This window comes from Pholis gunnellus, assembly GCF_910591455.1.
Source record: "Pholis gunnellus genome assembly, chromosome: 3".
In the NCBI taxonomy this organism is placed as follows: domain Eukaryota; kingdom Metazoa; phylum Chordata; class Actinopteri; order Perciformes; family Pholidae; genus Pholis; species Pholis gunnellus.
The window spans coordinates 9,980,431-10,117,848 of NC_136529.1; the positions used below are offsets into that span (position 1 = coordinate 9,980,431).

The 137,418-nt window shown below is 42.0% G+C and overlaps 10 protein-coding genes across 13 annotated transcripts; 3 read left to right on the forward strand and 7 right to left on the reverse strand.

Annotated features, from left to right (window-relative positions):
- Positions 1 to 14,575: 14,575 nt before the first annotated feature.
- LOC306694117 (ras-related protein Rap-1A-like) lies at positions 14,576 to 34,738 on the reverse strand. 3 transcript variants are annotated; one of them, XM_079156834.1, is made up of 8 exons: positions 34,669 to 34,738; positions 28,460 to 28,548; positions 27,501 to 27,569; positions 27,180 to 27,236; positions 26,437 to 26,577; positions 22,237 to 22,380; positions 21,851 to 21,987; positions 14,576 to 15,973 (listed from the first exon to the last, which is right to left on the reverse strand). In XM_079156834.1, the coding sequence occupies exons 2-7, from the start codon at positions 28,514 to 28,516 to the stop codon at positions 21,898 to 21,900; spliced, it is 558 nt and encodes a 185-aa protein (XP_079012960.1). In that variant the 5' UTR covers positions 28,517 to 28,548; positions 34,669 to 34,738; the 3' UTR covers positions 14,576 to 15,973; positions 21,851 to 21,897. The 3 variants fall into 3 exon arrangements, with proteins under 3 accessions (XP_079012960.1, XP_079012961.1, XP_079012962.1); XM_079156835.1 differs by having other exon boundaries at positions 28,460 to 28,553; positions 34,669 to 34,694; XM_079156836.1 differs by lacking the exon at positions 34,669 to 34,738 and adding an exon at positions 31,988 to 32,014.
- A 1,502-nt stretch (positions 34,739 to 36,240) lies between these two features.
- On the reverse strand, positions 36,241 to 40,779 carry timm17a (translocase of inner mitochondrial membrane 17 homolog A (yeast)). Its single transcript, XM_079156767.1, has 6 exons — positions 40,733 to 40,779; positions 39,468 to 39,567; positions 39,070 to 39,133; positions 38,782 to 38,910; positions 38,186 to 38,296; positions 36,241 to 37,111 (listed from the first exon to the last, which is right to left on the reverse strand). The coding sequence occupies exons 1-6, from the start codon at positions 40,756 to 40,758 to the stop codon at positions 37,035 to 37,037; spliced, it is 507 nt and encodes a 168-aa protein (XP_079012893.1). The 5' UTR covers positions 40,759 to 40,779; the 3' UTR covers positions 36,241 to 37,034.
- Positions 40,780 to 42,783: 2,004 nt separating this feature from the next.
- lmod1b (leiomodin 1b (smooth muscle)) lies at positions 42,784 to 47,132 on the reverse strand. The gene is made up of 3 exons (XM_079186462.1): positions 46,759 to 47,132; positions 43,995 to 45,740; positions 42,784 to 43,916 (listed from the first exon to the last, which is right to left on the reverse strand). Exons 1-3 carry the CDS (start codon positions 47,044 to 47,046, stop codon positions 43,890 to 43,892), a joined length of 2,061 nt encoding a protein of 686 aa, XP_079042588.1. The 5' UTR covers positions 47,047 to 47,132; the 3' UTR covers positions 42,784 to 43,889.
- A 1,308-nt stretch (positions 47,133 to 48,440) lies between these two features.
- On the reverse strand, positions 48,441 to 55,991 carry shisa4 (shisa family member 4). The gene is made up of 5 exons (XM_079156594.1): positions 55,792 to 55,991; positions 53,984 to 54,161; positions 51,634 to 51,770; positions 51,322 to 51,543; positions 48,441 to 50,500 (listed from the first exon to the last, which is right to left on the reverse strand). Exons 1-5 carry the CDS (start codon positions 55,868 to 55,870, stop codon positions 50,460 to 50,462), a joined length of 657 nt encoding a protein of 218 aa, XP_079012720.1. The 5' UTR covers positions 55,871 to 55,991; the 3' UTR covers positions 48,441 to 50,459.
- Positions 55,992 to 57,449: 1,458 nt separating this feature from the next.
- Positions 57,450 to 70,756, reverse strand: ipo9 (importin 9). The gene is made up of 24 exons (XM_079185584.1): positions 70,548 to 70,756; positions 68,169 to 68,230; positions 67,926 to 68,012; positions 67,610 to 67,811; positions 67,129 to 67,217; positions 66,778 to 66,864; positions 66,094 to 66,213; positions 65,767 to 65,867; positions 65,487 to 65,545; positions 65,256 to 65,407; positions 65,062 to 65,160; positions 64,294 to 64,400; positions 64,033 to 64,172; positions 63,695 to 63,857; positions 62,596 to 62,822; positions 62,152 to 62,300; positions 61,859 to 61,987; positions 61,385 to 61,660; positions 61,134 to 61,300; positions 60,506 to 60,639; positions 60,251 to 60,370; positions 60,052 to 60,162; positions 59,845 to 59,924; positions 57,450 to 59,008 (listed from the first exon to the last, which is right to left on the reverse strand). Exons 1-24 carry the CDS (start codon positions 70,705 to 70,707, stop codon positions 58,898 to 58,900), a joined length of 3,132 nt encoding a protein of 1,043 aa, XP_079041710.1. The 5' UTR covers positions 70,708 to 70,756; the 3' UTR covers positions 57,450 to 58,897.
- A 3,331-nt stretch (positions 70,757 to 74,087) lies between these two features.
- LOC306694362 (guanine nucleotide-binding protein G(s) subunit alpha-like) lies at positions 74,088 to 98,035 on the reverse strand. Its single transcript, XM_079157165.1, has 12 exons — positions 96,466 to 98,035; positions 94,395 to 94,467; positions 91,085 to 91,139; positions 90,711 to 90,830; positions 87,473 to 87,570; positions 78,211 to 78,265; positions 77,455 to 77,528; positions 77,181 to 77,239; positions 76,807 to 76,927; positions 75,708 to 75,838; positions 75,422 to 75,489; positions 74,088 to 75,225 (listed from the first exon to the last, which is right to left on the reverse strand). Exons 1-12 carry the CDS (start codon positions 96,602 to 96,604, stop codon positions 75,079 to 75,081), a joined length of 1,140 nt encoding a protein of 379 aa, XP_079013291.1. The 5' UTR covers positions 96,605 to 98,035; the 3' UTR covers positions 74,088 to 75,078.
- Positions 98,036 to 102,032: 3,997 nt separating this feature from the next.
- Positions 102,033 to 105,121, forward strand: tubb1 (tubulin, beta 1 class VI). Its single transcript, XM_079156602.1, has 4 exons — positions 102,033 to 102,115; positions 102,797 to 102,905; positions 103,035 to 103,145; positions 103,539 to 105,121. The coding sequence occupies exons 1-4, from the start codon at positions 102,059 to 102,061 to the stop codon at positions 104,690 to 104,692; spliced, it is 1,431 nt and encodes a 476-aa protein (XP_079012728.1). The 5' UTR covers positions 102,033 to 102,058; the 3' UTR covers positions 104,693 to 105,121.
- Positions 105,122 to 106,425: 1,304 nt separating this feature from the next.
- Positions 106,426 to 112,171, forward strand: prelid3b (PRELI domain containing 3). Its single transcript, XM_079184535.1, has 6 exons — positions 106,426 to 106,566; positions 107,837 to 108,005; positions 109,481 to 109,570; positions 109,775 to 109,845; positions 109,940 to 110,042; positions 110,662 to 112,171. The coding sequence occupies exons 1-6, from the start codon at positions 106,535 to 106,537 to the stop codon at positions 110,776 to 110,778; spliced, it is 582 nt and encodes a 193-aa protein (XP_079040661.1). The 5' UTR covers positions 106,426 to 106,534; the 3' UTR covers positions 110,779 to 112,171.
- An 878-nt stretch (positions 112,172 to 113,049) lies between these two features.
- aurka (aurora kinase A) lies at positions 113,050 to 116,876 on the forward strand. 2 transcript variants are annotated; one of them, XM_079186382.1, is made up of 9 exons: positions 113,050 to 113,350; positions 113,682 to 113,747; positions 114,105 to 114,441; positions 114,520 to 114,559; positions 114,653 to 114,844; positions 115,286 to 115,424; positions 115,647 to 115,795; positions 115,944 to 116,118; positions 116,266 to 116,876. In XM_079186382.1, the coding sequence occupies exons 2-9, from the start codon at positions 113,685 to 113,687 to the stop codon at positions 116,446 to 116,448; spliced, it is 1,278 nt and encodes a 425-aa protein (XP_079042508.1). In that variant the 5' UTR covers positions 113,050 to 113,350; positions 113,682 to 113,684; the 3' UTR covers positions 116,449 to 116,876. The 2 variants fall into 2 exon arrangements, with proteins under 2 accessions (XP_079042508.1, XP_079042509.1); XM_079186383.1 differs by having other exon boundaries at positions 115,947 to 116,118.
- A 2,705-nt stretch (positions 116,877 to 119,581) lies between these two features.
- On the reverse strand, positions 119,582 to 122,240 carry slc32a1 (solute carrier family 32 member 1; the record flags this gene model as incomplete). The annotated part of the gene is made up of 2 exons (XM_079157159.1): positions 119,582 to 120,769; positions 121,848 to 122,240. The coding sequence occupies 2 exons, from the start codon at positions 122,238 to 122,240 to the stop codon at positions 119,582 to 119,584; spliced, it is 1,581 nt and encodes a 526-aa protein (XP_079013285.1).
- Positions 122,241 to 137,418: the final 15,178 nt, after the last annotated feature.

The following is a 137,418-nucleotide window of genomic DNA, read 5'->3' on the forward strand; positions in this document are numbered from 1 at the left end:
AGGACTCATCATGTGTGAATCATGAACCTCTGTACTAAATTGTGCGCCAATTGTTGTTCCAAAGAAATATTGATTTCAAACTTGAGTCCTTTGCTGACATCCAGACACTGATGTAATTACAGTACCAGAGAGTCATGCGATCAATATTCAATACAATGGCGCTTTTCAAACCAACCAACTAATTAGTTAATCCCTCATCTACAAGCTCAAGAGAGTCAAATGAGCTTCATTGAGCCACAGAGGCACACAAACTGCAAAGACACAGAAATCACATTCAACCACACAAATTAAGGTCAGTTACAAACATTCGCCAATGAGAGCTGCCCAGCGACATCATAGTGCTTTACTGTTGTATGACTTGCTCAAAGGCACAGCAGTAGAATCCCGTATGGGAGAGAATTACTCATTCATACACTCTCCCAGTTTTTGCCAGTTGGTATGTATACATCTGCATCACAAGCCCACTTCTCTAACCTGTAGGCTTATGTTGCCCTATTTGCACAAGAAAATGAGTCGGGACATTTGTGTTCTTGCTTGTAGCTGAATAAATAGCTGAAATTAAATACGGGGAATGTAAAGGGATGTGTGCGTGTGTGTGTGTGTGTGTGTGTGTGTGTGTGTGTGTGTGTGTGTGTGTGTGTGTGTGTGTGTGTGTGTGTGTTCCCTTCACTTTTCATCTAGCCCCATCATCAGGTCAGAGTTTTTTTGACCAAATACCTTGGGTGTATAAAAGGAGCTGGATAAAGAGCTGGAAGCATAAATAGTTATAATTCCGATTATAATTTGGAGCACATTTATTATTTGATCAAATGTTTCTCAGAAGCTCGGGGGAATCTTAAAAAGGTCAAACACTCCGAGTTAAAATCCCTCGCAGGTGTCCTTTTCCCTAAACATCACTTTGAGCAGGATTTTGTTTGCATCCTCATGTGAGCTAAATATAAATATTCAGGCCTCACCCAGCTTGAGATTCCACCCAGCTGCTTCTGTGTGAAGCGGGAGCGAGCACTTTATGCCCGTGGCTGTATGTCCTCATAAATGGAGAAGTACATGACCATGTGTGTATGTATGTATGTTCACTGCAAACCCATGTATGTATGTGTGTGTGTGTGTGTGTGTGTGTGTGTGTGTGTGTGTGTGTGTGTGTGTGTGTGTGTGCGTGTGTGTTGGTGGAGGCAGCCAGTCCCTAAGGGGCTCGTGGTGTTACAGACTGTCCTGCTGTTTTTATTACCCAGTTGCTCCTCAGGGCCACATGAAAAACACAGTTCAGCTTGTTTTCAGCAGACAGAGCGCCACTGTGTCGCTGATGTCGGACTCTCGTGGGTGTCAGTGCCTCAAATCATCTGCCCCCAGAGTCAAGTAATCACTTTTACATTGTTTTCTTTAGATATCAGACACAGGTGCTTTCTGTGCAGGCCCCTTCCTTTGTCAACCTCAATGGTGGAAAGCACATAAAATCAGTTTAGTCTTAAGTATGATGAATTGATAAATATTATAACTACCCAACAATATGTAAAGTAGGCCTAATTCAAATTTGTAAAGCTGTATTATTATTATCATTACTATGATTATTGTTATTATTATTAATATTAGTAGTAGTAGTATTGATTAATCAGTTTATGTCTATCAACAGAAAATAAATAGTTCCATCTCGACCAGTGGCACCATTTAATGCTGCTTATGTTAAGTATTATGTATGAAGTGCAGTATGAAAGGGACTATTCTGCAGAATTACTACTTTATCTTTGAGTGCGCTGATTAAATTGATGTATTTGTACTTTGTAAAATTTTTAAATAGAATGGAGTATATTTTTACACTGTAGTATTTTTGTTTCTACTAAATCTTATTCTCTCCTGTCCTCCTGATATCAAACATCTCCCACCCGAGTGCTGAAAGTCCTCCTGATCTATTACCGTTGATGCTTGTGTTTATCCTGCTTTGTGTATTACTGTGTTGTTGTTGTTTTTTTGTTGTTTTTTAAATAACCACGTCATCATTGATGAAGCTCTCTGATACCATTTATGTATCATGTGTTGGATCAAGTGGCAGTTGGGGTGTTTTCATTGCTCATTATGTCTCCAGCAACACTGGAGGAGAGAAAGGCGATTGCGGCACAAGGGGCAGAGACGACATGTGACGGAGTGTAAAAATAAAAAGCCTGTGGCGGCTCCCTTCCCCCCTCAACGCTCCTTCAGCCTCTCTGTCTGAATTAAATGGGTCCTGTCTTCCTCCTCACAGCTGTAGCTGAGCTGTAACAGTGTAAAATGAATGACAGACACATTGTTCTTCACCCCGAGAGCTCCCCGTTGTGCAGACAACTTGCAAAAGATGTTTTCATTTTCGGTACAAAAAACAATCACTTAGCAAGGGCATACATGCTAATTATAACAGCACGCTGACAGATGCAATTGTTTCTATTAACATTTGTTGTTTTGAAAAGGAGGCACAGGGTGTGTTAAACATGACAAGTCCTCTGACTGGATACACAAGGATCTATTTGGGTGCCTGTCTGTGGAACGACTTCCATTATGTTGCAAGAAAACCACACACACACAAAGCAGCCCCAAAAATGCTGACATGCACACAAGCACACTAATACATTGACACGTACGTCAACTAAAACTTTAATTAGGCCAATAAAAAAATTCCCAAACTCCACTCGCATGCAGATGCACAAGCACAGATTCACATTCATTAAACACACACGCTGAAATATTCCCTTTGGTGAAGTCAAAGCAGAGCAGCGGCTGTTTGGTGTTTATTTACAAAGCAGGAACTCGGGCCGTAAACTTAAAGCCCAGCGGCCCCGAGAAAAGGACGAGGGGTCTGTGTACATCTTTGTTTTTCATACCAACCTCTTTCATGTTCGCTTGTATTCGTCTTTAACGAGGCAAATACCAAAAGAAGGTGGTAATTCGGGCGAGGACTCAGTGGGTTTTTTTAAAGGAGGAACTGGATGCGACGTTGCTCTCTTTCAAGTGATGGGTTTGTGGTTGGTGATGGTCCCGGCGGCGTTTCACTGTGCTCTGAGGATTTTACCAGATGACATAGTTTTAAACATTAGTGCATCTTCTGCAGACACACACGTGCACGCACTGAAAGACGGAGGAGCATTCATATGCTTATTAGGGCCACTAAAGCCCCCCAAAAAAGGAGAAATAAATCAAGTTTCTTCTTTCATGCCCATTGAAGCTAATTTGCATTTGTGAACATGAAAAAAAAGGCTCATGAAACCAGAGAACACAGACACCAATCAAGGCTTTCCCCCAGAAGAGCCAGAGCTTCTTCATGCTTAAACATTCAAATGAGTTTACAACTCCGCTGTCTGAAGCAGCAAATGTCCAGTTCCCCTTAAAATCTCCCTCAGCATTTCCAATGTGCTCCCAAATTCCCACTAACATTTACTGCCTGTGGACGAGCAGCAGGGTTTGTCTTTCGCTTTTACATTATTAAGTGAGTCCTCAGCTTACAGAGAAATGTGCTCACAGTTTCACAGATTGAAATGCAACTTCTACTCGTGCGTTTTTTAAAACCAAAACCAGATACAAGTTATAAATGAGCAATTTTGGCTTTGACGCTGCATAAGCATTTTGAAAATGAATGGTTCTAAAATAATATTTAATTCAGTATCTTTGTTATGATAATTTATTTTAGCCATGAACACAGACACTACTACTACTGGATGGATCATTTGTGTTCCTCAGAGGATGAACCCTACTGACTTTGGTGACTCATAACGTTTCCTCTGGCACAAACAACAGGCTGACATTTGTGGTTTTGAGGGAAATGTTTGACCACAATCGGATGGATTCCCAAAAAATCCATGTTCTTTTGAAGATGAATGGTATATCATTTTTGGTGATCCCTCAACAATTCATCAAACACCACAATCAGATCAAAATATAAATGATCATGTCCGGCAGGAGGGTCATGCAGTCACGTGTGAATGTGAGTGAGTGAGTGAGTGAGTGAGTGAGTGTGCACCTCTGTGTCTGTCCACGGCTAATCTTGCATTCTGCTGCAGTAAACTACACAATATTTAAGGACCTCAAGGTCTTCTCGGAGTCAAAATTGGGATACTAATGTGAATGCATTAGTACTTGTATTTAGAGTATTCACCCCAGATATGTGTACCCCAGGGTCGAGAATGAATCTCCATGCTAAGAGTCTTAAAGCTTTTCAAAATCGACACAAAAACACGACCGTCCTGAAAAGAGACCAATGAAACAGGACAGAGCAAAAATACCACATGCAACTGCTCCTGTATTTGTAGGCTACAGGTGTGTGTGTGTGTGTGTGTGTGTGTGTGTGTGTGTGTGTGTGTGTGTGTGTGTGTGTGTGTGTGTGTGTGTGTGTGTGTGTGTGTGCGTGTGTGCGTGTGTGCGTGTGTGTGTGTATGTGAGCCACTCAATGTCTGTCCGCCTGCCAGAGTGAGTAAATGCATTACAGTACCTTCAGCCCACACAGAGACCGTATCTCATTATAAAGATAAAGTTGTGATAACGGGAGACAGATTGACAGGAAGCCCTGGAGGCTCAAATCAGCCTATCGACCTTCAAGCCACCGAGGAGGAGCAGCAAGCCACACACATCTATCTATCTGTCTATCTATCTGTCTTATCTATCTAGCAGTTGTTAAATGTAACACACACACGTCACACTCATCAGTATGCATGAGTGCACACTGCAAGCATTTATGCTACACACACAGACATGCAGACACACACACACACACACACACACACACACACACATTGCACAGCAGGGATCTCTCAAGTTATTACACACTCAGAGAGGTGGGAACTGATGTTGGCAGGTTGGTTCCAGTGGAAGCAGATTTGCTGCACCTTGATGCAATGTGTCCAAACACTCAAACAACATGCTGGGCTCTTATATCAAGGCTGGGCCTCTATTAGTAACTGAGAGCCACAGCAGCACAGCAGGACACAATCAGCATCAACAGTGTTACACAATCCAGTGCAACAGCCCTGCAATAATTACTTCAACTGTGAGGCTTATCATGCTGAATATTTGTGAATATATTCTTTCACATAACATAATTGTGCAACGTCACAGTCTCAGGCAGCTACTACATTAGCTACGGATGGGGAGCTGTCTGCATGTTGACCAAATGTAAGTAAAAGAGAAAATGCAACATACAACCCAAAAACAAATCAACAGAGTGGACTGCACAATCTTTAGTAGTCGTAGCAGGCAGTTGAACCAGGTGAGCTGACTGATAACTCCTGAGTGTTGTCACAAATCTCACTAAAGCAAAGTTCTTAAGAAAATGAAATACTGTATTGGCATGAATGCCAGACACCGACTTTTTTTCTTGAAATCAAGTTTTTACACATTTTAATAACTTGCCTAATTTATCCACGTCTATGGTACACAACAATGAGCTAAATTGTTTAATGATTGCATTGCTTGAACCACTCAGTTTCAATATATGCAATTCTTAACCCACAAAACTCAAAAGTATTATAACCTGGCTCTTTTTACTGTGAGTTGAAACAGCTCTGACGAGTAATCCAGCATGGGGTCGTGCTGTGATCAGGTGGCTTTACTTAGGATTGTATATACCTTAATGTATTTTCTATTTAATGGAAATGGCTTCAAACCTGCTCAGCCGTTCACATAGGAAGCAAATGCACACCAGAATAGTCATTTTGGACACGATTCCGAAGCAGCACTTAAACTCTGTAGGTTGCTTTGCACATGCAATATTGTGTATCCTTGTAATCTGACTCTGCCGGTTCATCTATCAAAATCATTCCCACTCCACAGCTCCTAAGTGACTATCCAGCAGCATTTTTTCCAGTCTTTGTTCCACTGCAGGAAATTAAGGCCACTCAGGCCACTTAACGCAGACAGCAGCTGTGGATACTCAGTTCTTGAGAGTCTCCTTTGAAAGAACTATCAACCTGCACCATTTCAATAGGCCCCAACACAGCCTTTGAGAGGAAGGGTGCTGTGTTCAATTATCTATTGTTGTGGGGAAATGGCTCTTCATCTGGGTGATATTTAGCTGTGGGTCCTTTGGTGTGTAATCATCCTCCAATAAGCAGCTCAGACTGCAGTTCAGTCATCTCTGGTTGGTTAGTCGAGAACCACATGGGGACAAGGAGATGATATCCTCTGTCGTTATTTTGTGTGTGTGTGTGTGTGTGTGTGTGTGTGTGTGTGGGGATGATGTGGTGATGAAGACTGAGCTCTGTGATGCGAAGCCAGTTGGCTGAAACCTTCCTCTTCCTGGGCACAAATTCCAATGACGGATTTCATGCAAAAGGAATTTCCTCGGTCTGATTTTGACAAAAAAGGAAGCCAAAAACAGATGCCTTTTTTTGTTTTTTTCTAATGTCACTTGTCATTAAAGTCACTTGTTTTCTGCTGTGCCGCATTCATTTTGTTGACTAAGTAATGTGTGTGGTACACGTAACGCTATCTCAGATATCAAGTCTGGTTGCGGTTACTGCTATCGTTACCTAACCCTTCAAGATAATGTAATAATGTAGCCGACATGCTAAACGTTTGCAAATTAGGTTAAACATACACATTCCTTTCACGTTTCGTCTTGTGTTGTGGAGTTTTGGAAAGGTAACAAAAAGACACCACCCTCCACACTAACTGTAAGGGCCAAGCGATCTGTCACATTAAGCAACAATCTGTGGTTCTCATTGAGGATCATTTTCATGAAAAGCTTTACATTTTGAAAGCAGATGTTACACCCTGAAGGGCAAACACACTTGAATCAATGTTCCCATAATGTCAACAGATATTTTTTTCATTTGCTGGTGTTTTTGTTCTTATTTCACCAAAGGCATAGTGCAACTAAATGGCAAACCCCAGGTGAGGAAGTGGATGTGCAAGCAATTATACCTCAAAATGAGTTTCTGGGGGCTGATTTATCTCCACTGTGCATTGAGAGAAGATTATGAAACCCAGTCAGCGCACAATAAATCCCCTATTACACAAGCAATGAATTTCATCAAGGAGTAGAGCAGGGGAAAAAAGAGATCTAACCATCCATCCGTAGAGTCATAGAGTCTACCTTCTGTTGAGCTGCTGCTGAATACAGAGCAGCCCAGGGAAGCCTCCACAATCCCAGGCAAGATATTCATTACAGCCACAAACCTCCATGTCAGCAGAACAGGAGAGCAGAATTCAATGAGGGAGTAGCCATCTCCAGTGGCTCTGATTTTATGCTCCAAGCCACACTGTCCCCCCCCCACCCCTTTGATTTTCCATTGTTCCAACCGTTTTTTCCCCTCGATGTAGGCCCACAAACGTGACTGCATGCAGAAAGTGGCCATCGCACTCATGAGGGTGAACCTCTCCTCCGTGAGCAGCAAAGAGCAGAAGGACAGGATTTCATCACCTGACCAGAGCTCCATTTGCCAGAGTGAACATGCCCTTAATGTGGTTTCATCCATGAGGAAAAATGCTCCTGTTTCTCTATAATATAAAGCCGTGTAATAATACGAGGTCCCCTCTCCTTTGTTAGGGTTTTTAAATCAATGGCATAGTGCTCTGCAGCCCTGACTGCAGTTAAAGGTGGATAATGGCTCAGAGATTCAACACACAGTCCAATCCATTTTCCCGCAACATACATTGTTTTTGTTCATTTTTTTGTTCTGTTTTGTTCAAATATCATGAAGGTTTAATGGCTGAGTTTTCCATACATGACTATATGACGAACAGGAGGGAAGCAAGTAAAAAATTGTACCGACAGGCAGACTCTGTGTCTGCAAATGGCCAGATGTCAGCAGCTGCCTCATGAAGAATGTGTTTCTGTCTTTGAGGATCACCTCAGGGTCAAAGCTCATTTATTGTCGTGTCTGGCTGGTTATACACGTGTGCTGCGAGGCAAAATACATATAATGGAGGGAAAACCAGAAAAAAAAGATTAATTCAATCGAGTTATGTCCTGGTGCTACACCACGACATCTGTTATTAATCTAATAACATAACTGCAAATCTGTTTTCCTTGATACGATTTAATACGGCATCTGATGGTGACAAGATCCAATTTTAATTTGCAGGAAACGCAACACGATAGATTACAGAAAGTAGAAGACATTCATTATACAGATAAATAGATTACATCATAAAAAAGATCCAAACCCAATTAATCCCATTGACTAATTCTTAAGATATATACGCAACAAAGACAGGAAAAACAGAATACAAAAACACTACTGATTAAATCCCTGAATATATGTGGTGACAGAGGAAAGATTAAGTCTCCTCCACCACCATGAATAACTATGCAGGTCAATGACCTGCTGCTACATCACAGGGTGGAGGGGCAAGGTCAGATTAGCAAAGAGGGGGAGCAGCAGAGAGTGAGGGCCTTGGAGAGAATTGATATTGAAACATCACTAACACCACTGCACCCATCGCCTTCTCTCTAATGACCATCACACAGATACATCAACACTCACACATGCACACACACACACACACACACACACACACACACACACACACACACACCGGTTGTGGTGTGTAACATGTGGGAGCCGGTGACGAGGAGGGAGAATGAGGTAATGATGAAAAAAAGCCCATGAGAACAAGAGAGGAGAGCCCTCATCTAATGAGCTATTGACATTTCCAGAGGAGACGTGCATGCTTAGCAGCTGAAAATACATCAGTCTCTCATGAATGATTTGCATTTAAAACTAAAAGAAGATGCTCAAAAAGCATTAGCATGCATATATGGCGGATAAAAAGGTTTTCCCTGGAAAAAGAAGTAAATTCAATGATGGGTGAATCAATAATGAAATCATGAATCATGGAGGAGGAGCGGCTCAGTCAGATGATGTCAGGATGTGCAAGATATGATTTGAATCCCAAATCTCCTCAAAACACGTAAGAAGCATCAGTATAACAGCACAGCGTTGGGAATTCTGATGAGGGCCGTTTCTATATGTAAAAGCATGGTCTTGAATAATCACTCAAAACACTACGCATACTGTATAATCAACATTAGTGCTGAAGTGCTCTAATTTAATAAAGATGAAAGAGATTTGCACACAACAGAGCAAGGGCTGCATTTTCCTATAATTATTACTGCAATGTATGTTGTTTGTGTGAAGTTCAGCCTGATTATAAACATGATTAATTAGTGTATGAATTGATTGTCCTTCTTTTTTAAGCACTTGGAGAGTTTTTGCGGCATATTTTCATGAGCCTGATGAATAGCAGAGCAAAACATGTTGTTTGAGGCAAATGTTACTATCACATTGTTGTTAGTATATGTCTTTGTGGTTGTTGGCTATGCCAGCATTGTAACTTTATAGTTAGCAATGCCGGTCTGCTGGTCTGTTGGTAGCGTGGCTGTGGACTCTTCTAGTCTTGTTATGGGTTCAGCGCTCAAGACCGCAGACATTTGTGGTCCGTTTCTTTCTGTCTTGTGCTGTAATTTTCATATTTGGTGCATCCAAATGCTTGTATTTGAGAGTTATCGCCTCTATCTCTTAATAAACGTTAGAAAATACTAAATCACATGGCATTCATCAGTCCTACAAGTCTCGCCCTGTAATAACTTTCTAAAAGTGCTCTGGATGAAGTCACAATTCAAAACAGATCCTTCTCCATGGCAACTGAGCAAACTCCATCAGCTGATTGAGACTGTGTGATGTGGTTAGAAGCTCCGGAAAAGGGAAGTACGTGGATCATGGGTTGGGATTGTTTTGTCAAACTTCTATTTTTGCGGTCAAAAATGAACTCAGGCTTCTCAAAATATTTGCCATAACTTGTTACAGTCAGGTGAAAGAAAGCAGTAGTGATAAAAACGTTACAATATGAGTGAGTTATTGAGATAAAGCCAAAGGCTTCGTGTAAAACGCAGCAGGTATAGAGGTTAGATTGTATTACATTTCTGTTGATGGAAAACATTGTGTCCTCTTTCATGATGGATTTCAGTGTGTATGTTTGTTGACTGTAAAAACAAGTCTTGACAGAAATGTATTACTCCCAGGAGGCTACATAACCAAAAGTTGATGTTCTAAATAGTATTTATTTCTCCTGGTTATCAATAGTTTAAAAGGAAACGTCTCAACATAAATACACTTTTAAAAATGTTCTTTTAAAAGTGGCTTTTACCTTAAGCAATAGCTGCATCTGTTTGTCTGGTGATAATAATAAAAACACTTCTTCAAGGTGAAATGATGGGAGCCATTTATCATTTACTATCAGAGGCTGTGATGCATTAGCACAATCTCAACACAGACAGGTGTAATCGACTGCAACTCAAGCCAACAGACACAGGAAGGTCCTCGAAGAGCGGCTGCCACTTTGGTTTTTAAATTCATTAGCATTGATTTTTCAATGTTCTCTTGTCATCACAAAGTGTACATGCCATGAACCAGGAAGCCTTACTGGATAAATCTTCCTTTACAGGTGAAATACTTTGTGATGTCTCATTTATCTAAAAGACAGCTTGAAGTGTGCAGCATTTCAAAGGGTAGAAGTGTAGTGTCATTGAGCAAATGAACACAGTAGAGAGTAAAACAATACTACAAATAATGATGGTAACTTTTATTCAATTGGGGATCAATGTCTCTTTTTCAAGTCGGACTTAAAAAAAACAGCATTCATAATCACAAAATCATATCTGGAAAGCAGACTGAAGATGGGCAACCCAGCCGCCAGAAGAAAATCGTTATCACTGCAAACCATGGGATATGTTAGACCGCGACGTTCCTGAAGACGATAACGTTTGATCAATACATTTCATATCAACCTTGTGTTATGCTTGCAGAAACGGACAATGACATTTGGTTAACATTGTGAAACTATTGCTTCAACAACGTTACATGCAACAACGTTACGTACAACAACGTTCACAACCATCAGCCACAACAATGTAACTTCTCCCTGTAAGATACGCTTAGAATCAAGTGATTGCAACATCATCTAGCACTAAATACTGTAGTCTGCTGAAAATGATTTAATGATCAACTGTATCAAATCTTTTTGAGGTATCAATAGAGTGGAAAGTACAAAAATGGCGACAATGATATCATTAACTGACACTGCAGCTGTTAAAATCCATTACTATATGGATACAGAAAGGTAAACTGTTGCTGTTGCTAAACAGATTTTTTTAATTTTATTTATATAATAAAATATGAAGACTGAACTAGACTGACTCCACCTCTACGTACACTGGCTGTCAGAATTAAAGAGTCACACTGCTGTCTAAACAGTCAAGCCACAAACCGGTGCAACTATGTATGTGAGTGTAAACAAAGACACAGACTGTGTAAATACAGGTGGAATTTGCTACAAATTGCCTCTTATTCTTCATGCAAACATACCTGAGGGGGAAAAATCTTCATCCAAGAACTGAAGCCCTGCATTCTAATGACAAACTGTGCGTAATGACAGACAGGCAGACTATCCATGTTAATAGAAAAATTATACATTCAACAATGGGAAGAAAAGAAAAGAAAGATATGAAAAGCATTTTAAATTGGAACAGACAGGGTAGTCTGTGTACCATGTGTACGCATCTAAAGATATATATGTGATATACAGTATATTTCATTGAGAAAATATAGTCCAGAAGTAGTACAATCTTGCATAGAAATGCCCAATCAAATCCTCAATAATTTATCAACAATGAAAAATACGAAGAAAAAAAATTGTAATCACAGAAAGTAATGTTACAGCCATGTTAACAACATGAATGAGAAAATGAATAGAGAAACACTATAAATGATTGAGAAAAAGGCACAAATGAAAGGAAATTTAAGAAATATCTTGCTCAGCCTTTTACATGTGAAACATAAATACAACATAATGAAGGAAGGGGGAACCTGTCATTAAAATATATGGAATATTAGATAATTACCTGAACATCAATACAGCATCAGTGTGCATTATCAGAGTAAATAAATTACAGACAGGAAATGGCAGATGATGAATCCTCGGAGGGCAAACGTAACCTTGCACTCCAAACTGTCAATAGTCCCCTGACGGTGAAGCTCATGTTCACTCCCTCTCCAGAAAATGCATTAGACACAGATGATAGCCTGAGCTCAGGCCTTCAATCTATCCCACACAACCACTAATCTGTTAATTGATCTGGTGAGTGGAAGGAGAGTGTGTGCGTGTGTGTGTGTGCGTGTGTGTGTGTGTGCGTGTGTGTGTGTAGGGGATATGGGGATGACATTACAGATGAAATATATAATCTTTTATAATAGGTTTAGGGACCTTGAATGGATGAAAGATGGCTGTTGTTTGGAGGCCCCACTTTCAGAATTCAAATTTATTGTTGCAATCTCTGAGAGTGTTTTATGCTGCCATTGCACAATTAAGACCTCAAAACTGTGTTGAAGACATAATTCAGTGGCTTAAAGACGCCAATTTTTGACAAAAAGTGACACCCGTAAGACTTTATAATTTCCACTGAAGGAAAGTTGATGTGTGCAGAAGACACTGTGCACTTCAAAGTGTGACATCTCTTGCATGAGTTATCATCTCTCAGCACAGCTGATGCTGATGGGGACGTCATTCGTTTTTGACCAGATGATGTCGCTAGATGAAAAGTCAGAGGTTCACCAAAGTTTCCACAAGTCATCCGGGGACAGAAGACCGACTGTCTGTGTAAGATTTCAAGGCAATTCAACCAACAGCTGTTGAGACATTTCACACAAAAAGAAAAGAGAAGAAGAGGATCACCAAAGTCAATAAGAGTCATCCTCTGGGGAACATGAACGTCTTGGCATGGCCATCCGTCCAATCGATTGTTGAACATCTTATTCCAAAATCATCGCATTAATATACTGCCATAATAACCTCCACTCTTCCAGGAAGGCTTTACACAAGATTTTGGGATCTGGCTGCAGGTCAGCCCCAAGACCGGGAGGTTGGGCACTGATGTTGGCCAATACGCATATCCGTTCTTCCCAAAGGTGTTTGATGGGGTGGGGGGGGTCAAACCAGGAGATCCACTGTTTATAAAACCTGCTAAATAAAAGTCAAATTACTCCAAATGGCACAGAGGCAGTGTTGGAGTATCAAGCTTTCGGTTGTACTTTAAAACCGTCACCAAGGTAGAGGTGTCAGGAAACGACAGCTGATACACACCAGCTGCTGGTGGTTTTAATGTGAAACAGAACGCTTGAAACGGCAGCGATGCCTCTGTCCCATTGGGAGTTACTCTAATGTTACATTTCGGTCCTTCTACAGCAGAACGCTTTCCTCATGAACCTCCCTGTGTTCATCAGGGTGTTGTCATGTTTGAACAGGTACAGAAGCTGTTGCTACAAAGTGTGAAGCACACTAAAATGTTATCATTTGCTGTAGCATTAAAATATCCCAAGTTTGAACTAAGGATATGTAAAATATTAAGCGTATTAAACCATGTTTTGAACAAGCTCCTGTGGCTGCATACTAGCGAGGATCACAGGAGTGCTTTGATTTGACTCGAGCCCACCTGGTACCAAAGAGCCTTGCTGCTCGTCCTAGGGGACCTGGAGGAGCTGAAGAAACCTCAGAAGCCAGGGGAGTCTGGAGGATGACAGCGGGCATTATTTCACAGAGAGGATAATGAATGCAAAAGTGTTTTGGTATTACTTCGCTTCTCAACCACTAAAGGGATTAAGGGCCCGATCAAGGCTGCAGTGTAGGTGATAAGAGTAAAAAAAAAAAGGAAAAACAAGAAGAAGAAGTGAGTCATACGTTCTAATCCCTCCTGCACCGTTCTCACCAGCAGACATTTAGCATCCTCCTCCGCTTGACACGTCCCCCTCGGAGACATAAGGAGCTTAGGTGATGCAGCATTTTGTTTCTCTTTAAAAAGTGCTCCTGCTCACAGCCTGTCGGGTTATTTTGACTCCTGGCAAAACAGAAACTTCTGGTTGAGATTGCCAAAAACAGAATATAACATACAGAAGAGTTGATGCGACCATATATACAGTATGATGGTATGTGCGTGAGATGAAGTGCCTTTATTTGTCAGGCATTTGAAGTCTTGATCTTTCATAAACTGTTTCTCAATTGATTTTAAAAAAAATATCACAATACAATTAAAGCAAAATCGGCTTAAGAAGTCAACTTTTCCTTTGTAAAAGGAATAATGTGCCCTTTCAAACGGTCTTGTTTAAAGTCCAACTGTAATCACGTTTGCGTCTCCTGGTTTGAAAACACAAGCCTAAGTTTGTAAGTGATTATGTACAAGAGTTAAAGTAAGCGTGAAGCCTAAACAGTTTAAGCTGTTTTCAAACTCAAATTCATCACAAAGTGAATTACCTTTTTTCAAGTTAACATTCAAGACATCTATGCTGTTATTTCACTAAACAAATCACAGAATATATTCAATGTCCTTCAACCTTTCATCTATTCAGATTGTTGTAAATCCCCACAGCTTTCTACTTTGCACTGCAAAATGGTGAAAGATTACAGAAAATCCTGTCTTTCAGGTGAGGCACTAGAATGAAAGCAGGCTGTGCGGCTCAGCGTACAGCGCACCACTAACACGGTGGGGAACTTTACAAAACCAACAGGTTTTTTGGAAAGAACTATCGACAACGAAGCACTACTTTCATTGTGATTTATTGTCCCATCGTTCCACATTATATAACAGACTGTTGGGGTGACGGTTTTGAATCAGTTCCCTCTGAATGTGTGAAACATTTATGTTCAAACACTGACACCCAGTGGTCATTAAATGTAAACTGTCCCCTCTATGGCATCTGTTGAATAATGACGAAACAATACTTAACAGCTAATTTATGTCCCCACACAATTACTATGTTGGTTCCATATGAAGTTTCCAACCCTTTAATAAAAAACAAATAAAAACAACATTTTAATTTCACTCTTCTCAAATAAGTCAAATCTGCTTTGGATAAAAGTTTAATTCACAAAAATACATTGACCAATATAATGAAAATGTACTAAAATGTACTTTAATAATCCATAAAAGCTGGAACATCATTGACAGAAAAACACAAGAAGCATTATTAGAGTTGGTTTAGTATAATATATTTCAGCTTCAAGAGACATAGAAATCAATCCTTATTTTTCCCCATATTTCTTCTATAAAAGACCCATTTTTCTGAAGCATTAATATGCAAAAAATGGCGTTAGAATATATTATGGGAGCTATGAAATCCCAGTGACTGAGTATAAAATTAAGTCACATCAGAGAGAGATATTCGCAGAAGAGAAGTCCATGAACAACAGGGCGAACAAAGAAAAAAAATATATAATAAAAATAATAACACATATTATAGACCTTGATCTATCATCACTGACATGACGGGCATGGAGAATAGGTGTATGGCTATAAAATAATTCTCACTTTTCCACTTGAAAACATCTACACTAAATAACTGATGCATTTTATCATGCTTGTTTTAGAAGAATATTTATAATCATACAACTAAAAATAGGTCAACTTCCATGTCTTTCAAATACAATATTGATAATGAAAAAGGTGAAAAATACTGAATCCAAGTTCTAACTTTGTTTTCCTTCTTTTGACGCCGTTATAATCTTTTTGTTAATCTGTCAAAAAAAAAAAAAAATGAAAGTAAGGGGGCTGTCTCTGGCCATGTAGGCGGCTCATGGACACTTTTTCTTTTAAACGTTCAGAGGCTTTTATCATCATCATCATCTTAAGTTTGTGGTGTTTGTTGGTGCAGAAAATGGAGACTGTCCGTTCAGGGTTCACACTGAAACTGAGACACAGAGGAAGGTCCTCGGCGGCGAGAGACCAGAGTCTTCTCCCTCTCTTACTGTCTTTGCTTTCTCTCTCTTTACTCTCCATCTTTCTCTCTCTCTCTCTGGTGTAGATCATCCTCGTCTTTGATAGGAGCAGGTCAGTCAGCTGATTCACCGGTTTTATGGCTGATGGAGGGAGGGGGGGTGGGGGGTGGGGGGGGGGGGGGTGGGTGGGCGGGGCTGTTGGAATGCTGGCACGTTCCAATCAGGGCAACAGTTCTTCATTACAGCATTTCTGTAAGACAGCACAGTGGTAAGTCCTCATTTCATAGCCTGGTTAGGATTTACAAAAACACCATCGAGCAGCTGTGAGAGCCCTCTAGTGGCCGGTCAATGACATTACATCTGTAGGAGGCGTCGCAGTGTAACGTGGGAGGAGAAAACAGAAATCAGGGTCACTATTCACATACATTTTGATGTTGAGGAAGAAAGACACCATTTCTTATCCTGATCATTTTATCCAATATCACAGATCTGTCTCAGGAGGCTTTACAATCTGCATAGAACACATATACACTGTCCATAGATCCTTGATTCAGATAAGGAAATGCTCCACAAAAATAAAACCTTTGAACAGGTAAAAAGTAGATGTTCAGAATAGATCATATTGACAATCAATATGACAGAATTATAGATGAAAAATGGAAGAATTTGGTTCAATACATAAATGTCCCCCACTGCCAACACCTGGTCTTCAGGAAGCACCCACCATATGTTGGACTTATTTGATGAAAGGTGTATGAAAAGATACACGGTCTGTGCTCATACCCACAGCATAAAATAGTTCCTGATATGATGGGTTCAGCATGTATACAGATTCAGGGTGATTCTAATATTCACATCAACATGTGCACTAATTATTGAGCAGTGAGATACAAGAAGTTCAGTGATTCAGAAAGACGAGAACGACACACCGCTAGAATTACTGCCACGCGGTTGTGTTCACATCCACGTCTGTCCAAAATGTCATCGCACATCAATTCTTGGGCGATGACGATATCACAGGGTTTGTGAGGTCACGGTGACCTTTTGACCACCAAACTCTAAATCGGTTCATCCTTGAATCCACGTTTGAGTAAAATTTGAAGAAATTCATTCCAGGTGTTCCTGAGACATGAGAACGGACCGGATAGACGGACAACCAGAAAACACAAGGACTGCATCCACGGCTGTCGTCGGCACACAAATTAAACTGATTCCATATATTAATTCGTTGTTAACTTTTATGGAAATGCTTTATTTTCGGGTTGACCCAATGTCCTCTGTTTTAACAACAAAGCCTGAGGGAACACAGACAACAGTCCTGGAAGTATGTGTCTGTTGACTGGTTTTTCCCAGCAGACACATTTGTTATTGACAATATTAAAAAGACAGTCTGCATTCCAAGTAAATGTTCCGGGGCCATGCCTTTATGCATGCTACTGCAGCTCACTGGCACGCCCATCTGGGGCCCTTGAATGGTAACGCAGCCAGAACTAACGTCGATGGTTTCACCTGTGCTTTTCCTGCTTTGAGAAAGAGCTCACTGTGTAGTCTGTTAGAGAGTTACATAATAAACTCACAGCTGGAGTAACATCCAACTTTGAGATTTCAAAGTTTAAAAAGACAATTAGCAAGTCTATCAACTCTAACTGCAAAGTCTCGCATTGAGGGCGATAAAGCAACATGTGGGCACATCTGACTCTACGCTGTGCAGAGAACACGGAGGAACAGAACCTGTTGCTACATACACGGTTACACTTCGATCATTAAGGACAAACTGCTTCTTTTTAACTGCCTATATCCAGCATGTCCTACAAAATACAAGTTTAAAAAAAAAAAAGTCTACAAAACTGCAAATACCGACAGTGTGAACCGTAAGAATCAATATACCATCGTATCAGGTTTCAGCTCAGAGTCAATTTCTGTCCCAGCGAAGACGGTGACGGATAAATCAAAGACCGGCGGCTCATGAGGTCAGCAAACTGGAAAATGCCCATGTTGTAGAAAGTGAAACGTCCCATTAACTCTTTCTCTCGGTGCTGTCCGAGGCTGGCACTGTACCGCCCCCCCCCCCCCTCCCCCTCTTACAGTGTATGAGCTTGTGTGTTGTGAGCAGTGGAACAGTGGCGCTGCAATCCCATTAGCGTTGGTTCACTGGGCAGACACCGCCCCAGGGCCGGCTGACAGAGGCCCCAGTCTCACACACACTGGACCACGAACTGACCAACACAGATGGATTCAGACGAGGAACGCAGTGGGTGGGTTAGTGACCCTGATGTCTGGGCCGGGCACAATGGTGCCGTCTGTTTTACTAATCCAGTGTTATCCGCCATATCAAAGTTATATTCGCACAAAGATCACACGGTCTAGTGTCGAATCCTTTACTCATCCGTTGTGATATTAAGTGCACTGTATGCTACAGGGACGCTAGATTTTATGGGAAGAATGAAGCGATCACACCAGAGGCAATAATCGCTCTCAATACAGGAAGTTCAGCAGAAGGGCGCCGTGTTTTGATGCCGTCAGCGGAGAATATAGTGATTATGTAATTATGACAATGTGATACTGAAATCCTGAAAGAACTTAATTGTTCACTCCGATAAAAAAAAAGCGGGGTCAGCTACAGGACAGCAGCCCTAAACATGGTTAAGTAGCGTCATCTAGGACGAGTCAGTCTGGTCGACGCCCACAGAAGATACGGCTTGTAGTGAAGACCTCCAGCTCCCTTCTCATCTTGCTACCCTGTAGAACGTTAGTCTCACTGATCAGAAGCAGTAGGTGTACAAAGCAGAAGGATTCATAAAAGGCGCAGAGGCTCCTGTACAATCAACAAATACGGGACAACTACGAGTTGAGGATGCATGGTACGGCACAGCTCTACTCAGCTCTGTGTTTTTGGTTTCCCCATTAGAAAAGGTTGCGGAGAGTACCCGGTTCTCTTCTTGGTACCAACCTCGGTCGAGGTTCCAAGCGAGCTGATCCCATAGAATCGTCACTAGTGCAACACGGGACATCTTACAAGAACCCGGCATATTTAAAAAGCAAAACTTTTTATTTACTGGACACAGATTCTTTTTTTAAATGTCAACCAGCAAAACTGCGCCGCACAATTGACAAAAATAGAAACGGACGTTCCTCTGTTTAGTTGCCGATGAGGATCCAGCGAGTGTCCCGATGAAGAAGTCACCGAGCTGAGATTTCCGTCTACACCGAGGTACCATCAGCAGTAACTTTCCACTGACAGACAATCACACCCCTTGCAGGCAAAGCTTAAACTTTTCCATCCAGCTCCGTTTTTTTCATTCCTCACACAACAACTTCCTTCACTTTTACCACGTACATCCAGGTGCCGCTCTATGAATGCCTTCGAGGAGACTCTTCGCCCTGACCTTGAGAGTGGCCATGGGGAACAGCTCTTTCCAAGCAAAGTGACCCCTTTAGGCTTATACCATCAACGTTTGGAAATACTGAGGCCCAGCTTTGTGATCTCCATGTGAGGCTGGATACACGTCATGAGATCTCACAAGATTTGCTCAACTGACTGAACCTAAAGTCATCTTTCAAAGGAAACTTTCCACATCAGAGTGGAAACATTCTTACCGGGACTTTCTAAGTGGGCGAGCGGTGGGTTGACTCTTATCAGGAGCTCATAGTGACCTCCGACCTACAGTGGGTTTTTGGTTAATGCGAACAGCACTAAAAACGTCTCCTGCTGGGATTATGCACTCACCGCTCATACCGGGTGACTGTGCATTTGCCATTTCTGTGTGTTAATCACTATTACAAATTAATATGAGTTATGGTAATTGAGGCATTATAGGAACCAATGTGATGAGGTTCCTTGATTTGATCAGGTATTTAAGTTAGGAAATAGTAAACTGTCACCTGCGCCAAGGAGGTTATGTTTTCAGATTGGATTCTTTGTTTGTCCGCAGGATCACATAAAAACTGCCGGCCCGATTTTCATGACTTTTGAAAGGTGGAAGTGTGAAGCATGGGCCAGGTGGGAACCCATTACATGTTGGGTCTGATCCGAAACACTAAGCGAATACACAAATAGTTTTTCATTTATTTAAAACTGTTTCTCAGCTGAATTCTCCAGAAGATTAGGATAAATAACGGGATTCAAATGTAGCACAGACGTTTCTGTATCATGACAGAAGTTCTCGTTTAAATTGCCAACCTGTAGCCGAATTAAAATGCATATTTAGGACAATTGTAGAAAAATGTCCGTACAATTACAGCAGAGTGAAAAGAAATGCAACTACCGATGCTTACAGAAAGGGCTGCATTGATCGGAGCTCTTATGTCCCGTCAGGCTGCAATCCATCACCTAGTACGGATGAAGGTGAATTATTGCATCACATACAGTAAATTCAGTCAAGGCCGGACTAAAACTGATCCGTTTAGAAGGCTTGACGGGAATCAGCAGCCTCGTTTAAGGAGCGAGGCTTTTTTCAGACTTCCTCATTACAACCAACAGGCCAAGATGTAAAAAAAAACACTGAAATTAAAAAATGAAGAAGCGATTCTAGTTTTCCTGAGAAACAAGCTGATGACAGATCCGTATTTCCTCAGACTTTACCAGCTGTTGCAGTCTGCTGAGGTCCACATTTAAATCCAGCCGTCACACAGTGACTCACTCAACAGCAACGAAGAAGTAAAAAATTGCAAATGAAAGCACTTCACACTTTTGAAGGCCGACTCACGGGATGTTGCCCCGAAACGTTACTTGGATCTGTAACTGATCAGCATCAAAGGAATGACATCTGAAGTCATTTTTAGAAAAAGTGACAAGACATGTCCCACACATGCAAGCTATAAAAAAAGGCGTCTGATCTGTCACATGGAATAGTTCCTCTATGAACAATAACTACATGTTCATCGTCCCAGAATAGACTAAGATTACACTGTTCATTGCCAGTAAGTTGCACTGAAATAACTGCAACACTAAAAACACTTAACATATACTGGGTCCAGTTAGATCAGGGGTGTCAAACTCATTGTTGCTCTGGGGCCGCATCGGCATCATGGTTGCCCCCAAAGGGCCGGTTGTCGGCGCGCGGGGGGGGGGGGGGGGCTGCTGCTGCCACATACGCTGGTGGAGGTGTGTGCGCGCGGATCGGGGAGGAGCTCCGCCGTGCGCGATTTCCGTTTTTTTTTTTTTTTTTGCTGGTAGATTCGCGGGCCACATAAAATGACGTGGCGGGCCGGATCCGGCCCGCGGGCTGTATGTTTGACACCCCTGAGTTAGATGAAACCAGGTCGAGTGTTAAAACGAGGTCAGTTCATTAGGAATAAAGTCAATATTTCCCACTTACACCATCTGTTGCTCCGTCTCTTTTTTCACATATGTGCTCAAGTCCTTCTTAAGCTGCTTTTCCACCAAGAGGTTCCTGGCAATTTTAGTCTAAGGAACTATCTGGTTCCTTCAGCCGATTGTTGTCTGCGTTACCGTAACGGTCTAAGGACCAGTGAAGATTAGGCATATTCGTCCGCTGACGTATGAAAAGCAACACGCCACAGGGCGAGGGCTGCTGGTGGTCGCAGGGGGAAACACTCCGCCTCATCTTTTGAGTTTTAAGGTTATTTATCTGGGTTTTAAACGACAGCCGTGAAAGTTTTTTTGGTTGTTTTTGTCTTTTGCTCACAACACCGCCACGCTGTCCGTCTCTTCTACCACTTGCCTGCTTGGCTCGCTCGAACAATAAGTCTTTTTTTTTTTTTTTTAAATGAGTTGGGAATCGGACAGCAAAGCCCAACTTTCCTTTAATGTTATCAAACAAAGAAATACGTTTTTCGGGGTAAAATGTGAATTCAGACCCTGGTCCCTGCAGTCAAAACTCAATGAGTTCCTCACAAGGTTCCCAGTACCTGGTGAAAGTTTGAGCCTGAGACGGGACGGTAACCACTGATGACACAATGTAATACCAGGCTACACAGATTCATTTCACTGCAGGCAAACAAAGCCACAATAGACTGTGATGAATGATTAACAACCACTGATGTGAGCAGCATCATCTGAGATGACGTAGAAAGATCAACGTTATTATGCAACGGTAATTAACCCGACAGCCTGCCTATGCATGATGACCTCATGAATAGGTGAGCTGCTTTTAGACACACACACCTGGCTCAGAGCTGCTGCAGGGGCTGGAGGAGGAGGGGGGAGGGTCTTTAAAGCAGCACACAGTTGGATTTCTTTTTCGCCTTCTTCTTTTCCACTGGCGTTTTCCTATTTATCTGTCTGACCAGGTCGTAGAAGATCTAGGAATGACGTGACAAAGAGAAAAGTGTCGGTGAGTAAATAGAGTGATAAAATCTCTTTCATACAAGGAACAACTTTACACACTGTGGGAACTTTTGATGCAGACGTTTACACACATTGACATTAAGGGGTGTAGCACCGAGTAGCAGGTATAATCCTACCGGTCTTTGTTAGCACAAGAATAAAACTCAGAGATGAATGTAATATTACAAGTTGTTTAAAACCACCAGTGGTGTGTTTGTACTCACATCGAGGACGTTGATCTTTGACTTAGCAGAGGACTCTAAAAAGGCACAGTGGTTCCACTGTCTGGCCAGGTTCTGGCCCTGCTCCTTCCCCACCACACGCTCATCCTCCAAGTCGCACTTGTTCCCCACCAGGATCATCGGCACCTGAGGACGAAGAGTAGGGATCCCTTTACTAAATAAACTTCACTTCATACATGAAATGAAAACGTAGCATTCTCTCTTCTAAAGTATTCAAGTTGTTTAAGATTGTGCTCAAACGAATACATCAATCAATAAATAAATAAATAAATACTACAGATTGGAAGCTATGGGGGGGGAAAAAAAGTTTAATTAAAACAGATGTGTTACATTTATTTTGAGTGGTTACGCCCAAAGGTTCACAAGTAAGCCCATACAAATAAATAGAGTAAAAAGGAGAGAAGCAAGTACAGAGGAATATTTGGTAAAAGAGAATTCAAAATAAGACAATAGAAAGGAGAATGGAGAAAAGTAGAGGGGTTTGAGCAGAAAGTGAAATAGGTATTGCAAGATACCATTTACAAAGTGTAAAAATTATACTTTTGAGATGAAGTCATGAAAAACGTTTTTTTTTTCCTTTTAACAAAATGATTCTAACTTTGGTAACGCATAAAGATGCATGTTTGGATTCAAAGAGTGCATTTAAAAATGAGAAGAATGCCAAGATTACTACATAAAGCCTGAATATAGCGAGGCGGTGCATCAAAGACAATGTGCAGTAAGTGATGGAAACAGATTTAAATAAAGCGACAAAGCTTTGAGTGGCATTCATCTTCGTATGCCTCTACATACGATCATCAGTATGTGTGATGAAGAAATGTCTTCCCTTGAAAGAACAAATCTAACCTTATAGGCACAGCTCTTCTCAAGATCTGTACTGGGCACACTGGTGACATTAAAGTCTGTGAGGGTCCACATGTGGACACATGTTTATTAACAGCCAAGTAGTCCATTCATTTAAATCTAAAGCCTGGATTAAAGAGTCACAAAGACAATCATGGAAATCAATCCTTCCCCGTGGGACGGCAGAAGAAAAATTAATTAGGTTACACAACGCTGACAAAAGAGATTAAAGAATCAATATGAACTCACAATTAATGCAGTTCCTGTTACTTTTGTTTCTTTATAAAAAAGGAAAGCCTAAACTGAGAACACAACCACCGACATGAAGTGGATCTGGGTTTGAAATCCCCCAAAAATACCCAACACTTCTTCTTTTGTGCCTCAAATCAGCCGTTTTTAACCAAGGTCAAAAAATAAAAAACTCTGAGGAAGAGAGAATAATCTGGGCAAAACTTCAGCCCCGACTGTCACAGGCGGTCAGGGTGTCGGGATGCGTCTCATCCTGCCTGCTGTTTCCTGACCGTCTATCTAGGGAGCACGCTGGCCCGGAGGAAGTCATGGCAGCCCCGCCCAGCCGGGATAACATCGCTTTCCTTCCTGAATGTTTTCCACGCTCTGGCTGCTCTCTGGAATTACACGATAGTGCGAGACTGTATGTATGTGCGTATGCATATGGCGTTCATTCAGCGCTTGAACTTTACTATACCTATATGACAACAGAGTAAGGCTCTAGGCTCAAGTTTGAGGAAGAGTTCAGCATTTTGTCTCGGTTTTCCAGGGGTTCCCAGGATATTTGTGTTTGTGGTGCAGCCTAATAAGCACGAGACATAATCAACTAGTGGAAAATGTTCCAGGCAGCAGAACAGGCGCCAATAATATATCAGCTGGGGGAAATCTATTTGTGGTGGGGACGGCAACAAATAAATCCATGCATGGGAAATCCTGCCTTCGCTCCCTTCTCCTGGTTCACAAACTGCACCCAAATGTGTCTTGTGGATCTGGAAAAACTGGATATTTGTAAGCAACGTGGTAGTACCCCGACATGTGCTAGCTTGCTCAAACCTGAGACCTTCTCCCAAGTCTCTTCAGAGGTTGTTTGACAGCGGTACGGCCAAAGGTAATACTTTTGAAGGCATAGTATGACTGTTCCAGGCTCCGTTTTTCACTTCTCCCTCTCTCCCTCCCTCTCTCTGGGCTGTGGGGCAGACGACAGGAAACTGCAATGTTTAGATTAACCCCGTGGAGGTTGATGCTTGATGTTTGATATCCAAACAAGCCCTCGCACTGGACTGCTGAAGGACATTTCTCCCAGGGGTCCTGGGAGAACCAGCGGTATGCCCTCCTAACACAAACTGTGAGCCAAGCTGGGATGAAAAGGATGGCGAGAGAGAGCGGATGGTAGGATGGAGGTATGCAGGGAAGCCAAAAATGTTCAGTGTCAGCAGCACACAAGGCAGCATTAGCCTACTTGGGGGAAGACTCCACGCAGCCCACAGAGAATCCGTTCAGACGCTGTTAACATGCTACAGACAGGTCCTGTCCCGCCCACGATGGCATGATCGGATTGTGGGGAACCCAGAACAGGGGAGCATGGAGCAGCTTAAATTAATGGAGCCAGTCGTTGCAAATGGAGGAGTGAGTCACAAGCATGGAGTCAGGCATTAGCACCATCGGAGTCACACAAGCAGAGACGGCCCAGAAAAGTCATAAGACCTCTCTTACGTAAGAACTGTGGAAGGAAGTGAGCTTTTCATATACTCATTCACTTTATTCTCCTCTCTTAATGACTTATTTAAGGAGATGGAATTTGGCCCTACTGCGATCAATGTACGGTCATTTTAAAAGGCTTGTTAATTGAGCTTGGCAATATCAAGTGCGTCTGTACATTTTGCCAGCTTTGCAGTAAATGGTGCGTGCAAGAGCTGAGAACGAGAACAGCTGCAGCAGCAGCTAGAAGGTCTGCGTTAGCAATAGCATGAAAGCTTTCTCCTAATAAGAAACCGGCCCTCTTGGATGAAAAAAAAAAAGAAAGAAAGAAAGAAAGAAAACACGTGAAGCGTTTCCTTTGGTCGTGTGTTCCTGCAAGGGGCGAGGAGAGATAAACAGATGTCACAGCCATCATAGGTGAAGGGATAAATCACCAGCGGACTGATAGCCGACGGAGTGGCCGTACCACTCGGATAACCACAAACTGGGGAAATATTCAGAGGGAACACACAAGAAAAGGACATCAACGGTTTTCTTGCAAGTTGAGGAGCCGCTGATCCTGCAATCCATCTGTTAGCCTGAGGCTAACCTCAGTTCCCTAACCACGTAGCCTCTAATGATGTTCCACAGCCTCACAATCCGGTGTGTTTTCTGATGGGCTCAGGCTTTCCTTTCATCGCAGACAGTCCAATCACCCGCAGAGTGCCAGACCACAGTGAGACCACGACGAAGGCCATAGCGAAGAGGAGGGGGGGGGGGGGGGGGGGGGACACGACTAGATACAGAGGAAAGGGAGCAGGAAAGATGCACAGAAAAGAGTGGTGTAAAACTTCAGCCCCAGGCTGCAGAGATGGTTGAGAGGGAGAGAGCGAGAGAAGGAAAGAGGGAGCGAGAGTTTGAGGGTTATGGTAACATTCGTTCCCTCCAGAAATCACCAAAAAAGGGCATCTGAGATCCTGCTGACGCACTATCTGCCCCACCAGAGAGGGGATGGAGGGCTTACTCACTCTACAGCCTCACAATCCAAAAGAGATTCAGTAAAGTAGAAGTGTGCTTCCAACTAACAGCACAATAATGACATGACGCATGCTTTTTTTTAATTTCCTCTGCTACAGATCTTGGAGCAGAAAACCACATCATATGGGTGCGAAAAAGCAAGATTAAGGGTTGAACATCCACTTGTGAGACAAAGACAGTCCCCCCTTCTTTTACTGGACTCTGGCTCTGTGTCCATGTTAAACACAGATGAAGCGATCGAACCACAGAGGGACCTCCGTGATGCTAATCTTATGCTAGGCTACGTACAAAAAAAAAAAAGCAGTAAGAGCCCTCTCATTGTTTTCACTACACAGACAACAGAGCAAATGACACCACGACACCCTGCGCATTATGTCGAGGTAATAGAAATGTGCAAACACCGGCATAAGACGATTACAGTGTTAAAATGGTAACCGTGGCAACAGTGCAATCAGATGGCGAACAATGTAGGCGGCTGAGAATACAGAAGTGTGGAGCCTGGAACATATCTGCACTGTTTTCCACTCTCTGTGTTTCTACCACAAGAAAAAGTGAAAATGAAATGAGAAAAAGGTTCTCTGAAGATGTGGACGAGTTGATGCAAGCTGTACTTACATCCTCTGTGTCCTTTACTCGTAGGATCTGTTCTCTCAGGTCCTGCAGGTCGTTGAAGGTGGACTGTGCTGTGATGGAGTATACCAGGGCGAAGCCTTGGCCGTTCTTCATGTACAAGTCCCTCATCGCTGTGAACTGCTCCTACACAGCGGCGAACGGGAAGAGGGAAGACGGGCCGTGAGCGCAGTCACAAGTTCTCTGGCATTTTTGTAAAAACTCTTGAATATTTATTGTAAAAGTCCAACATCTAACAGGAAATCACAATGTTGTGACTGGTTCTGAGATTCAGTACATATAGTGACAGACGTTCTGCAGTGGACGTGCTGCATCTCTGTTGAGTCTTTCCACAGCACAGTCACACCGTTGTACCTACTACCACCTACTACCATCTACTACCATCGCCCTCAGTTTCCACAGGAAACGAGCATGAACATGATGCTGCTTCTGCACCATCAACATACATAAAATTACCACACACACACACACACACACACACACACACACACACACACACACACACACACACGATTGTGCTGGACAAAAAGAAAGAGCTATTCCTACATGAACAGCCATGCTGTGAGGATAAATGTCAACATGCCAAAGTTTTGAACATATGAAATGTTAAGGATTCTGTTACTGATCCCTTAAAAGAAAGAGGAATGTAAGAGACAGTGACTCTGGGATCCTTATTCACAGTAAAACAGGGTATCAACAGAGAAGTCAGGGGCATAGAGTTCACTTACTGTGCCTGCTGTGTCGAGAATTTCAAGCATACATTGCTGCCCATCTACCTCCACTTGCTGTAAGAGAAAAAAGGTAAAAACAGATAATGTGAATTATTTTAAATGAGACATAATATTCCAAATCTAAACTACTACATAGAACAAAATCCAACACAGATGTGATAGAAGCAAGAGATAATAATACAAAAGCAAAGAATATAAAAAAGGAGGGACAGAAAAATGGAGACGAAGGGAGTCCGATGAGGAAAAAAATAATATCATGACGTGAACCTGCAAAGCAGCTGCTAACAATCAGCTCATTCTCTTCCCCCCCCCGCTCACCTTTCTGTACGAGTCTTCTATTGTCGGGTCATATTTTTCCACAAAGATTCCCTGTACAAACTGAACTGTCTGCAAGAGAAGACACAGAGCGAGCAAACGTCAGATCAATGTGACCTGCCAGCAACAGGAACAAAACATCCAGAGTAACAAGTGTCCTCGCTGTGGCAGGGCTCTGAAGGAGAGGATGTTCACGGCCAGGCAGGATGCAAGAAAAAAAAGTCTGATTAATCTTATAGACATGCGACGCATACATTTAAATAAAAGAGGTCTACGTTAGGAGTGTGCTACATGAAGCCCTGTGCTTAATGGTAGGTTTACGTTAGGGGTAGAGCGAGTTCACCTGATAATGTCTTACGCTCAAAGCATGTCAGCCGGCCAGTTTGAGGGATTAACTCCGACACCTGGTTGAGGTTAGCTAAGCAGGGTACGCAACATTTCACAGACATTTACGGTCTCCTCACAATCTTGAAACGACAAGAGGATGCATACAAGTTCAGGATTTTGAGTTTGTTCTTCATCCAAATGGTGAAAATATCCATATCTAGAACCAACGGCATGCCTAGAATTGGCATATCAGTCAGTCCGTGACAAATGGATGAGAACTACAGACACAGATAGGCCTGCAGCACAAATGCTAATGTTTTGCAGGAAGTGTACTGTAAAGCACTGGACTACAGGATGGTAGACCTGAACACAAGCTACCTATCTATAAATAAGTTGTTATAACAAAAGCCCAGAACTTACAAAATGAGGAAACAGTTTCGTCTGTGGCGTTGTGGCTCAATGTGACAAAAATGCCTTTTAATTATTTTGCAACATGAAGCAAAACATATTCTTTCTGCAGTTAAAGTGACGGTGCGACAACGTGTTAATGAAACACACACTGCAGAAGAGTGTGTGTGTGTATATGTGTGTGTGTGTGTGGGAGGGGGGGGGGGGGTTCAGGAGTGAATACTCACCAGAGCGGACTTGCCCACACCTCCAGAGCCTAACACCACTAGCTTGTATTCACGCATGGCGGGTTTGCTTCACCGGACAGCCCAACAGTCTGCACTGGACAAATGGAGAAAGGCAAAATGGGAGAGACAAAATGAGTAAGGTGCAAAAGTAGATTAACAAAAACAAAACCAACAAGATCCAACTTTTGAAGCAAAACAAAGTAGTTTTCCCAGCCTGGTGTGTGAGTCTTTCCACACTAAGAAGGAAGGATTCTAGTCATTCCTGGAGGTTATGGACAAGAAGCAGCACAACAATGGAGGGAACACCCATAAGTGGAGCTGCTTCAGGGTGGAGGAGGTGAGGAGTATGTGACCCCTCTCTAACACAAACCAGCTGTGGTGTGTGTGTGAGTGGAGGGGGAACTGAAGGGGAGATGATGAGGATACATGGATCTGGCAGATATGCCTCCTCATGACACAATCATCTGGCCTTCACACAACAAAACACACCCTGCTGTCAGATGTTTTAGTCACTCACTCATTCTTGGAATTGTAAAACAGAAAACTATTGTCAGTTTTCAACTGACGAAAGAAAATAGCTGAGTGGAGGGGGATATTCGACGGGGATGCAGAGGCTTTGAATCGTTGGCACACATTGTGGCGTAAAGTCAGTTGGGTTAGCCAACTGGGTCACTGTGTGTGGGGCTTCAGAGAGACGACTGCTCTGAGGGCTGTGGCTGGGTGAACTGGGGGATTTCGGATTCTTTGCAAACTTTCAGGGTCTTTAAGAAAAGAAGTGCCAAAACTCTCCGTTTCCAGCGTCTCAAATGTAAACATCGTCAGGGTTCCTTCCTTCTACGACTGTTAACTGAATATCTGTTTTGTTTTTTTACTGCCAGTCGGACAAATCGAGACATCTGAAGAGGTCACAATTTTGTGACTTTTTATGGACCAAATGACTACTCAAGAAAATAATTATCGGACTAATCTGAAATAAAAATAATTTGTTGAAACCCTACTTCAATACATGTGAAGAATTGAACTTCTCCCCATTGTCAGCACCTGTTCCTGCACTGAAAATGAAGATTAGAGTGTAATACTACATCACAATGTGGACTTGGGTAAGGTGACGCCATCATTATGGGAGCTACAGTAAATGTCAATCACCATCCTTGTGCTTAACTGTACCACATTTAGGCTGCCACGTTACTGATTTATTCGACTGCACATCAAAGCCATCGACCCCCAAACCAGAGTATAGAACTTTTCGGTCGTGGGTTGAAAAGTGCAGCATGTTGGCATCAAGGTTGTGCAAAAATAATCAGTAAGTGGCTTCAAGTTGAAATCGGGTCTCAAGGGAGAACGTATAGCCTCTCTTGATAAACCAACCCTTTATGCAAACCATTAAATGGCTAATAGGCGGCCATTCTGGGAAGCAGCTGATCGCCTCCTACACTGTTCTTTTTAGAGCACACTCCGTCTAAATACTCAGAGGGGTGGACAAAGGAACCAAGGACCTCCAACTTCAAACACAAGCAGTGGCCATGTGGGATATAAAGCCTGGACTGTGAATAATTCATACTCGGTAATCCTCTACACACAAAGAGAAGTTCTCCTTGCACGATCAGGGAGGAGCCATTGGAAGGAAAAAAGGAAAAAGAGCAGGGCTGCACGAGTGCCGTCTCAAACAGTCCCTGCTGCACTAATGTAAACACGCAACTAGAGTCAACTGCACGCACATACAATGTCATACAGACAATGTCACACTTAGATGTAGACTAGGCCTCACATGTCAGCTATGGTTCCTGTGTGGACTGACCCCAGCAGGAACCCGCTCTGTGACGGTAACTGAGATTATTATGGGACTACTACAGATGTTTTAGAGGACGTCTACTCTGTCAAATGTTAACTGTCAAATCCTCCAAGGATGAGCAAAACTGAGATGTGTTTAAGGCATATTATTTGAATATTTTAAAAACAGAAATAGGTGTTAGAGGAGGCAGACTGCCGCCATATGAAATGCTACACATCAAAAAGTGGTTTTGCTTCCTGCTACACGGGTATGTTGTTCACTTCACTAAAGATGAAAATAAAGGATGTATCCATTTATGAAAAAGAAATTAAAAAGGAAAGTAAAGAAAAAAATGGAATAAAAGTTCTGATTAGAAAGATATTTGCAGGATTTATTTATTACCTTTTCATTTAACTTTTACATTTTTTATATTTACAACAAATACTGTAGAAGCCACATGCCATTTTCAAAACAAAGAAAATACAAAAGCATTGTGTGGTCAATGTTTTTTAGGTTTGTGTTTTACTTTCATCAGTTGTGGGTGATTACCAAAGCAAAAATGGCAACATGAAAAAATGGTTGGAAACAGTCACTTCCACAACATGAAAGTGAGGATCTATTCCAGATCCTCACACGTTCTACAGTAATACTGATTTTTAAAAATGAACATTAGTCCTCCTGACTGAAGACATTACAAACTGGTATGGGGCAATACTACGTAGCTCTCTACAGCGGGTGATTAAAACCGCCCAGAACATCATTGGTACCCATCTACTGAGCATCAGTGATATTGGTGACAAGAGGTGCCTGCGAAGAGCCCAAAGGACATAAAAAGACAACACCCACCTCGGCCAAAGCCCGTTCACCCTGCTGCCGCCTGGCAAGCGTTACAGACGTATCAGCTAACAAACTACCAGAGCTACATATATTATAATTTGGTTATTGTGTGTCTTTATGTAGCAAAATGGGACTAAGAACTGCATTTTGTTGCACAACCCTGTTGAACCATGACAACGAATGAACCTTGTACTATTTTTTACATAACTGCCATCCCCTGTATGTCGATTAGCAGGTGATGTGCTGGAAAGCAGACTGTGAAGCTCAACTTTTGCATACGAATAAAGTAATTTTGTTTTGAAGTAAAAATGCTTCCACTTGAAAAGACTTGCAAGTATGTCTTACTGAGCTTCGAGTAGGAGTGACGGACGACAATTCTCAGCAAGCGTGTGCTGATTCATGTTGTGGAGAATGGCAAAGTGGTTGCTCTTAAAGCCTGCCAAGACACAAATGCCACTCTCCCCAACTCAAATGATATTACTAATCAACGCTAAAACAAATCACGCTTCTAATTCAATGCGTGAACAAACCAGTCTAATTTTAACTCCGTTCTTTTTCAGCTTCCCACTCCTAACAAGTATTTTTTTTTTACAAAAAGGCTGAAATAATGCTCTTGCTTCGACAGCTTTTCTACAAACTTTCATACCAGGAAAACTACACACAACGCTGCTCTCTCTCAAACGCCTGTCAACACACTCACGACGCACACAAACACAAGGCCATTTAAGGACATCTGCCTTTAAAAAATCAAACCTCTCTCGCTTTCCATTGCCCTAAGTTACACACCGTCATTCCCCACAAAACAAACACACTGCGGCTGCTGTCCCTCTGCTCTCGTAGTAACCCCAGCAAATAAGGAGCGAGGGGAAGCCACATGCCACAGAAAACATGCTCCGCCATGACATCACTGCATCACTCACCCTCTACATCCAAAAGTATGCATCCATCTAGGGCTGGAACTTGGACGAGGTGCCGCTGCTAGCAAGAATATGCAGCGAACGTGTCTGGATAAAGCTACGTCTCAAACTTGAGGAAACAGAAATTAGAGAGCAGAAGGCTTCACAGCTAAACTACAAAATCCGGGATGCAAAACTTCCTGGTGTGGTGGGGCGAATCCGACAGCGATGAGGCTGTCAAAGAGGCTGACTCAGCAGGGCGGTATGATTGACAGCTGCCCTCTGTATCGTCCACCCAGTGCGGATGGTGAACATGCACACATCCGTTGGTTAAGCTAGCAGCATGATACCGACATGTGTCATGTTCTTATTTTTTTTGCTTGCTAACCCACACGACAATTACAGGAGCTACACCGGGGAACAAATGTATAACCCCTTGAGGTTTAAGGGTAGAAAAAAAAACACAGGGTGAGATAATAGTTGTTCTGGCAGAGTGTTGTGTTTTTTTTATATTGATGAGCTCCGGGTTACTCATTACCTCCACCACAACCACAGTTCACATCACTCGTTCACACTGAGCTTAGCATAAGAAACCCACTAGCGTTAGGGGAATAACCCTGAAACTACTGACAGCAGATAAACGCTCATGGAAAGGGCCCTTCATTTTACAGCTAACCTTTTCACTGTTACCCTAATAGTGTTTTGAAAATGTCTTGGAAAGAACTGTGTTATATAGTGCTAATTATAGGGGTAGAAAAAGGGTCCGTTAAGCAAGTTGTGTTGAGTTTAAAAACAGATGTTGAAATCTAGAGGAATTTCCCTAAAAGTACAGCTCCACTTCTACGCAAGTTGAAATGTATTATTGAATTTATCTTATTGGAAACGTTAGTCTTCATATGCTAAACTGCATGATTGCCCGTCGTCAAAATTGCAATTTTTTGCACGTTCAGCTGACCTGCTGTGCCCAAACTACAACAATATCTTAGCAGTTATTTGGAAGTAATGAAGAGTATACCAAGTGAACCCTGCCTCTAATTAGTACCAAATTATATAGTTCTTTCTAGGAAACTTCCTAGTAAATTAGGAATTTACGAGCCTGTAAAATAAAACGTTACCCCTGAGCTTAAACAAGTAAAGGCTTTTCACAGGACGTTTCTTATTAGAGCTAACCTTCACGTGGGAAAAACAAACTTTAACAGATAGACAAGACCTATGAGTAACGAGGATGCTTCTGATGTTAACCTCGTCTCACTGAAGAAGACCGTGTCAAACTTCCTGCACAATCTTCTCTGAAACTCCCGTTATCTCGTTGCATAGTACTCGCATCTCTTTTGAGGTCCACTACAACCCCCGAATGCCATCTGTGAGTCAGAACAAAACTGCAGCCAGGCACACAAAACTCCGCTGTGACTTAATTATGACAAAGATCTGTAACTGACAACACACCATCAGCAGAATACATCTGTGTCGCTGGGGCCCTGACCTGTAACCACATCCTCTTTCCAGAGTGCAAGAAAGGCTTCATGCTGATAGGCTGGAAAAGGAGTAGCTACCTACTAAAATAGCCTCTTCCAGTCTCTGTTCCTGTTCAAGACTCCAGACAGAAGGCTTGCTAACAGAGGGGGGAGGAAGTGGCTTTTACAGCCTGTGTATCTCTTCATCAAACCTGGGCTGTGGGGGAGATTAGGGGATCTTCAGGGTGAGGCTCATTTCAGTGAACACGGGGTGAAAAAGAAAAATGTCTACTTCACTTGGAAACTGTGATATTCTGCTATAAATAAAGCAGAGGTGCTGAGTGTTTATAGTTTGAGGATGGGAGTACACACCTTTCCCGTTTCACACCAGCAGAAATATCCTGCAACAGGCTGGCACAAAGCTTGGCCCCAGACAAGAGAAAGTCATTTGAGCTGTTGGGCTATCTCACTGTGAATCTACCTAATTTGCTTACGGCAGTAAGCATGTGCTTATCACTCCAGGTCATGCTAAGTCCCTGCAATCTGTGGCAGTGACTACACCACAGAGCAGTAACCAACACGCCGTCGATGCGTGATTATTACACCCGTAGCTTCCATAACATCAATCAAATTACGTTCAAATCACAAACCAGTTTACAGATTAATACGAAAATAACATAATCTATAACCCAGGGAACCGAGACCAGCATCTGTTCACAAGCAATCTAGTTTCAAACCAGCAACTGCACTAAATCCCGCAACCAAAGCTTGTTAGCAAAATGCCGCTAACTAGCTAGCTTTGACTGCGGCCGCCGACACTTCAACACCGCTAACGTTAGCTACAGCTCGTTAGCTAGCGAGCTAGCTAGGCGACACATTCCTCTCCTCGGCGTACATTCAAAACACAGCTAGGTTGTCACAAACACGCCGCAATCAAGCGCATTCACCGCTCACACGTCCCCCGGGCGTGGCAGGTTTAAAAAATCAACCCACACCACGGTGTATTTTCTCGGGAAAGACTCGACTGCTAGCGTATACCTGCCCTTCCGCCCGGCCTTGACTAAAAATGGGAGTGCACACTCCGTTTTGTACTTGCGGACAATTCTCCTCATTTATCCGACACATTTAACACGAGCCGTGCACCCTGCTGTGTCTACTTACTATACCGCGTGTGTCGACGCGACGTGCTCCCACGCAAATGACTTATTTGACCGCGTTTAGCATGTAGTAAAGTTCGGCGTTTCCACTCACCGTTTCTCGCTCGCTGTCTTTCGCCGCTCCGCAAGTGTCAGTCTGCCTCCGGCCTCTCTGTGCGCAGCAGACGTCACTCCCGACTATTTCTCATTTTTCTTAAAAGGGCATGACACATGGGCCACTCGTCCCGCATCATTTGCATGATAACGGGGCTGCACAGTAACGACGAGTGTAAACACACACAAACTGCTTTTATTCACTCTTTCTAATGTTTTGCAAACACATTTCTTTCAGGTGTTTTATTTAAACATTTTACATTCTTGAAGGATGAGTTACTTCACTCCTTGTAAAATGCAATAAATACTAAATGATGAAAGTATTTTTGTGTGTAAAGTGATATCACTCATCATTGTTGCATTGTCCATGATGTTTAAGATGACAAACTCCATGAGTTCAGCTGTTATAAGTATTTCTGTCCAAGATGTCAAAATCTAGTCTCAAGTATTGTCAGAGTCCTTTAGGGCAAGTCACAAGTCAGAAGCAACTTTATAGTCAATTTCAAGTTTCACACATACACACCTTTTCAACATTTTCCTTTAACACCTGTTCATTTTTTCTTTATTTGTCAATCAATCAAATAGTAGATTGACAGATGAATCAAATAACTGTTCAAGCCAAGCCCAAACATTCTTATGTTCCAACTTCAAATGTGACTTTGTGTTGGGATTTGGTTTTTAATATGTCAAATAGGCAAAGGCAAGTCCAAGACTCAAGTCATGTCAGAGCAAGTCTCAAGTCCTTGAGCCACTCCAAGAGAAGTCACAAGTCATAAGCATCTTGTCAATTTCAGGTTTCACAGACACCATTTGACCATTTCCAAAATATTTGTCCTAATTAGACATGAAAAGAAGTCTATTAATTAAATATCGTTTCATGGAAAATGAACTTGATAATCAAAGGCTAAAATCTTTTAAATCCCAGACTTAATATCTAAAGTGTGTCATGAACAAGCTCTTGTATTTATTCTTAATTGTTCTGGATGCATTTGTTCTGGTTAAACTTGAGACTTAAATGATTTGGAGTCATATCTTGTTTCTTTTTATATATATATATATATTTGTGACTTATGCTCGGCTTAAGTCTCAAGCGTACAGCTTTCTTGGATCCCTGACCTCGCATATCAAACTGGTGACGTTAAAGTTACATCAACCGTCCTTTCCTCATCGCCTTATGCATCCAGCGTCCTTCACCCGTCACCACACAGAGGGGGCTTCAAACAGGTAACAGGCGTGTGTGTGTGTGTGTGTGTGACACAAACATGCAAGAATGTGAGAGGAAAGTGCTCCCTTATGCGGCTTTTGTAAACACATCCTAAAACAGTCAGTTGCACAAACTTGGCCAAGCAAAGAAAGAGCAGTACTGGCCTGAATAAGTTTGCGAGGACTACCCTCTAGTGGGGGACGAGCGCTCCTGCCCGGCAGCATGCATCATGGGGGATTGCAGCTAAAGTACAGGACACTTAAAAAGTTTGAGTGAACTCATTCTACTTCATTATCTACACTTTTCATAGGGCAGACGAGAACTGATATATCCATAACTGTATTCATAAGATTACAACAAACACAGGTAACAACTTATTTGTTTATTGTACCATACTATGATCTAGCATACAGTTTATCATACAGTACGCATCAATCCCTTGCTTGAGTTTCTCCATTCGTTGGTACTGCCTCGGCCACCCTCTGTCATTAGCAGCCTTTCTCAAACCTTTGTGTTGGATGTAAAAGCACTAATACAAAATACAACACTCTGGTAAAACTCTGCATCTAAAATAAATTAATTAATTTAAAACAAAACCATTATCCCAGGAATAGCATTGTGACTAGTTTGTTTAAATTCAAATTAAATATATTCCAGCCAAATGTAAGTGGCCAGCCCAAGCAGCTGACATATTTAAGGCGAATGAAACTATGGGGGAATACAAGCAGAAAGCCTTTACCCTATATACACAGAAGTATATCATACTTATAATTTATAACGTTCCACTTGTGACGTGTTTTTGCTCAATTCAACACTTTCCGAAGCTCGTCAGTCTGGACCTCCCAGTCGTCGGGCTACATGCAGTACAATATGTATATGAAGGAAAGAGAAAAACACACCTCGTCCACAGTCTCACCACGCGTTTGTATTTAACCAGTGTTAGGTGAAACAGATGCACATGACAAGGCGGACAATGGCACGAGGCTGATCTGTACATGGCTCTTGAAACAAGGAAAATGAAGATGTACTCTGTCCTTCATGGTCCATAAAGTTGGGTGCAGTTGCTATTCTCTGATGTGTGGCGTTTTACATCTCCGTTTCTTCTTTGTAACTTCAGCAAGGAATTCAAAAAGGCCTAGTGGATAAGAAGTGAGGGAGTCCTCTCACTGGTATTGTCTGTAGTCTCCAAAGGAAGAGCTGGGCATGGGAGCCGGGGCCGGCTCCTCAGCAAACTGGGGCCCTGAGAGACAGAAAAGGTAAACAGTTAACTAAGAGCGCAAATATCCTTAAATATGACGACATTAACATCTGAGCTAGGCCCCAATTCCACACGACATACTTATTCCAGGATGTTGTGTAGCACAGCAGCTCATTATTATGCATTATCAATTAATCTGCAAATAGTTTTCACAGTTAATGGAGTGATACTGCATAACACCAATCAGAAAATATTGTATAGTCACAGTAGGTGGTGAAAACAAAAGATTAGACAACAAAAAAATGATTTTTAATCTTCAGAAGAACACTCTTTTGTAAACTTTTGTATACCAACTGCAAAAACAATATTCTATTGTATTAGGTATACAGTAAATACTTCATATTATTTATATGTAGTACAGAAGTTGGACACATTAGAATCAAACCTTTTTCACAGCAGACATTGTGAGGAAAAGCGGAAAAGCGCAGCTGCAACTAATAACACTAACAAGGGCTCCGCTGTGTGTCAGAAATAGAAACCATTGTTATCGTGATTGACTACACCTGTGCTCTTCCTGCTTTGACCTGTCCAAATGTGTTGCGCAACAAAAAGGAACATCATCGTTGTCAGGTGAAAAACTTTTGGGTTTTTCCTGATAACAAGATGTTCTGTGAATTTAAGCATTATGACACACTGTGTGATAAAACGCTATAAGACGATCCAGCTTAAAACCAGGCTTTTACTCAGTCTGCAGAGAAACATTACAAGTTATAGTTTGCATTGGGATTAGATGTTTTTTGTGTAAAGCATGCTAGCAGGTGGAGAGGCGACTAACGTATGTACACAGTATAGTCAACAACTTGTCAGGTGAAGGGCAAACAGAGGTACTTTGTCTCTGCCACAGCTGAGGTCATGTTTCACAACCACAGAGGCTTTTATACCTCACTGTTCTGATCTCACGTTTTAGTGGCTGATGTAATGGAGGGAGATTTATAACTAAATGTGTATTTATTAATTTGTATACAAAATCATCAAACTGTGTTCCGTCTACGCGATATCCTTTATGTCATCAATCATTCAATGACACAAACGTTCAATTCCACAAGTATTACTCACCAGTTGGGAACTGTGAAGAGGCAAATCTAGTAAGCAAGATCCCAGCGCCCTCTATCAATGCCAGCAGGATCCCTCCCATAGCTGCAGAGCCCACCATGGCTATCGGTCCATCTGCAGAGGAACAGGAAACGGTAATATATCAAACCAATGTGTAATCCCCGAGCTCCAAAAAAATAGAGTCAGCATTTCACCTCTACTTCTGGGTCCAGTAATGATGAATTGACAGTTATTAAAAAATAAATAAAAGCCAACTAATAACTAACAGCAGGGCAAGACTCTGGGACAAACTAACACTGATCTTATAATCTTCACGTGTAGCGCCAGCCTATAGTTATTAACATTAGCCATCTTTGTGTTCACTGTGCCACCAACTCTACGGTACATGTATTATTGGCAATTGGCGGATGTGGCTAACGGTGGCTGGTTGGACATTTTTGTAACATATCGCCAAACCCTAAAGCAAACGCATATCCACTCTTTCCTTAACTGTAGCCACACATTGAATACTCTTACGGATGTTTCTTTGCACACTAACATCACTGTTTGCATGTATGCTGTTGAACTCGTAGCTGCCAGCTTCTTCTAAGCGTACTCACTTCTTGCAGCGAGGATAGCTCCCGTCATGGCCCCACTCGTGATTGAGTTCCAGGGATCCTCCTTCCCTCGTACTTTTACTAAACCACAGTCAATCATGGAGAAGAGGCCTCCCCATACTGCGAAGCTTCCTGCAACCCAAAAAAAGATTCACTCCAGTTCAATAAGAAACAGTTAGGCGAACAACTGTAGACTTAAACAGAACATCATTATGACATATTAAGTTGACAACAGCCCCCGTTCTTTTAACTTTCAGGCGGATACTATATAAATTCAGCAGTCATCCTCACCTCCAAGTTGTGGGGCTCTGGTCTTGATGGCAGTCATGCTACCTCTCATTCTGTGGTTCATACCCTACAACAGAGAGCAACACAAAACACAGATCAATGGAAATGACTTGACAATTCAAGATATCTGCATTTTTTATGAAATTTAAGACCAGGAAAAAGAAGGTTCCCATGTTGTGTGTTTTTTATCTGTTAAAATCATGTAAATGTTATCATACAGTAACACTGCTACAACAATGACTCTTCTTCTGCGAGTGTGAGAATGTGGTGCATGCTCTGAACAGGTGGAAAACTATCTCCAACGCTGCATGTGGTATGATCTGTATAAGGAGGTCATAATTGTTGTATTTCATTGAGACAACACAGCAAAGAAAAGTGTTACGCTGCATGAGTGAACTTACTGAGGGTGAATTTCTGAAGCCTTTGACTGCCTGAAATATTCCTCCTCCAATAGCTCCCATGGTGAAGGCTCCCCCACAATCGTCCACGATCCTCCAGGGGCTGAAAGGCGTAAGACAGCCATTAGCAAAGGTCATCGTCATGCACAGTACGTAGTATGAAGTTGCATTTATACGGGACAATATCATGATCTCTATCTTGATGTGGCTCATGAGTGGATTGGAAGTTGAGGGTAATAGGAGAGGAACGAGCACTTTCTTAATATTGATAATATGGAAATAAAATAAAGCTCATCTTAAAAGTTCACGTCCAGTGTTTCATTTGGACAATGACATTTTTAAACACACAATTTGATCACAATACATAAACACTGCATGTCAAAAAAAGGGTGATAAATCCATTAAATAAAATACATTCTATAAATCTCTATCCCTACTAGATATGTCTTCACTGTTTACTTAGATTGAGTGCATCTCTACTTAAGTAGAACTTGTGAAAGTGAATAGAAACTAGTTTATTTTCATTCATTTCAAAGCTACTAAATGCTAAATAAAAGCAGTGCAAAACAATAATTTCTAGAAAATGTCTTTATTACCTGATTATAACACTATGTATCACCTGGTCTGGAGATAATCACACGTAATACAGGTCCTGGACCTGTTTGGTACCAGACCGTGGGTTTAAACCTGTCACTACTGCTTAACACTGGCAACATAAAGACATCCACCTCGATACAATTAAGCTCAGTTCCTGCGTTTTAAGATAAATTGGACAAGTCTCCGGGTACCCTTCAGCAGCTGTGGCGCAATCCCAGGCTGCCCCCAGCAGATAATGATAGCACACAGGTAGCTAACTATGCTAGCTTAGCAACCCGCTAAAGCGACTTTCTTAACTGAAACATTGCACTGATGAAATTGTCACAGCGGGGCTTGCTGTTCACTGTAGATCATATAGCACCCTGTACACGCAGTGGCCGGAGTCAGTTGACTAAATGTAATGACATGTGAGCGAGTAAACCGACAAGGTCACTAACAACGTGATAAGAGCAACGACGGTCTGTTGCTAGCACACACCGGCAATGCATCTCTATGTAAAGTTAGCATTTGTGCTAACGACAGGTAGCCAGCCGGATTCGAGACGTTTCGTGTTATACCACATGTTGTAACATAGAAATAAGTACAAACACTACAAGTGGTAGTTACCTCACATAGAGGACTTGGTAAAGCAGAGTGTAAAAAGGGCCATTTTATCTGGTTTTAAGACTCACCATGGTTCTCTGGCATACTCCTCCATCTTGTTCTTTTGCTGTTCCCTCTGACGTGACGCTTATCGGCAAGCTGACGTAACTACACAACGTGATGCCCTAAAGGAGCGTTTCGTGTGTTTTAAAGCAAAGCGCCGTTTACTGTACATGCTAAACAGGTTAGCTAGAGGGAGGTGTAACATTGTGGGAACAGCTTATTATCTGGTAAGGAAAGTCAACATTTTAGATTGTTGCTTTGTTATCCTGACTTTTATTTACCATTAGAAAAGGAATATTTTACTCACCAGCAGTTGTTTATTTATTAACGTCAGTGGTTGACCCTGGGAGTCTATACCAAAGTAAACAAACCCCCAGTATTGGAGAGAAGGAGTTACGCTTTGCAGCTAAACAAGTCATTATAAAGTGTATCCTTTTATTATATATGTATTAAGTAAGCAAGCACTTTTAAAATCAGAATTTGAATGCTTTAGGATTGGAGGCAATGGAACGGGGGGGGGGGGGGGGGGGGGGGGGGGGGGTACACAGATATGACAGTACACAGCATTTAAAGTTATAGAAATCTAAAGAAAACAAGTAGTTTTCAGGATTAGATTTTCAAAGTGTTCATTCATTTGGCCCCTCAAGGCCCTTAAAGACTAAGCAGAGACTTAGAGATTTAGCAATAATAGTAATAGTAGCAAGAAAAAGAAGCACATTTTCCTTAGTCTGTGATAAACGGGTGGCACATGGAGAAGTATGCCAGGTATCTGTGGTACTGCAGAGGAGATGACTCGTTATTGTCAACAGAAGCAACAGCATCACACATATTATTGTAGTTTAGTTTCTGAGAGATCATTTTTTTGTCAATCATTTTGGCATGGCGGACGGGTCTAGATATTACAATACCCATGAGCCTTGGCCACCATGGAGAAGAGGCCTGTCGGATGCAAGGTAGTAAATCCAAAACACTTATGGCGCCATAGTTGCATCCTGTTTTATTACCTGCTTTTGGTTCTTGTGTCAACATTTTAGTTTTAAGACCTTTATTATATTAGCTGATACTGTGCTTACATGGTGCATATTCTTAGATTCATTTATTGGCTTTAATTCAGGAAAGGGGGGTCAATAGGGGACCACCAGCTCATTTTTGCCCTGGGGCCTCCTAGTGACGAAGGACCCTTAAAAACAGTCAACCTTAAAGACTAAACTACAGTTAACCTGATATAAACACACGAAAATAAAAAATAAAGTTCACTGAGCTACTTTCTGCATATAAATGATCATCCTTAGATCGCCCTTTGCTGGAGCTGAACATCGGTAATCTCAACATTTTCATTCCTTCCCCACTTTTTCCTCCGTCTACGCTCGGTGCTGTTGGTCAGAGGAGCAGCTACAGCCGAGAGACAGACCGCTGGCCTGCAGCCCATTATTAGGAACGAGAAAGGAATGAATTGCAGAGCAAGCTTTCATTGAGAAATGCCCAAATATAGGCATTTCATGGATGCAGAGGCTGAGGCAGGGATATGGAGACATAAACTGGCCTGCTCCTGGTGGTGCTGTTCTCAGGTTGATGGCTGCCTCACTAGCTGGAGGGTGAAACACTACACAGCTCCTGCTGTTTCTCTGCAGCTTTAAACATGTGACGTGAGGTGAAATGTGAAGAAATGTTCTTGTTTTCTGGTTGCAGAAGCACAGGCATGTAAATTGGTGTATAATGATGGAGAGGTTCTTCAAATGAGCTCAGGTAACTCAGTTGTCAGGATTCACATGCAGTATTATAGGAGTCCTTTAGATGATTTATGCTGCAGGTTAGTTGTTGACTTTGGATACATATCTATATATGGCTCTGTATATACGTGCATATCTCTCTACAACGGCTTGACCTAAAGTGACAGTGAAAATAGAAATACTTGAGTATATTATTAAGAGTGAATGATTTTATAGAGCCTATAAATCAACTGTAATGAATGACAGCCCATTAGATATACAGTATATTTTGTATATATATTAATACAGACATACCTTGATTTCTAATACTGGAATATATTATAAATGTCAGTTGCAATTAACTTTACACATATACTGTTCATATTCTCCATAATGGTATCAGCCAGGCGTAACGTTACACTTGTGACTTTTCATTGCAAACAAATACCGGAATCTTTTATTGAAGACATACAGGCTCTGTAAGAAAGGCATGTGGAATCAGATATGACAGAGAATCTTTCATTACACAGTGCACGTATGAGTGCCCCTCTGATTTATGATTATCAATCAATTCCTTTAAAAATGACATTCACTTAAAAGTACATAAAGGCATAAATCAACAGGAGGGTTGATATAAGCCAGTAATAGTTTTACAAATCCCCCGAAGGTTAAGACGTTAAGGCATTCAAACAACCAGATGATTCTGTACAAATTATAACATCAGATACTGAAGGACAGCCATTTGCACTTCCTGATAAAAATGCATTATGTAATTATTTCCATGCTCAAACTCTTTCGTCATGCACCAGGATTCCACTGGGCTGCTTTCCAATCCATTAAATCCTGCCTGAGATGTCATGAGATTTGGCAATGAGACACACAATCAAAGACCACAATGACCTTTTTCTTTTTTCTAACCCAGATTTTCTTAAGTCAGGCCGCCATGTTTGTTAATTCCCTGATATTTACGCCATTTCAGAATTCCCAGTTTGAATAGATACAAATATGAGGTGGATTCTCTCTCCACAAATAAATAAATGGTCAAATTAAAGTCCACTATATCGCCGATAAACTTTTTGTATATTAGAATTTTATAAAGAGTTATTTGAATCTCATCGCAAACTCCCAGCTTCATATTATCTAGTGCAAATAACCAGCAAAGCGTCAATATGTACGGAAGACAACAACAACCACAACACTCATGGCACTCTTTGCAGTCGGTTAATAGAGAGCCCTGCGTCACTCATTCTCCACAGAGTCCTTTTGGTCCAGTGTTTGAGGGGAGAACTCATTGTGATGGCTGGTCATCCAATCGATGGGCATCTCATGTTTCACTTTCTCCATCCGTCCCGCAGCACAGTTCTTCCACTGCATCCGGGGAATGTAGAGATTATCTCCATAAAAAAAAACCTGCGGTGAAATGTCTGTTCTCCCTCTCTTTTCTTTTTTCCACTTCATATTCCAACAGGAAATATTACTGCAACCACTTTGGCACCGGCACCTGTGGGAAAAATAAAATATAAGTATGTGAGGATATATTGCGGCGGAGCAAACCTATCCATAAACCCATCTTACGTACCTTCTTGAGTTGTTGCTTATCGCGTCCTCTGATCGAGGCGAGCAGTTGGTCCCTTGAGTTCTTACCACCGCCCGGGCTTCTTCCATCCAGTTTCCTCTGCGACACCGGGGTCAGAGAGTTCCTCAGGGCGTCTACATCCAGCATGGGAGGTGGAGGAGGGGGAGGTCCACCCCCGGGAGGAGGCGGAGGTGGTGGTGGTGGAGCCGGACCTCCAGCTCTTCTTTTAGGAGTCAGCTTTGGCGATGGCACAGGTGACGGTATGGGAGAAGGTTTGGGCGAAGCTCTGGGCGAGTTTCTCAGAGATCCCCCACCACCCGCCTTGGGTACCTCCAGTGTCCCCTTCTTCTCCCCGTTGGCCTGGGCCTGCTTCTGCTCCTGCAGGCGCTTCTGCCTCTGCCGGTCCATGTTGCGACTCAGTATGTTTGTCGTGGTCATCCTGGGTCCGGCTAACTCAAAGTGGTAGCCCAGTTTGAGCAAGGTGGTGTTCTCCTTCATGATCTTGGTCATCTCCATCTCGGTCTTGCCGCCGCAGATGTGACGCTGGTTTTGAAAGCGAAGCTCGGTCAGCGTGGAGTTGTGTGGCAGCGCCTGGATCAGAGACAGGATGCCCTTGCCGGTGAGATGGTTGGAGTCCACGTTGATGCTGGTGATGGTGTTGTTGCTGCGTAGCGTGCCTGCGATGGCATAAGCCACGTGGTCGTCCGCGCGGCAGTTGGCCAAAGCAAACTTCTTCACGTGGGTGTTCTTGTGCAAAGCCTCTGCGAACTCCATGAGTGTTTTCGTCTTGATGACCTCTGAGTTGTTGACGTTGAGCTCAGTGAGGGAGGGGTCGTTGCTGCGAACCTGCTCCATCAGCTCATCGAACATGCTGGAGTCTTCCTCCTCCTCCTCTTCCTCCTTCGCCTTGCTGTTTGGGCTGTTTACGGCCACGCAGTTGCCCAGTTTCTCAGTTCCTTTTCCATCACTCCCCTCTTTTTCCTTTTTCTCCTCTACTTTCTTCTCCGTGCTTGTCTTCTTCTCCTTCTCTTTCACGTGGTCACTGTGGTTAACCAGCTCCTCTCTATCTGTTCTTTTCTCTGCCTTGTCATGTTTCACCTGCACTTCACCCCTCTCTGATGGCTGGCGCTCAAGTTTGGCATCAGGCTTGTTTTTATCTTCAGCTTTTTTCTCCTCCTCTTTAAAGCTCTTCTCTTCTGTTTTACTCGGCGGGGCCGGGCTTTCTTGTGCTTTGCTCTGCTTTTCCAACATTTGAGAGACACGCCCTTGTGTCCTGAAACTCTCCGATTTCCTCTCTCTTTCCTTGCCCGTATCCTTCTCATGCTTTTCTCGTAGCTTCGAGATGATGTCTTTGGTTTTGCTCTCATCTCTTCTCCTGCAGTCGTCTTTCTTCTCTTTGCCGTCGTCCTTTTTTTCCTGTAACTTCGAGATCATGTCCTTTGTTTTGCTACCTGTGCTCTCTCTGTTTTCTCTTCTGTCTCTTATCTTGTTGTCCTCGTGTTTCTCTTTGGTCTCCTCTTTCACGTCACCCTCTCTGCTTTCTTGCTTCCAGTGTCTACTCGAAAGCCGACTTCGCTCCTCTCTCAAACTTTCAGGACCTTTGCTGTTTCTGTTGTCGACCTTAGTATCTTTTTCACTTGAGACGCTAGTTTGTCTTTGTAGGCCTTCTGTCACGTCGTCGTTCCCCTCCTGGCTCAGGCCCATTTTCCTCAGATATTCCTGCTTCCGGCTCTCCTTCTTTGTCTCACCCTGCAGGAGGACGAATATGAGGAGTATGAGCAGTGTTATGTCCCAAAGTAAAGCGGTTAAATAGATGCCAATATCAAAATCAAACAGGAGGTCCAAAATGGAGTGTGACAAAGAATGTAGACCAAAATATATCACAGGTTGTCAAGACATCTGTGTCATAAGTAAAAGAATCTGGCTATATAGTACAGAACTTGTTCTTACAGACATACGGTCTATGTTGCATGGCATGTATAGTATGATGTAACACCTAATACCCACACAAATACTGTATTCCTTTACTGTCAAACAGCTCCTCGTCTATCTGCTCACTGTAAACACACACTCTCCCTGACACAATATGGGATGGTGTGTTGACAGTCAGCAAAAGGGCAAGGAGCCATTTTTTTTTATAGCGCAGGGATACATTCGCAGCGAGTAGCTTGCAAAGTGTTTGATTTGTGAGCCTCCATCTGTTTTGCTGTCTGAGGCCGTGGCTCTGGCAGATGTATCCTTAAAAGGCAGTGAGCGTAGGAGCAATCAACCAAGGAATTCCATCAGGCCGGGATTAAGAAGCTCCGCAGGGCCTCCGCTCCATCGACTGAAGTGCCTCTCCTTTAAACACACAAACTGCAAGAAAGCTGGCTCTAATCAGGGCTCTTTTATAGCACGTCACAGGAATGAAAGAAACACCTCGGTGTGTTTATGATGCTGGTTCTCTTCTTGTGAGAAGATGATGAAGAATGTAGAAATACATGTAAGCAAGAATCAGAGAGGAACAGAAGCCAACTCTCAACTATTTATGAGCTGATGGACTGATGGGGTCCAGTTGGCGCTTTGCTTCAGGCAAAATGAAACATAGCACACGAGAGCTAACATTAGAGTTCCTCAGGGACAGTGGATGTTCCATAATGCTGTAATCTATCAATCATAAGGGTATACATTGTTGTTCGATTTGATAAATTAGCGGGTCATTTTGATTAACAACTGCTCAAACACAAACATCTTAAAAGAGTAATGGGTCTTTCAAGTATTCACAAACCTCAAATGACGGTTCCCTCTCACTGAGCCTCCCTTTACGGTCACTCTCGCGCCTGCTGTCCTGCTTTGCGTCCCGGACATTGTTGCTCGTAGGTGGCTGCGCAGCTTGGCTCTCCCCTTGGACGATGCTGTTCCCGTCCTCCGGCTTGATGTCCGGCACTTTCATCATGTCCTTCTCCAGCTCCTCCATCTCCTCGGGGGAGAGAGTGGACAGCAGGTTGTCCAGGTCCGGGTCTTCGCTGACCTGACGGCCCGTACAGGTCAGGCCTCTCACCTTTCTCCTGGACATGGTTGCTAAAAAAAAATCTGGGGTATAGGCTGTAGAGAAATTTGGTTGGTTTGGAGGTGCTATTGATGGTAGCACAGTAAATCCCTTGATTTCAAATCTGATTATTGGGTAATCTCTCTCCGATGTTGAGAAGTATTCCCATAGGTCAGAGCTGGCGTCCTGCTGTCCCGTGGCGTCCTGCTCGCCAAAAAGCCACCAGAGGCATCAATCCGGGTGCAAAGAGGCTGGACTCTCGGTCTTGCAGTGAGGGGTACCAGTGAGGAACTGCAAGAGCCTAGCATCATCAAAGCGGACTGTGAGGCTGGGACATTCTTTGAAATCCTGTTAAAGTGCATGTCCATATTTAGTTCAGGGTACACACTCCTTTAAAGGTAATGGGAAGGGCTGAAGTTTACAGAGATGCCGGAGCAGAGATACACAGACTTCCTATTACACAGTTTGTTTATATTGAGACCAGTTCCAATTTTTTTTGTTTAGTAATGAATCTGATTTTAAGTAGTTAGAGTTTGACATTAGGTTTTTTGCCACGGTGAGAACATCAGTGTTTCTGTTAGGGACTTTTTCCAGAGTGTCTTGAATCAACGCATTCCTAACATTTTGGGAGAAACAGTACGAGTTAAAAATACAGTTTTGTTTTCACAGGAGCTCAATATAACACCAGCAGGCCAATGAGTTAGGGAGAAACAGATGAATTATGTGTTAGATTCACATGGTCTTTAAATATATGCAGTGAAATACAGGGTGTCCTGGGGCTGTACTAAAAGGCTGGTGCAGAGAATTACACCAATTATTATCACAACAAAGGCACCGAAATTCATCGATTTTCAAACAGAACAAATCCCAAGTGTATTAAAAATCCATTACTACCCGAGAGCATTCAAAAGTTGTTTAAAATGACAGAAAGTTAAGATGATTTCAGAAGGATAACTTATTAATCATTAAAACTAAATAAATAAAATAAGATTTTTTTTTAAGTATTGGTAAAATCAGAATTAAAAAACAGAAATATAGCGCATACAAAATGTATTAAAATGTACAGTATATTGGCCTGGTTTGTAGGTGGGCTGTGTAATTTTTCAAAAGATAAAAATTGTAAAATGTACATACGTTAAAGCTGTAAGGCAAAATGTAAACATATGCCAAAGGCATTAGGGGCACAAACTTCATTTGGATTGTGATGACAATGAATTAATCACTTCTGCCAAAGATGAACATATTTATAATTGTTCGGAGGTTGTTATGGACATCTAGTGGTCAAAAGGATGTGGACACATATAACTCCCCCTTATATAAATGTGTTATGATTAGTTTTCTTGAAAACAAAAAGACACAGGAGACAGTTGTTCTTTTACATTCCAAAGTTAAATTTTATGTTAATAGAAATAAAACCCTTTTTCACTCACTTTATATTACAATGTCATACCATACATATGACCACAGACAGTTATTTTACCAACTGATGTCAGTTCCAGTAAACACACTCATGGAGTTGGTTTAGAACAACAAATAAACAGAAACATCATTGAGCAAATGTTATGTCAAACTACATATGAAAGCATCTTACAAAGAAAATGTTCTCTGTGCGCTTTACAAAGGCTCAACAAATCTGTACAAATGGAGGAAACAATTTATGCTGTAAACTCGCTGCAATAGTTCTTATTTTAGAGACTAGATACAGCAGTAAGTCTCAAGGAAAAGCTCAGGCTTCTCTGATCAATCAGCATGACGAGTGTTTTGTTTTTAATGTAGAGATACATTACACCCGAATAAAGATAATCATCACCTATTAGTAGTCAGACAGCTAACTGCTCTTAACATGCTTGAGACGTCATGTTTTACAGTTCATACGTCTTACAAAGGGCACAGGGCCAGAATAATTACAGCTCACAGGCCCTGACCTCACTGGAGCCCAAATCTGTAAGTGTAAATTTGAAGAAACAGTTGAACATTTTGGTGAAACACAGCGCTCTGCTTTCTTTTCGAGCGACGTCAGACGAGAAGATTGATACGTCATTGAGATTGTTATCGATCTACTCGTGTGACTCTCAGTAAGATTGGAAATATATTTCCCAAAATGTCAAACTATGACTTTAAAGAATAAATCTACTTTTTCAACAGTAGTGATTTTTGGCTTTGTAGCTAGTCCACAAGGTGAGAACCCATTCACAGTAAGAGGTAACCTCAATCATAATAATAATAATAATAAATACCAAATGGAAAGATGACAAAATTGCTAAAACGTCATATCTTATGTTACAATAACAATACATTATGTTGAAAATAACTTGTTACAATATCATAAAATATTTAGCTGAAGAACAGATTTACAAAATAAGTATTTAAATAGTTAATCTCTTTCCTTTTTCTCCATCATGGTGAATTATTGTAAGGCGGGACACTTTGTTTTAACCCAACAGCAAGACCTGCAACTGCCCTGACCTGATATGTTACAAGAAATAAACACTGAACATGACTTTCACTAGAAAACATCCTACCTGCCATTATGTGATTAATCTAAAGATTTCAATTAAAACCAGAAAAGAAGCATGAGGGGACAGATAACTTGGACCGGGGTAGCATGCTGATGTCTAGACCACACATTAGAACGGTGCAGCTAATAAACTATCATGACTAAATTAGTCCCGCCAGATACAAAAAAACAAAAGACAAAGTTGAAACTAACAGATGATTAAAAGCTTCTTACACTAAATTAGGAGTACCATAAATCCTTTAGGCCGTCTGCAAATGTATCACAGTACCGCACTGCCTTTGAGACATAGATGTCACCTTATTTAAACATGCAGTTGGTTTTTCACTTTAGTCTCGACCACATGACGAAAAAAAACATTAAATACAAAAATAAAGACATCATGGAATCCTAGCTGGAGAGTGCGTGACCTGGAATGTAGCCTTAGGTAGTACTCAATTTATTCAAATTTAACAAAAGTGAGGAAGTAAAGCATTTTTCCCTTTTAATGAATGCATTATCCTTTTATGTAAATGCCCTCTGACCCCTCTTAGGTAGTGACTCCGTCATTGAGGCGATTGTGTCAGAGCACAAGTGGCAGCACAGAGTCGAGACAGATACTTCCTCACTTTGGGGATGGAGCGACGGCCTCTGCCAAAACCCGCCGGGAGCCATCGGGCGCCAGGTTTGCGGAACAGAATTTGACTTAAATACTCCAGAAAAGTAGGACAACCTTGTAAATAAACATATAAAAAAAAAAAACTTAAAGTGCCTCCTGCTAGTCGAGCTGTAGTGTATATTTGAGTGCGTGTGCGTGTTTGAGTGTGAGAGTGTTGCTGCCTTCTCCTTTTCATACAGTCCTTTCTCTCAGCTGCTGTTGTTTCCCACTGTGTGTGTGTGTGTGTGTGTGTGTGTGTGTGTGTGTGTGTGTGTGTAGACGAGCCCATCAGTGACCAGGATACTGAGGTGGAGAGTAAGGTGGAGGGGCTGAAAAATAAAAAGGGTATAAACATAAAATAAAGTCAGAACTTCATATATCACCAGGACTGCTTTAAGATCTGTTTACAAAAGAATGACTAAATTCAGTAGCACCCGTCTTTTTAAAAATATCACAAATAGTTGTTGAGATATGGACTAAAGTGGTGTCTGTGTATCTATCACAGATATGTTAGCAGTTAATTAATCCATTTTATCGGGTTTGTACTATTCATTTGGTTTGAAACTAGCCTTTACTTTTATTTTTTATCTTTCTTTCTTTCTTGTAAAGCACCTTGAAAGACCTCGTGTGTGATACAGTGCTACATAAATAAACTTGCCTAAAGTGGTGACTAACGCTGCCATCCCTGGAGCCTCAAATGTAAAATTAGTGATGGCAGTAGTGGAGAGAACATGGACTCATTAGAATTAAAAAGGGTTTAAGCCCTCGGTAGCATCACATATCACACAACATGCATCACAGTTGACCTTTCCAACTGTTGCTGGTGCCAGAGGGCACTGTCCAAAATAGAGAGAGCTCAACCTCTGGGGAACATGAATAAATGAACTGTGTTGGTGCTACAAGAAAGATCGGGGGGGGTCACCCAAACAGCCTCAATAGATTTGAAGGAAATCTGTCCAACTCGATTAAGAGACCTAAAAAAACCCAACATCTAACATTCTCTGTCGTTGCTTGTAAACGTTTTCCTTATAATGGGACATATTACATGAATAGAGCCCCTTCACGTTCCCAAAAGTAGGTAACACCACAGAATATCAGCAGATTGTCTAGATTTTGTTAAATATGGACATAATAGCTATGCTCCTCTTACCCTGGCTGTATGCAGGATCCATGAGGTGTGGTGGGTAATGTCCCGGCTGCATCATCGGGTAGTGGGGAGGCATGCCAGGGTAGTGGGGCGCCATTGGATAACCTGCATGTGGATAACCTGCATGTGGATAACCCGCATGCAGATACTCAGACGGTCCCAGTGGTTTTCCATAAGCGTCATACATGGGCTCCACTGGGTAACTGGCCATGGGGATCTGCTGGACTGTGGGCCAAGAAGAACAGAGTGCTGTGACGGAAACTAGAAGCTCACGGTTGTCGGCACAAGAACGGACGTAAAGAGACGAGGTCTCACCATCATACGGTGTCCGGCCCCTCTGCTGCCTCCTCTGGTAGAGGTAACAGCAGGAGCACATGAAGCAGCAGACCATGGTCGCAATGATCGCCACAAACAGGAGGATGGAGGAGGCGATGCCAGCCAAAGTGGTGGGGCTGAGAGGAGAGACAGAGGAAGGGCCTAAGTTACAAAGCGTTTCCTTGCTCGCTTTGATCATCCAGCCTCACGTTGTCCCCCCCCCCCCCCCCCCCCCTCTATCTCGCTAATTACACTACGAGGATTAAAGAGGCGACGGCTGTGATGTGGAGCTTTTGATGCAGACACAATCTTTTACCGCAGACCGACCCTGGAACATCAGAGTTATCGACGTACACGTTGCATCTCTCTCGTCAGATTCCATCACCTCGTAGTCTCACTGAAGCAACAAAGCCCTCCGTTTCAGCCCAGCCCCCCCGCCGCCCACTGATCTGATCTCCCACTGGGCTTAATAAGCTGCAGGTTGTCTGCTCGCTGCCGGACAGAGACGGGTGGTTTCCAGTGTTATGGAGGGAAAGTGCCATGTTTCACTCTCTCAGGTGCAAGCTTGCTTAGTCCGTTATTATCACGATCCCTCACAGGGGACAGCTGATGTGATAGAACTACTAATGAGAACGTATTACACCGTGAGGACCAAAGCAAGCTCATTAGGTCACATTCGTCCGGTGGGACATGAGAGCAGGCCAGTTTAAGAATGGAAGATGTTTCACAGAATGCAGGTGATGGTGGACCATGTTTTCTATGGAGTTTTATACAATGTCAATATTTCTTCTCACTTACATCCCCTTGTACACCAAAGACAATCACCCCAGACGTGATGCAAATGTTTAATGTTGACGTATACAGTTATTAATACTGCTGTCTGTACACACACTTCACCCATCATTACATTCCATCACTACAAGTTTTGAGCCAATTCCTTGTCTCTTTACTGTGTCTATGGTTATTTGTCCAAAATGTACAGTTCTTGGGGGGTGCTTTTCCATACTATTAATCTATTCAAGTCCTTACTTGATCCTTAACTACTACGATATTTGAGTTATATAAATTAGATGATAAAGCAGGGTATGCTTTAAGGCGGGGCTACCTTGTGATTGACAGGTTGCTAGCATGGCGCTGTCCGGTCTGGGAGTTGTCCGTCTTAGAACTTTAACCCTTTCACTGCGTGTTTGCAGTTCATAATAGATAAGTGTGACCTTTTTGATCACCTAAAAATGACTTCATCAATGTTGGGTTGTACTTAACGCCACCCTCTCGTGTCACTTGCGGTTGCAAAAAGCCAAGATGGCGACGACCCAAATGCCAAACTCGAGGCTTCAAAACGGCAGTCATGAACCAACGGGTGACGTCACGGTGACTAAGTCCACTTCTCATACAGTCTAGGAGTTAAAAGCTCAATAAAATATTCTATGTTTAGCAATGTATTACGCATTTCACCTTCCTATATTTTCCAATAATGCATGAGGCTGTTGCTTTAATCATGTGCCTCTAGTAGAATGTATGGCTGAAACTAACCCTAATTTTCATTAGTGATTTATCTTTTACTCTGTCCAACGCCAGAAATAGTTGAAGAAATGCCTCCCTACTTTCCCAGAGCACTGGGTTACGATTCAAATATTTGCGGGCATTTTATCTGAAACACTGTGTGTTTGTTTCTCCTTTGAATCACCCTTTTGCTGCCGTCTGTGCCAGGGCTCTCTCACTGAGACGTACCTGGTTAAAGAAAGGTTCCAGATAATATAATAAATAATTCAAATTTCTGTTTCTATCTGACCAACGGTCCAAAACCCAGGGATATGTAATTTACAATGATGTAACACAGAGAAACCAGCTGAAACCAGATTATCTCCAGAATAGTTTCAGAGCTAGTGAAACGTCCTTATTGCACATAAATAGGCCTTCATTTGCATACAATCAATTACAATGATGTAACTTAACGCCTCTTGCTTTGTAGCATTGTTTTCACTTTGTCAGTATAGAGACACATTCTATATTGTCCTTTTCAAAGGAAATGTGTCGCCACAGTCTTTACAGATCCTCACATAAACACAGTAGGTACATTATACACCACAACACAACTACACGAAAGAATGATGTGCATAAAGTGTACTTTGTACCGATGGATTTATGTTCATAGATGTTAAAGGACGCATCTCATTGTGTGGACCCGCCACACATTTCCCCTGTCAAGGTTATAAAGAATCTGTCTGCCTTCAGAAAACGAAGGAAATGTGATCATGCAGCGATAACCTTGAATCGTGAACACAAACTTGGTGTCAAATTAATTCATAAATAAGTCATTAAATCAAAGCCCTGCTGCCGTTTCCCCCACCTGAACTGGAAGAGCATGCAGCGTTTCTGCTCCCTCTCGGTGATCATCTTGAAGGCGTCCAGGCAGCAGTAGCGCCGGTGACAGTTCCCGCAGCAGAACGTGATGAGAGGGCAGTCGAAGCCGTTGTGCCAGGTGCCGTTTTTATCCACGTACCACAGACAGTCCTCGTTCGCACCGACTGCAGAACAGACACAATACAGAGGGTGAGGCGGGATGACTCTACGGGGAAGATGATCAAAAGGAAAGCATGAAGCAGCAGGTCAAACTATAGGTGTTCCTCTAAAGAAATGTATTTTCCTGCTTACAATCTCTCAGTGTAACCGACAGGCTGTTTCTGTTTCTTAATTCTTCTTGATTGGACACTCACAGTCACAATGCATTATGTAACCGCTCACTGTGGCAGAGGAGGAAAACTGATTAGGGCTCAAGTAAGGTAGGATTTAAAGGACCTGCATGTCTGAAATAAAAAAAAAGAGTTCATTTATTAATTCTAGGATTTAAGGATTGTTCTCAGTATCAAATAGTTAATGTTTATTTTTAATGAACCAACGTTTGGTCTATAAAAACAAAAAGCAAACAAATAAATACAGTCCAAAAAGTTGTTTTGTTTTGTCCGACCAATATTAAATTTACTATGGTGTAATACGAGGCGAAGTAGCTAAATTGTCACATTTGAGAACCCATCAGAAATACATACAAACACACATCTCTGTGATGTTTCAGTTGTGCGGTCTCACATACTGACAGACAAACATGCGGCACACCGTCTTTCATGAGAACAAATGCAAAGTGGGTCCTAGATTGAGTTGAAGGAGCTGGTATGTTATGATTTGACTGAACACTGTAAATTAAACAACATATGTATCCTCAGAGAGCAGGCTCTTGTGTTAAAGTGATCCAATAATACATTGTTGAGCAGAGATCTCTATAAAGCTGCTCCTGTAACGGTTCACACTCATTTAGGATGATGACCTTTGAGAGTATTGAGAAGACTTATTCTGTCACTTAATAGAACATATTACACATTATATTATCCTGTAGCGTTGTTAGTATTGTCTGGTTGTTTACACTACTGTATGCAGCTAGTCTCACAACTACTGTTTGCTTTCTACCTTGTTGGACAGTTAAAACTATTGATGTAATATTATTGTAATATCGTGTTGTACATATTGTCAGTGATGTTTTCTAGGAAAACTTGGTGCCTTAAAATATCAATAAAACAGCAATACTTTAGATATGCCTGATATTTATAATATAATGTATCTTTTATTGCATTAATCTCCAGTTTTTAACGGAATACTTATTACTAGTTTGCCAGACAGAATATAAGTCACTATGAATTTAAATAACCTCAATAAATAGTGCAATACTAATAAAGTGTGATAGATTGACAGAAAGCTTGCATTATATAAACATAGTATTGTGGAAAATAAAGACATTAACGTTATTCTTTAATTCTCAAAAAACGTAGCTATAACGTTACCTAACATGCAGAAACCAGTCAGACCGTTAGTTCACACAAGTTAGCTAAACATATAGCTTAGCATAAACATGGTGGGACTCTACACAGTGAACGGTTTAGTAAACAGTCATCCGGGCCTAAAAATAAACACTGACATTATAAGAAATGTCAACAGTCGGACAGCAGCATGAGCTGATGTTGACTGCTGTGAGGCTGCAGCACTTGTAACGGCTGAAACAAATAGCGGCCATGCAGGCTGCACAGACGTTAGCAGAGATCCACTGTTAAAACCGTTAAACCGTTGACTAGCGAAGCGCGCGGCCTGGATGGAGCTCCATAATCTTACCCGGAGCCGTGCAGAGGACGATGGTGAGCAGCGCCAAAGGCAGCGCGATGAGGGACATGTTTCCCACTGGAAAGACCATCCTCGTCCTTATTTTACACAGAGCGAGCGATGTGTTAAAGAGGAGCTGTGAATGAGCGAAGATAGCCGGACTAACGGTCGTTCACAGACATTATTGTGGTTCGGGAACAGCGAAAGCAGACGAGCGGTAATTTATCCCAAGAAGTGACACATCGAGGCTGTGACGCCGCCCGCGACGAGGAGGATGCTGCCTTCATGTACCGACTGAAACGTCGGAAAAAAAACAACGTTACAATAGTCATTCTCATCCTATTAGACCACAGTACATTTGGTAAAAGAAGTATGCCTACTCTGATTATTTACTCAAGTACAATTAGAAATACCATAGTCGAGAAATAATCCATTACAAGTAAAAGTTAAATATTCAAAATATATATATATATATATATATATATATATCAAATAAAAGTAGAGAAGTATTATCAGCAACATTTAATTTAAGTTGCAAAAGAATTAAGGCTCCTTTCAAAACGTTATTATACTTTTCTATATTTATCACTAATGAATACATGTAAAAGCATTTTAACGTTATAGTTCATCAATGTGTACTACTATAGTACTGCATTATATATCATATTTTATGTAAAACGTAACTAGTAAGTTTAAGCATCAAATCAATTTTGTGGAGTAAAAAAGTACAAGATTACCCTCTTTAGGAATAAAGTTGAAAAGTAAAGTAAAAGTATCTGAAAGTTATATGTATATACATATTTATATACATATATATATATACTTACTATACTCTACAAATTGTAGCAACTCTGGCACTACATTAATGCAACTAGGTACAAATTTGAGGTACTTCTACTTTATTTTGCTACTTTATACTTTTATAAAATAAACTTCTATCATTTTTGCATTGTTTAAAGATGCAGACATTTCTGGAATATTTGTAAACATTGAGAGACAGGTTGAAATATAGTCTGCACTGCAAAGTAAGGTCTTTAGGATAGGAGTCAGACACGTCCTTTTAAATTCAGAGATCTTTACAGATTTAATATTATAACAGCCTCTAGTCTCTACCATCTGGGAGAAAACACCACAGGAGCCTCTGAGCCTGCTCCACCAGCCAGGGTAACAGCTCGATACAGGATTCAGGATGCTGAACTCTCTCCACAAAGTGTGGACTGTAACTTACCCACACAGCACCAGCCATAAGAACTTTCTTTATACAAACATATACACACACGCACACACCTCTGCACTCAACGAAGAAAATCCCTATTTGCACTATAGTGGTTCTGTGCCTTGATGTTGTACCCCCAAACTTCAGCTTAAAAGGTAAATATTCTTTTGAATAGTATCTGGTTTCTATCCTAGCATTTTCCTTGTTTTGTTTTAATACTTGTATACACCAACACAGTGGTTTAAAATAACAGCATTCTGATTCCCTATATGTACTATGTAGCTACATGAGGCAGAACTGACTATAAGGTTGACTTTGAATTAAGTATTTAAAATCACCACAATAAAAAAAGCTGCTTACATAACGTACAGTAGGTTTACTTTTCAAACTTAAAAGTACAGGCGATTAATACTTAGTATGTACATTCACAGAAGTAACATTTTGAATGCTGGACTTTTAATATTACCAGAGTTTTATTGTAATACAGCATACAGTGTCACCATGTACACCCACTTAAAGGACATTTAAAGACATTTACCTTTAAGGACTTCAGGGACTCCAAACTATGTCAAATATTATTAAGAAATAGCTTCGAGTGTGATGTTGAAATCGTTTAGTGTAATTTCGACTGAGGCGGTTACAAGTTTCACTGGCCTCTCAGTAAGAAAATCACTCCCTTGCTCAAAGTTCACAAGTCACTCATGTGTACGCGCAGCATTGAATGCACCTTCAGAACACAGGCGTTAATAACATGAACTCTGTTGTATTCAAGCATCTCTGTCATGACAGGCAGCCAGCACGCACAATAGTAAACCCTGACATGGAGGCAGCTGTCATTAGTTTGATCATTTACATCTCTGATTTTCCTAAAATGCATTCTCTGTAAAAGGCTCATTCTCAATAGTATCATGAAGTTTAACGACCTCACATTATTTTTGTAGGGAGTACAAACTGTTACTAATATTTATTTATTTTGGGTATATTAGTGTGAGCCCTTATTCAGTGTATAGTGCAGCTATGTGTTTGTTGTAGTTTCTTCTTAATTTATTTCAAGTGGTGCCTTTAAAACTGCATATTTTAATATTATTCACAGCTCGGGGAGACAAGAGAGGATTCTGGGAATCGATCTGGAAAGGTTGTCCTTTCGGGGACTTTTATTTAGAAATGTTTTCCATCGCAAATTTCAACGGGTGTACAAGGAAATGACAATGCTGGGAGTCACCATGGCAACACCGAATTTGCCCACATACCCACCGAACCTCGAGACACGACAGCCGGCCAAAGAGCTTTTAATTTCCTGTCAGAAACAGTCGCTGTTGTTTCTGGAATATAAGGGGCGCCAGTGTTTTCCCTCCTTCCCCCAAAGATCAGGTTTGTCTGTTTGTTTGTCTTTCCTTCAAATCGGTGTAAAGTCTCTCGGAAGTGTTTTCCACGTTGCATTATTTAACTCGGTTTATACAGAAACACAAAAATAACAGGCTAAGTTACAAATAGAACATGGCAAAATAGTCCGTTCATATTTCATGGTTCACCTGTCCCACTGTGGAGCCTCGGCCTTTCTATTCAATCCTCTCCTCTCCGGTCTGCAATTACTCTAAAACGGTGAGTACTCTGACCTTCTTCAAGAACTGACCGAGGCAGTCTCTCGCCTCTTCACCCTCCTCACTTTAACATCGGCAAAGTCCTTCGTCCCATCCCGAGGGCGTAGAAACGGGGGGGGGGGGTTATGGGTAAGTGCGTGTCCATCTCTTTCAACCCGGTTTTCCTTCCTCGACCAGGGCCATCATCCCATTTCTCCGCTTTCTTTTGCCCGGTTGTAAATTCATCATGAGCGTATAATTGATGGGCCAACAGGAGAGAGTTTAGATGGAAGAAGATGTGTTGGAGCGGCAGACGGCGAGGCTAGAGGCCGATAGACTGCAGGGTTTGTCTCTCCACGGTGGTGAGGTGGCCTGAGAACATGCTGTAACATGGCTGCTGGGCGAATTGCGTCAGGAAGTCGGTCAGGTAAGCCTGGGACAAGACAGGGGATACAGTGCAGGTCAACTATAAAGGACATCAGAGGTTCTGGAGTCCTGGAAACAAACGGCTGCAACAATCCCGTAACGATATAATTGGAGCATCTGATCGGATTTGACACTCTGGGACAGAAAACACCCTCACACATAAAATCAATACTTGGACATTTTAACAATTGTATTGCTCCTTAGTTGTTACCAAATTGTATATTCCTGAGCTCCAAAACATACCACCATACTATTTGTTTAGTTTGTCCCATGCAGCATGCCAAACATACTAGGATGTCCAACTGCATCCGGTCGCATTTTGCAGTAAGCAAGCCAGTATTCGTAGCTTGCATACTGCACTAACGTCCACCGTGGTGGCTGATGATCATCTAGAACATCAAGACCAATGCACGTACAAGTAAACGGCTCCTGACTAGCTGTGTCCTGTAGTGACTTTTATCCTTGCACAAACGGTCGGGCAATATGACAAAATAAACCAAGAGACAATATATACATTTATCTACCATCAGAGATTTTGCCAGATAGTTTAAACTGTGGTGACGATCGCTTTAATATCTCTGATGTAAGAGGCCACTGTGGGCAACGCTGAGAACACAGTGAGCAGGACTGATTTTACATATAGCTACTTCCATCAATAGACAGAAAAGGGACGACATCACAATATATTTGAAATATATGAAATTAAATATTACGTGATAGATGGTTTTCATCATAACAGCCACCCCTAAGAGCACAAATCTTCAGCAAAGCGCTTCAATCATTAACCTGCTGCTACATTTTGAAAATGAGACGTGTGCAACTAACAGATTAGAGTCAGTGTACCTGCAGATCAATCTGATATATGGGGTCTTTCACGGCATCTGCATCATCCTCATCATCGTCATCCTCGTAATAATCATCATCTGTAAGACGGGACCACACCAGGAAACTTAGTGACCCGAAACAAAGTTCTACGACAACAGTATGAGCACCAAGTGGCCTTGAAGACGTAATACAGGAATCGCTGAGGCACTGGGGAGATACTGGTACCGTATTTCTTTGAAGAGATGAGATCAGAAAGCAGCTGCCCTGAGAGACCTTCATCCTCCTCCTCATCATCGTCACCCCCCTCTTCATCTTCCTCCCACATACCGCTGGAATCTGAGACAAACACAGCTGGTTGCTAAAAATGTCCGCTGTCCTGTAACAACAACCGCACTTCTATCACATTTGTATCATTTGTATTCACCTTGGGTCCAGTCGCCAGCGTTCGCCCTGCTGGCGTTCGCCTCCACTACCGTCGACAGCTCATTGATGATCAACTTAAAGAGCTTCACAAGCAAAGGAATGTTGGTCCACCTCTCTGGGTCTGCGGGAGGAGAAATGAACAGTGAAGAGCAGAAGAGTAACAGAGCACCGTCCGGTGGTACATCTGCTGGTGTCGCTGCGTGGACGTAATGAGATGGACGGATTCAACCATCTCTGGGTCCATTTGCCGGCTTACTCTTGGCAGATTTGGAGCGTGTGCGGATGCCGTCTTCGGGGCTGTAGATCTCTTCTCCCTTCACCACGATGTCCTGGAGACGCTTGTCGTCAGTGTTGAGGCCGTGCTGCAGCAGCTTACAGAGAGCCACCGTGCTGAAGGAAGAAAAAAATAAATAAACACAAAGACGACAAAGGGTTTCAGATATGTGGCAATGTTGGAAAAAAAGAACTGGCAGTTTCTGCTTCCAGTACAATTAATGCCTGTTGAAGATTAAAATAAAGAAAACAAATCACAAAAGTGCCAGCTCTTTTAGTCTAAGGGCAGAGTTATGCTAAAAAATAACTAGTTTGTACGACGCATTTAATCACATAAAAAAGCATTATATTATGAACATAAATATAAAAGAAAACGTGCTAAAACAGCAACAGCTGTAACTTTCTTTGCCTACAGCAGGCAGCACTAGACATGGTCTATATTTATCATTGGTGGTTCTTAGCACTTGTAGACCGCTAGCACGAGCGTGATGTGACTGATAGAGCAAACTGTGAATCAGCCTATAAATAAACTTTGGCTGTAGGTTCAATTTACTTCATGGGTTCACATTTAAAAATGTTTTAGGTATCAATGATGAATGAAAATGTCTGACCTGACTTTACCCTCGTACTGTCCGTAGAACAGGTGCTGTCGGCTCATCCACTCAGTCATGACGAACTCCAGGGCAGGTTTCCCCGTCGGGCCGGGCAGACTGCACAAGAACTCCAACAGAGGCTCCAGCTGGGAGTGAACCAGGTGGGCAAACACCATGATCAGAGACTGAAGAGAGATCAAAGACCAGGTTAGCACACACACATCCGGAACAGGTTTGATGGTTCAACCGGCTTTGTCTCCCCCGCCTACCTGCATCACACTCAGAGTCTCAGCTTGCTGCATCTTGCTCAGAATCGCTCGGAGGATCTGGTCCAGCTGCTCCCCGAGCTGGGTCCCCGCCCGAGAGATCAGTGTGGACACCAACCTGCCCACGAAGGCGGCCGTGAACTCGGAGGTCCGGGGGTCCAGCAGCTGGTTGACCACCTGCATGACGTACCAGAGGCCGCTGTTCCCCTGCTCGTCCCTCCACTGGGCAACCTGCTCGAGGGCGACGGAGACGTACGCCCGCAGACACTCGCCTCCGTTCTGGAGAGCAGAGGAAAGTGGTGAAAGAGCAGAAGTAAAAAGAAGAAAGAGGATTTTCTATCCAAAACACGAATGCGTGATGAGAATTAATGTGAAGTGGTATTTTTAGTGAAAGTAGCTCATGACATTTGCTGGAAAACATAATTCGTCTCCTGTTGCTCATGTCTGGATGAAACGCAAAAACGCCGTTGGGTTTACCTGCATTATCGTGTTGTCGTCGGTGCGTAAGCTGCACTGTGCCACCACGGGGAAGGCCTGGCACACCAGCATCTCCGAGAGAGGGGGTTTGGTGTTTCGGACGACTGTGGTCAGGATGTCGATAGACGTCTGGCGTGCAGACAGAGGTGGAGAAAATGTGTTATTAATCTCAGGAAACCACTTTAATGTTACATTGCAAAGCAGAACTGATTATCCGAGTTTGACCCTGTAACATTATCTAGACAAAGGGAAGTTTCAGACGAACAATGTGACTTGAGCCACTAGCCGCTTACAGCACAGAGTCCAGCGGGGATCTTGTCGGGGGGAGCCTGCATGATGCTGACCAGCGTGGGGATGAGACGCATCTGCATGGGGCCCTGGCAGCCTTCGATCTGTGCCAGCTCCTTAAAGATGTCCTGAGCTAGGGACGCCACAACAGGGTCTGGGGAGGAGAGAGGAGACAAGGCCTGAGAGAAGATAAGAGAAAAATCAAATCTATGTGTCTCTAAACTTAAGATGTCTACGTCTTCTCTGGAAAGTCCTGAAAAGGGTGCCACACTCTGCAGAGAGAAACTGAATCCTGATGATCCATGTCAAAGTATTAAAGATGTTTAAAATACTACATTTAACCTTTAAAAAGAGGAATTATGTGGAATAAAATAAAAAGGAAGTTGAAGTACGGTGTGAAAGTAGTAGAAGTCTCATAGAGAACGTGGTTAGAGGAGCTATAGCAGTACCATTGTTATATTTAAGGAAAATAGCAATGGTGAGGGGGCAGATTTTGTTCTCGGCGCTGATGGTGAAGGCCGGGTCGACGGTGCAGACGATGCACAGAGTCTCCATGACGAGGGTGAGCACCTCGGAGCTGAACTGGGCGGCCAGTTGGACCAGTCCCTCGAGGATGCTGGGGAGGAAGGGCTGGAGGACGTGGGTGCTGTCTGACAGCTTCAGCTGATCACAATACCTGGAGGAGGAATGTAGTCGTCAATGAACAGGCAGTATCCACCCAACACGTTTACGTGACACTTTCAAACTATTGAAATGCTTGCATCTGTGATGATAGTTGCAATTTAACTAGTTGACACGATTATTTAATTCACAATTTAGTGATGGGGGAAAGATCCTGTACAAATCGACACTTTTATTCCTTAGAATTAAATGAGAAGATCAATACCACTCTGATCTCTGAATGCTCAGTTAAAAGCTAAAGCCAGCAGCCGGTGAGCTTAGCTTAGCATAAAGTCTGTAAACAGCTAGTTGGCTCATTCCAAACTAAGAACATCAGTCTAGCAGCATCTCTCAGGCTCAGTAACTAACATGTAACATCTGGTCTGTAACATGCATGCAAAAACCAACGTGTTTTTAGCTTTGGACGGAGCCAGGCTAGCTGTTTACACGAGTCTTTATGCTAAGCTGAGAGGCTGTAGCGCCGTATTTAATATACAGACATGAATATCTCCACAAATTTTAAATTCTTTAATTTACTCTTCAGCAAGAAAAATATAACACTATTGCCTTAATTCTGCCTATACCAGAGGAAACAATTGTGTCTAGTCTGGACAATTAAAAAACGTTTTTCAAGATAATAAATTGCTGGTTCGTGACAGAATGTGTTCAGCTGTATTGTCAGCTAACTCTGCCAGAAAGCTTTTAAACTAATAGAGGTTTTTTTAGTACTTTGAGCACCAACAATGGGAAGATTGAGGCGTCTAACTGCTTGTTCTGTGTCTTCTAGCTTCCAGATAAAGTTGTTCATGCTCGCCGTGTTAAATAACAAAAAATCACATTCATACTCTGTTTGTGTGTCTGCACAGTTGAAGACACACACTTGCTCACCCCCAGATGGCCCTGACCGCGGATATGCGGACAGACGGCGGCTGGTTGTCGTGGAGGCCGCTGACGGTGGCCTGGAGGAACTGCTGGATGAGTTCAGGAGACATGGCGGCTGTGAAGCGACTGGCCGCCCACAGAGCCCGGCCGAGCAGGAACGGAGACGCCGCTGGTCAAGAGAAAAGACACGGTGAAGAACAACACAAGAGAAGACGAGTAAAAGAGGATTTAATATGCTGTAATGTCGATCGCATACACTTCAGAAAGTTAGTAGTTGTGGTAGATCGATGTAGGTTCTTTGTGCCGTGTTGTTGGTCACGTCTAAGGGTCGGTTTGGGACTCACCTGGCAGGTTGAGATCAGCGAGGATAACGCTGGCCAAGAAGCCATGCATGTCAAACTGGATGCGACCGTTCTTCACGTTCTCTGTGATGATGGTTTTGACGGAGCCGAGGGCCAACATGCAGGCCTCATGGATCTTCCACCTAGTTTTGAAAAAACACATTCATTTTCTGACTTAAAAGGCACGCAGGTGACGTTACAGCAGGAAGGGGGCACAAAGTTCAACACGGTTTTAAGACCGGACACTGAGACGTTTCTCCTCACCAGTGCTCGTTGCCACTGTTTTTAGCCTGCTCAGCCTCCTGGAGGTGTCTGGTTGCTGCGGCTGCCAGCGCTGCAGCGCTCTCATTCTGAAACTCTGCAGCAACAGCCTGCAAGCAGAGGTCACAGGTCACCGTCACTATGCACACTCTGAGTGAGACCAGAGGCACGTGGAGTGAGCCGATGTGCAAAGAGTGGCAATGAAACATCTGCGAACTTGGAAATGCTGGACATTAATGACCCCTGTTCTACATGCGAGAGCGCTGCTCAGCGTTTCTACGGTTTGAACACTGCAGAGAAGAAGAAGAAAAACTGTTCGTACGTCGCTTTCAAGGACTAAGGCAACGTGGTTCACCGGAGGCCTCGAGTGTTTGCGGAGGCTGTACGTGTAGGAGAGGAGAAAGGAGAGCAAGAAGGCGTATTTCTCCAGGACGGTGTGGAAACAAGGAGAATTTTTAGACTGGACCTGGTTCAACATGAATAGTGACTGATGCACAGAAACCAAACAGGTTGGATGTGAAAAGCGCCCTGGGATACTTTGTATGCTAAAGGTGATCTTACAGTGACAGTGTGTGGCAATTAAGGGAATCTATTGGCAGAAATGGAATATAATGTACGTTTTCATAAGTGGATAATCGAATCAAATCCTACACACGGCACCTTTAATGAAACTCTCTCAGCTATACAGTTACACAAGAAGTCACTTCTTTTATTCGGGCTTTAAAGATTGGTTTAATTTGTTACAATAAGAGTTGAAGGTTTTTATCTCACCAGCAGCAGGTCCTGAGCAGAGATCCTGACAGAGTAGGAGAAGGTGTCATCGTCCTCATCCTCTACAAACTGCTGGGGGTTCGCTGTCCACACTTTGATCTGAAGAAACAACAAGGTTAACACATACTTCCATCTATGCACCTTCCCACTCGACAGCACTTTAAACCTCATGCGTTCATGCCAATACTCCTCACCTGGTCCTCAGTGATCTGCATGTACAGGATGACGTAGTAGATGAGTTCGGGCAGCGCTTTCTTCACCGTGCTCTTTAACTTGTTGTTCTCCAGCAGTGTGTGGACAAACTCAAAGATGCTGAACACCAGATTCTCGAAACCCAAAACCTCACCTGCAAAAAGGAGCCAATGAGAGGATTGACAAGGAGCTTTTAATGCTGCACATTTTCAAACCAATGTTATGCTGCTCACCATCTGAGTCTACCGGGTCATCCACTTCTTCTGTGTAGTTGACTTCTGTTCTCACATAAGTGAACACATGGTTAAGGAATACTCCACTTCAGAAACATTTTTGCAACCTACTGCTGTAGTGAGGTGGATTAGTGGTTTAGAGAGGATACACACTCGCCGCTAGTTATACATCATGTTTGGTTCTATTTTCCCCGTAACAATGCTGTTACAACACAAACGGCAGTAGTGATCCCAGGAAGAAATGATTAGCTACTCCACAGTTTGGCATTGTAAAGGATATAAAGCTGCACTTTCAGTCAGTGTGTTCCATACGATGGGTAATATCTGCTGCATGGAGGACACCATGGGTTTGGGGAAGTTCCTAACCAACGCCGTTACCGCCTGGGAGAGAGGATGAAGAAGAAATACTGATTTAAATCCTCAGTTTCAAAATAACAAACCACTTCCACAAAAGTTACATTAAAAAAAAAGGACAAACTTCATGATTTGTGACTTTAACTGAAAATGTACTATTTAAACAAACAAAAAAAAGAAAAAAGATTTGAGACATTCGAAGGTGACGGCGAGCAACTCTTCGATGACTCTTTGGTCTGTGAGGATCTCTCACCTTGAGGACTTCCATCTTGAGGCCGCTATCAGACGAGGGTCCATCAGGCATCTGCAGCGCCTGCACGAACGCTTCTGTGAACTGCTGCACCACGGGGAAGATCAACGCTTTGGCTGCACCCTACACACACAGAGAAGAGGTACAGTTACATTACAACTAGGATATTGACAAGTTAGACACGCATGTCACTTTCTTTTCGTAAAAAGATGTATGTGCCATATAAATGTGGCACAACATGAGGACAATTCCCCCAAACACTGATCTCTAATCAGTCTATCCTCAGGTTTGTGTGAAGTTATCTCTTTTTAATTTAGACGCACTGTTTGTAACCTTCTTGGCCGATTCCCATTTTATTTTAAAAAACTGACCTTTCTAAGAACTAGAACTGACAGCATACATAAACATATTTGTAACTTTACTTTCATGGAAAATTAAATTTGTGTGCATAAGACTCAAAGACAATATTAATCTAAAATGTGTATTTTGTTCTATTCATTATCTATTTAAAACTTTTAACCATTTACTTATACAAAAGCAGGAAATCGGTGCATCTCTAACTTTAAAGTAAATGATTAACTGCAACTCAATGAGATGGAACGTTTCCCTGTCAAAGGTGGTTTAATCACATAATATAAATAATTCAAACTAAATGTATTATGCACTCATTCATATGACATGTCTCACCTTCTCCAGCTCTTCAATAGCACAGATGAGGTTGGCACAGGTGGTGAATATCTCCACTGCTCTGGATCGCGTACGAATACTGTACACCTGTAACAGTTATACAAGTTAATAAAAAAAGACAGACAAACCTTCATATTACACAAACAAGGAGCAGATCAATTAGGGATATCATCAGTAACATAGAAGTGTACCGCTCCTACTAGTTGTTGACAAGATGTGTGCATCCAGAAAGAAAATGCTAAAAGTAGCTGAAGAATAATTCAAGCGTTTCTGAAACAGTGAAACACTGTGTTGTGCCAAAATAGATTGTAACCCTCCGTCGACCAGCAGAGATGAAAGATGAAGCATTACCTCAGCCATGGTGAAGATCTTGTACATTTCAGGTAAGATGACTGGAGCCACCAGCGGCATCTGTGTATCCGTCACCTCCCGAGTGAACTCTGGATTTAACACACAACACGTTGTTAAACAAACAGACACTTAAAGCATGCATGTTGTATTTAAAGTTAGTATTTGTCAAAAGGAGGATTTCTACCTCAATAATGTCTTTCTTTTGAAGTAAGAATTAACTAAATATTTGTAAAACTCAGTGTAATAACTAATGAGAATGCACTGATCCCACGTGTTCACGCCTGATACCTAAACTACTGATACAATAACATTCATCCTTTTTACTTTTACATTTAAAACTCATGTGTGAAACTGATTGAAATTGAGATATAAATGCACCAAAACTGTTTTGAGGCTGTACACGTTTTAATTGGATTGGAAAAAATTGTGTTGTTACAATTGTGTAAATTTGGTGCGTTTCTGCGTGTCTTATTATATATACCTGTGAGGACCCTCATGGCCCCGTGCACAGCATTGACGTCTCCGCTGACCAGCATCTCCATCAGCAGGGTGAACAGCTGTGGCCAGGCCTCGGGCCAGTCCCAGTGGGCAATGGCCGACACGGCGTACGCCACACTGGAGCGGACTTTGCTGATCGCCTCCCGCAAACCGCTCGGCAGCAGCTCCCTGATGGCGGCTTTAGCCTGGAAGAGGGACAACAGGAGTTTGACAGCATTTGGCTCACAAAATAAGCCCTCTTGGGATCTTTTCTGCTCGGAGCAGACAAAGAAATGTATTTTAGATGAAGAATGGTTTACCTGATCTGTAGTTTCAGGAGGCCTGAATTTCTCTGACTGGGAACACCAGTGAGTTTCCACATACTGCTTGAGGATAACTGATGCTAACTGTAAACACAGACAACAAGACGGCCACGAGGAATGAGTGTGACATCTGTTAAATTGCACATACGTGAAACAGATCACAGTCAGGTACGGTCAGATGTTTGACGTGCACGTGTGGGCGGGACACCCTTTTACAAACGTTTACTGTTTTACACTCACCTGACGTATTGCGAGCGCTCCCTGAGGATCAACTGTGAGTTCTGCTAGATGGACACCAAACTCTACAATATGAACATATCAGCAAAGACAAAAAAAAAGAATTAATTCCTGAATGTAAAAATGAGAGCGCTGAGAAGATGCATTGTACGATAAGAGCATGATCAATGACGACGCTGATGAACAGGAGAAATTAGACTTTCAAACAAACCTGCCAATGACGCCTCGACTTAATGAATTTAATATGTTGTGTTTTATACGTGTTCCTTTGTGTGTTATGATGTCATTGTTTAAGTCGTTTAGATCATTTGTTTTCATCAAAGAGACTTTTCTTGTTAAAGCATGAAAATGATGTGTCTTTTTTCCTTTCATCCAGAATTCATACTGGAGAGCGCTTCTGGAACATGAAACAGCTGCTGCAACATGACGACAACAAGGCCACTCTGTGATGCCATGTTAAAGAAATACAACGCAGAAAAAGCCAAAGCATACAGTCAAAACAAACAAACATGTAACATTCTATTCGCTGGACCTAAATATGACAAATATGTAGGTGTGTTGTTGGGAGCCTGTGTACAACAACACTGATACAGTTTGGTTCCACGGCTAACAACATTCCAACAACCGATGAGCTTTAAAGATAACGAGTACGCCGGTTTGAACATGGCCTGACAGGCATGCAGAATGTGTGCGTGTGTGTGTGTGTGATAAATACAGTTCAGGATCAGTATCAGACCTCAGCTCTGATCCAGCTCTCTCTCTCACTGGCTTTTACTAAGAGTGACATCAGGCGCCAGAAGACAATGTTAGTGCTGACAAACGTCCAGAGCGTCTGCCTTAGAGAGGGGCCAGCGGAGAGGGTCGGCCTCGCTGCGATGCAGCAGACAGACATTGTCCAATTTTAGCCTTTCAGCGGGACAGACAATGGGAAGTCTAGTGGAGTAAAAGCTACAGACACCAGGTACTGTATATGTCCCAATTATAGTTATATCAACATAAAATACATTGGTATTATTTTCACGATACACCAACTGTCACCAATTGTTTAGATAAGGCATACTGTCAAGTTCATGTCCACGGTCTTTGTAAATTCCTCAACTTTATTTTGAGACCTTTATGGGCCTTTTAATGGCAATTGCAACATAAAACAGGCCACTTGTGTCACTGCTAAATACAATTGCAATAGGTAAACAGTTTGTTCAACTGCCAGAAGGGAAGAGCACTTAACTGGTTTGATTTTGTAAACCAAAACATCTGCTAATAAATCACACAATTCAAGCCTCCAGATGTTTTCAGGGCTTTTAGTTACCTTCATCACCCTTTCACTGTTATTACACAACTATAAACATGAGACATACGGTGCCACTATGCTTGTATCACTTTATATTGTAGTCTTGATGCATAAATAATTCTAAAGGTGGATGTATACTGGTGGAAACATGTATTTAAACTCATATCAACATAACTGCGACTGGGAGGAGCAAGACAGCTCATTTTGGGGCAGTTACTGCAGTAATGCACAGGTGCAGATAATGTTTCCATATATAAGTACTTTATAGTAGTATGCATTGTATGAATGGACTCTGGGACAGTAGCTTCTGTCTCTCGTGTGCTGATGATACGCGAGGCTGCGGGAGACGTCTTCGCGGGAAAACCTGTCACAGGGCATTCTGTGGTTGCCATAGTGACCGTGGAATAAATGAATAAGATTCAGTTTAGGGAGTAATATTAACGTTACTTCTAGGACGTTTGGAAGTCGGTTGGCATCTAATATGGGGTTTAATAAACAGTTGGTTCAGGTGAATTAAGGGTGTTCATCTCGTGCGGTTATTACAAAATTACCTTATCGAATTCCAACGCGCTCGAGACCAGGAAACGTTAAAGCTGTGATTTAGCTCGTGGAGATGACGTAACCTAACGCTAACTGAACGTCAAATAAACCGTTGCCCACCCTGTTGCTGTGCTGTTGAGGCCGATCCCTCACTGCCCCCCCCCCTCCCTCCCTCCCTCCCTCCCATGTGCTTACTGTAACTTACTTTACGTCACGAGCGAAAGTTAACGACTACAGTTGTGACCCGGTTAGATGGTGAATTGTCAGGTCGCGTCATGTTTGAGCAAGGCATCAACATAACAAGCTCGGTCATCACTAACTTCTGGAAAAATGGCCTTTCAGGAGCCGAGGCAGTTAGTTAGTCCAACGGCTAACGTTTTGACTGTTAGCTACTTCTCAAACGAGCCAAAGTTAGCACCGAAGAACGCAGCAGACAGCTGTCCGCGTGCTGCTCGTCTCTGAAGAGGCCCACGCCGTTAGTGAGTGAGAGCACCGGGTAGCTAGCGGCCGTTAAGTCACTAACTAGCGATTAGAAAGTGGCTACCACTCACCTTCTGTCACTTCCAGCACTTTGATCTGCTCCTCCGCGGCGGCGCGCACTTCTTGAACCGGAGACAGGATGGCTGTGAGCGTCTCGATGAGAGCCTCTTTCAGTCCCTGCTGTACCGGGCCGGCGGCCGAACCGGACCGAGCACTACCCGCCGCACTCATCCCTGCCGTGTTTTCACCCGCAGCCCGCTACAGAGTCAGTCCACCACTACATCCGCCACCCGGGGAGGAGCAGAGAGCCACAGCGACGAAGCGCGCCAATGCATGGAAACGTGGAGGCGGGGCTTCACGGGAGGAAGCGAATGTTGTCCGCCGGTTCGGCCCACGTGTCTTCTATGTTTTTAAACTCCGACTCCCTCCTGTGGAGCGGGGGGGAATTACACCTTATCGTGAACTTTAAATTGACTTAACGCCACATAATACAATTCAGTAACATCAGAGCGGTGGTGTTTGCATTTCAAAATAAAGTATTCAGTAGTGGGTACATTTCAAAGGTAGGTATTAAATTTTTTACAATTTTCTATGGTCCTTATTTGCTTCCATACCTGACAAAGTTATCAATAAAATACCATAAACGTGGATTATATCGCCACACTGACTATAATGCATACAGTAACTTGTGGCTAAAACATTAGACGCATTGTTACAAGTAAATTGTGTTGTTAAATATATAGTATAGAAATTGGTGGAATCATTCTAACAGGAACATTGACAATAATGTCAAAAAACACCTCAAATCCCAAGTTAAAAGTCTACTGCTGCAATCCTCTCCACGGATCAAACCTGGCAGGCAGGGCGCGGTTGTGGCCAAACACTTGATGCCAAAATAGAAGGAGAAAGTCAGATGTGGTTTCTTCTTATTGCTGCAGCCTGTGTGCAGAACTCAGGCGAGGTGTTGACTTAAAAATAAAGAGCGAATGTAAGCTCTTCTCTCACATTGTTAGTGTAGATCTTGAAGGATTAAGCCAGAGAAGTAAATGAAATAACGATATATTGAATTTTACATCAGTAACATGTTCCAGGAAAGCCAGTCTGTGTGTTTTGTGATATATTGTTGAACGTAAAGCTGGACTAAAACCTCACGTATCCTTTGCAAAGGCTGAAAAACTAGTTCTCCTTACCTGGTGGTGTCTTAGTAGGCCTATATCAAGACCTTCAATACTTGTACTCATGTTTTGTCTTTCACACTACAGTGAATAATAAGTGTATTATTCTAAACAATGCAACTCTGTGAGACCTGGGAAAGAAGGCCCTGATGTCATCTGCATATCAAGGCCACGGTGGCCATCAAAGTTATTAAGTTTAGAAAACAGGAGAATTTCAGCCCCAAATGCTTCTGTACCCTCCAATAAAACACATCCCTTGTGTTGTGAAAAGTGAGTTGTGCAGGATGCGACTTTGGCAAAAAAGTTTCAGGGTAAAAAAACAGTGATAATCCTCCAGACTGTTGGGTGTCAGAAACAGGGATTAGTTTATACTCCGTAGCCAGTTTATTAGGCACACCTAGCTGAAACTTATGCCGTCTGATACAACAGGGAGTCAATAAAACTGACTTTCATTCATGGTTTAATGTTCAGGTTTGGTTGAAATTGTTTAGAGAGGTCTTGATCCAACCTTAGTCATTCTGGAGGCTGCAGTTTGTGGTCCTGTTGATCCCCTTTTATATCACTTCTGTAAATGTAACAAAAGGCTTCTTAATCACCTTATTTCATTTGCATGTGTATTTATTTGTGTATGCAGGTTTGTTAATGTGTGTACAGTATGTAACATGTTTTCTTTTATGATTAGATACACTTTTCTCACATTGTATTTATGTAATGTCTTTGTTTGTGTGTTTTCCATTTTTTACCTTGAAAAGCACTTTGCAGTCTCTGGTTTTGCTAAACTGAATTATTACCAACTGTATTATGTTTTACTGAGAGGTGTGTCTAACATACACTGATATGAATGGAAAAATAAGAAAGACCCCTCACAGGGCATGAAGGGAGGGTTTACTTGAGAATGGTGCTTTGAGACCAGCGTACCTAATAAACTGGCAGCTGAGTGCGTGTGATGTAGATGTAGAGAGGATCAGATATACTGAATGAACCAAACACTAACACAACCGTTTCTTCTTGTTTAAGCAAAAAGAATTTGGTTTATGTAGAAACAAGCAATGTTTTTCAACTGGATTTCCCTCTTCTTGAAAAGAGTTAAAGCTCATATTAAAAAATAACAAAGAAAAACAAATGAATACCCGTCCCGTTGCACCCAGAATCACCACCTTCTGAAGAAGTTTGCAGAGGTTACTGACAAAAAGCAAAGGGAACCTGGGGGGGGACAGCTCACAAGGGAGATAGATATAAGTGTACAGTACATATATATAAAATATAAAATCTGAAATATATTTTATATATATTAAATTGTGTTAGGGTTCAGTCTCTTTTACTACACAGCATTAAGGTGGTGTGTCTGATTATCTTTTTTTCATAATTTTTTTTTTCCCCCCAAATCCTACTATATAAACCAGAGGAGAGTCAAAGCAAAACAAATCAATCAAGGAACAAACAAATGTGGGGGAAAAAAAAAACCCTAAGCAGACAGACGTAGTTAAAGCCACAGACGAAAGGCCGCCCCCCCCGATCCGATACACCCCCCCCCCCCCCCCCCCAAGCCTCCAGTGGAGGGGTGAGCCAGCATGGACGAGTCGGGACCGACCCGTCCAGCTGTACAGCGCAGTGAAACATAACTTACATATTAGCTCATTTTTACACGTACAGTCGTGATCAAGGCACAGGGATCTTCTACAAGTTATTTTTTTTTTTTTTTCTTCAATAAAGTTGTACAAAATAATACATTTTACAGTCTGTACAAGAATAATAGTCCAGCAGTAAAATAAAGACAGACGTACTTAAAGCCAGGAGGAGGACAGGAAGTGGGACTGGGAGAGGTGAGAGAATAAGACGAAGGGTGAGGAGGAGGAGGACGTCGTGTGAACAGGGAGGGGGGGGACTGATGAGGGCTGGAGAGTGAGAGTGTGTGTGTGTGTGTTCCAGGTAATAATGTTGCATCCAGTCGTGATATGTAAGTCATTTCTTTTTCTTCATGCTTTCCTTTTTCTGTTGTGTTTTTCTTATTAAATAAAACCTTATTTTCCATATGTTGAGTAGTTGTCAAATAGCAGCAGGTGCGGCGAGGATGTATACGTGTGTGTGTGTGTGTATATATATATATATATATATATATGTGTGCGTGTGTATGTGTGTGCAGGTAGGAGGGTTTAAATGGTGCACAAAGGCAGATCACACACACACACAGTGTACACCAACACACAACATGGGGTAAAAACTAACAAAAACTTCAAAGTTGATTTGTGTTATTACAGGAATATATAATATATATTTATACATACATACATATATGTGTGTGTGTATATATATATATATATATATATATATATATATATATATATATATATATATATACACACACAAACACATATATGTATGTATGTATGTATGTATGTATGTATGTATGTATGTATGTATATATATATATATATATATATATATATATATATACACACACACACATACACACATATATACTGTATATTTATACATACATATATGTATATACATATACATATTTATATACACACATAAATATATATATATATATATATAGCTTGGTTTTTTTGCTCTGCATGAAGTTCACTGGTATGCATGAATTTATGCATTGTATTTCTTCTTTTCTTCCCTTGCTTGTTGTTGTCTGCTGTCCCTCCTCGATTGGTTTCTTGAAGAGCAAGTCATGTGAGCCGCGCGTGGTCTTATGATCGAGTCACGCTCACGTCCACAGGCAGCCGTTACTCAATTAGTCCGTCTGCTCGGGACACAAAAAGGCTCACAGCTCTCCTCGGTATCAGTTTGCAACCCTCCATGTCCATTGTTCCCTTCTTCTCCTCCCCCTACGTCGTCTTCAGCACGCAGCGGATAAACTCCTCTCTCTCAGAATACATTATTAAATTCAGCCTCCAACAACTGTTCAAAGCAGGAGGACGTAGTTTTAAGAGGGTCTGTGTGTGTGATATGAGACATTAAAACCTAACAAAGCGCTCTGAATGGCTGTAGTGTGTGTGTGTACCTGCAAGTATGTGTGTGTGTGTGTTGATATATCTGAGAGAGACATAGAGATCTGAAAGGAGGGATAGCCTGCACTGAGGGATTCCAGTCTCGACCCTCTTTCCTGGGTCAAAATGTAGCAGAGTACAGCAGTCAGTCCTAGCTGATGGTTGAGGACAATGTTGGTGCATCTTTAACTGTTTCCTTTAAAAAAAAAAGAAGAAGAAGAAGAAGTCTTTCCGCTGTTCTGATTCTCTGAACCGGGAGAAGTTGTATCAGGATGGAGGGGAGGGCTCAGCTGTTTGGTGAAGTTGGGGGAAGTGGAGGGAGTGATTGGCTAACTGGTCGTAGGGGGCGGAGGAGGAGGAGGGGGGTAAGTAGGTTGGGGGGTGGATAAGTAGGTTGGTAGGTGGATAAGTAAGCCGGACCATCACAAGAGCTCGTACTGCCGTAGGTGCATCCTCTGTATGATGTCGCGACAGTCATTGAAGACGCGGCGGATGTTTTCTGTGTCAACCGCGCAGGTGAAGTGGGGGTAACAGTAATGGCGTCCGTCCCCGCTGGCTGTACTGATCCTCTGAGGAAGACACAAAAGTACACAAACGTTAGTGTTGGCACGGCCGAGGAGAACCGAAGAGCTGTGACAACACGGCTTGTAACGGTGACGTCTTTCTACTTTGGACATTCTGTCCAACTGCCAAAAAATGTACATTTAGTTACTTAAAAATGTAAAATGTTGATCAAATGACTGTGGATGGAAGCTTTGTACACACCAGAAACTCATCCCGAATGAAGTACTTTGCCTTCGTGACTCGGGGATCCTCACCTGGCTCTGGTATTGCTGTGGAAGAGGAACAAATCCGGTCACAATAAAGTCATTTTTGCCCTGAGCCATTATCTTACACTTATTGGTTAAGATAGAGCTACGTGTTGTTTAATCCTGAGCATATTTCTACTATGCAACGTGGCTCATCATCCACACCAAACCATTTGAATGTGTCTGTTAAATCCACGGACAAATGTGTGTTATTATTTATTATATCAGTGTCGACCTCTTACCATCATCAGGCGTAGTGTAGCGAAAAATCTCCGGGAAATAGTTCTCAATTTTAGATTTCCCTGCCAGCACCTTCTCAGCGAGCAGGTCCTGTTTGTTCAGGAAGAGGATTACCGAAATGGTCCGTAGCCACCTGTGGAGGGGAATGAAGACTCAGGTCAGTGCCAGATTTTTTTGGGACCCCCAAAAAGACGTTACAGGTCTGTTGCTGGAGAGTCCCCACTTTTACAGTGGCATTATGTTCTAATAGGCTCTGGCTGAAGGACAAGGGAATCATTTTCCCTCTGGACTGCTGGGCTGAAAAGGCCTGAGAGGCCTTTGAAGAAGAAGAGGAAGGACTCTGTATCCAATCAGCGTCTTCTCCCACTGTACATACGTGCATCCTGTTTGTAAACTGTACTTTTCACCTCCGTTTTCAGTTTGTTTGTCAGCAGAATTACAGAAGAACTACAGGCTTTCTAGTTTAAAGGGGTCCCTCATATTTGTCTTTTAGTGAAGAACCTTTGGTAAATAGCACTTAAGCGATCCTGTGGTATTAAGGTGCAACTAAACTGAACAGAAATGTCTTAATCTGTGACCAAAGAAATAGACTTCTTGACAGAGGAAAATGAAGAGCCATGAGAAAAAGAGTGGCTTCAGTCTCACGACAACAAGGCACTCAATACGTTTTACTATGTAACAAAAGTACAATATAGAATTAATTAATTGAGAAAAAAACACACGTCCCAAGACGCCTAACACCAATAAGAGGTGATTCAGGTTTAACATAAATAAATATTCTTATCGAGGTTTTATTTTTTCATGCATCAGCAATAAGTGCTACAGTGCCGCTCAGAGTGTCTGACAGCAGAAACTGTGCTGACAGGTTTTAGAGATGCATTAAACAGTATAACTTTACTTTTGTACAGTTTAACTAATAAATACTGTACTGGTATTACATTCCCAGAACAGTAGTGTGTATGAAGACTGTGCTCGTGACATGCAGTGTGGGAATGCCACACGCTTGTCACTCACTTGACATCATCCACCACGAAAAAAAAACAAACTTTCCGTCACAAGTGATTATTTCTCCATCAGAATATTAGTATCTATGATTCTCACCTGTTGTTCCAGATGTTCTTGAAAAGGTTGAGGGCTTCCTGTAGTCTGTTGGTCTGATTGTCTTCTCTGATCACCATGTTGTAGCTGCTACTCGCCACCACAAAGATGATGGCTGTCACATCTGTGTCACACACACACACACACACACACACACACACACACACACACACACACACCCACACACACCAAAACATTATAGGCTACGATCAACACGCAGAGGATGAGTTAAACTATCCAACACTCCTGATTAGCTTTAGATTTAGAGACACACAAAGACATGCGTCTGGCAAAAGAATGAGTCACTGATCTTCTTTCTGTATTTCATAAATAGTTTCATCACTACAATAAAGCAGTTCAAGCTGCAAAAACGGTACCGTTAAAACACTGGATCCATTTTCGACGTTCATCCCTCTGACCTCCGACATCGAACATACTGTGAGACAGAGGAAGTAAAGAAAGTGAAATATGTCACATGACAACAGATGAGAAACAAGACCGTCTCAATCAAATAAAAGTAAAACATTTCAGGAAAAACACATTCATTCATTCATGAGGTTTATTATTTAAATCACAATTAGAATTGCTTTTGGATTCACATCTTTACTTTCTCACCCGACAATGCGATAAATACACTTTGTGGTAACTCACTGGAAATTGACTTTGTCTATTTGAAATCGCGTCTCAAAGATCCCAGATGTCAGCACTCTGCATCTCAACAGGTCCTGAAGAACAGAGACAGAACAGGACAGTGTTAGACAGTTTGAGATAAATATAGAAACGGATACGTAGAAGAGAGATGTCAGGAAGATGGACCTAAGATTGTAAAAGAGGGGATAACAAGGTTTAAGATGAGACTATAACAGAAGAAGAGGAAATAAACTCATGGGCAACAAGTCTCTTTTGACTTATAGATGAAATAAAACTAGTCAACTTATAGACGGTTCATCTATCAACAAAAGGACGTTGAAGTGTCCAAAATCTTGATTACCTTCTCACCATAAAGTAAACTATAGTGTCTGTTATAGAAGTAGTGAGTGAGTGACCGAGGAAGTGAGTTAGGATACAGACAATAGGACATTTTCAGATTATCGATAACTGTCCCAGTAAACCCATAAATCAGTGTGACAGGCACAATATTCGTAAAATGAAACTGAAGCAGCTAAACAGAGCTCAGCCTTCATTAACTGTATTTTATACATCTGTGCTCTTCATGCTGTCACATGTCAAATCAATGTCTCATGTGAAAAAGGCCTTTGTTTGGCATTTATCTTTCCTGATAAACAAATTAAACAATGAATCAATCAGCTGAATGGTTAATTGACTGTTTTGGCACCACAGAGCACAGATGCAGGCAGAGAGCGCTTTAACATGACGCTGCAAGTGTTTGTGTGCTGAACATCTCACCTGATCAGTGGGCGTGTAGTCATTCTGTCTCACCATATCGATCCTGTCTAAGAAACTGCAACATGAACAGAAAAATACAGCCGGTTAGATCTCAGCTGCTGCGCTGCAGGCACATAATCATACAAAGAAACAAGAATATCATATATACATAATAACACAGTAAAACATATCAATATTTCCACTGGCCAAATGCATCTTTGCAATACATTTAGCAGTTGTGGGCGCAACCACAGAGGCCATTTTCTAAATCCTATTATACTGACTAACTTATTATGCTGTGGTGATGTACATAGTGAGAACAGTATGGCCCCCTAACACACACACACACACACACACACACACACACACACACACACACACAAGTACATCCCAGTGCATTAGTGCGAGCAAAAGAAAGATGGAGGACGGCGGTCGCTGAGCGGCCACCAGGGGGCGTGTTTCTTTTAATTCACAGGGAGATCAGTCTGAGTCACCAGCAGCGTTTGCTCTGTCAGACCAGAGGAGCCTCGTCAATGGAGCTGCTGTAGTAATACTTGCACAGGAGGAGAGGTGTGTGTGTGTGTGTGTTGGTGTGTGTGTGTTGGTGTGTGTGTGTGTGTGTGTGTGTGTGTGTGTGTGTGTGTGTGTGTGTGTGTGTGTGTGTGTGTGTGTGTGTGTGTGTGTGTGTGTGTGTGTGTGCACATCGATGTGTATAGGCGTGGGTGGGAATGCATGCCTACGGTGGCATCGGATTTGCACAGCGCATACCTAAATGAATGCTAATTGTTCCAATGAACTGGCCTACATAACTGCCGCTTTTCAAGGTGTGTGCGTGTGCGTGTGTGTGTGTGTGAGCTGCCCTGATACTTTCATGATGACTGTATCAAAGAAAGGTACTTTTACATGAGCACAACAATGTTCCTCTCATGCATCCCGGGCTGAAGTTTAAATAGACTAAACATCCCTCCTCATGTACAACGCGTGAGGACTGAGACAGAGTTTTAAATGTCCTTGTTGTCCAGACAAAACTCTCAGATGCACAGAAGAAACATTATGCGGGAGGATGGACACAGTGGACAGAGGAGTGGGCTGAACCGAGGCCACACCGAGAGGAATTTGGTAATTATCTTTAAGCTTCGGCGGCAACTATCATACGTGTCCCACGAGCCTGCATGGATGGGACACTGGTGCTGCTGGTTTTCCCACAACAATCCTCTGAAGGGCGACGCAACAACACGTCAGCAGAGAAAGAATCCTCTACAGAAGCACTCACGAGGCATTCATGAAGAGGTCTCACTGCATTTAAGATCACCGATCGTCTCCTGTTTACACATTTTTAAACATCTACAGAGTAAAGCGCCTGCAAAGAGCCTGAATTGAGTTTGCTTGTGTGTCATCACAGGTCCCCGACTTTTGTCATGTGAATTCACAAAAATACAATAATACAATTTAACACATTGGCAAAATACAGCATTAAGGCATAGAACGTTAAAATCACAACAAACAAGTATTATTGTTATATGTAAACTACCTGCCTGACTGCATTTTCAGCACCATCATGATCAAAAGTGCCATCTCAAGTCAGTTTGGGGATAAACAAGAACATAATCTCCCGTCATGGTGGATTAGGCGGTAAAAATACGTTTTAAAAATGTATTTACTGTCTTTACCTATTTAACGATTCACTATTCTGATTGGTTCATTTAAGAACCACTTATTAAAACAACCAGTGCCCGATGAAACACAGCAGTACTAAAACTCTCTCTGGGTTGCAACACAATTAAAGTGATGGGAAAGCAGAAGAAAAAATTTGCCTTTAATATTTGCTTGTGAATGACTCGATATCAAACATATTCAGGCCTCTAAAATAAAACAAATAAAACATGTAAAGGGTCACAACAGAGCAGATGTATGCAAACAGCAGCAATGGAGTTGCAAGCAATAAATTGCTGTATTTCTTTAAAGAAAGGCTTCTTGCAATGCTGTCTGCTTTGACTGATCGTCTGCCCGGCAAAGGCAAGACGCTTGCTAGTAGCTGCCTCTCAGGCCGAAGGTATGCAACCCCCTCTGAGATAACTAGGAATGTGGCAGGCAGGGGTGAAATGTGACAGGAGGGCTGCAGGTAACACTGAGAGGAACATGGGGGGGGGGGGGGTCTGCGGAAGCTACAGCACTGGACGGACGGACGGACGCACAGACGAAAGGAAAACAAAAAAGACAGAGTCGGGGAGAAGAGAGCGTCGGTGTGAGACTAAAAGAGAAACAGAAGAGGACAGAAAGTTTGGGAAACAAAGAGACGCCCACGTGCATATTTCCGCACAAATGCACGCTATATAAAAACACACACACACACACACACACACACACACACACACACACACACACACACACACACACACACACACACACACACACACACACACACACACACACACACACACACACACACACACACACACACACACACACACACACACAATCAAGCAGTCTGGTACCATCGGCTCTCTGCAGGGGCCGAGTGGCTCAGCTGTTCCCGGGGCACACCTGGAGTCCTCGGTGGACAACTATTCAGCTCCAAACAACTTCACCCACCTCCAACATCCTGCGCGTCGAGCTCCCACGGCACATAAATAACCTGGATGTAACAAAATCTTAAAAGCCGACAGACTTAACATGGCTGCCGACTGCGGAGGCCAAACTGGTGTTTGTCTACAGCTGTGGTGTGAGGCGGCGTCACGCCCAGGACAAACACACCGCTCAGTTTTTAGCAGTTCTCCCTATTAATAGGAGTATAGCGCCAATAATAACCGCGCCTAGTAAGATGAAGGAAGTTATAGCGGCTGCCCCAGTAACGGAGAGGTCTGCGGTGTTATGAATAACCTGTCAGGGTTATTCTGGGGTAGCAGACGGGCCGAGATAAACTCTGGATATACACACACACACACACAGGGCTCTTGTCTGGTGAGTGAAAATAACCCCAGTGTTTACAAGAAAGGATCAAGTCTATTCTTTTTAGCCTGCTTTTCACTTTGGTATAGCCGATAGCAGGTCCAACAATATCTATGTACTTTAATATGTTTTATTGTATTGCTTTAGATGACCCTGGACACTTTAAAAATAAATCTTTAGTAAAATTCACAACAAATACACCAGTTTAGACTAGATGTTAAAAATAAAATGAATAATTTCCCAAATTTAAGAGGCAACAAAATGTACTTGTGCAATTTTCTTTTTATTCATGTAATATCTAAAGCTTCCTCCTCAAACAGACAGTTCTCAAAATATGTCTCGTACTCCCGCAGGAGGCCACGTGTTTAAACTACATCCACTTCGGACGCTCAAAGTCTAAATTGCTTCGACTTTGATTTAGTTGATCCTGTAAATTCCCAAACATTCCATGCTGGAAGGACTTAAGAGGCATCAACAGCAGCTGATAACCCTCCATCCAATAACGCATGAACTCATCTTGGTAAAGTGGCAGCATTAGCACAAAGGATTACCCAGATCATGAGCGAGTACACATCTTCAGTTCTAGGATTTACTCTTGTGACAGTGTTGACTCGTCTGGCCTCCACACGTACAGCTGCACTGGAAATAGGCTGAATTATTAGCTTCATGAATAAGATAACATAAGCAGGTTTGAAGCTACTGATTCAATCATTTAATATTCACCTCGTGCGAACATATCAAAAGTTTTGGGCATTTTTTTTTTACATGGTTTATTATGATACAAACAAAGAACATCTGGGGACTTTTGCCCTGCATATCTCGCTCGCACACTCGCTAAAAAGCTCAGCATAAAAAGAGCAATAGTTTAATGTTAGGTAACACTTAGCAACAGGTAGGAGGGTTTAAATACAGACCCTCCTTAGATATATCTGTGATGAGTCACTAATAGACTAAAAATAGTTTAGTACAAATGTCACTTATATTTATACTTAATATGGAGTTAAAATAGTACATTTATTTCATATAGCCCTTGTTTAAACTTTAAGTAACACAAAAAGACAGCTTTTATGAAATCCTTCTCATTAAGAAGTTCATCCAACTTATTGTTATTATCATGAAGTGTTCACGCTAAATTGCACATCTTAGTTTCAAGCACTGCAAACACATTTGAATCAGTTCTTTCAGGACACTGAAATCAGACTCTGACAACAGAAAGACTGAAGCTCCACAAGCCTCGAAAACACCAAAGTCACAAAAGTCAGAGAATGGACTCTGCTCTTCCTGAACGGGGGAAAGATTCACAAGTCTTTACTGTTTCTCCGTACGTTAACGCTTCACTTTGAGAGCCGACCGAACCAAAGGCTTCACCAGCCGACCCCTCATCAGAGAGACAGAGAGAGAGAGAGAGACAGACAGAGAGACAGACAGAAAGAGAGAAAGAGAAAGAGAGGAGGCTGTGTCTGACATTACAGCGCTGCTCCAAAAATAGATCCCTGGCGCCCTGGCCAACAGCTTGGTTGTCATGGCGACAGAACCACAGGCGCTATAAATAGACAATCGGCTCCAAATCTTGTGAGACTGGAGAGAGGCCAGAAAGAGGGAGAGAGGAGAGGAAAGAAAGAATGATAGAAGAGGGGGAGAGAAACAGAGCGAGCAACAAAGGCACACACACACACACACACACACACACACAGGGAGAGAGGAGAGGAGAGAAGAGAAGAGAAGAGAAGAGAAGAGAAGAGAGAAGTGCAAGAAAGAAAAAAGGAACAAAGAAGAAAATGAAGAAGTTAAGAAAAGAAAGGAAAAATTAAAATAAAAGTGAAGTAAGAATATACTTAACGAAAGAAAAGTCAGAAAGAAAGACGAACATATGAAAGAGAAACCACACAACAAACAGATGAGAAACTAAAAGAAAAAAGAAGTCGGAAAGAAAAAAATAATGGAAGAAAGAAAAAAGAAAAGTTTAGAATAACAAAAAAAAATGACAGGACGAAGACACATGTTGGAAGGAAAACTGAATAAAACAACAAAGACTAAAAGTAAGAGAAGGATGTATGATGATGAGGAAATGAAACAAAAATATTACACACAAAAATGGACAAATTACACAAGACCAACGAAAACAAAATAAGAGAAAGAGAAAGAGTAGCGCTATACTGGGAACACCGGTTAAACAGCAGCATTCAGACATCTCGCTCACCTTCATCACTTCTAAAGTGTACCAGACTCAAATCACAGTTTAACATCTGCTGCTTTAAACACATTCACAATCACACCACACTAAATATAGACACTAAACCCCCCCCCCCCCCCCACCAAAAATACTAAATATTCAGTTTTTCTTGGCCCATCTCTAAACACCCCCCCCCCACCCCCCCCACCTCTCCATCCTCGCGATGAGTCAGAGACTAAATCCAAGCCTTTCTCTGTCCCTGCAGAAACACAACTACACATCACAGAGACAGAGAGAGAAGGGGGAGACAGAAGGGGGAGGATGCCGGAGAAGTAAATGAGGGGGACTCCGGCACACAACGGTATATTATCGCCGGGCGAAGATTTCAGAGAATGGACGGATAACAAACAGCGGCTGGTATCACAGCCAGGCGACCCATTGAATGTACGGGACGGTCCGTCACGTTCCTCCTCTCCCGTTTCACAAGATACACCATCCTCTAATCTCACCTGGTGAGGGACAGCTCTACCTTCCTTCATATATTAATCTACTCATTGTGATAAGGTTGGTTTGAAGTCTTTGATCAAAACTTGGTGCAAGGTCTAAATAAAAAAAGGAAAGTAACAAACTAACTTACCAACTATACGTCGATCTAGCCTCTTCATTTTGCTCTATAAGTGCACCAGATTGATACATTTAACTTTAATATGTACATAATTCTCTCACGGGGCAGCATGAGCCTGACCACCCCAGACGTCCGAGGTTCGTCCACCGCAATCTCACAAAGCTCCGTGGGAAACACTGCAATATACGCTGCAATATACACGGATCTTTATAGTGAGGGAGCAGCTGTACCGGTCACGTGAAGGCTCTACATTGCGAGAAACGTGCGTTAATTAAGTGACAAATTCACTTACCATACCTCCACCTGTCTGTCACCAATTAGGCACCCCCACTTTAAACTATCACCATGCCTGTAGAGCTATTCATCAATCGAGATGGTTTACATTACGAGTCTCTCGTCCATGAGTAGATGCACACTTCCTTCTTCACAACCAGGTCTGTGGATCATCTGCAGTAACTCGGTGATGATTTCTGAGAGGAGACATCGCCGTTGAGTTTTTATCCAAATGTATTTTTGAGTGCCACTTGGTTCCATTTTATTCGAGAGAAGACCGACATCTTGATGGCCGATATCTCCAATACGCAGCTACTCACACAACGAAACAATGTAAATTGATAAATAGTTCTATATTGTGAGCACCGTTTTATTTACTTGTATGCATTTGGGGTTTTGTGCCCAAACAAAACAAAAGCAGCAAATTCTCACATCTGAGAAGCTGGAACCAATGAATGTTTGGCCTTCTTGCTTCATAAAAGTCTTTATGATTGATCAACAGTAGGGTTGGGCAATAGAGTTTAACGGTACTGTATACCTTAAGACAATATCAATTTCTTATAAAAATTATTGAATATAGCCGCATTATGCCTTAATATATCCAAGCAAGTAAGGCTGACCAGTTAGCACAACAACAAGGCCACTAAACATGCTCATGACAACAAGGCCTTCTTCATACAATCAAATGAGGAAATGCTCTGGCACCTTGAATATCATGCATATACACATTAAACTAATACTTGTTGCTGCATTGTCAAGAGCATGTCACAGGTAAAGAGTTCAGAAGGCTTCTATCACCACTCTTACAACTGTAGAGTTATGATCTCAGTATGGATGAAGCAACAGAAACCTCCATCTTGTCAGGGGACACAGTCACATTGTTTGGACTTTATATGTGAATTGACTACAGTTGAACGTCCACATGTAATCAAGGCTGACAACATCCTTGCTAACAAAGTGTGCGACCACACACAGTGTTAAAAAAAAACATCAAAAACACATCATATAGGAGCGTGACAGAGCAAAAACTCAGTTTGGGAAGCTTCAGTGACTTCAGAGGCACCTAAGCATCACTGCCCCGTCAACTTCTTCTTCCCTTTTTCTATTTTTATCAGGACATGAATCGGATATCATGTTGTGTTGTTGTTGTTGTTGTTGTTGTTGGGGTGGTCCTGACTTTTTGCCCCGCACTGATCCAAGGTTGACATTTCCTTTTCTTGCAAACAACCTTCATCAATAATGCTGAAGTTGTCTCTCTCCAAACACACTCGCTCATTCTTTCTCCTTCTGCAGCCTGCCCGGGTTAAAAATAGCTCTCCCCTCTCTCTTTCTCTGCTTCTCCGTTTACATAAGCACACAGAGGGGGGAGGGGAGCACTTCCGGTCTGGCCACCCAGCCCAGCATCTGATCCATAACACTGGGGCTGCTGGGTGTGGGAGAGAGGAGAGAGGAGAGGAAGAGGAGAGGAGAGAGGAAGAGGAGAGGAGAGATCCTGCAATGCAGGGAAGCCCTCTTTCTATTTCAATCGGTCTCTGTAATTCTTTTTCTTTTCAAATGCTTCTGTCTCTGCGTTAGCTTGCACCGCTCTCTGTCCACACATCACATTTCAAAAGGACGGTAGGAGGGTTTGTACAAAAACATAGAGTACCACACACTTAAGTGACTAAACACATGTCATGCATGTGTCTTCAGTGACAAGGACACAGGCAGACATGCAGGTACTCGTTCTTCACCTGAGCGCTTCTTTTTTTCTTCTACTTTTTACTACAACTCTGCTATATTTTTGAGAGAAGTATTCAAATTCTATTCCACTACATTTATTTGTTTGTCCTCTTTTTCCCCACCCTCATTAATCATCTCACGACCACCCAGATTGATCTTGTGACCCTTCGGAGGGTCCGGGCCCCTAGGTTGGGAACAGCTGGACTAAACCTTTACATAGAGTAGTTAAGACGAGCTCATCCAGCTATGACAGTTTACTGTTACTTCCAAATTGATACACCAGTATTGTATATGTCTCTCACAGGGGACATTTTTCTGCAGAATAAGCACTTTTTTACTTTCAATACTTTAAGTACATTTTGCTGGTAATATTCATGTTATTTCACTTAAGGAGGAGTTTGAATGCAGGACTTTTACTTAACACACAACACACACATGTGACCACTGCATGCCTTATAACAGAGGCAGGCCTGATGGATCAAAAGGCGGATAAGAAAAAAACCCCAGAAAAGATAAAAGAAAACGTTTGGAAACGGAGGAGGGAGAGCTGTGACGAGGGAGGTTCGGGAAACCGAAGTATTTTTGGTGGGAGGGCTGACGGATCAAACACGTCTCGGCCTTCGTGGCAAATACTTTTGATACATAAAACACTGAAATTGACAAGAGTCAGCAGAGACAGCACCAAATAAATCGCTGTCACCGACCAAAGACATGCACATAGACAAACCAGCAGCTCGGTGTCTTAGCTGTTTGGCAGAACTGCTGAGAACCGACTTCACTGCAACCTAATAGAAACGCTAGTTATTTACCGTCACATAACAGTTTGTCATTGCTCAATACAGAGCAGGACGATCTGCCACCGAGGGCCACAAACTATTAAAGGATCAATTCAAGGACAACCTCTATTTTTCACTAAATCTCACGGAAAAGACCAAAAACAACCCCAATACGGTCTCCTCTGTGCCGTAGACCTTCACTTAAGTCCAACACACTATAGAGTCTGCAGTCCAGCTGCTCCGAGTCGCTGTTCTTGGACACAGTGGCGCTTTTAGCTAAATGCTAACATCAGCATGACAACATGCACACGATATCAACTGTAACGTGGTGATGTTTAGATTGCTGTCTACCATGTTAAGCATCTTAGCTTAGCATGTTAGCAAGCTAACATGTTCTAATTAGCACTTAACACAAACTGCGGCTGACAAACCAAAGTATTGGACATTTTGAAATGTAGACCTGGTGTATTTCATGGTAGCGCAACACGTGGACACTGCGGCTTACTGTCCGTGCTGTGACGCACTAGAACAGACACACCGAGTAGCTAGCGCAGAATTCACGGTCACCTCATGAAGCTCGGCACTTTGCCCTCACAGTATAAGCAGAGGCCGAAAACGACCAAACACCCCACAGTGTGATTATATATGCGCGTGGACTAAAGTGACACAGAGAGGAAAAGGGAAGTCTGCCTCCACTTAGATGTATGTGTATGTTTGAATGCAAGTGCATGTATGAAGGTGGAAAGGAAAGGAAAGGGGGCTTACTACTGTGCGCAGTCAATGAGTTGATATTCGTTGGACCTATCCCAGCAGGCCCGCACACCCTCGTCCTGCCAGAGGATCTTTGTATGGTCGTAAAACTCCTGGAGAGAAAGAAAAGAGGGGTCTGGATCAACAGAAACTACTAAAACACTTGGCAGGATGTCGGGTGAATTGTTGGAAAAAAATGCAGGTTGCTTATTTAGACAATGTTTGCGAATGAACTAAGCTGCTCGCAGACAGCCCCGAGGGAGAAGACTCAACATTTTCCTGAGGTTTTAATCGTCGATCGACCGAAAATGAATCAGCAACTTTGATAAATTAATAATAGTTTTTTTTTTAAAAGCAAAAAGACCAAACATTTCCTTCTTAAATGTCAAGAATTGGTGCTTTTATTTGTATTACATGACAGCAGTTTGAATATTTTTGTACGGTTAAAATGAAAACATATCGGAACGTGTCACCTTGGGCTGTGGGAACGTATAACAGGCATCCGTCACTATTTTCTGATATTTTATAGAGAAAAAGATTCATCACGAAAACAATGAGCAGATCATTTGATGAGGAAAATGATTGTTAGTTGGAACCTTAAAAGAGGAGGAAAGAAAAGAGGAGAGAAATTGTGTTAAAGCAACAAATGACCGACTTCACACATTGGTGGATGGTAATGTGGGAGCGAGTTGGTATCATTTCCCGTCAAAGTCTTGATGGGTGACAACGTTTACAGACAGATGGAGGGAGGCGGCGGTGCTCGCTGGCTTAGTTTGTAGTTAGCGGCCGGAGAGGAGAGGAGCAGCAGAGGAGCGGGGCTCCGGCCGGAGGCAGGAAACAGAACAGTTCAGCGAGTTCATGAAGAAACGGAGAGCTTTGTACGGAGACAAGGCTCGGCTGTCACTACACAGGGGCCTATCTCCTCACTACCATCTACAGCGGGTCACATACAGCACAGATACGCCATTATGAGCCCTGCAGTCACACTGCGTACAGCCCGAAAAGAAATACTTGATGGGACTGAGAGTGGGCAGGTTTTGCGGTGGCCGACATGTCACTGACGAATACGTTTGGGGAAAAATAGATGTGACGACTGAGGTGGATAAATGAGACGAGGTCCGTTTAAAAGCAGCAGTGCTGTTTGTCAGATATTTACTTTTTTTCTCACTACAAAACTGTGAAACATGAGAAAGAACTGATTCATTTTTACCCCAAACATGATTAGGGATAAAAATACAAGAGGTAAACAAAGTCTAATTTGCAGACAGAGTACTTAGCATAACAGTAAAGTTGACCTATTAGCAACAACAACCAAAAAACGTTCATATTTGTGTTATCTTTGTCATCCTTTGCTCTTATTTCCTTAACCCTATTCACTTGAGAGCTGAAGTCAGATTCTAGCTAAAACTAGGAGGCCTCAATACCAACCGGGACGAAAAGTGTCCCTGGTCATTTACAGACAGAAATAGACTAAAGTTCTTTTAACTAGTGAATGCATGTTGTTGCTCTTAATGAGCAACCACAATGAGATGTGGGCACGGCAGCAACCGGTCTAAGCAAATAACCTCGGTACCATTCCTTTGTCAACTTTTTTTTGTCGTTGTTGTGAATAATAACTAAAAAGGATTACGGATTAGAAACGAAGCTCAAAAGGAAATCAAGACTTTGGAGATTGAATCCAGGCTGTGTGATTGTTTTCCCTCCCTCTCTTCCTCCTCTGCTGAAGGCAGAGTCAACCAGTCCAACTGGTTTCCAGTGGGCCCTCAGGCTCGGAGAGGGGGAGCGGGCTGAGGAGGAGGAGAGGCCGAGCCTATTAAATAGTTCTCTACTGTATTCCATTTCCTTAACAACCACCTGTTCACTTCAACGGGCCGAATGGAGAAGCCAAACCTTTTGCTTCTGGGAACCGATGGTTCCTTAAAACGTGGCTTCAGGTAACCAGCCGTCAGTGTGCTGAACTCAACATCTAAACTAACAGCTGTAGCACTGCTCTAACCCTCCACAACCCCACATGAACACCTCAGTAACGGAGACAATGTCAGGAGACTTCGTGTTGCTTACACACAAATACCCTCCCTGCTGCTGGAAACGGCCCGTTTCAACACGGAGTTCTTCTACTTCACATCTATTCTCTAAATGTTGGTTCCACTGATAACTTAAAGCTACGTATCACTAGTTTAAATTTGTGAAACTGGTAAATCTGCGAACGCACTTCCTTTGTGCCATCATATAATAGATTTTACACACATTTCCCAGTAAAGCTTCGTTCTTTTTATTGTATATAATGTGCATTTTTATACTTAATTATTTTATTTTTCTTTGATGGCTTAAATATATCTTTGCTGCTGTAGCGAACAAATTTCCCCTTGCGGGATGAATAAAGTATCCATCTATCTAAATAAGACATTTGAACTTAATTAGAATGTAAAATGAGTTTGATTTATTAGGAGTTGGACTGCTGGTTGTGTCCTTTTATTCATATACTGAAATATAATAAGAATGTTTTAATTTTCACATTGAACTAAAAATCTATTTTCATTATCGATTCCTCACAATTTCCAAATGCAGAATATGACATATATTCAAAAGTCTTGTTTTGTTTGACCAGCACTCCAAAACATAAACATTTCACTAAAGTAAAACAGAGACAAGCAACAAATCTTTTTTTTTCGTTTTTAGCGTTCAGCTTGAAAATGACGTAAATCATTAAATCAATCACCATACTTGTCACCGACTATTTTTGCCATCAATCAACTAATCATTGTTGTTTCAGCTCAAACGAAGAACTTCATCATAATTGGTTTGCTCTTACTACCATTTTTGAGTCTCGTAGAGCTCGGGGGGGTGGGGGGGTGGGGGGGGGGAGCCTCTGTGTTTCTGGAGGACAGGTCCCTTGACACACATCGAGGGTTATTACACACAATTAGTGTTAATGGGCTGAGCGGATCTCTCAGGTGAGAGGCTCATTCAATCGACAGCCTCCCAGGCGGAAGCACACCTGCTGATTGCTGAATCCCTGCGCGAACACACCCGGTGGACTTATAGAGACGCATGACGGCTGCATGGGAGGTTCCAAACCAAAATGTTTCCAAATGCTGCCTCTGGTAATAAGGTGCATTACCTCGATGATACAACATCGACCTCCAGATGACGTTAGAAAGAGGTTATTAGCATGAAGTGGGACTTAAAATTGATAAAAGGAAAAGAAAAACTAGTGCAGAAGTCAGAGAGTCGGAGGTAAAGTGCAACTTACCGAAGGAAACTCAAAGTCCTTCTGGATGACTTGGTTGAGGACATAATCGATACGGCATCGGTTTGCAGGACAGGCGATCTGGCATGGCGGTGTGAGCGTAGTCATGGCAGCCACAATCGTCTGGATGGAGGGAACAAAATTCATAAAACAAAGAGTTTCATTTAAATGTGCTGCGTGTTCATTTTGAAGGTTAAGCATAGTCTGAAGTTCATTACTCTAGATTTTAAAAGCATTCAGAAAATCAGTTGTTGAGTTCATTTATAATAATCTATCATCAATTCCTTATTCAGCCCTAAAAATGGGAAAATCTCTGAATTTGCTCAGAAACACAGAAGGAAACGTGTTACAAATGGGTCAAAAGATCAATCTCTTACCTCTATAGCTTCTTTAATGTTGTTTTTAATATCGTGAATTTTCTGTTTTTTCTCCCTGTGAAGAGCAAACAAGGGTTATTTTTTTGTACACAAAAGCATCATTTAGGAAGGTTAACGGTGAATATAGACCTTCACTTTGCTTAAATGTTAATAAAACGTGACTATTTCCAAAGTCTCCACAGGGAACTGGAGAAAATAATCCCCAACAAGCCGGAAATATATCAGCTGTAAAAGCAAACAAGGATAAAATACATGACAAAAAATAAAACAGCTCGATTACTCCAAGATAAGATAAATAATGTTTTGTTTCTTCTGTCGTAGAGCCAAAAGGTTTTGGTTGGAATTTGCTGTGTAACAAAAACTGGAGGTGAATTATATCAGACATCAGTGTTATGGCGGCTCCAGCTGCACAGATACCTTTATTTTGCTGACCAAGTGCAACTCCTGAATGTATAACTTGCTGATACGAACAGCAGAACTCAGAAAGTAACACAGACTTTCACTGTACATGTTAGGGTGTTTCTCTAAACCCAATATAAACAAACACACACAGCTTGGCACTTGAATGTATGTAATCTAACGTCACACGTGTCTTTTCAGAAACCAGACAAAAGGAAAGCTTGACAATTGAAGGTGAGCTTTGGTCCTGAAATTCCCCAAATGAAACAACGAGCTGCTTACACACAACCAGGTACCTGCATGGAGGGATTTCTGCTGCATGACCCACAGCAAAACATCCCAGAATACCAGAGCAACACCAAGCATAAAACACATGTTTGTTACGTTTAAGGGCACTGTGCAGTACATGTGAGCAGGAGGATTTCAAATTAAAAGCATGGATGAATGTGTTCTGTAATCAAAACCCAGACGATAGATGTTGTGAAGACAACAAAGTTTCAGCCTCGAGACGGTATTCATATTTCCTCGAGACAATTCTCTGTTTGTTAGTGAGCATTTTGAATTGTCTATTATTATTATTATTGGGTGATACCGACATGATATTTAGAACCTAAATTAAGATAATGTGAAACTGAATAACAATTACTAGCAGATTTATTAATAATGAAACTAATTATTACCTGCAGCCCGATTTTACAATATATATATATTTGAATAAACAAGAGATGCTCTAAGACAACAGAGGGCCTCAAAGTCTCTGGTTTCTAGCAGCTGGGATGAAGTCCAAAGGAACCAGATTTCAGATTACTTCACAAAATGGCAAAGAAACATCCTCAATCTGATCATTTCCTCAAGGGAAGGAGACGTTTGAACTTAAGAGTGGCTTCCAGAGAGCTCGCCTCGGCTCTTCGTTCCTTTTTTTCCATTCAAATTGACAACAAAGAGACTAAATTCCTGCTCTAGGACCTTAATAAGATTATAAAACGGAAACAAACACTGCTCCTCTCGCCCTCATCCCTCCTGTGTCACACCCTCTGCTCTTGTCCTCATCCTCCCATCATCTGGCACTGACTGGCACTACCCTGTACCCGGGGGGGGGGGCTTTCCGGGCCCCAAAGAGAGCCACAATTTCCCCCGGAGCTAAACGGGACTGTGGACACCAGAGCGTCTGGGTCTGTGAGCAGCAACTGTTTGATGTGACCCAAAAATAAGCGCATGATGATGATGCTCCCTGCCCCCCCCCCCCCCCCCCAAAAGAAAAAAACCTTTCTAGGAATCGGATGATCAAGAATAGAAAAATGTCACTATTGTTTCCATTGCGTCAACTTGGGATTGAGTTTTAGGAAATTCACAAGGCAGGGTGGCTTAAAAGCAGCCGGGGCAATGTTTCCATGAAAACCTCAAACAGATAACGCATTCATTTAACGTTTTTATTTACTCCAAAATATTTGTTTACCAGCCGCGTGATCAGTTTCAGTTGATTAAGATCCCTTTAAGGTTTCTTTCTAATAATCAGTACAATTATAGTTCAATGTCACGTTAGAAAATAAGAGGAAAAAGATTCAAAAGGAAAGCTACATTATAATATTTAAGCTAGAAGAATGGTGAGATTAGTAACACATGGTTATTGTTAGTACTGTGGCGCTAAGGACATCATGAAGATTGAGATACAATAGAGCAGGGGTCCCCAAACTTTTTCCTGTGAGGGCCACATCACTGAGCATATCGTTTGACCTGGGGCCCGATTATGGGGGGGGGGGGGGGGGGGGGGGGGGGGGGGGGGGGGTGCTACGTGCGTGCTACTCGCAGGTGAGCGACTGTTGCATCGTGCGCGCGGATCGGGGCGGAACACCGCCGTGCGCGATACAGAGAGCAGGGGAATTGAAAACGCGCGACCATGTAGTGACAGACATGACATGCCGGCGTGTAAATAAATTAAGCACAAGTACTCGTCCTTCAAGCTCCCGTCTCTCGGCTCTTCTACTTCTTCTACTCTTCTACTTCTACAGGGTGCGCGCATGACAGCTCTCATCTCGTTCGCCCCCTGGTGGTTGGCTGATTCAGGAAGCGTTTGATTTGATATGTAGCAGAGCACGTATTTTAAACGTTAATATCGCAGACGATCATGCTCATTTAATCGTGGCAGCCAAAATCGTGATCGCGATTAAAATTCGATTAATTGTGCAGACTGAAAAAAAATCATAATGCGTCTCTGGTATTGTTCAGGGGGCCGGACCAAATGTGGAGGCGGGCCGCATCCGGCCCGCGGGCCGTAGTTTGGGGACCACTGCAATAGAGTCTCGGATTGGATCATTGTTATAGTGATATTTCCTATTAATCTCGATTGATAAAGTAATTATTTAGTCTATGAAATGTCAAAGAATTGTCGGGGAAAAAAAGTTCAAAACAACTTTATCAAAAAGTCTTGTGTTGCCTGACCAACAATTCAAAAACCCAGAGACATTTACTGAGAATTTACTGTGAGAAATATTTAAAATATACATTTTTTTAATCTAACGTTGTATACTATAACAGTAGCTATGTCTTTAAAAATCCATGCTCATTCTTAAAGCTTTGCCCTGTTGTTTGTCTTCACTGTCGTTATTTGACAATAAAGTTTCAAACTAACCAACTCATTTCATGCTTCTAGCTGACTGAAGCAGACCTGCATGCCACTAATACCACTAAAGCTCAGTCCTCACGTCATATCTTGTAGAAGCACCAGTAGTCCTCCACAAAAACACATCATCAAGGCATTTGGTCAACAAATATTTTCATATCCGATCCTGTAAGTATCCTAATTACCAGTTTCTCACCTACAGTCTGTAAATAAAACCGCTAAAAACATGTCCTAGTGGTTTAGTGATGTAGTGAGCTGAAGGTGTGTGAGATTAGGGTGACCAACACTTACTCTGCGTTGAAGCCATTAACGTGCAGTATTCGCATCTGTTTGACTATCGTGCTTTTCCCGGATTCACCGGCCCCTGAAAGCGGAAAGAGGACAGAAAAACAAGTGTTTATTAAGAGTTTAACACAAAAAACTCCTTTAAAAGAGCAAAGACTAAAACATCCAGAATGGGGATCCATGAAACGAGTGGGTGATGGTTCACAGCTTGTGTCATTGAATGCTGGATCTGTGAAGGGCACTAGTTACTTTTTAAGGATTTTAAATAAAGATTATAAAAACAACACACTGCTAAAGATAAAACCAGTAATCCCAAACCTTTAGACATGTTGACAGTGTGTAGATGGAGCCCCTTGTTTCATTTGTCTATTCATTGTAAGCAGATCAACCAAAAGCACAGATTTCTCCTCTAAACCGACTGTCTGAAGAGGTAAAACTAGCAATTAATTCAGAAAGTAGCAGACAAGAGAAAAGTCCCAACAATGTAGACGAAAAAAAAAAAGCTACAACAGTAAAATGCTACTTATACATTGTTGCATAAGTGTTAACAATCCCATAATGTGATGCGTTTTCTCTACAATGAGCACGTTTCATACGTTAGGTACATTTAGCTGATAATACTCTCAGTTTAGGTAGGAGGTTGAGTGTAGGACTTTTACTGAAGCAAAGGGTCTGAGGATGTCTTCCACCACTGCTTCCAGATGTGAGCGGGGCTCTCAGCATCAGGGAGGAATCTGTCTAACTGGTGGACGAGAGTAGTTCAGAATATTGTCAAAGATGTAATTGAGCCCTGATAAATACTTTTAAGATGTCATTCTCCATAAATGTGCCATGATAAAACACGTTAGACGCTCACAGATGTTCGTGAGGAAAAGCAAAGAGGTCCTTCATGCGTCCTAGCGAACTGACAATAACAGAAGGCAGGCCAAAACATCTCCTCACCTGGACACAAGGAGCTAGGGTACAGGCCTGCACCTTAGAGCCCGAGTGTAAGTGTACAAATCTAGGATCGATTTCAGATTAGCATGAACGGGACACTCCCATTAAGGGAAGCTAGTAATCCTCATAGTGATCCTAATTTGCCCTCCGCACTACAAGAGGCTTGGCGGGACGTAGAGGCCTGGACGATAAAGACAGAAATAGACTCATCAAATTATAAATAGTAGAGCGTTTCTTTTTTTTTTTTCAACGACTGATTAGAATATACATTTCCAGAGCGGCGGGTGTGAAGAGGATTACGCAAAAAGGTGAGCTCGTAATCTGAAACATGGCATCAAACATGGAGCCTACAGGCCCAACGACTGAAGGTGAATGCACACTACACGCCTGTTGGTGTTGCCCCCCCAGCCCCCGCATGCTGCCTTCATCTGTCTGTCTGTCTGTCCCCCTGTCTGTCTGTCCCTCTGTCTGTCTGTCCCTCTGTCTGTCTGTCCCACTGTCTGTCTGTCCCACTGTCTGTTTGTCCGTCCGTCCCTCTGTCTGTCTGTCCCTCTGTCTGTCTGTCCCACTGTCTGTTTGTCCGTCCGTCCCACTGTCTGTCTGTCCCTCTGTCCCACTGTCTGTCTGTCCGTCCCACTGTCTGTCTGTAACACTGTCTGTCTGTCCCACTGTCTGTCTGTCCCTCTGTCTGTCTGTCCCACTGTCTGTCTGTCCCACTGTCTGTTTGTCCGTCCGTCCCACTGTCTGTCTGTCCCTCTGTCCCACTGTCTGTCTGTCCGTCCCACTGTCTGTCTGTAACACTGTCTGTCTGTCCCTCTGTCTGTCTCACTGTCTGTCTGTCTGTCTGTCACATGTTCTGTAATCATGCTCCGTAATGACCTGTGAGAGCAGCAGACAGACCGGCTCTTCAACTGTCCTGTGTCAAGACACTGGTGCTGTAGTGACATCATGTCATTGCATCATATATTGATTTTTTTAAACATAGGTACAATCTGAAAAAAGGGATCTATTACATTTATATCCACAGGTAAAAAAAAACAAAACACTGGTATTGTTTTGCAGGATGCAACAATTCAGCACAAAATGGGCCCTAATTGAACACACACACACATTAATGGTGAATTGTAGAGACACCTACCTAATAGCAGTAGCCGGTGGGTCGCCCGGTATATCTGTTTGTCCTTCTGGAGCTGCTTCTCTATCTTTTTGTTGGCTTCCCTCTGTGCCTTCTCCTCATTTCGTTGGTCTTCGGTCTTACTATTGCCAAGACAGCCCATCTTCCCAAAAACCCAGTGATGGGTTCAGGGGGAGGCAGGGTGGATGTGTGTGTGTGTGTGTGTGTGTGTGTGGGGGGGGGGGGGGGTGAGGGAACGAGGGAGGGAGGGTGTTGATCAGAAGAAAAGTCAAATCAATCCTAAATTCCTGGACTGGCTCAGCAGAGGAACACCTGGCTCAAAATGGGTGACATTTGTGTTGCCAGATGACACAAGATGTAAAAAGCTGTCAGGTAGTAGACGGTGGGCTCCACCGGGCTTTTGGCACAATATGGATCGAGGGATGTGGCTATTTACTGGGAATTTATCAACAGGAGATCACTCCAAAAAAAAGAAGAAGAAGAGCAGCAGAGCTCCGATGCCGCCCTCTCTCTCTCAGACGCTCGATTCTCGTGTTTTTCACTGTAAATCCGCAATGAAGTCATCAACATTGATACGAGAGTGGACGTGGAATTGCCAGCCTTGCAATGTACATGAATGAACGTGTTTCCGTTCCCTTAAAATGTATATTTTTTTATTTAAACACCGGGTTTAGAACACATACTATAGTTTTTTCTCCACGTTATGATTAATGTTCTTAACAGACGTCTCCTCCGGAGCCCATCTTCGGCAGATATCTCACACTGCCATTCAATTCATTTACACTTACAACCAGATTTGTATCGACCCCTTTTCTTCCTCCCCCCTTCTTTAAATATATATTTAAGTTATTATTTTAGGGGGGGTGTTTGCAAATCCAACTAACAAATGAATGTAATTGCTCTTAAAAAGACGGGATGTGAATCACCAGCTTCACCGGGGCTTCTTTCTCACAACCGTCACATTATACACCGTTTCTTTTTTCTTTTTTGGGGGGAGGAGGGGAGTTGTAGTCGTTATCAATAATATCCTGTTTTTAGTCGATGTCAAAATGATTTCCTCTCCCCTTCAACAGATGCTGGTGCTTGCTTTTCTTTTTTTTTTGCGGAGGGTTTGACCAGAGCCCAGAGAAAAAGGCCGCTTCTCCGTCCTCTCTCTCTCTCTCTCTCTCTGTCACGTTAATTTGTATTTCTCCTCACATCGGAAAAGCTTGTCCGCGCGAGCAAAAGGCAGTTGTTTTTTTTGGCAGTTAGATGTCCTTGAATGTGACGCGGTATCCAGGTGATAGTCGTAGAAAATCCTCCGTTATGTCCCCGTTTGGCGCAGGTACAGCCCGCTGTCAAGTCTCTCCCCGTGAGTCCGTACGGTAGATTGTGGTTACATGTGCATGATACATGAACGTACCGCGGTGTTTTCACTCACTGGTCCAACGGCGAGACATTTGTTTTGCTTTACCGCCGAGAGGCCGCGTCTGCTCCGGTGAGCCGGTCGGGGAAATGAGAATCGTTTCTTTGCGGTGTTACTCTGAATTATTCTTACCCTCTTTTTTCTCTGAGAATTGTACATTGAGATAGATAGCGCTGAAGAGGTGGGGTGGGGCAAACGGCTCTCACGGAACCCTGGGAACGAAGAACTGTGGTCAAGTTCCGCGTGACGAGAATTTCAACTTCCGGTGGGAACTTTAAAAAAATAAAGCCCCCATGGACGCTTCATGCCCAAGATGATAATAATACTAATACTAATGCTAATGCTAATACTAATAATACTAATAATTATAGTAATGGCAATAACAATAATAATAACGTTTATTTGTATCGTACCTTTCAGGAGCAGACATCACCAAGTGCTTCACAACAAATGACAAAATAACTTGAAATGCAGACATCAAGTATAGTAACACAAAACATTTTTAAAAATCTGGGTTTAAGCAAATGGGTCATGAGCTGTTTTCAAAGTCTAGGAGCTATTACTGCAAAAGCACATTCTTATTTTGTCTTGAGTCTGGTGCGAAGAACAACCAACAAACCCTAATCAGAGAACCCCAGAGACCTGCTGCGGCTGCAGGGCTGCAGTATCTCTTAGATGCCGGTCTGACTATGCAGGGCTCTAAAATGTTATCACAACATATATACAAAATACAGAGTTTCTCTGTGTTAGAATGAAAACACCAAATTCCAACTGTTCCAACTATAGTGGAAATCAATATTCAGCTTGATTTCTAAAAAAAAATAACAGTTAAGCCTACACATGTTTTATAATTGATAAACTATTGACTTTTTTTCCAGGATAATTGTGGGATTTATTCAGGCACTTCCTGACAGTGGTGGAATAAGTACACTGACCCTTTATTTCAGTTAAAGCGATGGTGAAAAGTGACCAAATACATTTATATATCTACTAAATAATGTACCTCGTACTCCACTGCAATTGACCAGCTATAGTTACTTTTAAGTTTTACAAACTTCATATAAAAACAATGATATGATCATAAACACATTGTTAAAAATGAAACCAGGGGTTTACAAACTTGTTGGCTTGTGACCTCTTACAAAAAAACAGTATCTATTTGGGGTGTTTGGGAATGGTGCATTCCCAAACACAAGAACTTTATTTGTTTTGAACTACAAAGTAATGTACAGATAAATTGTGCACCATCAATCAGTTTTATCATACAATTTTACTTTAAATATTTATTTTTACTGATACTTTAAATGAATTACAATGGCTTGTGTCATTTAACAACAACTTTACAGCAACCTTACAATACAATACACTAACTGTGAGTTTAAATAGAAAAAAAAAAAACATTAAATAAATTACTCACAAAATTATAATGCTCACAAATCTTTACTATCATCAAACTCATATGATTGGTGTTTTATGAGTTGCTTCCTCCTAGCTCACTATGCATTTTAGCATAGAGCTGTAGTTTAGAATGAAAAAATATTATTTAATTTTTTTTTCTTGCTCTCGGTCCGTTTGAAACATTTAGAATGTACATACATCAATATATAAGATTCATACTTCAAAGCAAAAATAAATGAAAACCCACGAACAATCCAAAAAACGTCACTCTTACCATTTCTCATCAAGGCAGAGGAAAAGTTGTGCTTTTAGTTTGAAGTTAATATTAAACTACTTCTTGTTTTCGTCTTACTGCAGCTTGACGCATCTGGAATGAAGCAGGGTCGGATCACATGATTGCCCGGAGCGTCATGAAGCAGAGGTACAGAAGGGGAGAGGCGCCCTCTTTGAAGCAAAGTGATAATCGACCTATACACCCAAAAGGCATTAATCAATGACGATGAAAAACTGAAATAAATAAATTGTCTAAAAACAGTAAATGTCATCATATACATTCAGTAACAATAATATACTTCAAATACTTATATTATTGATGAATGATAAAAAAAAAAGTGAGGATACGCTACTTCTAAACAAACGGCATTTCAATCGTCTCATTTATTATTTCATGTAAGTTTTAGAACGTTTAAAAGAGACATTTTTAAGACGTGCCTTGGTGTATTAGAGTCAGACTATCTCTGTGACTAGTGTTAGGATTTAATTCATTCAACTTTTAACTCAGGTTTTGAATCTCATATTAAATCAAATTTGTTTCCAACTTTCACAAAGTTTCATGAAAGTTGAAAGTTTCTGTCAGCCTAACTAATGGTGATCTGGATCTTTAAACAGCTCCCTGTATCCTCTCACTTGCAAACACTGTGCATCAAAAATCACACACACACACACGCGCACACACACAAACAAAAAAACACACCTATTAATACACTAATGGCAGAGGATACCATGCAAGGTGCCACCTCCCTATCAGAACTAACATGTATAGTCATTAACATAACACTAATGAATCCTGACAGACAGCTGTGAAGGAGTAAAATAAGTAATGACTTAAATCTTAGAAGCAAGTTAAAGGTGATCTTGTCCAGTGGAGTTTCTACCGTTCAAACTTTATAAACTCAGAGCACAACGTTTTCTTTCTTCAGGCCAAGTAGTATCATGGTATACCTGCGCTAACACTAAACCTCTGTGCACATTCTTCCTAACTGTCAAAGATGGTTGGTAGTGGAAAATGTACGTATTCACCACAACAACAAACGACAAGCATGTATGTACTTGTGGTATTTCTGTCTGTGTGAGTGAAGCAGAATCACAAACAGGGTTTTGCCAAGTAGGTTTTCACATACAAGGAACTTGCCTTGGTGTTTAAGTGCATAATTACAATAGAGGAAACAAGTAATGGAAAATACAAGAATCCTTCATGTTAAATAGAAGTTTTTTTTTAAATGAATATAATATAAATACATCTTTTTTAAATGAAAAGAGCCATACCGAAATTAAAACTAGGAAGAATTAAATGTGTAAAAGTCTGACTAAACATATCAAATTGAGAGATGTCAGTGTTAACTTGACAAGCATTAACTTGACAATCAGCCACTTTATTCACATGTCAGATCTAAATAGAAGAAATAGAAAAAGAGTCAAAAGTGGAATGTATTCTAAATCCTTAGATAAATCCTGGCATCAGAAAATGCATACATTTACTAATTAAATCAATTTGCCAATCTATAAAACGATAACCGCTCCAATGGTATCATGCTATGCTGGTAATAGTCCTCTAGATGGTAGCATCTCACATCTCACAACTGCTGCACGTTTTTACACCATTATTATTACACCTACACAGATTTAGTCGGTGAATATGGAAAACTTTATCTGTTTAACATCTGGAAGGAAAACAGGTGCGCAATATCAAAATACTGCTGTGAAACGGCAGAACGTTGTAATATTACAATCTTGTATTAAATGTCGTTTAATACTATTCCTTCCTTTCAGACATAGGAACAACATGTCTGGTACATTTGTCTGTGTGTGTGTGTGTGTGTGTGTGTGTGTGTGTGTGTACACAGTATGATCATATTAATGTTGTTAATTATATGGGTTTTATCTGACACTGGCCAGAGAAACAAACCACTTCCATTCATCTTCTCTTCACTTCCTTCCTGTTTGCTGGTACAGCTCACAGATGCGTTTCAGACAAATATCGCCAACATATTCTCACTGCACCAACTGTTTTCGTCTGCAACAGTTAATAATCCATTAATTTATGATGTATCAACAACAGAGATGTTAAGTTATGTCACCAAGTTTGCACAGCTTTACATAAAAGGAATGACCAAATGCCTTTTCCATTATTCATATTAACTTTTTAATGCAATTGAATAACTTAATTATCAGTCATTTATTGTATCATTTACATGCACTACAGTGTGCAAACAACAACATACAGATAAAAAACAAAACCTAAGTTGACATGTTGGTAGACTAGGCTTACCTAAACTACTTATACCGAGTATAAAAAGTATGGCAAACCCTCTCATACAGTATGAAAATAATCTTTGTTTATTATCATTCTGCTAAGAGTGTTCATGGTGTATTAGGGGCCTCCCATATAGCATAGGGGGGTGACTCCCTGACATCCCTGATGACATCATTTCGGGTGGTGTATATAAAAGACTGGTTGGAGGACTGAAGCCTATCAGACACCTCCGCTGCTCTGTGTACTGTAGCTCGATCATCATGCGTGAAATTGTACATTTGCAAATTGGACAATGTGGCAACCAGATCGGCTCAAAGGTAATAAAATAAAATCCTTGTTTTACGCTACCTGAGAAAAGAATGAGTAAATGTTTTAACGTGATCGATTCAATTTAGTAAATATATTTTTAAAATATGTTTATATTCCTTTATGATCTTGTTCTGACCAGATTAAGAATATCTGCTGTACACAGTAATATGCTAGAATATTTTTTTAAGATTTATTAAAATTATGAAGTAAATTTGGACAAGCACTGTTCCTTTGCATGGTGCCATCAACAGTTGTGAGTGACACAGGGTGTACCCTGTGAAGCATTACAGGAAAAGATAAGGGCTAAAGTGAGACTGGTATGGGTGGGGCTTTTTTTTTTATCATCGCCACAGCTAAAGAGACACATTGTGCTGTTTGACACTGGAGAATGTGCCAGTCTAAGCATCAAGCTGTTATTATTCTGTTAGGCATCTTCATAATGTATAGCGTGTGTCGTAGAGATTCTTAATCTGGTCAGAACAAGATCATGAGTTGCATTTCGAACATTTAGCAGTCATGCAGAGATTGACTGAAGAGCTACATTTAAACAATTACACAATACTTGTGCCCAAATGCATATACGACCATATAAAGTCCCAGAGGGGAAAGGTGTAAAACGAAGCTGTCTTACACTAAACACTTTCAATCTGTTGATATGATTATCTCCCTCTTTGGCTTTCTCTTTCGAGTTTTGGGAAGTGATCAGTGAAGAACATGGGATCAATGCAACAGGCAACTATGAGGGAGACAGCAACCTCCAACTGGAGAGGGTCAACGTCTACTTCAACGAGGCAACAGGTGATTGCTCTATACAGGCTACAGCTGACAGTTTATTCCACGAACATGGTTCTATTAAATAAAAGTGTTCTCAAACTTTGACACAAACTTTACGACTTTATTAGTGATTAACTTCCATTCTGTTTGCAGGTGGTAAATATGTCCCCCGGGCCCTGCTTGTTGACCTGGAGCCTGGTACGATGGACAGTGTGAGAGGAAGCCGCATCGGGGCCCTTTTTAGGCCAGACAACTTCATCCACGGTGAGACAAATATCGGAAACAGTCATACTGGGGAATTTTATTTGGTTATAAAAAGGCAATATTTGGATACAAATGCCTCCAGTGGTATTAATAATGTCTCATACATCAGAGAGAGTGGAGGATCATTTCAACCCGTAAAAGATCATGGAATAAGTCAAACTGAAGATAAAAACATCACCTAAATTAAAGTATTTAACCAAAGAAAAGTCAAAACATATTGTCAACATAGAGCTGAGAATCTAAATGCAATGCGTTCAATCTATAGAGAAGTGGCACAATTTGTGCTTCCTGTTTTTATATGTTATGTTTTCACAATTGCAAAGTATGCTGTCTGTTTTCCCTCCGCTAATTCTATTGCCAAGAGAGATTATTTTAATCATTTTGGTGTTCCAGGGAACTCAGGAGCTGGGAATAACTGGGCGAAGGGCCACTACACGGAGGGAGCGGAGCTGGTGGAGCAGGTGGTTGACAGAGTGAGGAACGAGAGTGAAAGCTGTGACTGCCTGCAGGGCTTTCAGCTGGCTCACTCACTGGGGGGCGGCACCGGCTCTGGCATGGGGACCCTCATCATCAACAAGATCCGAGAGGAGTACCCTGACCGCATCGTGAACACTTTCAGCATCCTGCCCTCCCCTAAAGTTTCTGACGTGGTGGTGGAGCCCTACAACGCCACGCTGTCAGTCCACCAACTCCTGGAGAACACAGACGAGACCTTCTGCATCGACAACGAGGCCCTCTACGACATCTGCTTCCGCACGCTGAAACTGACAACGCCGACTTACGGCGACCTCAACCACTTGGTCTGCATGACCATGAGCGGGGTCACGACCTCCCTGAGATTTCCTGGGCAGCTCAACGCCGACCTGAGGAAGCTGGCTGTCAACATGGTGCCTTTCCCTCGCCTCCACTTCTTCATGTCAGGCTTCGCCCCCCTGACGGCCCGCGGCAGCCAGCAGTATCGAGCCCTCACGGTGCCTGAGCTCACCCAGCAGATGTTCGATGCCCGAAACATGATGACAGCGTGCGACCCAAGGAGGGGGCGCTACCTCACCGTGGCGGGCATCTTCCGTGGACGGATGTCCACCAAAGAGGTGGACGAGCAGATGCTTGCAATGCAGCAGAAAAACAGCAACTACTTTGTGGACTGGATCCCCCACAACGTCAAGGTCGCTGTGTGTGACATCCCACCACGAGGCCTCAAAATGGCCGCCACCTTCATCGGCAACAACACGGCCATTCAGGAGATATTCCGCCGTGTGGGCGAGCAGTTCTCCCTGATGTTCAGGCGGAAGGCCTTTCTCCACTGGTATACAGGAGAAGGGATGGATGAAATGGAGTTCACTGAGGCAGAGAGCAACCTCAACGACCTGGTATCGGAGTATCAGCAGTACCAGGAGGCCACCAGCGATCTAGATTTGGAAGCAGAGGACGAAGAAGAGGAGGGACCCTCATCACCAGCGACAACAAAGTTTCAGTCTCGGGTGGAAGTTAAACTGGAAACAGTCACCGAAAATAGCAAAGACGCTGTGGTTGAGTTGAAGATGTAGGTCATACAGTGTGGTGTGTAAGTTGGACACCTTGTTGGAAGGATGTGTAAAACATAAGCGGGATGGTTGGTCTGAAAAGGAACTTTTATTTTATAGTTTAATTTATGACTATGGTTGATTTAGATTAACCTCTACTTGAGAAAAGATGTTGTGACATTTTCAATTAACCAATAGTGCTTATTGTCTTTTATGCATTCTTCAATTGATCTGTACGCTTATATGTTTGTTCTTTAGAAGTTCTTTCCTGGATAGTCAAATTTGAAAACTATGAAAATGTTTGTAAATACAGTATGGAGAAGTTTTTGTTGTGCCAGCTCTATATAATCCACAGCCATGAAAGTGAAAAAAACAACAACACTGTTTGTCCAATATTTTTTGTCCGACAGTAAATGTTGCATTGAGTGTTTATAAGTTATGATGGTAATAAAAACAGCAACACCAAAGATTGATGATTTCTTATTAAGGGTACATTCATTACATAAATACATTTATTTTTCATTCAGTATTATCATTTGAACTGAAACTCGATAACCAAACTCGGCTGCGGTGATGGACAGTACTCTGACAGCACAGTGACACCGTCACCGTTCAAGGCTGTCACACAGTTTCCGCCAACTGTTACGAGTCTGGGACATAGAGATTACACATAACTTGGCCTGCAGTGTCTGCCCTTTGAGATAAGCACACATGACGTGGAGAGCACTACTGCACTACTACACTCATAGGGATAAAGGAGAGAATACTGCATGTAACCCACATGTGAATATGGGTTAAGGGGACAAAAGCAGGATTGCCTCAGAGAGGCCAATCTCCTTAAAGTTACAAGAAGGCAATGAGGTCAAGACGGAATTTAGCTCCCACTTTTACCAATTATTTGATTCTGAGAGGCAGCACTAATAATGATGTATCAAGTGTAATGGATAACCATAACTTATCAGGAGCTGCCATTCTCAGATTAAAGACACCACTTGTTGATGCCCTCGTTAACTCCATATTGGGAAACCAGCACTCTCTCAACAGACATCTTTCAGTAGACCAGTGTGTCTCATGACCTGTCACCACTTGAAATGAAGCACTCGCAACCCCTCATCACAGATCCCATGTCTTTTGATTGTCCTGAAGAAGTATAACAAATGTAATTAAGTAACTTACAAGACAGTCTGAAAAAAAATACTATTATTTTTTCTGATTTTGTTATCCTGTCAATGATCTCAATACCTTTTCAGATTCAAGTCCCGACCTGTCCTGCAGTTTGAAAGTCATCAAGGTGGATTCCTGCAACTTATGTCATAGAAATGACTCTCTTTGGGCAGCTAAGAGTTGCAAAGAGTACAAAATAAATAAACCGTTAAATATCGCACCCTCAATAGCCCACAGTGGCAAATTGCAGAGCACTGCCTACGATATTCCCACTGTGTTGATCTCACAGTCTTTCATTCATTCAAGGTTGCAGAGAACTTACAACCTTCACTAAGCTGAATTGTGTAACATCCGAGGTTAAATGGCCGATATGTCCACACTGTAGGTTACACCTTAATAGGACATGTGGCCTACTGCATGCTGTAGGTGAAGAGCGATAACCATGTGATTGTCTATGGCTTTTCCATTGTCGAGTTTTACACATAAACCATTTCATTCAGCTATATTCAGCTCCTGTCAGCTGACTCATGCGGCACGTAGAAGTGCGTAGCTATCACACCCCACGTGACTGCTGTGGTACAGTGGGAGGGGACTTGCAGATGTCTCTGAACGCGTGCCACTGATTTCAGTCAGTCCAGCCGGCTTCTACCAGCGCTTCGACTCCGGCATCACCAGCATCTGTCAGCTAGACAACGTTGAACAATGAAGATCTGGGCATCAGAGCACATATTCAAGTAAGTAGCGAAATTATCTGTGTTTAGAGATTTCATCGGTTCATTGTCAGGCAGTTCAGTAACGTCAGCTGTCTGCGTGTTTAATCCGGTTACCAACACGCGCATGGTTTATGACAGAAGACCTCAACTAAAGAAAGCCGCTTACTATAACGTTAGTGTTACTGTCTAGTATGCTGGTATTAGAAGCTTATAATAAGAACGTAACTTAGACATATTCCCCCATGTCACTGCAGTCGGTAGCTTTGTCTTTAAGCGAAACATTGTTTAAACAATAAATAAATAAACGTAAAACCGTATCTATGGTGAATACAAAACGAAGGTGTAATATTGCGTAACCTGCAGGTCAGGACAAGCACCCAGCGCGCGACCTTTCTCCCACATTTATTTTTCGCCGTGCCTGATTGCGTCACCGGATTACGTCGTCACGTCCACGCGTCTCCATGGCAACCATCCACCCATATAGGTTTATTTGACATTTTTTTGAATAGCACTGCAAAGTAAAGATTAATATAACGACCTGACGTCAAAAACAAACTTATATTACTGAGACTGAATGCCATTTCGCCCCAAAAAATATTGACACACTGACGTCGTGTCAAGACGTCTGCAGGGTGGTTCATTTCAGAATAATGTCACATAAGCAGTGATGATAGTGTTCAGATCCTTGTAAAAGTGAAAAATAGCCTAATCTATCACAAGGTTGAAAATGTCACCTTAGTAAAAATAAAGCCTATCTAGGTATTATTAGCTGACTGTACTAGTACCCAGAAAGGGGTATGCTATTATATAATATATTAATGGATATATTACCACTGACGCTTTGTGTGTAATTAGCATTTTACTGTTGTAGTTCGTCAAATTGAAACTATATACTGTCGGGATAGTTAAATCTGTAACAAAAAGTTGTTCGTATATGTTAAATATAATGGAGCAAAAAGTACCCTAGAATAGTAGTGGAGAAGAAGCTCAAAGTACTATGAAATAACGAGACCGATGTGACCTGTATTTCAAAATGGTACTTGCGTACAGAACGTCAGTAGATGTACTACATGGTTACTTTCCACTACTGCACATAAGCAATTTGTTTACAAACTAAGAATGAGTTTTATCATGAAAATATCAAAATTAAGTCCAGTTGAATATGAGTTTTTGTTTTCCTTAAGACATAAGTAACTCACTATCAGATTGTCATTTAGACAGTGTGTGCATTTGCATGTTTTTTATTGCAATGCTTCAATAGTATGTTTGTTTTTTGGCTTTCCTTCCACAGCCATCCTTGGGAGACGGTGACCAAGGCTGCTATGCAGAAGTATCCCAACCCCATGAACCCCAGTGTGATCGGAGTGGATGTGTTGGACAGAAGCATCGACAAACAGGGACGCCTCCACAGCACAAGGCTGCTCGGCACAGAGTGGGGTCTTCCATCCATAGTGAAATCTGTGAGTTTAAAAGAAACTGGCCTGCTGTCTAGCATCACTGTCACATGTTTTGCTGCTGCAACCTTGTAGTGTAACTGCTTTGGTTTCACACTTCAAATGTACAAATGTGACTCTGAATGGGGAAACACATGACCTGACCTGCAAGTATGTGCTCGTGGTTATAGACGTCTGCTATGTCCCAGAGATTCTGCAGGTTAATGCTTTCCAGGCGGTGAGCGTGACATTAACCCGCGAGGCTATTTCGGTCCAGGGGCAGCCGCAGACCTGGTTTGCTGAATGGAGCCGAGCGGCGAGTTCATGGCTATGTGCCACGGCTCGTGTTGTACAGGACACGGTAGTGTCATTCTTTTCTCATAGCTGAGATGTAACCCTTCACACCACGTGATGTAACTTTCCATCTCTGTCCGCCCGGCTAAAGGTCACTACTAGAAAGAAAGACAGTGACGGAGGCCTCGGGATTTCTGCAACATGTCATTTGAACTTTCCACAGTGTCTGTAGACTTTCTGATTTCACTATTATGACAAGGCTGGAAAAAGATTAACATTAGCCTTTGTAAACACTGGCTAACCAGCTGCTGTTGTTTAGCTTTGACCTTTTTTGTTCGGTGTCTGAGGATGGGGTTGTTGTCAGAGACAACATCTATGAATAGCCCCTTTAATTCCAAGGACAGTCTATGACACAGACTGTCCCAGTGACTGCATGTTAACGCAACCTGTAATCAGATTGTCTCGAAGCAAATCACCCCTGAGCCACAGTGCGAGCGCGTAAACCCGGATGTATCATGTAGACGTCTTCCTCTGACACCAGTTTAAACACGGGCATGTACTACTACAACAATCCCTCTTTTCGACAAATGACAGAAGACTCATGTATTTCATTACAGCTCAAGCTAGTTGAACAGATCCTTGTGTAGAAGTAGGGTGGCACATCAGATTCATGGAGATGTCAGTCTTTATTTTTCATTTTTATAACGCGTGAACCTGCACCTAAAAGATGCCCACTGATCCCCAGAGGTCTGCCTGAAGTCGCTGAATGTGAATTACACAAACGCATTTAAACTGAGATAAAATAATAATGTAATTTTAGATTAAAGTCTCAGGGAAAATAAATAAATAAATGTGTTAAATTCAAGGAGTGTGAGCAGGACAAGTTCAGATTGACGGCATATTATTCAACTGTAGTCTCTGCTGGTGTGTTTCCACTGAAAACCCTGATTAAGTAACTTTCAGCGAATTTTTTATTTTTAAATGACATTGTCATTTAAAGGTAGATTAAGTCGAAGTCAACAGATGATTTGTGGATGAATACAGTGAATGAAGCTCTGTGTGTGAAAATAAATAAATGAATGAGTAAATAAAGGCACCATTTAAAAAGTAGGAAAAAAAAGTCTGCACTTTGATTCAGTAACATCTGCAAGAAAACAGTTTTATTTTATTTCAGTTCGTACTAAGCGTGTTTCCGTCTTTGCCCTCAGATCATTGGTAACTCACGAACATACACGTACGTTCAGGAGCACTCGGTTGTGGATCCCAAAGAGAAGATATTCGAACTTCAGTCCTCAAATGTGAGTACTCACGACACGACACCCTCCTCTGCTGGCACCCTCGGGTCAATGTGGAGATTACACCATCATTGTGGGGGCGTGGCTTATGCAACCTGCTCACCTGTTTACAAAACAAGTTCTATTTAAGATGTGTCAACCAAAAGCACCCATCTAGATCCACCCTGACCACCCTGATGAATTTTGTATTTTGTATTTCCTCTGCAGATCACTTTCACAAACTTGGTGTCTGTGGATGAAAAGTTAACATACAAACCACACCCTGAGGACCAAGACAAGTAGGTTTTTTTTTAACATTTTTAACATAGCAGGGATTTTTAAATGACACTGATGAAGCATTCAGGACTTTCTTTTAACCTCTTTTAACTCTAGAACAATACTGACCCAGGAGGCAATCATCTCTGTGAAAGGAGTCAGCCTCAGCAGCTACTTGGAGGGAGTATTGGCCAGCACCATCTCTGCTAACGCTGGAAAGGTTAGAGATCCTTAGAAGGCTCTTTTTTTTTTTTTAAAGTGAGACCCAAAACACGTGTGAGACCCTTTTCTGATAGTTCCCAAAATGACAAATGTTAAACTAAACATCTAGATTGTATATTGTTTAGGTCCTGCACTTGATGATGTGGACTATTTGTTCTGGACTATTCACTAAATAACAAAACTGTGCTTTTATTTCAGTGGTTCCCAGCCTGTTTTAGGTTGTGATCTCTTGAAATTAAGCATTGTCGACATGTTGCCCTTTAGTGTGGACATAAGTTGTAAACAGTTAAAGCAAAGAGTAACTTGTGATGCTTTTCAGATTTTTACAGGCCCCGAAACAATGTAACATATTTAATATTTCACAAGAAATAAAAAAACACAAAACGTGACTAATATTATTATTGAGTATTTCAACACAAATTAAGAGATTAAGGAGCGTGCTTTCAGATAATCTTTCCTCAAATGTCTTGCTATTGGAAAGATGAGAACCACTGCTCTCTTTTCCTTTCATGGCAACAGGTCATTTTTGTCCTTTCCATCTATTCAGCTTCATGTAATTCTCTTAATTTCCCCTTGTATGGACTAATTGTTTATTGATTTGTTTTGTTCTTCATCAGGGCCGTGAAGCCATGGAGTGGGTGATCAGGCGACTGAATGCGGAGATCGAGGAGCTGGCAGCCACAGCACGCGGGACCATACGAGCCCCAATGGCTGCTGCGGTCACTGAGAAATGACACCTGCCTCTCTTTGCCAGCAGGATGTGAGAGAAACTGCCTCTCGTTATGATGCTCTGGTGCTGTTTTGGTGCTCTGGAGTTTTTTTGTATTGTTTTAGGGTACAATTCATCCATCTCGTATACTTGTTACTATCTACATTAGATATATTTTTAACAGCAGACGGCAACATAAGGGGATTCTGTGGAGCGTCTTTAGTGGGATGCTGCCTGACAGGGCCCGCAGTGATAAGAGACTCAGGGACAAGTTTGAACACCACTGTTATCTGTGGGTTTACAAACATGTAGCTAAGAGGTGTCCCAGGCACTGGATGAGCTGAAAACAAGGAAAGTGCCAAAGCAGACGCACCTCTTTTTGTCCAGCACTTATACCTCAGAAGTCTCCATTGGCGTGAACTCTCTTTTTACAGCGACAGTTAAAAGAAAAACAGTTACGATGAGATGTATAGTGGGGACTGGGAGGAAAGCTCCTGTCCAGACACATTGGCAGAAAACAATGCCTTGTTGAGGCAGGAGTCAAAGGCAATGCATGTCAAGGGTACATGGGAGAGGTTTGGTTGACATGGGGATATGTGCATGTTTATTTGTGCAAGAGAGCCATCTCCAACAATGTTTTCATGCGGGACCTCAGTAATAACAAGACACACTGCACCTGGCGACATCTGCAAGCCTGAATATATGAACTGTATTTTGTTATTATGTGATAACTAATGTTATTTAAGTGAAATGAAGGGATCAAGGTATTTGCCATATTTATGTTTTTGAAGAAAGGTAGAAGGCCTTCTCAAATGCTGCGTTGGTATAACTTTGATATATATCAGAAAGATGTGAGGAGACTAAACACAACGGTAAAAACTTTTAGTAACACGTTCAGGTTCACTACCTGGACATGTTTGCTGAGCTCAAACAGTTTTATCGATACTACTGTTCCTCTCAGCGAGAGATCTGAGACCTTTGCATCGACTTTATTTGCACATACGAGATAATACATGTTAAAAATGAAAAGCTGCTACACATGTGACGATGCTGATGATCTGTGAATGTTTGTTTGACAGACAATTTGTATTTGAGAAGGTCTTTCTTTATATAAAAGACAGCAGTGTGGAGATGTGAACGATTTAGTTTCTCTATTATAAACACAACCTGTAACAGGAATATTTATTTAAAGAGTGAGTTGCACATTGAGAAATGTTATAAAACATGCTTAGTTAATAATTGCAATGTGTGCATTATGTCTGGGTACTTGTTAAAAGAAACGGTTTCACCAACTGCAGAATGTGATAATAAAATAAAATGTTAACCTGTTTGATAAAAGATTTTTCCCAGCAATTCTTCAAATTAGGTCCTGAAGTGAAAAAGGCCAGGATAGTGTTGAAATGCAAATCAAATGTATTCAGAAAACTAAATGCTCTATTTTTAAGTTAGAATTCAATGTAAGTTATCATATATCTAACATGGAGTGGATATTTATCTAATGATATAAAACTTACAATGTTCAATGCATTTGATTCTGCCAAATAGATTGAATTTAGGAGGTTCAGTCAATGACTGCATTGTTAGCTATGAAGGGTGTGAAGGTATATTTGTGCTGTGTGTCTCTATATTATCAGAGGCTACACCCTGGACCAGTACAACTGCATTATTCTAACGTTGGTCACTCACTTTAATCCAAGAGTTATGCTGCCACACGTTGGCCAAATGATAGACTTCTAATTTCATTTTGAGAAGTAGCCTAGTGTAAAAAAAAAATATATATATATGTATATTTTATGTAATTTCACCTGGTAGAAAAGGTCGGGCCAAAGTGAATTATATGTTGTTGTTTTTGAAGTTACAGACTGGGCGGGGTAAGCGTAAAGTGAATAGTTGAAAATAAAGTTATTTACTGTATGATCTGTGTGATACATTTTTCTAAATGACTCATTCTGCTAGCTAAAAAAGGTAGGATTTATTGAAAGTGTCTCGTGTCTGATTGTATTTTAACTAAAATAAATGATGGCCATCTACTAAAAGTCTTCCACCACTGTTATATGCAGAATGTGTAGGTTTCATAGGTAGATGAGATGTGTGTAGTTCATACAGGGTGTCGGTGGTCTGATTTGTCTGCTGCTGCCCTCTGCTGTTTGGGAGAATTTCCTCTGACGTCACACTACACCCTTTAAAATCAGCCTATGGTGGGCGAGCACAGAGCATTCTCTCAGCCAATCGGTGGCCGCGGTGCATTTAAAGGTTTTGAACAGAGGGACGTTTGAAACTGAAGTCAGACGAGCAGTGTTTGGGGGAAGTGTGTTAGCTAGCACTGTCTGAAGTTGAATCCGCATATATTTATAGTTTGGTTTGATCCGTATTCATCCGTGTTTACCTTCTTACAACACCTTTTAAAAGGAGTTGTACTGCGATAGCGTTGAAAATTCACCTCGCGGCAACGTTACACTAAATATTTATGTAGTCGTACCGGCTAGCTAGCGGTAACGTTAAAGCTACACGCTTGAGAACTAACATTACTTCTGGGATTCAATTCTGGATTAATTATCTGTCGGTTGCTCCCGGTCATTGTGCAATACAATATTTAGGTAAGTAACGTTATCAACTGCGTACCAGTAGAGTTGTTTTGGATGCTATGGTTATCAAATAGCTAACGTTAGCTCAAACGTAACGTCTGTAACGTGCGGTTACGTTCGCCTTGCGACGGAGAATGCTAAAACGGCGGCTTGTAATTTGTTTGCAATTTTCAAGAGTGGTAAATAAGTAAAAGGAGCATCTGTGAAACGTTACACAACGTTTGTGGTAACAACGCTAATGTTCATGTTAACATTGAGACAACGTAGCCAAAGTAAATTGACCTAGAATTGCTAACGTGAATGATTTAAATTATCATCCAAACTCTACTGTACCTTTTCTCAGAACATGGACTCTGCTGCCAGGCTCAAGCTGACAAAGGACATGAAACTTCAAAGGCCTGACATGAAGGTAATGCATTACCATAACACATAATGAATATAAAACCACTACTGTCACAGGTTGTGGGCTCACTTTTCTGACCTTCGTCATTGTATATTGATGTGAATGTGTTGAGCTTTGAAGTGGCTTCACATAGTCTCTGCACACTATTCAAGTTTAAGCTATAAACACCAGACACACAGCTGTGTAGACATACACACACAGGCCCGAAACCCACACTTACAGCTGAAAGTGTTCCTATAACAGGATTGGGGTTAAGAAATTCAAGTCAATAAAAGAGCACATCCAGAAAAGATGGAGCCTAAATGCTTCTTTGTCTTTTAAAAGCCAGTTTATTCTGTGTTTGGGGATTTTCTTTGATTGCAGTCGGTCTGCGATGGGCCAAAGCGAATTCCTGTGTCTCAGCAGTCACAGATGACTGTGGTTACACCAGCTCCGCACCAGCGGGTTCTAGGTGTGGCGAATGGACCTCAGCGCATCCAGCGTTCTATGACGCACCAGAAGTCGGCGTCTCACGTCTCGGTTGCCGTCAAGTCCACCCACCCCACGGATCAGAATGTGAACCCTGCGACTCAGAATGGAAACCGTGTCCCGCAGCCCAAACGCATTTCTCAGCAAATCCAACCAAAGACAATTCTTCCCAAGGTGAACCTGGAGCCGGCCAAACCGCCATCTGAACCTGCAAACCCGGAGAAGCCACAGAGTAAGCACAACACAAAATCAACTAATCAACTGTGAGTGGGTGCTTTTATTTGGGTGCTAAAATATTTTTTGTTGACAGACAAACCTGCCAAGAATGATTCAAATGCCTCTTCATCAAAGTAAGTGTGATTTATTGTACTTTTTTATTCTTTTCATATAGATGACAAATTGTTATTGTCTGTAACTAACTGTGCATGTTTCTGCTCACACAGCAAGCGGTGGAGCCTGGAGAATTTCGACATCGGCCGTCCCTTAGGAAAGGGTAAATTTGGAAATGTCTACCTGGCCAGAGAGCGACAAAGTAAGTTCATCTTGGCCCTGAAGGTGCTCTTCAAGAAGCAGCTAGAGAAGGCCGGGGTGGAGCACCAGCTGAGGAGGGAAGTGGAGATCCAGTCTCACCTCAGGTAATGCGTCGTTCAAATTATGCAATATAGTGCCACATATGAATCCTGACTGTAGTGGGGCTGACCAAAGGCAATGTGACACAGTGGTCATCCTTATTATTAAAACTCAAAGTGCTTCGGGACTTGTGTTTTTACTGATCTGATTTCTGAATCAGTGGCGAGACAAACTTTGATCTTTTTGTAGGCCAAAGTCATCGCACCATAACATTTTCATATTGAAAGAAGTCTTTCTAACTCATCTTTTTAAATAGAGTGAACAGAGCACTCTAGGCAAACTGGGCTGCATTTTCTTAATACTTATGTAATATATGTAAATATTTTCCTTGGACTGAAGTCAGACAGTGGACCTCCTCCATAAAGCAACTGCTGATACGTTGGCTTCCTTTTTTAGTTCTGTCCATTTACTTTGCTCTTTTGAAATATTGATTTGATGTCCTGCAGGCATCCCAATATCCTGCGCCTCTACGGTTACTTCCATGACTCATCGCGTGTCTATCTCATCCTGGAGTTTGCACCCAAGGGTGAACTGTACAGTGAGCTGCAGCGCTGTGGATGTTTTCCGGAGGCCAGAAGTGCCACAGTAAGTGCCAAATTTAAGATCTTTTTGTAAAATGTGTACTTTGCTGTCAAATGAGCAATTGACATCACCAACTTAAAACATGTATATAATACTATACATTTACACTAATTCCAAAAGCCTGTTTTATGTTCAGTGTCTTTCCTAGAGTTTATCATTTAGAAATGAAGAGGATGCTGTCAAAAACAGACTGTGATGCATGTTGTGTTCACCGTGCTGTACTAGTACATCATGGAGCTGGCAGATGCACTCGACTATTGCCACTCCAAGAAGGTGATCCACAGGGACATCAAACCAGAGAACCTGTTGCTGGGGGCCAACGGGGAGCTGAAGATTGCAGACTTTGGCTGGTCTGTTCACACTCCCTCCTCCAGGTATGCACATACATGGGATCGTAATGTTTGGATAGGAATAATGGTTTCAGTTGCATTTGCAATTCACTTGTTTTGCTTCAGTGTCTGTGTGCAGGTCAGGAACTACTAGTTTCTTTCAAACTAACTGTATTAATGTCTCTCTGTTCAGGAGATCCACGCTCTGTGGCACGCTGGACTACTTGCCTCCGGAGATGATTGAGGGGAAAACTCATGATGAAAAGGTGGATCTGTGGAGTCTGGGTGTCCTTTGCTACGAGTTCCTGGTTGGAAAACCCCCCTTTGAAACAAAAAGTCACGAGGAAACCTATCGCAAGATATCAAGGGTAAGGCATGAACAGCTACACTCCAACAATTAGCATATAATCTAGAGCACTGTAGTTTCAGAAGCCTTTTCCTTCCACTTGAGTTTGTAGACCTTGCGCCACAGTTTAGCTGGTAACCCTTTTGTGCTGGTTGTCTTTGTCATCCAGGTGGAGTACACCTACCCCGCACAGGCCAATATCGGTACTGGAGCCAAAGACTTGGTTGCTAGGCTTCTGAAGCACAACCCAATGCACAGACTGCCCATCCAGGGAGTCCTGTCCCACCCCTGGGTGGTCGAGAGCGCCACCAAGAAACCCACAACCATGACCAAGGAAGAGCTCGTCCAGTGAGCCTCTTTGTCCCCTCAGACCTGAGGTCTGTACATGTGAGGGCGCAGAGGTGTGGACCACGAACACCAGTCGGCAGCTGATTTAGAATCTGCTTGTACTACTATATTGACTATGAAATCACTTCCTGTGGATGTTTTTGTCTGCAGGTATCTTGAGCCACTTGGTCAACTTCTTATATCTTATCCTTTTCCTTGTTTCACAAATGGCATCCTCTTGCCTGTAAATATTTTGCTGTTTTTGTGTAATTATGAGAATTCTATTGAGCTTTTCTAAAATGTTATTACTTGAAATAAAACAATGTCTGTCGTGGAATATGTCACTTTTGAATTAAACGTTTAAGTCTTACAGTGAATCTTCAAATCATTCCATGAGCCCTCTTTTATTAAGCTCCTCCAGCGGCACGTGGCCAGCAGAGGGCGCCAGCATATCACTAGAGTTGGATTGGAAAATTGTTACAAATTTTAGGTATTAATTCCACTGACTGTTAATAAACCTGTTCCACATTTATGTTCTCCTACAATTAAATGTTTCGTTACTATTTTTGCTTATATATATTTTTTGTGCAACTTAAGAATTAAAGAAACGTCAAGTTTAACATATACAGGACATTTATCTTTTTTAATTTTTGTTTTTATTTTTGTTTTTAGATTAGTCCACGGGAAAGTTTCCTTGTTGGAAAAACGTAACTAGTTGGTGACTAAAGCTGTTATGCTCAATTATCAATTGAAATAATAGGATGACACAAAGCTGTTGCCTTGGAGGCCAGTTCAATGTGAAACGCAATTAAAGCAACAAAACATTCTCTGATGGATGAAAACGTTAAAACGACTGTATAGTGTGCCCGCCACGTGCATGGATGGGGCCGATGGCCCTACTGCTGTCGTGTTTCTGTTTTGGAGCACTAGGTGGCTCCCGAGGCACAATCATGTTTAGTAAAACTGAGATGATTATGAAGTAATCTTAGAAATCCTTCATTTAGATTCACGGCTTTACGCGTGTGAAGCTATTTTCTTTTTGTGCTTTTAAGTTAAGACATTTATTGTTGGCTTATTCTGGCTGGTTATTTAAAAAAAAATGATACGTGTCCTCAGGAAAATGGCTTATTTCAGAAAGGCTTTTATTGCATACTGAAGTCTGGGCTATGCCCACATTATTGAATACTTTCAGTGAGATGTACCAATGGGATTTCTGCTCGCGCTTCTCTGCTGTTAATCTGCTGATCCCATTAGACATATTTGATCACTTTTGTTCTCCTCTCCCTGCAGCTTCGTTGCATGTGAACTGGCCCTTTCTCTTAAGCCAGCAGTGTAGATGCTCCATCCGCGCATTCGTATATGCACCAGGTAGCTTTATGTTTCAACAGCTGGAGATTAGCCCACTCAGTGAATAAGCGGTTTGTCCAGATGTCTGTGCAGAAAACTCCCAGCGGATAGATGAACAGGTCGACCATAAGGCCTGATGCATGCCTGCAGCAGAACATCAGTCGACATTCCTTTCACTTGAGCACGCGTGGACGCAAGGCCCGGTGTACAACATGTAGGCCTATGCTTTTTGGTAGGATTTGTCAGAGGGTTTTGTGTAGACGGAATACCCCCCCCCCCCCCCCCCCCCCCTCCCACACACACACACACAAACACCGAGACACACGTGGTTATTTTTCCTTTAAGCCACCAGGCCTTTGCAGCCCTTACACGGTGTCTTTTAGCTTCAACTTCGATTTAAAAATAAATAAATATGAATGCGACTATTTTCTCCATTTTCTGTCTTTTATTATAGAGAAAAAAAATACATGTTCTGAACGTTTTTCGTTTTACATAAAACCACACACATTTTTACAATATAATTTCACTTATTTCTTTATTCTTTAATATTAATTTCACGATATATGATAACGACTTTGAGATATACATTCCATCTTTTTGAAACCACAATAACACACTACACATACTGTTTTATAACATTTCAACAGGACCCATTGGATTGCACAGAATGAAAAATGTCTGAATGCACATTTTCCTCTTTAGGGATCTCTTTTTCTTTTTCTTTAAAGATTTTCAGACACCGAATTTTCAAGACGGGACTCTTAATTTCAGAACACGCCATGTGTTTTCAAATGCATTGACACAAACATTGTGGTGAATTGAGTGTGCAGGTTATTAATTTGGGATCCCCATCTAGCTGAGATTCGGGCCAGGGTGTGGGGGGTTGAATGTGTATCCCAGGTCAGGTGAATTTAGTCATTCCCAATTTTAAAAGCTTAAGATGAATTTCAAATATTGGAGGAAAAAAAATATCAAAGCAAAACTGTTCAGTTTCACGCAGAATAATCGAAATTTTGAGGATTTTTGTCATTTCCACTTCCCAGTTTCATTATTTTTGTGTGTCTGAAATGTCATACATTCAATGCATAGTTTGTATAGCTGCTGTGTACTTTGATATTTTGCATTCCCAGTATTTTTAAACTGCTCGGGGAAGGTCCAATTTCCTCATTTCTAACGAAGCTTCGCTATTCTTTAACATATTTCTATTCGCATTCGTGTGTTTTACTGCTGGTTATTGCCATTGTGTTCTTTTGCGTGTTCACAGGCTTTTTCTTTATTTAACACCACATTCACTGCCCATAATCATATTGCAAATTACCTATCGAAGAGAGTGGCATTTCTTAACGTTTTTTTTTTATTATTATCTTAAATAAACTTAAATCACATTATGCTGTCGAAAGTCCGTCCATCACAAACTCTAGCGTTACATGAAGTGAAGTCTCGTGCGACGAAGAGACAAACTGCCCTTTTTGCAATTTAGTTTAAGGTCAATATTGTAAACGTTCACTCCACTGGAAAATATGTAGGTTTGTTGGCATATTTATACATGTACTGTCCTTATAGTGTGTTGTGGGTGTATTGGATTCCCTCACTGTCACTGACTCTATTTCTCTCTGTGTGTGTGTGTGTGCGCATTTTTTCTGAATTGATGCAAGACTGTATGAACGCGGAAATCTCCGCGTGTGTTGTGAGCGCGCTTTTTACGCATGAATTAAGCAGAGGGGCTGCACTTGCCGAGAAGTCGTGTTTCTTTTTTTTCTTGTTTTCACTAAATGGCGATTAGCAGTTTACATCTAGTTCCAGCAATGCATCTACTCTTGTATGTTATATTTAAAAGCCTCTACCAGACCTTCTACTGAGTGGATAAAACCAGATATGCTGCATATACCTCCTATTACAAATATAGCGACGTCAAAGAAAACCTGGTGCCATAGCAGCTTTCTCCATAAAAGCCTCAGGTGGAAGAGACTGGGAAGCAGAAAGCACAGGCCTGCACCTGTCAGGCTGCCAGTGAGACCCATGAGGAGGGCGAAATGTGGCACATAGATCGCCATGAGCAAGGTGAACACAACAAGGATGCATCGGAGACTGAGTCCCCAGGACTTTATGCGTCCATCGCCCCCGTAGCAAGTTGGAAAGACCGCACGTCCTCCGTCCTGGAAAAACGATTTCTCGAATACCTCGACAGCGGCGAAAAACGGTAGCGGATACGACAGCAAGGCTTTTGCCACAAGAAAGAGGTTGACGACGGCTCTGATGGTTGAGGGCAGGTTGTCTGTGATGACCTCCTTGGTCGTATCGGCCCAGGTCAAGTAGGCCACGAGGGCGAACAGGCCCTTGAGGATGCAGGCAGCTATGTGAGTCCAGTTCATCATGCAGTGGAACTCGCTCGGTTTCGACATGTTCCCCTCCAGAGACGGCAGGAAGATCTGCGAGGTGTAGCTGAACACGATAATCCCAATGGAGATCGGGAACTTCTTGACATCGATGTAAAACTTGACCTTGTCCCAGGCCCAGTCCCTCGCTCGGGAGAGGCAATAGGCTATCACCAGGACGTTGATGACAAAGTGGGCCATCGTGCACAGCAAGCTGAACTTGGAGACGGCTTTCAGGCTCTTGAGGAAGGCGCAGGGGAGGAGAGCGGCGGTGGCGATGATGGCCCACGACTTCTGGGATATTGGCATGTTGGGGAAGCTGTTATACATGAGGTTACCACTGACCACCACATACAGGATGCAAGTCATCACTAGCTCTATGATTTGGGCTACATTCACGATATGGCCACCTAAAGCCGGGAATCTGGGCGCGCAGCAGGCGTTGGCAATGTCCACATAGGAGTCCCGCACACGGACGAGCTGTCCGTCTTCGTCCTCCTCGTACAGACAGGCAATGAGGATTTTCCCCGTGTAACAGCACACAACGGCGGCGAAAATAATGAGAAAAAGTCCGAGGTATCCTCCATGCAGGATGGCGTAGGGCAACCCAAGAACGAACATCCCCTGTAAACATAAAACAAGAAGGGCACACACATTGTGAATGGGTTAAACTGTTGGTGATTACATATGAATCAGTGATACTTTTCTGAAGACATTTTATTTCAATTAAACAAATCGCATGACTCGGGCCCTGGCTTTGGTCTGCCTGACTCTTCAATGATGTCCCTCCCGTTTTAATGTTGTGGGTTTTCCACTTCGCTTTGAGCGCATCCGCCCCGCTTCTGACGTCACCGCAAACTGGAGGAGACACGCTCTGACGTCACGGCGACCGCCGTGACCACAGCCGTGATGAGGCATGAAAAGGATCGTGTCTAGAGATTTCTGTCGCAGAGCCTGCATGCTCCACTCTCGAGTAAATCCTCGCGCTTTGAATGATCACAAATATCTCGTTTCTGCTACTTATTTCTGTACGCAAATGCAATTGCCAAGACACATTTAAAATACAGGTGGCTCCTTACATTTTATTGCTTTAATAGTAGGCATGTGTCCAGACATCTTAACCCATTTTGTTAGTCTTTATATTATTGCAATTAATAACGTGCATAATAATCCCAAAAGATGGAGAGAAAAAAATTCAGAGATAGCTCTCTCGAAGTCCACACAACGATTGTGTTTTTCTTTACAGCTTAATTTATTCATTGACACGCGGAGTATTAGTTGAACAGTTATCAGGAGCGTGCATCGGTGACACTGGGCATCACTATACAGACAAAGAATGTGTGTGTTGAGGGGAGGGGGGGGGGGGGGGGGGGGGGGGGGGGCACAGGGCATCAACTATACCTCCCTTTTTTTCAGCGCATTGTAACACCTTAGCTGTTCTGAAATCCGTTGCCATTGTTAAGATAAAGGTAAATTGGGTCAATCTTTTTACAGCATTATTATTTAAAAAAAAACAGCTACTTAAGAAGTTGCTTCAAATGGACATAACCTGGTGTTTTGAACATGAATATTTTAATCAACCTTTCTATGCGGTCGCAGGTGTTCCTCTATCTCAAATTTCACAGCCGCTGTGGAGGCGACTCGGCCAATTAGAACCAGGCACCGTACCTGCCCGTTTATAATCCGTGAAGTGCGGCTTTACCTGGATCGCATTCGTGACGTTCCAGCCCGCCTCCCAAGCGGTGATTTTTGGTTTGGCTTCAGTCAACTCGTTCGCCGGATCTCCGTCTTTTGAGGCCGAGCGCGGTGGACCGGTGCCGTCCCTCTGGTAGTGGCTGTCCCCGTCCAGTCCGCCTCCGTCTCCGCTCCCCTCGCCTCCAATCTCATCGGTCGTCAAAATGTCCATCTGCATGCCTTGCCGGTGGTCGTAGTCCAGGTCATCGCACGCTACGAAGCCCAGTCCCTCCTCGTCGGTGGCGGCCTGGAACCCCATCCTGGCGAACATCCCGCTCACCTTCGCCTGGGATTTGTTGGAGACAGTGGTGGCTGCATTTGACAGTTTATTCGAAAGCTTGCTTCTGATTAACGTCGCCATGTTTCGCTCCTCTCCGGAATCGCAACTTTCTGCAGTTTAATTAGTGTGTTCTTCTCCTCCCGTCGGTAAAAATGTGAGGCTACTTTGGATGACAGCTCTTGATTCTCTGCATTAGATATAAAGCCACGAGGAAAAGCGCAAGTTTTGTTTTGTTTTAAGACACCGACGGTTTTCAGTTGCTATCTCCACTTCTTGTTTAGTGTACGCCTGCTGCTCTTGATTATCCCCAGGTTCATGTCACCTTCAGACGTCGCCGCTCCGTTTCTGCATCTTGGCACTGCGCTCTGATGCTCGACGAGTAGCGCACCTTTTTGAGTCTCTGAGGCAGTTCGGCGGTGTGCGCAAAAGCTTTACGCACGAAGAAAGGCGAGCCACAGGTTTCGGCAGGGCCTATGATATCGTTTTCTTTTAGGTTATAAGGCGAGAGGCAGCGTTTCCAGGAGATGGTTGTCGGTTTTCAGGTGCCTTTACTGATGCCAATGCGGTACCGTGGAGCCCGGGGGGGGAGGCAGGGAGGCAGGGAGGAGACACGTGTCCTCATCAGCCTGCCAATGCAAAGCACGTCTCCAGCCCTCCCAGTGCCCCACCAGGAGAAAACGGGAGAGATTTGCTGCATTTCTAGGGGAGGTGCTTGCAGTACCCCCACCACCCCTTCCCCAACCCATAATCTATAATACCTCATCCTGACATCCAATGACATTCCGGGGGCCTTAAATCCCGCATAACTTTACGCATATAAAAGGAGGCTGGAATTTGACGAAATCCCAAACTCTTTGGACAAGATTGAAAAAAAAAACATACAAATATAGGATTTTTTATTTCAAAAGAAATGTAATTATTTTTATTCATTATTCTTTTTCACGAGAAGAGGACGTGGAGCGTCAAAATAGTAACCCACGTTGTTTCTTGGATTTCACGGATCGGGTTTAAAAACGGTGTTGCATTTGTTGATGAGGGAAAGAATATATATTTTCGTGCATTTTGTTCTTGCTAAATGATGGTAAGATATAAAACCCGAGACTGCACGTGTTTAAATATAGCATTTGAACGTTGTTACTATTTATTTTTGTTTAATACATTTAAACGTAAAGGCATCCATGGATTGTATTTTCAGACTGAAGTATTCATTCAAGACGCTCAGTCATTGATTCATTCATTCACTCATGTCTGTGATGATGTGATCTGAGCCATGCCGTTGAGGGGAAAAAATTGTGTGTGTGTGTGTGTGTGTGTGTGTGTGTGTGTGTGTGTGTGTATGCACTACATTTGTTAATTAAAAATCTGTTGAGAAATGTTGTGAAACTATACAAATAAATTGCATTTATGTGAATTCTTTGGAAGTCGAGAGTACATCAGCCTTTTTGCCAATCTAACGGATCTCAATACATTAAGTTTAATTTCCACAGATTTAAACAATGGTGCCTTATTGAGGAATAGTCTAAAAGATTCAAGTAACACGTCTTCTAATCGTTCTGATTTTGCGGTCTCATTGTAATTGTATTGTGGACATGTTCTACATTCAAATATTATTAAAACAATTGTATTGTTTCCCAATAGTGTAGCCTAAGTGATTGGAAGCCAGGTCCCAAAAGCGTTGAGAACAGTTTGTTGACACAGCCCTGTCACTAGTACTTTGTATCCACCATGTTCAGTGTTTCCTCAGGCTGCAGTATCAGAGTTCATCACCATGATACAAAGCAGCGGCCTTGTTCTGCGCAGTAGGATATAGCCCGAACTAACATGGAGCAAATAGACTGTAACCCGGTCTGTTGCTATATGTACATTCAGGTTTTGCTTTGCACGCGAGAAAGAAACAATAATATGACCGATTAAAAGCTCTGCATCTGGTTACAATAGGCTGTAACCTGATAAGAGCGGTGATGCAGCGGAATAATAGAAGAGTAAACTGACATATCCAATTGGTGATCATCATGCGACAAAACAGGAACAAAAGTCTGCTATTATTTTTGCCCAGGGTATAAAACAAATTTGTATGAGAGGCGTAATGTGAATGTATGCAGAGATTTAGAGGATAAAACGCCACACAAGCCTGTCTGGACTGTTCATGTAAAATATTATTTTAATTATTATAAAAATCCAAAAAAGATTTGGTCAGTGCAAGCAGAGACAAGGGGGCGATACAAGAATAATTGTTTGCTTTATTGTTCGTTTTCCTTTAAAACAACTGAAGGACCGTAAACTCAATCCAGTATGAAACTATAAGCTGCATCACGATGATTTCACTCGTGCAGGCCGATCTGTATCAGGCCTGTGCATCTCTGTCACACCTCCAGCCTGATTTAAGCGACGCAGGGTCAGCATCCTAAAAAAACACATACAACGCTCACACTTGTCTCGCTCCTGCTGCGTATAGTCTGGTCGTTTTTTTTGGCTGTTGTTGTAATTTTCAGTTGTGGGAACGAAAATGGCTGCTTTCCTTTCAGCCCCGAATGAAAGAGTTAATGACAGAGGCTGTTATCAGCGGGCTGCAGCCCTCCTCTGATCTGCGCTGTCTGATGGAGTGTGTCGCAAGATGAAAAGAGCAGCCCTGACACCAGCAGCCAGCAGGTTACAGCGACCGCAGACCCGTCCACAACCTGCTGTACAGATAATAGCACTAATGATAATTACAATAATAATAAATGCATTTAGATTCAGTTTACAATGTGTTTCAGGCTTATTGTGATATGAGGAATCCCACACGTGGGCGCGCACACTCGCGCGAGGACAATGTGTTTCTTTAAGTGCTCGTTTGAGGCCTCTGTTACACCGTGTCAAATGCAACTTTCGCCCCATATCATGATATGGGGACAGCGTCTCGTGGACTTGACAGGTTGGGAGGTTTTAGACCGATCGTCACACTTTCAGTTTCTTCAGGTCTAAAGGATCTCGCACGTTTGATCGCCGACTCTTCATCTAAGCAGCTATATGGTGTCTGTGATCTCTGAGCTGCACGGTTATCCGTCAGCAAAGAGGAGGGAAAGTGATTTTCTCAGTTTATCACCCATCCCGAGAGTCATCAAAGGGTCAGGGTGCCACGTCCCAGGAGGGTCCTCGTCTCCGTCGATACGGATATGAGTAATCAAAGCTCTTTATCTGTGCTGTCCGAGTTTGCGCTGCTTTGTGTTTGACCCGCATGTTCGATGGCCACCGGTGATGCTTCTCTTTTTTTTTTCTTCGTCTTCTTCTTCTTTATTGGTGATAGAAAGTCAAATCCAAAATGTCATTGTGATCTCACTGTGTCCTCCAATGTACCCACCCCCCACGCGCATTTTCCCTCCTCCTCCTCTCCCTCCTCAGTATTTCACCCCCGGCTCTCCTTTTTCACATTACACACATGGGTGAGCTGGCACAAGGTTCTCCGCCTTCATGTAACCCCTCCCTCCAGCCCCCTTCCTCCGCCGACACCAACCCAACCCCCCACCTTTTCCTCGAAACACACAAATAAAAGCCTAATTTTCGCTATGGGGGAGAATTTCTCCTGGAAAGAGCTTTGTATAAAGACCTGCAAAGACTACCACCTGGCTTTCGGGATTATCATACAGTGAACCAAGTCCAATGAAAATAATAAACATACACATATTTAAGAAAATACCTGAACCATATTGACCTTTTGATATTTTTAAGCTGCTGCAACGCATGTTATATTTAGGATATGTCAATGCAACAAGCAGGTAAACTGACTGCCTTCTATGTTTCCATGGCGTTGAATGCAATTATGAAGGGCTATCATTACCTCATCCATTAAATGTTTTCAGTGAGACAAGGTAATGACGAGAATGAGAGAGGGGGTGTGCGTGTGCGCATGTGTGTTTGACATGAATCGTTTGACGTACGACCCAGATTGCGCCAAGAGAGTATTTGAGAGAGAGGAAGATGTGCGAATGCTGCGATGTAACAAAATGATTTTTGTGAAAAAAAGAATAGAAAAGATAAACATTTCTGGAAACCGAAGAGTGCACCCAGTGCGACATCACCTGTCATTTAACCCATGATTGCCTGGCTGCTGTGTCTGTCTGCCAGACCAGCGAGGCAGAAAAATACCACCCAACACTCCACAATTAATAGGGGACAGAGAAAAGGCACTCTGGCTCTCTGGGGACCGTAGAGGAGGGAAATTAGCCCACATCAGGCTAATCAGAGGACCTCAGAGTCCATTAACATTTGCATCACAATCACAGGTCCGCTGTCTGTGTTACCGACTAGATTATGTGTTACCAGCGCTGAACAGTTTTGTGCCAATCGCTTTGAAGGCACGAAAGAGAGTGAAACATGCCAGAGCCTGCTCATGATGGTGTCCAGATTTCAGCACCACGGACAGTGTTTGTTTTATCCAGCAGCTTTAAAAGGGGAAATCCACCCTGAACAACATTTGTGTTGCGTTTTGAGGTTCATTCTTGACGTTGGAAACAGCAGTTTGGTCTCAACACAAAGAAGCTTTCAGACTTGAGTTTTTAATGCCATTAGATGACACCTTTTTGGAGTACAGAAGAGAGGATAGTGACTTACTCTAGCTTCGAAATGATGTGATCTTGTACACGAGTTAATAAACTCAAGTGAGTTTAATGTAGGGATTTTATTTTTGATTCTGAAAATTACATCCCACTAACCTCGTCTCGCTTTCATTGTGTCCGATAAGGACGTTTTTTTACTGTCCGTGTTCATATGATGCTGCATTGTACCTCAGTCTGTTTCTCTGCTGCTCATCTTAAGGAGAAACTGCTTCAAAATGGCACGTTAAAACTGAACTGCAATGTCATAAAACACTTTAAATTCAACTCCAGGGGGCATTCACCTTTAAATCCTGAAATGTGCCTACACTCAGGCCACGTTTGCAGATAAAAAAACAACAACGTATATAAGCTTTATTTAATCAGGTATTTTACTGAGGTCCAGATCTCTTTTGCAAGAGAGATCTGACACACAAATAAGACAAACAACAAAACATCAGCCAGTCACACACAGAAACACACACGCACACACACACACACACACACACACACACACACACACACACACACACACACACACACACACACACACACACACACACACACACACACACACATCCATCCATCTCTAAAATGTCCATTATTAGAGTTAAGATTCATGCAATGGGATGAGACTTTTAAGTTTCAATGTCATAACACCAACAACAATCTAGCATTTCTGGATGGAAGTCCACACCAAAATCGGACCATGGTGTAATTTTACTAAAGCACAATGAGAATTTGCAGTTTTTCCATATTTCCATATATTTTCATCATATAACGGCGTTTATTGCTACACCGCTTATTGACAGATCTGAATGGGAAGTTGTATAAACGCTGGCAAAGACCACGATAGACGATAGTTTAGAGTGGAACAAAGAGCATCGTGCATGGAAATGATAACTGAAAACATCCTATTATACATGCAAACAACATCATATTTCTCCAATGTTTTTCCTCCCCTCACTATACGGAGCTGCAGCCGAGCCATCAGGCAATCACAGCCGCCGCCCACTTCCACAGAGAGAAAAATCCAGGTGGCCCGCAGTGGTAAACCACTAAGAGCCTTTTCATTACTCCTAATGCGCCTGTTTAATGGCTTATTATGGGCTCCCAAGAGACTTCCCCAGAGAGGGGTTTGTATCAGTCCTGCATGATGGCGTCTGTCTGAGAACAACAGTGACAAATGGCATGATACATTCTTCTACATCTATCTATCTATCTATCTATCTATCTATCTATCTATCTATCTATCTATCTATCTATCTATCTATCTATCTATCTATCTATCTATCTAATCTATCTATCTATCTATCTATCTATCTATCTATCTATCTATCTATCTATCTATCTATCTATCTATCTATCTATTCAAGATTACAACAATACTAAAGTGATTCTTATTAGCCAAATAAATAGTCTGAAGTGTATCTATAGGTGAGTTTATTCCTCTGTTTTTGATATGAAACGCTCCCCAGACGCCGTTTTGCTGTTAACCCACGGTGACTTCACTCTCTCCATCAACCTTTTGACGTCCGTGCTTCGCGGGTTCACTCTCCTGCTGCGACACATTAACATTGTAATTGCCTTTTTTTTAGCACAATAAACTGAGCTAGTCCGCGGGGACCTGCAGGGCCCGGGGCTGGCACAAAGCTATGCCATCGATTTTTCACACACTGCCAGTAAAATGAATAAATAAATAAATAAATGTCGAGCCATCAGCAAACATGGACCTGAACATGCATGATTTTTTTATTATTCATGTTGAGATTCTGCAGATGATGTAGCATGCTGTGCACATCTGACACTTGCCTCAAGGCAAATAAAATAAATTGTGGAATAACCGAGCTAATTATTGTTTTAAATGACCTATTAATGACTTAATAAAGCGCTCATATTCCCAGTTTTTATCATTTTGTCCAACATACTTTGTAAGTGCAAGTGCTTAGAACAAGGAAGATGCCTTCTGTATTGATCATCAATATCTATCACACCTAATCTACTACAGTAAGAACTCCCTTCATTGGTATTGATGTCTGTGTGTGTGCGTGTGCGTGTGTGTGTGTGTGTGTGTGTGTGTGTGTGTTTCTGGTTGTATCACTCCAAGTAGTGTGTGTCTGCATATGCGTAAATCTGTTGGCTATATTGTGACATTGTGTGTGTGTGTGTGTGTGTGTGTGTGTGTGTGTGTGTGTGTGTGTGGTCTTGTCACCCAGAGCAAAGTCAATGAAGGAGCAGACCTCAGTGGCTGGTTAACTGAAGTGTAATAGTTTTGTTCTCATTAAAGTTTTATGTCATGAGAGCAGCGACATCTTGTCAGCTCTCACGGGGATTCCCCCCCGTTTGAACCAGACTGCATGCTTTGACTGAGAGAGCTGAGAGGTTCACAGTGTTTCATCCTGCAGCACTTGACACAGTCACAATAACGCACGGTGACAGGGGGAGTTTGCAGGACAGCCTGCCTGATGAGCAACCTGTGTGGAAGTGGAGCAGCGTCACGTGGGAGCAGCCAATCGTGTTTTCAACTCATATATTTCATGATTCTCTCTATAGACTTCGTGCATCAACGAGTTATTGACGATAGTTTTATCTTTTAGTAATCTCTGTTTCAAGGAAAAGAATGATTTTTTTAAATAATTGATACTTTTGTAAATCCAAAGGTTCCCAGCTCACATGAAAGAACATAAACAAAGCAAGAAAACAGTTGGTTTTGTAAAGATTTGCAGTGAAAGTAAATAAGTATATTTACTCGAGTAGGCTACTGTATTTAAGTACAATTTTGACCTTCTTGTACTTTCCTTGAGTATTTAAATTTATACGATACATATCTCTTTATCTATACTTCTACTCCACTACATTTCAGAGATAAATAGTACGCTAACATATGATGCAGTACTACATACCCAGTAGTATACAGAGTATCTAACTACTACATTAAGATACTCTACATGTATTAGTTGGTGCAGAATAATATAATATTCTCTGATATCATAACACCTTGAAAGGCATCATTCTGCATAATGAACAGTTTTACTTTTGATACTTTAAGTACATTTTGACAATAATACTTCTGTACTTGAACTTAACATTTTAAATTCAGAACGTTTACTTGGAGTATTTTCACAGTGTGGTATTTCTACATTTACTCAAGTGAAGGATCTGAATACTTCTTCCACCACAGAAAACATACAAAACTCTCATTGCATTGATGGTGAGCTCTTAAAGGAATATTTTGACGTTTTGTGAAGTCCTCTTATTTGCTTTATTAACGAGAGTGAGGTGTGAAGATTGATACCACTCTCATGTCGGTGCGATGAATATGAAGCTACAACCACCAGATAGTTAGCTTAGCTTAGCATAAAGAGTGGAAATGAGAAACCAGCTATTCTGTTTCTGTCCAAATGCAACTCATTAAATAACGTGTTATACCATGTTTGTTGAATCCGAATAAAAACTGAACTGTAATAACATCAGGTCATGTTTTATTTTGTCACTAAGCTTTGGAGGTGCTGGTAGGTGGATTTTATTTCCTTTGGACAGAGCCAGGCTGGTTCCCCCTGTTTCCAGTCTTGATGCTAAGCTAAGATAAGCTAACCGTCTGCAGGCTGTAATTTCAAACAGGAGATTTGCATATTTACAAATGTCAACAATAATTCAAACCCCATGTAGCAGTCTGCATTCACCTGTCATGTCATACATGAACAGCTTAACTCAAGTATTATTATAAAATGTATTTCAGTCTCAACCTCATCCAAATCACACAGGCGACACTTTATATCACAGCTTTTACTCATGTTTAGGTGCACAAATAGTGCTTAAATTATAGTGTGTTCATGTCTTTAAATCAGTTAAAACTGCAACTCCTTATGTGTTTCAGCATAACAGTGTATTGATTACAGAATATACAGAATCAGCCAAACAAAATGTATAAAATCACTAAAAGTAAATTGAGGGTATCTGATCATAGCCTTCAAAAGCACATATGTAATTTCCTTGAGTTGCTTGCTATCAGTTCCCTTCATGTTTCTAAAAAACATTTCACTTGCCTAACAAGTGTTTCTTTCTAGGAGCATAAATTGTTTTATTTCTTTGAACTAGATCCTGGATCAAAAGCTGAAGACAGGGAATCCCTTTTTTCCAATTAGCATTGATGCTTTGTTTATTCTAACGCATCCCTGTGTTTTTATTAGTACAACCCATCCGTTTCCTCTCCCCTTCCAGCCTGAATGATTCAGTGAAATGCACATCTTGTTTGCAATTGACTACATTCACAACCTGCTGAAAGCTTTTTGTTCTGTCCCTGTGATGTCGGCAGGCCTTCAAACAGCTTTGATTTAATTGAAACTCGCAGCGCTCATGGAGAGTGCTTGGAGCTTAATAAAGGCAACCGCTGGCCATGTTGCATACAGGTTTATGAATAAAAAAACATGTATTCTTTTGAAAATGGGTTTTTCCCTCCACGTCCCCCCATCCCCCCACAGTCCAACAGTGCAGCCTCTCTGGGCTGTCATTAACTGCTATTGTCAGCCGCACAATCAAGAGTAGGGAGAAAAAAAAAAATACTCCAGCACTTATCATGAGCTCAGCCACGGGACCCACATATACACACGCACACAGGAACACAAGAATGCACAACACACACCAGGAGAATAGATGTTACTATTGATTTCTGGGCCGATGTGCCAGACGTTGCACAAATACAGAAGCCTGGCTACAAAAGGTGTTTTTGTCTTTCAAGAGCTATAATTTTTCTGTAACACCAGGCCAGTGATCGGCTCTATATTTAGACAGTCGGTCAATACAGCTGTGGAACAGACATAAACGCTTTATTGCTCCAATCTTTAGTTTAATCTGAGCCATACCTGCAAGACTTCTTATAGAGCCAACTCCCTTCTGGCTTTGAACATAGAAATAGGAGCCCAGTTAAATAACGCGTATGCTTTTGTTCTCAATCAATCTCTCATAGTTATCTTTTTCTTATTTTCAACAAATCCCATGTAAAGACCAAAACCAAAATGAATTGATCCTTCTAACGAGTGGGATCAAGTCTGAGCTTGTTCCTCTGTCAGACCTTCTTTTGTTGTCTGAAAAACTATGACATACGAATGAATGACCCACAGTGTTGCACTGGGAGATATTTTACCTTCACTGCAAAGAACATGGGCTCTGTAGTTGATTTAAAGTCTATGCCACACACCTCGTGATGCTACCACTGTTTAAAGATTTACATCTTCTGCATTGTTTTTTTTATCTTGTTACAATCTTTCTGACAGTATCACATATACAGTATATTCTGCAGTGTATTTATTGAAGCTGTATGATTACACCCAGTGAAACATTAATGCTGCACAATTTCCACCAAATGTAAATATTCTACTTCTATTTTATCCCCCAAATTCAGCCTAACAGATTTGGTATCTTGGGAAAGTTGATACCAACAAAAGAACTTTGTATTCATATTCTATTCTTTAATTTTCAGTCATTTAATATCATAGATTTGATGCCCCTTTTGTTTCTGTTTATTCCATGGCTTAAACTTTTGCCTGATTACTAAAATGTATCTAAAAGAAACATCTATACATCCAATCATTTTTGTAACACATTTTCTTTTGTAATTCAAGTTGAAAAGTAAAAGTAAAGTAGAGATCTAGTCTTAACCAAGCCTTCGTCACGATATGAGTGAACAGAGTGTGTATATGACAAAAACGCGGCGGTGTGCAGTGCTTATGTTAAATATTTACAGCTTTTAATGCATTTTTAATATATGTAATGATGTTTTTAAAATATGGTCTAAAATCGAGCTACACATTGGCAATAAATCCTGGTCTATATCAGAGCTAAAGCATATAGAGGCAATGTTGAAATGACATAAGATTTGGATTTAAATGTTGCTTGATCCAGTGTGGTTTATTGAGTTAAGTGACATAAAAAAGAAGTAGTGTAATCTGTCATGTCAAATTGTCAAAAATGTTCACACTTTTGCAATATGAATACTGTGCTCATGCAGGAAACCATTACACGTATTTAACAGCTAATTGAGAAAAAAATATTATCAAAACAGTAGAGAATAATGTCCAATACATCACTCACATGTTCCTGTTATTCTCTCAAATGCAACTTTCGCTCACTTCTATTGACAGACTCGAGGTCATCTAGCCTGTTGTGTTATATAGTGAGCTGTGTCCCCGAGGGCAACTCCAGTAACACATCTCATACAAACCAGTCAATAAACTCAACTTCTCTCACTCCTCTCAACACCGGCCCCCAGGCTCTCTCCCTGTGTGTCTACAATTCAACACTGATTGCTTTCTGATCTCCCTCTTGTTCTGTTTAAGAAGTACATTGAGGAACACATGCAGGGCTGCAGAGGCCAGCAGCCAGACAGGAAACACACAGATATTCAGGGCTTTTCTGTATCTCCGAAGAGTCATGTGTAATGTCTAGCCACATGCTCAAAACAATTAGGGGGAAACATGTTGCCTTTCATCAGTCATCAGTTATGTTAATATATATGAAAAAACTACCTAACATAAGGGCAAAAATATGCAAAGTTTTACCAAATTGCTATCTCATAATCAGCATCAGTCTATATTGTGTCAAATAATCTAGCATCATTCGTTTTATTGTGACTTAAACTGTCTTGATTTACTGGCTTTACCTTGTGAAATAAAGGCCTTATGTTCCCCAGATTATTACAGCAACATTTTCTATACTTACCATCGGTTGTAAACATGTTATACTGCTGCCACTGCCATCTGAAATTAACTTTGACATGACCATAAGGAAATGATAGATATATGTAGAGAAAGAGGTTGGCTCAAATGAACTACAACCTCTGATATGCAAAGCGGGACGTCTCCATTTCCACGCTCATTTTTCTTCACTCCCTCTATCTTTGGGCATTTGACAGCAACACAAATCAGCAGCATCTCTGCCGTCTGACCACAGCCTCTTGTTTTGGTCTCCAGCGAAACACTGTGTTCACAAAGCTGAGCAGGTAAAGAACTGCGTGCACCCACATATCCTCTTGAATGTGGTGTTGCTGGGAACAGGAATAGGTTTAATTATCACAAGAGTGTTTAGGGCTGAATTCAACAAAACCTGAAGGACCATACTGTACTGGGTTTGCACATTTTAGCCCATTAACTAAAATTTGCATACTTATACTGCATTACTACCACCTACTTTCAACAAGCAAACTGCTTTTTTTCCCCTCAAAATAATGTCCTAATGTCCAGGGAGCCATTTGTTTCAGTAAATACTGGCATGGTATGAAATTCAACTTGCAGAGAAGGAAGGCATCTCTGTGTTTTGAAATACATATTTAATCACAGTCAATATTTAATCACCTACCACATTATATCCGTGTGGCATTGCACTTGCAAGCAGGGACATAGAGAGAGAGATTGCACAAGGAATGCATTTTTGCATTTGATCTCAACATTATAATCGATCTAAACCGCCAGTCTTGATTGGATTTCTTGCGACTGAAATGATGCATCAGTGGCCTTGTGAAGCAAGTTTGTTTTTGTTTTTTGTCTCCTTGACAAATGTCCACTACATCAACTCGATACTACTCAAATGTCAATATATTAATTTATCATCCACCGAAAATCTCCACTTAGGAAATTGTGAATGCCACAAGAGGCGGTCGTTCACGTGGACTCCTCTCATTAACGTGGAAAACACCAAACCTGTTTGAAGGCAGCAATTGTTAAAAGAAACCAAAGGTAATTTAGAATGAACAGCTGTATCCTGTGTTAAAGGCCAATGCTTTGTTGACACATTCCTCCATCCAAAATAGTCACTTTTAATAAAAAAATGTACACAAGTTGTAGATACGCTTGTACACCCAAAACTCTTGGTAAGTGTGCTTAACAGTGGTCCTCTTTATATAACACTCTCCATTCACTCTTCAGAATCTTCCTCTTACATCCAGTCAGTTCAGTCTGTCTATAAAAAAGAAGTAAATATCCTTCTGGTCGTATCCGCTGTAACAGAAGTCAAGCTTAGATCACACCTCTCCCTAATTCAATCTTGACTGTAGCTTATCACTTTCCACTGTGATCTGAAATGTTTCTCCCCCCTTTAGGTGGGCGAGATACCATCTCTATTGTGCGGTTGTGTTTAGTTGAGATAAACAGCAAACATTATTAAACACCTCCATATCTGCACCTCTTCTCTCCTCGCACAATCCGGTCCTCAGTCTCACTGCTGCCTTATTGCATTTCAATTTCACAGCTTTCTGTATTGTCCTGTAATGTGCTCCCCCTCCCCCATGAGTGTAGTGGTATCTCCCAGCGGCATTGCAGTTTAGTATTTCCAGTCAGTTTGGGTTTCCGTTTTCTTTGCTCCTTGTTTTTAGCCGTGCTTAGAGTATCATCCAGATGTGGTCGATTAGTCCAGCCTGAAATATCTCCCTAATGGATGGGTCACCGTGACATTTTCTCCAGACATTCACAGTCCCCAGAGGATGAAATTACTTTCATGATCCTCTGACTTTTCATCTATAGCGCCACCATGAGGTTGATATTTGTGTCTTTAGAGAAATGTCCAGACAGCGCCATGTTGTTCTGGATGATTTGTAGTAACTTGGTGGATCCCTTCACTTCCTCATTTTTCCTCTTGCCTCGGGCCAAAATTTTAATTTGTCCGATAATTCAGTTTGTGACCAAATACCTGCAAAACTAATGACGTTCTCATCGGCATCCGCTGGCCTTTGAGTTTAGTGGTAGTTACTGAATGTTGGCATGCTAACACGCTAAACTAAGACAGTGAACACGAGACAATATAGACCTGCTAAATATCAGAATGTTAGCATTGTCATTGTGAGCATGCTAAGATTAGCATTTAGCTCAGCTCCATGATGAAATAGGTTTCACAGTTTGCTACTTTACTCTTTTAGTTTTATAACTGGATCAACAGAAAATGAAATCGCTTAATCGTTTAAGTCCATTGCCTTGTTTTACATGATAGTGAATTGAATATCTCTGGCCTTCACACTCTTGGCTCAAGAGAATTGTGATTAAAATGTGTTGCTGTTTTCTATCGTGTCACAGACCAAACAATTATTCTTTTAATCCAAAAAACAATCAGCAAATGACTCATGAATGAAAATAATGTCTGCTGCAGTCCAATGAGTTTAGTGACCTCCCCGTCCTTTCAGTAGTTTTATTTTTCTCTTTCAGGTATCCTCACTACCATCTAAAGTCATTAACAATTCTGCCTTTTGTGTCTGTGTCTTCTAATTCTGTCTCCTTCACGTCTCCTCTGTCCTCTCCTCCATCCTTTCTTCTTCCATCAACTCCATCCCTTCTTTGATCCCTGCTTGCCCTCTCTACTCCTCCTCCTCTTCCCTGTCCCTGTCCTCTTCCTCTTCTTCTTCTCCTCCCTGGCTGTGTCCTCTCTCCCTCTGCTCTGTTGTGATCATACCTCCACCCAGGCACCTGACTGCAGATAATCACCCGGGAAGAAAGAAAGAAAAAAAACGCTCAGTTTTTATCTGCAGCCACAGCTGCAATTCATTGTAGAGTGTTTGAATGAAGGGGAGAGATTAATAGCACCCCCCCTCCTCTCACTCTCTCCTTCTCTTCTTTTTTCCCTCTCCTCCACTCTCTGTCAATGCTGTCTCCTACAGCTGGTGCTTTCTGAACGGTGAAAAGACCCTGCTCCATTTAAATGTCCCATTTTGAGTTTGCTGAACAGCAGCTGTAAATAATCGGCTGTATTTAGAGGAGAAGATGATCATGTCACAGATTACGTTGCGCACTGGCTCAAAAAGTGTCCCCCTTTGATGGTTTGGTTTTTCCACACATGTATTTGGTCTTAAAATGCAGGATTAAGAGTTCGACAACTAAAATGTTCACCTGCAAAACTCCTTTAAGACGGTTTTGAACGGATGTGTTTTTAGAGGCAGTTTAAGGTCTGCTGAGGGAAACGTGGTGCTAAAAACAACCGTTTGCTCTTGCAATTACAAAAAGGACAATTTTGACCCCGAGGCAGAGCAGCTCAGCTTGATATAAATGGCGCAGGGGAGAAGTGGTTTGTGTAAAATGTCACACTGGCAGGATGAACAAAAACACTTTGCTTTGGCCCAGACAAGAAAAGGGGGACACATCTGATCCAGGCTATGATCTGTACCGACTACCTGTCCTTTCCTGCAAACATCAAGGAAAAAACACTGATACAAATGACTTTAAAATTCATTCAAGGTTTTGCTTTGGCTGGAATTTGTGGAAAATGCTTTAAAATAACACAGGATCACACACAATTTGTCTTTAATTAGCATTTACAGCCTCATCTTTCTATACAGCATTATAACTTTTTCAATTCAAGCGTTTTGTCACATTTAGCTTTCAACTCTCCAGCGTATCAATGCTGTCCTGTGAAATCCATGTCCCTCCAACATGTTACATGAGCTAAACAGCTATGTGTTCAGTGGTGTTTGTTTCAGATCTTCTAATGGGGGTTTTAGGTTGTTTATGTATTTTAAGAAGTAGGTCTCAACACTCAATCCTCAATTTCTTAAATTTGGAGATGCATTATTTTCACTGGACCAAGTCAATATGATTGGAATGTTTATTCTGTTATTGCTGCTTGAAGAATGTTTTCATGAATTAGTATCTACTTTACTGGTATTTAAAAAGTGTAACTCGTGTAGAGCAGAAACATTTCACAGAATCACAGTT

Bases quoted from the DNA above. Each gene is read 5' to 3' on its own strand.
- LOC306694117 (XM_079156834.1), bottom strand. From the start codon at position 28,516: ATGCGTGAATACAAGCTAGTGGTGTTAGGCTCTGGAGGTGTGGGCAAG. The intron at 27,570-28,459 runs GTGAGTATTCAC...CTTCTCTTGCAG, and splicing joins GTGTGGGCAAGTCCGCTCTG to ACAGTTCAGTTTGTACAGGG. The intron at 26,578-27,179 runs GTAAGTGAACTC...GCCGCTGTGTAG, and splicing joins TTCTCGACACAGCAGGCACA to GAGCAGTTCACAGCGATGAG.
- timm17a (XM_079156767.1), bottom strand. From the start codon at position 40,758: ATGGAGGAGTATGCCAGAGAACCATG. The intron at 39,134-39,467 runs GTAAGTTCACTC...TCTCTGTTGTAG, and splicing joins GCTTCAGAAATTCACCCTCA to GGTATGAACCACAGAATGAG. The intron at 38,911-39,069 runs GTGAGGATGACT...TTTGGGTTGCAG, and splicing joins CAGAGCCCCACAACTTGGAG to GAAGCTTCGCAGTATGGGGA.
- lmod1b (XM_079186462.1), bottom strand. From the start codon at position 47,046: ATGTCCAGGAGAAAGGTGAGAGGCCTGACCTGTACGGGCCGTCAGGTC. The intron at 45,741-46,758 runs GTTTGTGAATAC...GTCCTCCTGCAG, and splicing joins AGAGGGAACCGTCATTTGAG to GGTGAGACAAAGAAGGAGAG. The intron at 43,917-43,994 runs GTACGTAAGATG...TTTTTCCCACAG, and splicing joins ATAAGCAACAACTCAAGAAG to GTGCCGGTGCCAAAGTGGTT.
- shisa4 (XM_079156594.1), bottom strand. From the start codon at position 55,870: ATGGTCTTTCCAGTGGGAAACATGTCCCTCATCGCGCTGCCTTTGGCG. The intron at 54,162-55,791 runs GTAAGATTATGG...TCTGTTCTGCAG, and splicing joins CGTCCTCTGCACGGCTCCGG to TCGGTGCGAACGAGGACTGT. The intron at 51,771-53,983 runs GTGGGGGAAACG...CTCTCCTCTCAG, and splicing joins TGCATGCTCTTCCAGTTCAG to CCCCACCACTTTGGCTGGCA.
- ipo9 (XM_079185584.1), bottom strand. From the start codon at position 70,707: ATGAGTGCGGCGGGTAGTGCTCGGTCCGGTTCGGCCGCCGGCCCGGTA. The intron at 65,161-65,255 runs GTGAGGAGTATT...TTGTTTCTTCAG, and splicing joins TGCAGATCACTGAGGACCAG to ATCAAAGTGTGGACAGCGAA. The intron at 61,988-62,151 runs GTAAGCGGCTAG...TCTGCACGCCAG, and splicing joins TCCCCGCTGGACTCTGTGCT to ACGTCTATCGACATCCTGAC.
- LOC306694362 (XM_079157165.1), bottom strand. From the start codon at position 96,604: ATGGGCTGTCTTGGCAATAGTAAGACCGAAGACCAACGAAATGAGGAG. The intron at 90,831-91,084 runs GTAAGAGATTGA...CCCTCCATCCAG, and splicing joins ACATTAAAGAAGCTATAGAG to ACGATTGTGGCTGCCATGAC. The intron at 77,529-78,210 runs GTGAGATGTTCA...TCTGTTCTTCAG, and splicing joins ACTACACGCCCACTGATCAG to GACCTGTTGAGATGCAGAGT.
- tubb1 (XM_079156602.1), top strand. From the start codon at position 102,059: ATGCGTGAAATTGTACATTTGCAAATTGGACAATGTGGCAACCAGATC. The intron at 102,116-102,796 runs GTAATAAAATAA...TTCTCTTTCGAG, and splicing joins GCAACCAGATCGGCTCAAAG to TTTTGGGAAGTGATCAGTGA. The intron at 103,146-103,538 runs GTGAGACAAATA...TTGGTGTTCCAG, and splicing joins GCCAGACAACTTCATCCACG to GGAACTCAGGAGCTGGGAAT.
- prelid3b (XM_079184535.1), top strand. From the start codon at position 106,535: ATGAAGATCTGGGCATCAGAGCACATATTCAA. The intron at 108,006-109,480 runs GTGAGTTTAAAA...CTTTGCCCTCAG, and splicing joins TTCCATCCATAGTGAAATCT to ATCATTGGTAACTCACGAAC. The intron at 109,571-109,774 runs GTGAGTACTCAC...TTTCCTCTGCAG, and splicing joins TCGAACTTCAGTCCTCAAAT to ATCACTTTCACAAACTTGGT.
- aurka (XM_079186382.1), top strand. From the start codon at position 113,685: ATGGACTCTGCTGCCAGGCTCAAGCTGACAAAGGACATGAAACTTCAA. The intron at 114,560-114,652 runs GTAAGTGTGATT...CTGCTCACACAG, and splicing joins TCAAATGCCTCTTCATCAAA to CAAGCGGTGGAGCCTGGAGA. The intron at 115,796-115,943 runs GTATGCACATAC...CTCTCTGTTCAG, and splicing joins GTTCACACTCCCTCCTCCAG to GAGATCCACGCTCTGTGGCA.